Source organism: Phyllobates terribilis, unplaced genomic scaffold, assembly GCF_046119375.1.
Source record: "Phyllobates terribilis strain yellow unplaced genomic scaffold, ASM4611937v1 Scaffold_251__1_contigs__length_2838608, whole genome shotgun sequence".
NCBI classification, from domain to species: domain Eukaryota; kingdom Metazoa; phylum Chordata; class Amphibia; order Anura; family Dendrobatidae; genus Phyllobates; species Phyllobates terribilis.
In genome coordinates, this window is record NW_027363011.1 from 2,416,002 (window position 1) to 2,560,180 (window position 144,179).

The 144,179-nt window shown below is 43.4% G+C and overlaps 3 protein-coding genes across 4 annotated transcripts; 1 reads left to right on the forward strand and 2 right to left on the reverse strand.

Moving 5' to 3' along the window:
• The first annotated feature begins 4,532 nt into the window (after window positions 1-4,532).
• LOC141218932 (uncharacterized) lies at window positions 4,533-25,978 on the forward strand. Its single transcript, XM_073665985.1, has 7 exons — window positions 4,533-4,541; window positions 10,959-11,108; window positions 11,238-11,417; window positions 11,501-11,624; window positions 11,708-11,805; window positions 12,003-12,093; window positions 24,778-25,978. Exons 1-7 carry the CDS (start codon window positions 4,533-4,535, stop codon window positions 25,692-25,694), a joined length of 1,569 nt encoding a protein of 522 aa, XP_073522086.1. The 3' UTR covers window positions 25,695-25,978.
• A 25,374-nt stretch (window positions 25,979-51,352) lies between these two features.
• On the reverse strand, window positions 51,353-70,830 carry LOC141218911 (uncharacterized). The gene is made up of 7 exons (XM_073665967.1): window positions 70,781-70,830; window positions 58,356-58,439; window positions 58,047-58,226; window positions 57,840-57,963; window positions 57,659-57,756; window positions 57,374-57,464; window positions 51,353-54,061 (listed from the first exon to the last, which is right to left on the reverse strand). The coding sequence occupies exons 2-7, from the start codon at window positions 58,431-58,433 to the stop codon at window positions 52,977-52,979; spliced, it is 1,656 nt and encodes a 551-aa protein (XP_073522068.1). The 5' UTR covers window positions 58,434-58,439; window positions 70,781-70,830; the 3' UTR covers window positions 51,353-52,976.
• A 27,355-nt stretch (window positions 70,831-98,185) lies between these two features.
• On the reverse strand, window positions 98,186-103,121 carry LOC141218939 (uncharacterized). 2 transcript variants are annotated; one of them, XM_073665992.1, is made up of 6 exons: window positions 102,976-103,121; window positions 102,672-102,851; window positions 102,465-102,588; window positions 102,284-102,381; window positions 102,009-102,099; window positions 98,186-99,457 (listed from the first exon to the last, which is right to left on the reverse strand). In XM_073665992.1, the coding sequence occupies exons 1-6, from the start codon at window positions 103,045-103,047 to the stop codon at window positions 98,382-98,384; spliced, it is 1,641 nt and encodes a 546-aa protein (XP_073522093.1). In that variant the 5' UTR covers window positions 103,048-103,121; the 3' UTR covers window positions 98,186-98,381. The 2 variants fall into 2 exon arrangements, with proteins under 2 accessions (XP_073522093.1, XP_073522094.1); XM_073665993.1 differs by having other exon boundaries at window positions 102,672-103,121.
• Between the last annotated feature and the right edge of the window lie 41,058 nt (window positions 103,122-144,179).

Here is a 144,179-nt window from a genome sequence, read left to right on the forward strand (position 1 = left end):
CCTCTACATTAACAGAAATAAACACTAGAAATATATCACTCTGTCTGTAATGACTCTATATAATATATGAGTTTCACTTTTTGTATTGAAGAACTGAAATAAATTAACTTTTTGATGATATTGTAATTTAGTGAGATGCACCTGCATATGATGACTGTTGCCCCCAGTGGAATATATGCGGTGTCTATTTTGGGATATTTTAGTATACTCATGATGATACTATAGATAGCCATTATACCTGGAATGGCCCCTTCCTTGCGTGCCTTGCTTTTTTTCGCTTACATGTCTAACAATCACATATGTGTTGTGTCCCTTCCCCCATCATCCTATTCTTCTATTGCTGAATAGATATGATAGATTTTATACTCCCTGGACTCCTTTGATGGTCTTTTACCCTGCGGGGTTTTCTTTCATATATGGACTCACTGTGTGGTGGTGATGGTAGAGGACATTGTGTAGCAGGATCATTTTGGCCTTGTATAGTAGTAATTTTGGGAATATTGGTCTTTGTATAGTGTATTTTAGATTAGTAACAGTGGTATACTGTAATTATATATGTATAAATCCTCTTTTAAGTGGCAGGGAGGTTATATGGGGAAACATGTACTTTGGGGCTGGGGTCCCTGATCTCTTAGGACCCCAGCAACGCTCCTGCACTGGGGAAAAGCAGGGTCTGGAGACCACTTTAATATGATCATTTTACGGATATGACGCCAAAGAAACTAATGAAGTGCTTTGCAAAGTGCCATAATTTTCACAATTCTGAAAATAAATTGTAAGTTTAGTTCCACTATAAGTGATGTTAATTCTGTTATGAGAGCTAACCTTCTGAGACAATTTATCAATGCGCTGTGTGAATTGTCACATTAAGCTTTGCTACATCTATACATAGTGAAGTTCAGGATCAAAATGCTGCAGGTCCCATCTCTGCTACAGAACAATCCCATGGAAATAAAGCTGATCATTTTATCAGATGGGATCATTAGAACTTACCTGGTTGGATCCTTTGTTTCTGGTGGTTTCTTTCCCAGGTCGTAATTAAGGCCCTTTACAATAAGCTCCAAAAACTCATCGGACTTTCAAGCGTTTTCTCCATCACAGAAAGGACAGAAAGGAGGCGCTTATCCTGGCAGAAGAGAATCAGAGATATATAGTTCTACATCTTCCAGATGTTTATCTACAGACTAATGATTAATCTCGCATGAAGAATGATAATATTATCAGAGATCACAATTTTGGGGTAAAATTATTCAATTTTAAATATATATATATATATATATATATATAGCAATTACATTATTCTGACAAGAGCAATTTTTTGTTTTTTTCCTCCCTTTTTCCCAAAAAATCTAACTTTGTTTTTTCATTAACACAGACGGAGGGCTTGTGTTTTGTGGGACTAGTTGTTCTTTGGAATGACAACATTCAATTTAGCACATAAAGTATTGAAAAATGGGGGAAAAAATCAAAGTAAGGTTATTATTTTTGTTTTCGTTACAGCATTGACCCGACGTGTAATAGATTTATATATAATGAAAGATTGTACTTATGTCAATGCAGCAGAAACAAATATTGTTTTACGCTTTTTCTTTTTTATAGTTTCCAGAAAACCGCAAAACCTTCAGCAGAAAATGACATGAATGAGAACATCTGCCCGGCTTGTACCGGATCCGGGGGTGTTACGTACAAGGCGAAGTCCCCAGAATAAGGATTTGCTTCATTTTGGTGCAGAGTTTCTAGTAGTTTCTGGTTACTACTGTTACAGGCAGATGCCGTCTGCATAATACAGCCAGCACCGCCTCAACCCCTCCATGCATGTGGACCCCAGCACAAACACTCCGGTACATCCTTTTATGCTAAGACATTAGTAAATCTACAATTATCACACACAACTTATATACAGAAACTTCCCAACCGTCCCCGATCCAATGGGACTGTCCGGCTGTCGCTGGAGGTCGGGGCTACGTCCTGACGAGCTGTGTTCTGTCAGGACAGTCTGTGTAGAACAAGAACGTCTCAGGTCGTGCTGCTGTGATCGCTCCTGGAGAGGGGCAGCATCCGCTCCGTACACCTCATACACACCCGGCTCCGCTCCGTACACCGCGTACACACACGGCTCCGCTCCGTACGCCTCGTACACGCCCGGCTCCGCTCCGTACGCCGCGTACACGCCCGGCTCCGCTCCGTACGCCGCGTACACGCGCTGCTCCGCTCCGCACGCCTCGTACACGCCCGGCTCCGCACGCCTCGTACACGCGCTGCTCCGCTCCGTACGCCTCGTACACGCGCTGCTCCGCTCCGTACGCCTCGTACACGCGCTGCTCCGCTCCGTACGCCTCGTACACGCGCTGCTCCGCTCCGTACGCCTCGTACACGCGCGGCTCCGCTCCGTACGCCTCGTACACGCGCGGCTCCGCTCCGTACGCCTCGTACACGCGCGGCTCCGCTCCGTACGCCTCTTACACGCGCGGCTCCGCTCCGTACGCCTCTTACACGCGCGGCTCCGCTCCGTACGCCTCTTACACGCGCGGCTCCGCTCCGTACGCCTCTTACACACGCGGCTCCGCTCCGTACACACGCGGCTCCGCTCCGTACGCCTCGTACACACGCGGCTCCGCTCCGTACGCCTCGTACACACGCGGCTCCGCTCCGTACGCCTCGTACACACGCGGCTCCGCTCCGTACGCCTCGTACACACGCGGCTCCGCTCCGTACGCCTCGTGCACACGCGGCTCCGCTCCGTACGCCTCGTACACACGCGGCTCCGCTCCGTACGCCTCGTACACACGCGGCTCCGCTCCGTACACCTCGTACACACGCGGCTCCGCTCCGTACACCTCGTACACACGCGGCTCCGCTCCGTACGCCTCGTGCACACGCGGCTCCGCTCCGTACGCCTCGTGCACACGCGGCTCCGCTCCGTACACCTCGTACACACGCGGCTCCGCTCCGTACACCTCGTACACACGCGGCTCCGCTCCGTACACCTCGTACACACACGGCTCCGCTCCGTACACCTCGTACACACGCGGCTCCGCTCCGTACACCTCGTACACGCGCGGCTCCGCTCCGTACACCTCGTACACACGCGGCTCTGCTCCGTACACCTCGTACACACGCGGCTCTGCTCCGTACACCTCGTACACACGCGGCTCCGCTCCGTACACCTCGTACACACGTGGCTCTGCTCCGTACACCTCGTACACACGCGGCTCTGCTCCGTACACACGCGGCTCTGCTCCGTACACCTCGTACACACGCGGCTCCGCTCCGTACACCTCGTACACACGCGGCTCTGCTCCGTACACCTCGTACACACGCGGCTCTGCTCCGTACACCTCGTACACACACGGCTCTGCTCCGTACACCTCGTACACACGCGGCTCTGCTCCGTACACCTCGTACACACGCGGCTCTGCTCCGTACACCTCGTACACACACGGCTCTGCTCCGTACACCTCGTACACACACGGCTCTGCTCCGTACACCTCGTACACACACGGCTCTGCTCCGTACACCTCGTACACACGCGGCTCTGCTCCGTACACCTCGTACACACGCGGCTCTGCTCCGTACACCTCGTACACACGCGGCTCTGCTCCGTACACCTCGTACACACACGGCTCTGCTCCGTACACCTCGTACACACACGGCTCTGCTCCGTACACCTCGTACACACGGCTCTGCTACATCCACACTGTAAACCCCTCCTGACCCCACACATAAACTTCAGCTCATCCAGCACCATGACAACCAGCACAGCAGAGTCCTGCATCCACTGAGGCCCCTGATCATGTGACCCCTGACTCCTCCCCTCCTGTGACCTCATCACAGCTCCTGTGCGCACAGAGCAGCCATATATGTGGTGGCGTCTCTGCAGGTGGAGGTATGTGGAGACCCCCATTACTGGGCGCATTAACCCCTTCAGCACGGAGACTCTTTTGGGGGCTCTGTGTGGTGTGAACACTTGCACAGGTGTAGCTAGGTGTTCAGCTCCGGGGGGCGCAGTATCTGAGTGGTCCCTTACTGGTAACCCATGATCACACTATGCTGGTGCAGCCTATTACTGGAGATGACCGCGCTGTAACTGAAAGAAAAATCTCCACAAAGTCCCTCACTATTCCCGCCATACAGTGACATCTAGTGGTAGATACCGGTCCTGCAGGACTTATAGACTATACAACACAGTTACAGATGATCACAGCTGATGTTCTTTCTGATGGAGTCGTTCACTTTTCCATCTTTCTCAGAAAGACATTGTGACTTCTCCAGCCAGGACTCGTCTGCGGAGATTACAGCACAGACACATCTGACTCCTCACCACCGTCCCCATCTATTCCCAACCTGAACAATCTCCGCATCCTACTCGCCTCTCCCCCGCTCCCCTGCAGGGCATCGTCGTCTTCTGAAGACTGTAGCTGACTTCAGTGTCCAAGCAACGGGGGTGAACGACATCACTGCGATGCGCCCAGTCACATGCACGCCACCGTCACTGCTGGCCCTTGATTGGCCGGCAGCGTGTATTGTGGCACATGGACCCGGTAAGTTTGTGCTCTGTAATACCCTCCGGTGTCATTGTATTGAAGACACTGTGTCTGTGAATTCGCACACTCAATATCTTCAATAAAGCGGCGCCGTAATGCGGCATGCACATGCACTGACTCTGGAAACAAATAGTGCAGGCTTCAGACAGAAGGACACAATCACCATTATATATATGTTACCAGTCTTATATACACATGTATACAGCCGTTTCCTTTATTCATATGCACACACCAGTGCTACAAGCGTTTCTCACTAAATTAGAATATCATCAAAAAGTTAGTTTATTTCAGTTCTTCAATACAAAAAGTGAAACTCCTATATTATATAGAGTCATTACACACAGAGTGATCTATTATATAGAGTCATTACACAGAGGGATCTATTATATAGAGTCATTACACGCAGAGGGATCTATTATATAGAGTCATTACATACAGAGTGATCTATTATATAGAGTCATTACACACAGAGGGATCTATTATATAGAGTCATTACACACAGAGGGATCTATTATATAGAGTCATTACACACAGAGGGATCTATTATATAGAGTCATTACACACAGAGGGATCTATTATATAGAGTCATTACAGACAGAGATCTATTATATAGAGTCATTACACACAGAGGGATCTATTATATACAGTCATTACACACAGAGGGATCTATTATATAGAGTCATTACACGCAGAGGGATCTATTATATAGTCATTACATACAGAGGAATCTATTATATAGAGTCATTACACACAGAGAGATCTATTATATAGAGTCATTACACACAGAGGGGTCTATTATATAGAGTCATTACACACAGAGGGGTCTATTATATAGAGTCATTACACACAGAGGGGTCTATTATATAGAGTCATTACACGCAGAGGGATCTATTATATAGAGTCATTACACACAGAGGGATCTATTATATAGAGTCATTACACACAGAGTGATCTATTATATAGAGTCATTACACACAGAGGGATCTATTATATAGAGTCATTACACACAGAGTGATCTATTATATAGAGTCATTAAACAGAGGGATCTATTATAGTCATTACACACAGAGGGATCTATTATATAGAGTCATTACACACAGAGGGATCTATTATATAGAGTCATTACACAGGGATCTATTATATAGAGTCATTACACACAGGGATCTATTATATAGAGTCATTACACAGAGGGATCTATTATATAGAGTCATTACACGCAGAGGGATCTATTATATAGAGTCATTACATACAGAGTGATCTATTATATAGAGTCATTACACACAGAGGGATCTATTATATAGAGTCATTACACACAGAGGGGTCTATTATATAGAGTCATTACACACAGAGGGGTCTATTATATAGAGTCATTACACGCAGAGGGATCTATTATATAGAGTCATTACACACAGAGGGATCTATTATATAGAGTCATTACACACAGAGGGATCTATTATATAGAGTCATTACACACAGAGGGATCTATTATATAGAGTCATTACACACAGAGGGATCTATTATATAGAGTCATTACACACAGAGCGATCTATTATATAGAGTCATTACACACAGAGGGATCTATTATATAGAGTCATTACACACAGAGGGATCTATTATATAGAGTCATTACACACAGAGCGATCTATTATATAGAGTCATTACACACAGAGGGATCTATTATATAGAGTCATTACACACAGAGGGATCTATTATATAGAATCATTACACACAGAGGGATCTATTATATAGAGTCATTACACACAGAGGGATCTATTATATAGAGTCTTTACACACAGGGATCTATTATATAGAGTAATTAACACAGAGGGATCTATTATATAGAGTCATTACACACAGGGATCTATTATATAGAGTCATTACACACAGAGGGATCTATTATATAGAGTCATTACACACAGAGGGATCTATTATATAGAGTCATTACACACAGAGTGATCTATTATATAGAGTCATTACACACAGAGGGATCTATTATATAGAGTCATTACACACTGAGGGATCTATTATATAGAGTCATTACACACAGAGGGATCTATTATATAAAGTCATTACACACAGGGATCTATTATATAGAGTCATTACACACAGAGGGATCTATTATATAGAGTCATTACACACAGAGGGATCTATTATAGAGCCTCATTACACACAGAGGGATCTATTATATAGAGTCATTACACACAGAGGGATTTATTATATAGAGTCATTACACACAGAGTGATCTATTATATAGAGTCATTACACACAGAGGGATCTATTATATAGAGTCATTACACACAGAGAGATCTATTATATAGAGTCATTACACACCTAGGGGTCTATTATATAGAGTCATTACACACAGAGGGATCTATTATATAGAGTCATTACACACAGAGGGATCTATTATATAGAGGCATTCCAGACAGAGAGATCTATTATATAGAGTCATTACACACAGAGGGATCTATTATATAGAGTCATTACACACAGAGGGATCTATTATATAGAGTCATTACACACAGAGGGATCTATTATATAGAGTCATTACACACAGAGGGATCTATTATATAAAGTCATTACACACAGGGATCTATTATATAGAGTCATTACACACAGAGGGATCTATTATATAGAGTCATTACACACAGAGGGATCTATTATAGAGCCTCATTACACACAGAGGGATCTATTATATAGAGTCTTTACACACAGGGATCTATTATATAGAGTAATTAACACAGAGGGATCTATTATATAGAGTCATTACACACAGAGGGATCTATTATATAGAGTCATTACACACAGAGGGATCTATTATATAGAGTCATTACACACAGAGGGATCTATTATATAGAGTCATTACACACAGAGTGATCTATTATATAGAGTCATTACACACAGGGATCTATTATATAGAGTCATTACACACTGAGGGATCTATTATATAGAGTCATTACACACAGAGGGATCTATTATATAAAGTCATTACACACAGGGATCTATTATATAGAGTCATTACACACAGAGGGATCTATTATATAGAGTCATTACACACAGAGGGATCTATTATATAGAGTCATTACACACAGAGGGATCTATTATATAGAGTCATTACACACAGAGGGATCTATTATATAGAGTCATTACACACAGAGGGATCTATTATATAGAGTCATTACACACAGAGGGATCTATTAGATAGAGTCATTACACACAGGGATCTATTATATAGAGTCATTACACACAGAGGGATCTATTAGATAGAGTCATTACACACAGAGGGATCCATTATATAGAGTCATTACACACAGAGGGATCTATTATATAAAGTCATTATACACAGGGATCTATTATATAGAGTCATTACACACAGAGGGATCTATTATATAGAGTCATTACACACAGAGGGATCTATTATAGAGCCTCATTACACACAGAGAGATCTATTATATAGAGTCATTACACACAGAGGGATTTATTATATAGTCATTACACACAGAGTGATCTATTATATAGAGTCATTACACACAGAGGGATCTATTATATAGAGTCATTACACACAGAGAGATCTATTATATAGAGTCATTACACACCGAGGGGTCTATTATATAGAGTCATTACACACAGAGGGATCTATTATATAGAGTCATTACACACAGAGGGATCTATTATATAGAGTTATTACAGACAGAGAGATCTATTATATAGAGTCATTACACACAGAGGGATCTATTATATAGAGTCATTACACACAGGGATCTATTATATAGAGTCATTACACACAGAGGGATCTATTATATAGAGTCATTACACACAGAGCGATCTATTATATAGAGTCATTACAGACAGAGAGATCTATTATACACTGTCTATTTGCATGGTAAATTACATAGCCAAACTAAATTGGGAGGCACTAATTTACTGCATATATATTTCCAAGTGACTTTATATTTGCATAATTTCTTAAAGGGGTCTAGTGATAAAATGTCTTTATTGTAAATTTTTATTTCCATCCACCAAAGAACTGGCTACAAACTCCCAATTTACTTTGGCTATGTAATTTACCATGCAAATAGACAGCGTGTCTGAAACTATTAACACATCAGGATGACAATCTGAGTGTCAGATATTAAAAGTAAAACACCCCTGTAGTTTGTGTGCGAAATAGCCATAGTAATAATAATAAAAAAAAAATCTTATTCCTATCAGGTTTTGAAATCTAACACTGCAGCTTTAGAGACTGGTGCCTTACTATTGCGCTATCCAGTCAAGTGATACTAACTGATACCTTTTCTTGTCTTATGAAATCAACCATGAAAATACTCAGGATGACTAAAAGTCATTATGATTCTGAAGTTTGAAGTAAGTCACACATCAGACTCACACATCAAAATTAAATATCATTTGAATTTGGCTTGCTTTCAGTCTGTGCATAAGTCCCAATGAGTTTTAGACAAGTGTGCACTGAAAATAATGTAACCAAATAGAACTCCTATATTTTTACAGCTGAGTTTATAGTTCAGTGGTTAGTGCACTGGCTTTGGGACACAGAATTTTGGGGTCAAGTCCCAACAGCGAACAGTTAATTTTTTTTTATTATTATTATTACAGTTGTCAAAGTCACTTGTCAGAATTACTCGTCAAAATCACTTGTCAGAATCACTCGTCAAAATCACTTGTCAGAATCACTCATCAAAATCACTTGTCAGAATCACTCGTCAAAATCACTTGTCAGAATCACTCATCAAAATCACTTGTCAGAATCACTTGTCAGAATCATTTGTCAAAATCACTTGTCAGAATCACTCGTCAAAATCACTTGTCAGAATCACTCATCAAAATCACTTGTCAGAATCACTCATCAAAATCACTTGTCAGAATCACTCGTCAAAATCATTTGTCAGAATCATTTGTCAAAATCACTTGTCAGAATCACTCGTCAAAATCACTTGTCAGAATCACTCGTCAAAATCACTCGTCAAAATCACTTGTCAGAATCACTCATCAAAATCACTTGTCAGAATCACTCGTCAAAATCACTTGTCAGAATCATTTGTCAAAATCACTTGTCAGAATCACTCGTCAAAATCACTTGTCAGAATCACTCGTCAAAATCACTTGTCAGAATCACTCGTTAAAATCACTTGTCAGAATCACTCATCAAAATCACTTGTCAGAATCACTCATCAAAATCACTTGTCATGTTGGAACGTCCAAGTACGTCCCATGCGCAGCTTCCGGGCTGATGAGTGCAAATTTGCCTCCAGTATTTGCTGATAACGTGCTGCATTCATCTTTCCTTCAACTTTTACCAAGTTCCTGTGCCTTTGTAGCTCGCACAATCCCAAAACATAAGCGATCCACCTCCGTGCTTTACAGTAGGAATGGTGTTCCTTTCATCATAGGCCTTGTTGACCTCTATCTAAATGTAATGTTTATGGTTGTGGCCAAAAAGTTCAATTTTGGTCTCATCACTCCAAATTACCTTGTTCCAGAAGTTTTGAGGCTTGTCTCTGTGCTGTTTGGCGTATTGTAGGCGAGATGCTTTGTGGCATTTGCGCAGTAATGGCTTTCTTCTGGCGACCATGCACCCATTTTTCTTTAATTGCCTCCTTATCGTGCATCTTGAAACAGCCACCCCGCTAGTTTTCATAGAGTCATGAATTACAGCTGATGTTATTTGTGGGTTTTTCTTTGAATCCCAAACAATTTTCCTGGCAGTTGTGGCTGAAATTTTTGTTGGTCTACCTGACCATGGTTTGGTTTTTACAGAGCCCCTTATTTTCCATTTGTTATTCATAGTTTGAATGCTGCTGACTGGCATTATCAATTCATTGGCTATTTTTTTTTGTATCCCTTTCTTGTGTTATATAGTTCAACTACCTTTTCTCGTAGATCCGTTGACAATTCTTTTCACTCACAATCCAGAAACGTCAGTGGCTGGATGAAAGATGCAAGAGTCTGTCTGGATCCCAGAAACTCACTCAGCTTTTATGCACACACACTGATTACAAGCACACAAGTTACAGGTGAGGATGTTACCTTTAGTTGCCATTCAAACCCATTTGTGTCAAATTCTGTGCATGTTATCAGGCCAAAATCACCAGGGTATGTGAACTTTTGATCAGGGTTATTTGGATGTTTTGGGTTGTCATAAAGATTTAAATGAGACGCGAATTAGCGTTATGGAAGATGAGTCTATGAGAAACATATTCAGCTACAGACTCCAAGGAAGAAACTGCTTGTGGTCTGTGGTCTAAAATATATAGGTTTTATTACTAGATGTAAAGAAGAAAACTAGATACTGTAAAATAATATATCTCCTCATATGTTTCCCTTATTATCTCCAGTAATTGTATTATCACACAGGATTTTTATAATGTTACATCGTCTCATCTTCTTCTCATTCAGGTGTCTACAATATCGGACCCTCTCAGTGAATATCTTCTATATAAGAGAATTTTCCTGATTTACCCATCAAGGATGGTTATGGACAGAGACAAGATGGCGGAGAGGATATTACACCTCACTCTAGAGATCCTCTTCCGGCTTACTGGAGAGGTGAGAGATTCTGATGACGTCACATTACATCATTCTTATCTATGGGAATAACAGATGGACAGAACTGGAGAGGTGAGGACTCTGGAAATGTCTGGAGTGAGATTTATTAATGTGTCTCTCCATTACCAGGATTATACAGTAGTGAAGAAGACCTCTAGTGAGCGCTGTCAGGCACCTGTGTCTGAGGGATGGGGAAGACCCCTGAGCCCAATCACTGGGCCTCCACCTCACCCCCTGATACATGATGACATCAATGACCAGAAGATCCTAGAACTCACCTACAAGATGATTGAGCTGCTGACTGGAGAGGTGACACTGCTGGGAATGCTGGGACATTATACAGTAGTGCTATGGAGGGATCGGGGGGATGACGGTATCATTATATGTGTCAGGTTCCTATAAGGTGTCAGGATGTCGCCGTCTATTTCTCCATGGAGGAGTGGGAGTATTTAGAAGGACACAAAGATCTGTACAAGGACGTCATGATGGAGGTTCCTCAGCCCCTCACATCACCAGGTAATAGACAGGACTAAATACACACGGCCTATAATTATCTGTATGTAAAGAACGAATTCAGTCCTTGTATGTGTTTCCTCCAGATCGATCCAGTAAGAGGACAACACCAGAGAGATGTCCCCGTCCTTTTCTTCCACATGACTGTAAACAAGAAGATCCCAATGTTCCTCAGGATCATCAGGTAGATGGAGAGAAGGTGTCATGAGATCTCCCCTATGATGTGTAGACGGCTGTGAAGGTCTTGTGCTCAGTCTTGTTTTATCCACCAGTATTATATGTTTTATACTTGTGTAATGAGATCGGAGGAGATGGCAGGATTAGAGCTGATCATAGATGTGACTTCTTATCTGTTTGTGACTTTTACAATATTTGTTTCAGGGTGAAGATCTGACCCATATTAATACTACAGAGACATATGTAAGGGGTGATGAGCGGTGTAAAGAGGGGATTCCTACATATGACCACCCAGGTGAGTAGTAACCACTAAATGTAGAAAAGTCACAGATTCTTCTCAGTCACCGGCTGTGGCTGCTTTATAGGTTGTGTGATCACCATTTTTCCATTAAAGTACAACATTCTCTTCCACCGAAAACTGTTCAAATGACTTTGTGAATTATGAAAGCCCTTTTCTATAGAACTTACAACCTGGAGGATCCACCTCCCCCCTGGGATTAGGAGATGCTGACCTTTAACTGCCCAGATCTGTAAATCCATTCACTGCTCTGACAAATTATTATATATCTCCAAAACTTATATTTCCAAATTTCACAGACTAATCCAATTGGAGTAAATGGTAAAAATTAACTTTTATTTTTTCACGATTAAAACTAGAAATATAGTAGCAAAATGTAAAAATTATTGACTCAATGGTCCCAGAACTGAAAGTCAGCTAGGATATTAGTAGTAAAGAGTTTGTCACTCAAGATTATTGCAATATATATCAATTATGTTTGTTTAATCAGGATAATAGATCTTCCTACCGTTTCTATCTAACAGAACAATTTATTCAGGAGAACTGTGAATAAATTCACCGTGGTAAGCTTTAAAATTCATGAAGCCGACACATTGGCAGTTTCTCTTATCTTGTGCTTATAGCAGCAGTTATAGGATATTGAGAGATTCTCTTGCTTTATCCCTAATCTTTTCAGCAATCATATAGTACAATAGACAGTCTCCTAGATAATGCCAATCATTAGAGCCTGTTAGCTGAACTTCTCATATTATAGCATTAGCGATGAGGATGAAGCTATCGTGATGGACGTCCATAGCTGCTGCTACTGTGGGGAAAATAAGTATTTGATACACTGCTGATTTTGCAAGTTTATCGTAGGTACACTTCACCTGTGAGAGACAGAATCTTAAAAAAAATCCAGAAAATCACATTGTATGATTTTTAAATAATTAAACTGTATTTTATTGCATTAAATAAGTATTTGATCACCTACCAACCAGCAAGAATTCTGTTCTCTCACAGACCTGTTCGTTTTTCTTTAACCGGTTCAGGACCGCCCACTGTACATAAACGTCGGCGCTGCCCGGGCTCTGTGCAGCGCCGACGTTTAAAAACGGTGGGTGGTCCCGCAGCGCTCAGGACCCCCAGGGTCCTGCTAGCGCTGCGGTACCGGTTCAGAGCGATAGCTCTGACATGTGGCATCATGGGGACCTGAATGGATCAGGTCCCCATGATGTTAACCTGTTCCTATCTTCTAGATGCCGCGATCCATAGCGATCGCGGCATTTAAAAGATAGTAACAGCTGGTGGTCGGCGATCGGGACCCCCCACATACCTCAGGAGCGGCGGGGATCCCGGTGCTGTGACCTCTGACATCATTGAGACCTGATTGGCTCAGGTCTCGATGATGTCAGCGTCACACCAGCCAATCAGAGAGATCACCAGGGAAGTTTGTTTTAGCAACAAACTTTCCCGGGCGATCTGCCTGATAAATACACTGTTTCTCCTCCGATCTCAGTGAGAGAGCAGAGGAGAAACAGTGTGACAAGAGCTGTGTCAGCCTTGCCACTGTGAAAGTAAAAAAAATAAAATAAAAAAGAAAGTAAGAGTTAGGGTTAGTGAGTCTGTCAGATCAGTCAGTCCTGTCAGATCAGTCCTGTCAGATCTGTCAGTCAGTCAGTCCTGTCAGATCTATCAGTCAGTCAGTCCTGTCAGATCTATCAGTCAGTCAGTCCTGTCAGATCAGTCAGTCAGTCCTGTCAGATCAGTCAGTCAGTCCTGTCAGATCAGTCAGTCAGTCCTGTCAGATCTATCAGTCAGTCAGTCCTGTCAGATCTATCAGTCAGTCAGTCCTGTCAGATCAGTCAGTCAGTCCTGTCAGATCAGTCAGTCAGTCAGTCCTGTCAGATCAGTCCAGTCAGTCAGTCCTGTCAGATCAGTCCAGTCAGTCAGTCCTGTCAGATCAGTCCAGTCAGTCAGTCCTGTCAGATCAGTCCAGTCAGTCAGTCCTGTCAGATCAGTCCAGTCAGTCAGTCCTGTCAGATCTGTCAGTCAGTCAGTCCTGTCAGTCAGTCAGTCCTGTCAGATCAGTCAGTCCTGTCAGGTCAGTCAGTCCTGTCAGATCAGTCCCGTCCGTTCAGTCCGGTCCGTTCAGTCCAGTCAAAAAATCTAAAAATAAAATGGCCCGTCAGACTTATACCGCAGAGGAGGTGTATGCCCTGCTGTGTTCTGACACTGATGACAGCGCAATCTCAGATGGCGATGTGGATTTTGAGGGCTTTAGTAGCGGCGACACTGAGAGCTCAGAAATGAGCAGTGATTCTGGTCCATCCTCAAGCCCAAGGACCAGTACAACAATAGGGTCAAATAGCGCTACTGGAGAAACGTCTCCAAATCAGGGAACACTGCCCAGTACAAGCGCTGTCCCTGCTACTAGTGAATTGGCGCACGCCAGTGTACAAGGGGCTTTGCCACATGATCTAGCATTTCCCAGATGGGAGGCTTCGGATTCGGCTGCTCCATTCAGCCCTGATTTCAACGCCACTCCTGGTATAAATGTGGAGGTGGAAGATTTTGGACCAATTCATTTTTTTAATTTGTTTTTTACAGACAGCTTGCTAGAGCATATTGTCGTGCAAACAAATTTATATGCATCCCAATTCATAAGCCAGAATCCCCGATCTTACTATGCTAGGGCAAATTTATGAACACCAACTAATGTCCCGGAAATAAAAAAATTTTTAGGACTTACATTTGCCATGGGGCTTGTTAAAAAACCGAGCATTCGATCCTACTGGTCCAACCACCCTGTTCAAGCCACCCCTATGTTTTCAGTCATTCTGCCTAGGACCCGTTATGAAATGCTCATGCGGTTTTGGCATTTTAACGACAATAGTCAATGCCTGCCCAGAAATGCCCCAGAACATGACAGGTTATATAAAATTAGACCCATCATTGAAAATTTGTCAGAAAAATTCTTAAGCCTCTACACCCCAACACAAAATATTTCTATAGATGAGTCCCTTGTAAAATTCAAAGGAAGACTGTACCTCAAGCAATTTATCCCATCTAAAAGGGCAAGGTTTGGAATAAAGATCTATAAAATGTGCGAAAGTTCAACCGGATACACATCCGCTTTCCGCATATATGAGGGGAAAGACAGCCAACTAAACCCACCAGGATGCCCTACTTATCTGGGGACATCTGCAAAAATTGTTTGGGAGCTGATAAGTCCATTTTTTCAAAAAGGCTACAATCTATATGTGGACAATTATTACACCAGCATACCCCTATTTAAAAGTCTGGTTGAACACAACATCGGGGCTTGTGGGACCATCCGTAAAAACCGTCAGGGGTTTCCACAACCATTGGTCAACCAAAAGTTCCAAAAGGGGTAGTCAGGGGCTGTACGCAACGGAGAGCTGCTTGCCCTGAAATATAGGGATAAAAGGGATATTTTTGTCCTCAGCTCGATCCACACAGATGCCACAAGGGCCACTGTAGAACTAGGATCCACCACTCCGAAGCAAAAACCTGTGTCAGTCATTGACTACAACAAACACATGGGGGGTGTGGACCTTGCAGACCAGGTTCTACAGCCATACCAGGTATCAAGAAAGTCCTATACCTGGTATAAAAAGTTGGTTATCTATTTGTTTCAGGTGGCCACATACAATTCTTTTGTGTTGTACAAAAAAGCAGGAAATTCAGATCCTTTTCTTGATTATCAAGAAAAGGTCATTGAAAATCTTGTCTTTCAAAGTGTTAGCCCCGCTCATCCATTAGAATCTGAGGATGTGAAAAGACTCACTGAGCGACATTTTATTGCACTTATTCCAGCAACGGAAACAAGAAGGAACCCCCAGAAAAGATGTCGTGTATGTACTAAGAGAGGAATGAGGCGTGATACCCGCTACTATTGCCCACAATGCCCATCATTGCCAGCCTTATGCGTCACTGACTGCTTTAAAATCTACCACACAGAACCACGTTTTTAAAGTGTAAAAATGTATCCCAATTTGTCATTCAAACATTTGGTTCATTTAGTGAATGACATATTCGAGTAGAGCTCACTTAATTTCCAGGGGGGGTTCTCCAGAATCTAAACCTTCCATTGCGTGCTTGTTTCTGGAAATCATCCATCGAGTTAAAATGGTCACTAAACCCATAGATGAATTCCCAGAGGGGTGTCATTTCCAAAATGGGGTCACTTCAGGGGGGATTCTTTAGCTCTGGTACTCTGAAAAGTGCCAGAACAGCATAATCCCCCCTGAAGTGACCCCATTATGGAAATGACACCTCTGTGGGAATTCATCTATGGGTTTAGTGACCATTTACCTACTTATTTTCCCACCACTAGATTAATTTATACAGAGGAGTAGATTGTAAAATTCGGTCACTTGTTGTGGGTTTCCTCTGTTTAGGCACCTCAGGGGCTCTCCAAATGCAACATGGCGTCCGCTATCCATTCCAGTCAAATTTCCATTCCAAAAGTCAAATGGCGCTCCTTACCTTCCGAGCCATGCCGTGCGCCCAAACAGTGGCTTTGCACCACATATGGGGTATCAGCGTGCTCAGGAGAAATTGCACAACACATTTTGGGGTCCATTTTTTCTGGCTGCCCTTGTGAAAATTAAAAATTTGAGGCTAAAGTAGCAGTTTTGTGTTAAAAATGTGTTTTTTTATTTTCACCCTTCAACATTATAAAATTGTGTGAAGCCCCTGGGGGTTCAAGGTGCTCACCACACATCTAGATAAGTTCCTTGAGGGGTCTAGTTTCCAAAATGGGGTGACTTGTTGGGGGTTTCCACTGTTTAGGCACCTCAGGGGCTCTCCAAATGCAACATGGCGTCCGCTATCGATTCCAGTCAAATTTCCATTCCAAAAGTCAAATGGCGCTCCTTACCTTCCGAGCCATGCCGTGCGCCCAAACAGTGGCTTTGCACCACATATGGGGTATCAGCGTGCTCAGGAGAAATTGCACAACACATTTTGGGGTCCATTTTTTCTGGCTGCCCTTGTGAAAATTAAAAATTTGAGGCTAAAGTAGCAGTTTTGTGAAAAAAAGTTAAATGTTCATTGTTTTCTTCCACATTCCAAAAATTCCTGTGAAGCACCTGAAGGGTTAATAAACTTCTTGAATGTGGTTTTGAGCACCTTGAGGGGTGCAGTTTTTAGAATGGTATCACTTTTGGGTATTTTCTGTCATAAAGGCTCCTCAAAGTCACTTCAAATAAGATGTGGTCCCTAAAAAAATGTTTTTGTAAATTTTGTTGTAAAAATGAGAAATCGCTGGTCAACTTTTAACCCTTATAGCTTCCTAACAGAAAAAAATTTTGGTTCCAAAATTGTGCTGATGTGAAGTAGACATGTGGGAAATGTTATTCATTAACTATTTTGTGTGACATATCTCTCTGATTAAAGGGCATGAAAATTCAAAGTTTGAAAATTGCAAAATTTTCAAAATTTTCGCCAAATTTCCGATTTTTTCACAAATAAACGCAAGTGATATCGAAGAAATTTTACCACTATCATGAAGTACAATATGTCACAAAAAAACAATCTCAGAATCAGGGGGATCCATTGAAGCGTTCCAGAGTAATTACCTCATAAAGTGACAGTGGTCAGAATTGAAAAAATTGGCCCGGTCACGAAGGCAAAAACAGGCTCTGGCGCGAAGTGGTTAAGAAGCCCTCCTACTCTGCACTCATTACCTGTATTAATTGCACCTGTTTGAACTCGTTACCTGTATAAAAGACACCTGTCCACACACTCAATCAATCAATCACACTCCAATCTCTCCCCCATGGCCAAGACCAAAGAGATGTCTAAGGACACCTGTAGACCTGCACAAGGCTGGGATTGGCTACAGGACAATAGGCAAGCAGCTTGGTGAGTAGTGATGAGCGAATTTATTCGAAACCCAATCTTACAACCTAAGGTTATGTGCCCTCAATGCAGAAACGAAGCGGAAAATTTCCGCTTCATTTCTGCATCTCCTTGCCAGAAAAAACGCGTGCGGAATCTAACACTTGTTTTTGGCGCGTTTTTGACATGCGGAATTGCCATGCGTTTTTCTAATGCATTGAGTAGGCAATTCTGCATGCATAAACGCAAAAATAATGGAGATGCTGCGGATTTTCCCGCACATAAAATCCCCTGCGGAAAATTAAGCAGCATAGGCACAGAACATGCAGATTGTCATTGGGGACCATGGGGCACGTATTACCAAGCGTTTTTCAAGCGTTTCCACAGCAAAAACGCTTGAAAAACGCATTGTGGGCACGCAGCCTCAATTTGAAACGAATATGGCACATTCGGATTCATGATCGGAAATGCAAGCAAAATTTCTTAAAATTGGAAAAAATCGTCAAAGTTCGGGGAATAAATGCGGGAACGTGATTGCGGGGCAACTACAGCGTTTTGAACAGTTTGGCTAGCATAGTGCTTGTTTATGATGAGCGGGGGGATGTGGCAGATGAGTGGGGTGATACATCAGTGGTGCGCTTGTAATTTTTTTATTTTTTTATTTTGTCCTGTAGCCGGTAACTTTAAGTCAGGAATGCGTGGCTAGCCAGTCAGAGCGCAGGAAGCATCCACAGTGTCCAGATACAAGGGCTTCTGCAATTGGCTGCTGAAATCACATTTCCTCTCGATATAAAAACCGGCCATGTTCCCTCAGCGCCATTTTATCCATGTTACTGAAGGACACAGACGCTGCTGAGTGTGCGCCCTTGTACTGAAAGATATTAGCTAGATAGATGGGTTCTTGTTTGGAAGTCAGATAGTGTAACATAGTAACGTAAGTTGAATAAAGACCTAGGTCCATCAAGTTCAACCTTTCTCCCCCAATTGTACTCCCCATACCAACACTACACTAACTTACTGGAACTAGGCCTCACAAATGAATTACCATTTTTATTATTACTGCACTATTACAATTACAAATAACCATAAATAATTTTTAATTAGTTTTATTTTTTGTATTACTGTTATGGTATTACTAAAATCCCTGTACCTAAATCTTTTGATCCAGAAGAAGGCAAAAAACCAAGGATACATTCAGCCAATTTGCATCATGGGGAAAAATTCCTTCTTGACCCCGAGAAAGGCGATTAGTACAGGAACCCTGGATCAAATGTACTACTATAGGTGTAACATTTTGTCTAATTTAACTCTAGGACACCATATTACCTGTAGCGAGGAAATCATCCAGCCCTTTTTTGAAAGCTGTTATAGTGTCGGCCATTACTACCTCCTGTAGTAGGGCATTCCACAGTCCGACTGCTCTGACTGTAAAGAACCCTTTACTGTTTAGGTGCCGGAATCGCCTTTCTTCCACCAGTAATGATTGCCCCCTGGTCCTTAGTCTTTGGAAGGAATAAGTCATGTGCTACACCTTTGTACTGACCACACATATATTTATACATGTCAGTGAGATCCGTCGTTTTTCTAAGCTAAACAAGCTCAACTTTTCCAACCTCTCATCATATGAGAAGCCTACATCCCTTGTAATAATCTAGTTGCCACCTTTGAACTGACTCTAACTTCTGAATATCCATTTTGAAATGTGGAGCCCAAAACTGGATTCCATATTCCGCTTTGGCCTCACCAGTGATTTATAAAGGGGTAACACGTTGGGATCGCAGGATTTTATTTCTCTTTTTATACACCCTAAAATGTTGTTTGCTTTTGCGGCAGCTGCTTGACATTGAGTACTTGTAACCAGAATACCCAAATCCTTCTCCTGTTCTGTAGTCCCGAGTATACTCCCATTTAATGTATATGTAGCCATAGGATTACTCCATCCTGTGTGCATTACACTACATTTATCTACATTAAACCTCATCTGCCAAGTGTTTGTCCATTCAGTCATCTTATCCAGATCATTCTGCAATATCGTAATGTCAAGATCAGATTTCAATATCCTACATAGTTTGATATCGTCAGCAAAAACTGACGTTTTACTCACAATCCCATCCCCCAGGTCATTAATAGAGGTTAAAGAGAATTGGTCCTAGCACAGATCCCTGCGGCACCCCACTGCTGACTATGTCCCATTTAGAGAATGTGCCATTTATGACAACCCTTTGTTTCCTATCATTTAGCCAATTCCTTACCCATCTAAGTCCTTTCTTCTGTAGCTTCAGTATAAGGCTGTTATGTGATACAGTATCGAATGCCTTTGCAAAGTCCAAAGTATTTCCTTAAACATGCCCCATTTACGTTTGGTATCTATCCCCAGTTACCATGACATGGTCCCAGTCTACACAATTAAGCTCTTCCCTTAATTTGTTGAAATCAGCTTTCCTAAAGTTTCAGGTTTTTGCATTTCCTTTTTGAAATGTTTTATTGAATATTACATTGAAACTTATCATATTATGGTCGCTGTTTCCCAAATGCTCCCGGACCTCTAGATCTGAAATTGTATCTGGTCTATATGACAGCACCAGATCCAGCAGATTACCTCCCCTGGTTGGTTCATCTACCAGCTGAGAGAGGTCATTGTCCTGAACTGTGAATAAGAATTTGTAGCTTTTAGCACAACTGGAAGATTCTGTGTCCCAAAAATCTGGATAGTTAAAATCCCCCATAATAAGGACCCTATTATTATTTGCTGCATTTTTAATTTGTTCCATCATTTTGTCCTCTACCAGTTCAGCTATATTAGGAGGCTTGTAACAAACTCCTCTTAGCAGCTTTCCATTATGACCATCCCCATGTATATTTACCCAAACTGACTCTACATTGTCGCAGCTTCTCCCAATGTTATCATTGAACACGTTTTAAGTTGGATCTTACGAAAATACACATCCCTCCACCTTTTTTGTCTTTCCTATCCTTTCTAAATGTAATCCCTCCATGTTTGTCACCCAGTCATGGCTTCAGTCATGGCTTTTTCCAGCCAGGTTTCCGTAATACCTACCACATCATATTTCATGACCGACATAAGAGCCTCCAGTTCAGCCATTTTGTTTGCAAGACTTCTTGCATTTGCCAGCAGACATTTAATACAATTAGCACATTTGCTACTCCTACTCAGCTCCCTACATGCCTTGCATATCCTAGCCCCACCCTAGATGCTCTATTGCCCCTGCTGTCCCACTCTCTCTGTCTAGTCCAGGGGTCTCAAACACTGTTGCCCCTCCGGCTGCTTCTTGCGGCCCGCAGGCACATAGACCCCATAACGATCATGGCTCTCTCCAGCAGCCGCCGACATCAGCGCAGTAGTGCAGTGTATTGCCGCGCAGAGACCGGCCCTCTGCACAGCAATACCAGTATCAGCCGCCGGCCTATCAGAGGCCAGCAGCTGACATCTGCGCATGGCAGTGACGTCATACGCTGCTGCGCTGGGACGCAGATGTCAGCTGCTGGCGTCTGATAGGCCGGCGGCTGATACTGGTATTGCTGTGCAGAGAGCCGGTCTCTGCGCGGCAATACACTGCATTACAGCGCTGATGTCGGCGGCTGCTGGAGAGAGCCGCGATCATTACGGGGTCTGTGCCCGCGGGCCACAGGTGCAGAAAGGACGCCGAGGGAACGGAGGACAGGTGAGAATCTTTTTTTTTTTTTCTCTGTCATGTGAAATACAGCACAGGGGACCTGTGCTCAGTATGGGGGGGGCACTGTGCGCAGTATGGGGGCACAGGGTCCCTGTGCGCAGTATGGGGGACAGAGACCCTGTGCGCAGTATGGGGGGACGGGGACCCTGAGCGCAGTATGGGGGGACGGGGACCCTGAGCGCAGTATGGGGGGACGGGGACCCTTAGTGCAGTATGGGGGGATGGGGACCCTTAGCGCAGTATGGGGGGATGGGGACCCTTAGCGCAGTATGGGGGGATGGGGACCCTTAGCGCAGTATGGGGGACGGACGGACCCTGTGCGCAGTATGGGGGACGGACGGACCCTGTGCGCAGTATGGGGGACGGACGGACCCTGTGTGCAGTATGGGGGGGACCTGGATGGGGGACATGTCTGCAAGATAAGGACCAGGATGGGGGACCATGTCTGCAATATGGGGGACCATGTCTGCAATATGGGGGACCTGGATGGGAGGACCATGTCTGCAATATGGGGGACCATGTCTGCAATATGGGGGACCTGGATGGGAGGACCATGTCTGCAATATGGGGGACCATGTCTGCAATATGGGGGACCATGTCTGCAATATGGGGGACCTGGATGGGGGACCATGTCTGCAATATAGGGGATCTGGATGGGAGACCATGTCTGCAAGGGGACCTGGATGGGAGACCATGCCTGCTATATTGGGACCACCTCTGCAATATGGGGGACCTGGATGGGAGACCACGTCTGCAATATGGGGGACCTGGATGGGAGACCACGTCTGCAATATGGGGGACCTGGATGGGAGATCACGTCTGCAATATGGGGGACCTGGATGAGAGACCATGTCTGCAATATGGAGGACCTGGATGGGAGACCATGTCTGCAATATGGGGAACCTGGATGGGAGACCATGTCTGCAATATGGGGAACCTGGATGGGAGACCATGTCTGCAAGATGAGGACCAATTCAAAAGGTGTATAAAAAATAAAATGGTATCACTAAAAATGTCACTTTGTCATGCAAATAATGCGGACCCCCCAAATTAAATGTTTTTCCGTGTGCGGCCCATATGCCCAGCTGAGTTTGAAATCCCTGGTCTAGTCTATCTATCCCCTTATAAGCACGCATACCCTCCCTCCCCCCAGATCCTAGTTTAAAAGCTCCTCCATCCGTCTGACCATTTTCCCCCAGCATAGCTGCTCCCTCCCCATTGAGATGCGGCCCTTCCCTACAGTAGAATAAATCCTACAAAACAGAAGGAGTTTCTCAGGGTTACCAAGAAAATAAATTCACAATATCTAAACACAAGATCAATAGACCAACAAAACAATATTCACTGGACAAAAAAGTCATATAAAAATATTTTTTATTTTATAGCAATTAATGTAATAAAAATTCAAAAGGGCACAAGCATAGACAAATTAAAAAACATACAACAATACAAATAAGATAAAAATGAAGCTCAAATGAGGGAATCAGGGGGTAACGCATACAGAGGAGTATGTATGATGTATTACTTATTAGCCATAATGGGATATAGTAAAGGGAATATGTATCTAATTATATAAATATAAAGTGCAAGTGATATATATCTATCAGAATTAACATATACAGGATGTGCAGATATGTCACTAAAATATGTAGTAACTAATGAATGATTGGTCTGATGATTACATATAGTTCATAGTCCCTTTAAGTATCCCCTTTTGAACATGATTATTTCATATGATTATATAGAATTCATAGTCATTTTTAATCAAAACATCACCTCTTTTTCAAAATAACATGATTACATTTCATCCAGGAGTCAATTACATTAAATTTAATTAATTCAAAAAGGTCCTTTGTACAGGAATAAATATTGAGTAAAAACTAGGGCAAAAATCTAATTGTAAAAGAGATTATTACTGAAGTCAACCAGCATCCACCTGCTCCCTGTCACCGGACTGGTGAGAAGGTCGGCCCAGGTCTCCATGAACCCAAACCCTTCTTTCCTGCACCAATGTCTAAGCCACTTATTTATCTCCCTAAGCTCCCGCTGTCTATCTAGTGACGCATGTGGCACCGACAGTATTTCTTGGAGGTCCTGGCCTTCAGCTTCTCTCCTAGTTCCCCGTAATCATTTTTAAGGACCTTCCACCTCCCTCTAACTTTGTCATTAGTACCAATGTGTACCATGACTGCTGAGTTTTGTCCAAACCCACCCAGCAATCTGTGTATCCGATCCGCTATATGTTGAACCCGAGCAACCAGCAGACAACACACTGTTCGGCATTCACGGTCTCGGCGGCAGATGACTCCGTCTGTCCGCCTATTTATAGAGTCTCCTACCACCATCTGTCTGGTCTTTGCTGCACTCCTATTACCCTCCATCCTACAACAGTCATCTTCCTGGTTGCTAGGAGCGTCCTGCTTTAGTGATCCCAGTCCTGGGATAGCAATCCTAATATCAGCCAAACAGGCATATTTACTAGGTTGTGCCAGATCAGGACTGGGCTTCCTGGCACTTTTCCCCCTACCCCTTCTTGTAACATTTACCCAGCTACATACTTCTCTATTCTGGTCTTCCCCACCTCCACCCGCCTCCATATCACTGGCCCTAACCAGCACAATCTCAGTGAGCTCTAAACTCCTGTCCAGGTTTGCAATGCTCCTGAGTGTCGCTAGCTGCACGTTTAGATCCGGTATCTGGGCTTACAAATATGTAACTCGTTGACATCGAGCGCAGACTTTTTCACCCTCAAACGGCTGTTCAAAGCATGCATACATCTCACAAGACACACACCTGGTAGCATTGCCCATGGAGCACATACTATATGGGGATAAACAATACAAGTAAAAGCAGAAAAACAAATAGAAGGTTAGTAAGGAAAACACCAAACTATGCTCTGGTGTTAAACTATGTTATTGCGTTTAACTATGTACTTTACTGCCGCCTTTGTACTTAGCTGCAGCCTCTGGGACGCTCAATCCAGCCTCTTCACGCTCGGCAGCCTCGCTGGTTGTTTTTTGACTTGTAGTGCTTGCAATCAGCCCAGCACAGGATATGGATAATTTAAGTAGAAATGTTCAAAAATATAAAATTTAAGCCTTTTTAATTCAAAAATAATAATTGGTTTTATTCTTGGCAGATGACTGTACCAGGAGATCAGAGGGACAGCTGACATCTTCAATTTTCAAATCGGATGATCTTGAGATCCCACAGGATACAATTGAAGTGAATGCCATTACTCCAGATTTACCATCATCCCTTCACAGCAAAGATCTGTCATCTGATCTTTTGAAACAGGTCCTGTCTTCTGATTCATTACCGACTACTAAGGAAAATCAAAGTCACAAAATAAGCATTAAAAAACGAACTGCTCCTAAAACAAAGAAGCCATTTTCACGTTCAAAATATGGAAATAGTTTTCCCCTCCAAAAGTCTTTTCTAAAACATCAACAATTTCACACAGCGGAGAATATATTTTCTTGTTCCAAGTGTGAGAAATGTTTTAAAGAGAAATCAGACCTTGTTAGTCACCAGAGAACTCACAAAGGGGAAAAGCCATTTTCATGTTCAGAATGTGGTAAATGTTTTGTTTGGAATTCATATCTTGTTACTCACCAGAGAACTCACACAGGGGAGAAGCCGTTTTCATGTTCCGAATGTGGGAAATGTTTTAACCAGAAAGCGCATCTTCTTGGCCATCAGAAAATTCACACAGGGGAGAAGAGTTTTTCATGTTCAGAATGTGGGAAATGCTTTGTAGATAAATCAAGTCTGATCAAACATCAGAGAATTCACACAGGGGAGAAGCCTTTTTCATGTTCAGAATGTGGGAAATGTTTTACAGAGAAACCAAGTCTTACCAGACATCAGAGAATTCACACAGGGGAGAAGCGTTTTTCATGTTCAGAATGTGGGAAATGTTTTACAGAGAAATTATGTCTTATTCAACATCAGAGAACTCACACTGGTGAGAAGCCTTTTTCATGCTCAGAATGTGGGAAATCTTTTACACAGAAATCAAGTTTTGTTAGGCACCAGAGAACTCACACAGGGTAAAAGTCTTTCTCCAGTTCAGAATGTGGAAAATGTTTTGTGAATAAATCTCTTCTTAGTCACCAGAGACGTCACACAGGGTAAAAACCATTTTTATTTTCTTAATTTGAGAAATTTTTTACTTGGGGAAACAATTCTTAATAAACTTCAGAGAAGTCACACAGGGGAGAATATTTTTTAATGTTCAGAATGTTGGAATGTTTTAACTGAAAATTGTATCTTCTTAAAGGGGTTGTCCACTACTACCACAACCCCTTGTCATTCCTCATGTTTGCCTTGATTAAATAAAAACACTAATACTCAGATCCCGTGGCCTATAAGATACATTTTTAGCAAGAAACAAATCTTGCTAATAAGTGATTGGGTGTTATAGACTGGAGGCAGCTTCCTGTGACAGAGGAGAACGCTGAGACACTGCCCTTTCTGATCACTGAGAGAACTGCTCTCTCTCCTCTAGCCCCACACTTATGTAACTGATTGGTGCAGTGCAGGAAAGGAAGGAACCGGAACCATGAGAGGTTGCCTGTCCTGAGTGAGCAGCTGAAGGACCTTCCACCCGACTAGCTCAAGGATCTTTCAGATCATGTAACATTGTTTTACATATTTTCAAAAGTTGTCAGGTTTAGTTATGAAATGAGCCATTTCTTAATGATTTTGACTTTCTGAATTAAAATTTGACAGTGAGGGGGGCATGACTTGGAAGCTGAAGAAGATTGCCCCTTGACTGCAGTGCACTGGCAGCCCGTGCCCTTATTTAGCACTGTCCCATTACCCAGGTATGATAACCAGACTGCTCCAGCCATGATATGATTATTGACAAAGCCTTAGGGTCCCGTGCCCTAAACACCTTCCAGAGACTGCTCCACGGGATGTCCTAACCAGAATCCACTTTCATGTTAAAGAGTACCTGCTCTTCTGCTCAAGAAGGAAAGGGTAACTCCCCAAAACCTTCAACCAAGTGAAGATTTTCTCTGATGTGTCCTCTACTAGCCTTCGCTTTTGCAGGAATCTGTCCCCATTACCTTTAATCTCCGGGAGAACTCGATCATTTACAGATGGGGCTTCCCCTTATATCTCCTCATTAACCACAGCAATGCCTGGCACTCCATCACAACATACGAAGAGGGTAGAGACCTACTGAGACGAAGGGACCTCAACATCCCAGATCATCCTCAAGAGGAAAATTTGAACCCACGAGGCAGGGAGAATGACTGGCAAACTGTCCCTTCCAGAAAAAAGGAAAAGACGGCTGAGGTGACCTAGGCATGTATTTGGCCTATCTCGGCATCGACAAAATACTCTCCACTGAGATCCTGTTTTCTGCCTCTCAGGTTGAGTAGGTCACATAATTGACCTCTTATTTGTCTTCCTTGTCTTTAAGGTTGTTTTTTCTTTTTTGTTTAGTCTATCTGTGGTTTTAGTTAGTGTAACTGATATTCTTCTTTTTTTGTTAGTGTCTAAGTCTATCTCAGATGGTTCTTAACCCTTTACGACCTTGGATGTATCCATACGTTCAGGTCGGTAGGTACTGTGCACGCATGATCGCCGCCGGGTGTCAACTAATTCTGACAGCTGACACCCGGCACTCAGTGACAAGAGCAGTGCCCACACCACTCCCAGTACTTTAACCCCTAAATGCTGCGATCAAGAAAAAGTGGATTAAAACGCGATTAAAAAGACGAATGTAAAGAAAAATGGTATCGCTGAAAACATCATCTTGTCTGGCAAAATAAGCCGTGATACAGCTCCCTTAGCCTAAAAATAAAAAAGTTACAGCTCTCAGGATAAAGTGATGCAAAAATAATTATTTTATCTATAAAATAGTTTGTATCATTGGGTAAAAGCGTCAAAACAAAAAAAAAGATGGTATCATAAATGTGGTATCACTGTAATCGTACCGACCCGAAGAAAAAGCTGCCTTATTAATTTTACCACACTCTGAATGGCTTAAAAAAAACAACTCCTGAATTGCTGTTTTTCGTTCATTCTGCCACCCAAAAATCGGAATAGAAAGTGATCAAAAATGTCATGTGTACGAAAATGGTACCAATAAATACGTCAGTTTGTCCCGCAAAAAACAAGCCCTTACATTACTCTGCTAGCAGAAATATGGAAAAATTATAGTTCTCAAAATATGGCGATAAAAAAACTAGTTTTTACAATAAATAGCGTCTTTTAGTGTGTGACAGTACACTGCTGCTGCTGATTTGTTCATTCTGTCTCCCAAAGATCTCAGTAAGGCTCCGTACACATCTATCCTGCACTCTGTGCTGAGCACGCAGAGTTACACCCAGGGTTTCTGTGTAGATCTCTGAAATACGTGATTCAAACAGAACCCCTGGCAGAAGATTCCCTACAATGAGGCAGAAGGAGGCACTGTGGACACCGTTCGGCCTGTGATCCGGCGGTGTCCGTCTTTTTAGGTCTGCATAAAAGCGAAGTCTGCCACAGTTTTGTGCACTTCTGAAAAAAAGGACACCACTGAACTGAGGCCAGACTGAGTTCAGAGTAACTCTGCTGCCTCCTTTTAGTTAATGGGTCCCTCTGGGTTTCATTTGAATCATGTCTCTCGGAGATTTACATGGAAACCCCAATATAAGAGCACGCAGAGTTACACCCAGGGTTTCTGTGTAGATCTCTGAAATACGTGATTCAAACAGAACCCCTGGCAGAAGATTCCCTACAATGAGGCAGAAGGAGGCACTGTGGACACCGTTCGGCCTGTGATCCGGCGGTGTCCGTCTTTTTAGGTCTGCATAAAAGCGAAGTCTGCCACAGTTTTGTGCACTTCTGAAAAAAAGGACACCACTGAACTGAGGCCAGACTGAGTTCAGAGTAACTCTGCTGCCTCCTTTTAGTTAATGGGTCCCTCTGGGTTTCATTTGAATCATGTCTCTCGGAGATTTACATGGAAACCCCAATATAAGGGCTCAGCGTAGAGCGCAGGATAAATGTGATCCCAAATGTTATGTAAAATGTTCCCAAAAAATGCTTCAAATCAATCCATAAAAAAGCGAGTCCCTACTCAGGTCCGTCATCTGTCAATGGAAATATAGGAGGCTTCCACGTTATTGGTAGTACAAAGGCTCTGGAAGAGCGCTATGGCTCCTCGCCCCCCCAAAGGAAATTCAGTAAATTCTGCGCTCCCAAATCCAAGTACTCATCTCCCTTCTGAGCCCCAGTGTGCCTAAACCACATTTAGCATCTATATGTTTGTCATTTCTGTAGTGATGACAACCCGCCTAATTTAAGGGTGCATGTCTCCAGAAGCACGAGCTGGGCACAATGTATGGGCACTACACCGTACTGGGGAATACAATGGCAGTTTGCAGTTTTCAGTTTTCATTCAGCAACATCCACTGCTGCTTGTTTCTGGAAAACACCCATTGAGTCAAAATCGTCACTACACCTGTAGATAAATTCCCAAAAGGGGTTATCATTTCCAAAATAGGGTAAATTGAGAGGGGATTCTGCTTTTCTAGCAGTAAGGGGCTCTGTATATGGAGTCCGCAAACTATTCTAGGAAAATCTGTGCTCCAGTAGGAAAATAGCGATCCGCCCCTCCCGAGTCTCGGTATGGCTAAGCAGTACTGTACAGCCACATATGGGGTATTTCTACATTCAGCAGAAATTGTGGGACAAATTTTGGTGCCATTTTTGTCATTTCCCCTTGTGAAAATGTAAAATCTGGGGCTAACACTAAATTTTGGTGGTAAAAATGTAATTATTTTTTTCTTCACTGCCCAATGGTATAAAATTCTGTGACCCACCTGTGGTGTCAATTTGATCATTTCACCCCTAGATGAATTCATTAATAAGTTTAATTTGTAAAATGGGGTCTCTTATGGGGATGGGTCTGCTGTTCTGGCATTTCAAGGGCTCTGCCAATGTGACATGGTACTCTCAAACCAGTACAGCAAAATCTGAACTTCAATATGGCGCTTCTGACCTTTGCACTGTAGCTCAAAAGTACCATATTTTTTGGACTATAAGACACACTTTTTTCCTCCAAAATTTTGGAGTAAAGTGGGGGGTGTATCTTATAGCCCGGATAATACATTCTGGCTGTGGAGGGGGGGCGGCAGCGGAGGAGCAGGGCACAGGCAGTAGCCATAGCTGGTTGCTGCTGCTCGGTGAACACTGTGCCTGCTACTAAAGAGAATGAGTATTCACTCCTCTCCACCCATGGGAATGGAGTTAAGTACAGTTATGATTGATTCAGGCTTTTCTTGAGAAAGGGGATTTTGGCTTTAATCGCTTGGGTTTTTACTCTATTGGCTATAATAGCCTTCCAGCCTTAGTATCCTGTGAGTAAAAAAGAGACTTAGTTTTTTTTTCGTATTTATATATAATAATCCCCATATAGTGCCCCCCCAAGAGATGGAAAATACAGAGAACTGTGTCAAATCTTGCTCAGTGTGGAAGTACTTTGCTCCAGGAAAAAAAAAATGACCATGGAAAGCCACAGAAAGACTGCGGGAGAAGCGGCTCTCAGCTCCAAGATGACACCACGGTTGTCACGCTGGAGACAGATTGAGCAGGGGAGACAAGGAGGAGGATAGTGCTGGTCAGGCTGGAGTGATTTGCCTGCACAGAAACACAGGTCTCAGCAGGTGACGGTGATCTTATAGCAGCTACATCGCACCTGTGCATGGGCCCTGGAGAGGAGTCGGGTGAGGAGGAGATGGGAGAAGCAGCTGCATTAATGAAGGGGCGAAAAGTCAGCGAAACTGCATGTGACACAGTACTCACTGCCCCACGGCCTAATCTTCACAAAGATGACATACAGGTACCTGAGGAACATGCTACAATAGATGTTTTCATGACAGTGGTACATGTAAATCCTCTATGTTTTGAATGTACAGTTTGGTGGTCTTAAAGATGAGATAGCAGATATACGTCGCAAACTGCAGAGAATTTAGTAAAGCTGTCTCTCAGCTTCTAGGGGAGAAAATGGAAAAAGGAACGGCGCAGATCTAAGTGCAGTATATTTTAGGATTTGTAAATAAGGGTGAGGTAACTGAAAACTGCTCACCTTTAAGTAATCTTGAGGTTTAACGTTTAGTAGTGGTGGACTCTTGTGGCTTGCAGCACGCTTTACCGGAAGGATCAGGTCCTCATGTTGGAAGATCCTGTTTGCTCAGTAGATCGGTTCGATAAATTCCGGTTTGTATATCGCGGCGCTTCCAAATAGGGCCCAGTGGATATTTACATTCAGGATTTATTAATTAGAATATAAAATAGCAATGTACAACGCGTTTCTACTCATTACAGAGTCTTCATCAGGTACAATTTCGTAGTCATGCTTATGAAAAGTCTCTTCATTATATAAAGCACTGATCAGGTTCATCAGGGTCATGGACCGCCCAGTTAATTAATCATGTTAATTGAGTTGGTTTATGCATGTGATTAATTAATCATGCAATCTAAGGTTGTCTCTACTAGAGTAAAATCAAATAAAAATACAACAACAACTACAATAAAAATGCAACAAAAAAAAAAAAAAACACACAAAATACTTTCTTAAATGATTAAGAAGAAATAAAAGCCTGTTTTTGGTTAAAATGTTTAAAAGAATGTTTTTCTCCCCTGCATGTAGATCCAGTAACACTATCGCTCACTATTGACAGATTGTATTTAAGAGGAAAATCAGATTCATAATAATATTATGTTGTTCTTACTGACCTTCAGTGTGGTTATTATTTCTCTATTTAATGACTAATAAATATATGTTTATTGTTAATATATTCAAGGTCCTCTAATGTAAAGTGAACTCAGTGTGGTTCTGCCTGTTCAACTTTGTTTTTCTATCAAATATATTCAATTCTGTCATTTAATCCCTCTGGCTGTAGACACCGCATGCGATAAATCCAGAAGGATTCCTTTCTATTCAATGTTTGAATTCTATTCTGGGTGGAAACTGGTATGGATTCTACGGGGGTTATTTGAACTTCAAATTTCCCCCCGTGATTCTGCAGTAGATGGCGTGATAGGCTATGTGTTAAAAGCCCTATTTTGGCATTGTGACGGTGTCCACTAAGGCGGTTTTGCACTTTTCTTATGGTACGACCGACGTATTGTAAACCGCATTTGCAAGTAATAACGTATATAACGTAGTCTGTTTGACAGGTGAGATACTGGCGAATTGGAAATTTTTCACCTGTACTATGACAAATAATCTCTTTGCAGCCGTGTGATATACATCTGCAACAGTTGCAAAGTTTCTTTCTGCATTTGAATACTCCCACTGATTTGGTTGTATTGAATCTTTTTCGCTCAGATAAAGTGGGGATGTTTTTAAGTCGACTTGGAGCTATCAAATTCCTGATGGTTTTTCCTCTTCTAAAGGTGATCCCTGGTCTTTCAGGTAGGGATTCTCTTAGAAGAGGATCTTGTTGCAGAATATACCAATATTTACTGAGTATTTTTCTGACATTTAAATTTTCCTTATTATAGGCTGTGATGAAGTTAAATCTCCATTTATTAGGTTGTAAAGGATTTTTTGTGAACCTTGTACTGTCATTGGGGAATTTTAAGGTGGTATCTGTTTCTAATTTGTGTTCCTTGCTCTTTTCCTTAATTTTTTCTGTCTTATTTGACTTATTTTTCATTGCCAAAAGGCAATCCTTCTGTGTCTTTTTTCTGTTGGTTTCATATGCTGCTGAAATTAGTTTTTTGGGGTACTTTTTTGTTTTAAACCGGTCTATAAGGACTTTTGCTTGTATATTATAGTCCTCTAGTTGTGTGTTATTTTTCCTTATACGTAAAAACTGGCTATAAGGGATGTTTTTTTTCCATTTGTGAAAATGTGCACTATTAAACTCTAAATATCCATTTGAATCTACTACTTTAAAGTATGTTTTTGCTATTAATGAGTTTTTTTTAAAACTGATTTCTAAATCTAAAAAATTGATTTTATTTATACTCATATTAAAAGTGAAATTGATACCCCACTCGTTTTGGTTTAGTTCATAAATAAGTTGTTCCGCCATTTTTTGGTCTCCTTTCCACAGGATAACTAGATCATCAATATATCTACGGTACAGGATAATATTTTCTGTATACATGGCTTTTGTCAGAGCTGATAGGGACTCGAAACGTCCCATGAATAAATTAGCGAAACTAGGCGCGACTCGAGTCCCCATTGCTGTACCGAGCTTCTGGACATATAACTGGTCTTGGAATTCAAATATATTTCTCTTTAAGATGAATTCAAGGCCTAAAAGAATGAATTGTATTTGTGCTTGCGGCATATTGGTATATGTTTCTAAGTAATATCGAGTTGCTGATATCCCCAATTGGTGGTCTATGTTTGAATATAGTGCTGTTACATCTAAGGATATGAACCAATATCCTTCTTCCCAATATATATCCTGTAATTCTTCTATCAGTTGGGTAGAATCACGTAGATACGATGGGAGTTTTTTCACTATGTTTTGTAGATGGAGATCGATATAATGGGAAAGATAGCTGGTGAGTGAATTTATACCAGCTATAATGGGGCGACCTGGTGGATTAATTGGATCCTTATGAATTTTGGGTAAATGATAAAAAAAAGCTAGGGAGTATTCTTTATTTGTGAGAAACTGCTTTTCTCTTTTATCTATAATTCCTTTTTCATAAGCGGTATTTATGATTAGATGATATTCTTTAGAAATGGTTTTTGAAGGATCTATATTAAGTTTACTATAATATTTTTCATCTGATAGTATTCTATGTGCTTCTTTGAGGTACACTTCTCGATCTTGAATTATTATCCCCCCCCCTTTATCTGCTTCTCTAATGACAATTGTATTATTATTTTTTAAGGTTTTTATGGCACATTTTTCTTTTTTTGTGATGTTAGCTCTTGTTTTCAGGTTTTCTTTCACATGGTGTTTTTTATTATTCTTTTTTGAAGATTTTTTAAAAAACTGTTTTTTATTTATTTTGCGGAATTCGTCCCCTACCAATGAGAGGAAGGTCTCAATGTAGCTTCCTCTATGATGGATAGGATTAAAATTAGATCTATTTTTAACTACAAGATGTATATTTTCATCATGTTTATTTTCAGACTTAGAATTATTTTTAGGATTTTTACGTATTTCCGTAGGTTCAAAAGTTTTTTCTTTTATTTTTTCTTTTATCGCAAAATGTCTGGATAGGGTAAGACGTCTTATGAACTGATTTAGATCAATATACAGATCGAAGTTATTTGCACGTTGGTCAGGGCAGAAGTTCAGTCCTTTTTCAAGCAGAGTTTGTTCATTTTCGTTTAGTGTGTATTTAGATAAATTAAAAATTTTTATTTTATCAGAGTTTTCTTTCCTATCTCTTTTCATTACTTTTTTATTTTTTATGCGTTTCTTATTACTTTTTATTTTTGTGTTTGGGCTATTTTTTCTTTTTCTATCAGATTTAAGGAGGTAGGATTTGGTAATGATTTTTTTAGGGTGTTTCCTACCTGCTCTCGTGCCTCTGGGCCGCCTTTTCTTTTTTTGTTGGTTTGAGATGTAATCAAGGGAAAAAATTGAGTTATCTGCTGTTGTGAAGGAGGTAGCATAATGGGAGCCATAGAGGTGAGGCTTATTATCGGAGGAAGCAGTGTTTCTAATAGAGGTGGGGGTTGGAGGGGTCCAATCTCTAAAAAAGAAATATGTGAGGCTGTAGATGAAGGGGAGTATGACGGTGCTTGGATGACAGTTATAAAAGGTTGAGAGCTGTCCTCTACACTATGTGTTGTTAAATTTGCTAGATTTGTTATATTTAGAAGATCCTCACATTCAGTAATTTCTTCGATGTCCCTGCTTTCTATTGAACAGGGATTAACCCATGTGTTAGCAGTCGTAGTTGTTTTATTTGTTAATAATTTTAAGGGTGGGAGACCCGGGTTGGGTGCCGGAAGATTATGCACTTCCGCATTGACTTCTATGTGAATGGGAGAGATATTAGCAGTGGGAATTATGTTGCAGGGAGATTTTATTTTCTCTGTATGTTGGAAATTTTTCCCACTACTAGGTGTAGACTGGCAATGTGACTGTTTAATAGTTGAGAAGCTTGCATTATTTTTCCTTGGAATCCGATTGTGATTGGGAGTTGATTCATTTACCCAATATTTATTTGAGGTTTGTCTATTCCTTGCATGCTTTGAATTGTAAAACGTACAAATAGTGTCTATAGTTTCTCTCTGTTTTTTTGAAAACATGTTTTCGTTTGTGATGTTCTCTTTGGTGTTTTGATGTAATTGTTTCTCTTTATTAGTTTTACATAAATTTATATTTTCAACTGTATTTTGCTTAAAATTTGCTTCCATATTATTTCTAAGATTATTTTTGTTATTGTAGGGATACATGTCTCTCCTCAGTTTTTTGGTTTTATGTTCGATAAGACCATTCTCAAATCTCTGCAGATTCCCATTTATATCAGAATTTACTATGTTAAAGTAGGAAGAATGATTGAATTCATTCAGTTCTGTCAACAATTTTTCACAGTTTTCAGAAGCATTTTTTGCAAGCATTTTCCTTTTCTTTATCAATAAAGACATTAATTTGTAAGAACAATTGTCTATAATCTTTCTCCAGTCCTTTGTGAAATCCGGATCTTCCGGAAAGGAACTGTCAAAATGAATCTCCAGTCCCCTAGGGATAATACTTTTATCTAAACATATATTTAAAAATTCCACGTCGAGCTGGTGTCTAATTTCCATCTTCATTGTTTTTTCGAACATGAAAAACAATGTATTGATCTTCTTTTTAGTGTCTAGATCTATTTCATTAGGTATGAATCCCACATTGTGTTCAGACTTATCCATGTATGTAATTTTTGCAAGTGTCTCTCTTCTCCTTGATGATCTGTTTTTAAAGTGTTCCATGATAGATCGCTGCCAGTTCCTCCTCAGAACGAGGTTAATCCACTCCCTAGCTCCCGGGTTATGTTCCAGGGGCTTCAGTCAGGATTTAGTAAAGCTGTCTCTCAGCTACTAGGGGAGAAAATGGAAAAAGGAACGGCGCAGATCTAAGTGCAGTATATTTTAGGATTTGTAAATAAGGGTGAGGTAACTGAAAACTGCTCACCTTTAAGTAATCTTGAGGTTTAACGTTTAGTAGTGGTGGACTCTTGTGGCTTAACAAATAAAACAACTACGACTGCTAACACATGGGTTAATCCCTGTTCAATAGAAAGCAGGGACATCGAAGAAATTACTGAATGTGAGGATCTTCTAAATATAACAAATCTAGCAAATTTAACAACACATAGTGTAGAGGACAGCTCTCAACCTTTTATAACTGTCATCCAAGCACCGTCATACTCCCCTTCATCTACAGCCTCACATATTTCTTTTTTAGAGATTGGACCCCTCCAACCCCCACCTCTATTAGAAACACTGCTTCCTCCGATAATAAGCCTCACCTCTATGGCTCCCATTATGCTACCTCCTTCACAACAGCAGATAACTCAATTTTTTCCCTTGATTACATCTCATACCAACAAAAAAAGAAAAGGCGGCCCAGAGGCACGAGAGCAGGTAGGAAACACCCTAAAAAAATCATTACCAAATCCTACCTCCTTAAATCTGATAGAAAAAGAAAAAATAGCCCAAACACAAAAATAAAAAGTAATAAGAAACACATAAAAAATAAAAAAGTAATGAAAAGAGATAGGAAAGAAAACTCTGATAAAATAAAAAATTTTAATTTATCTAAATACACACTAAACGAAAATGAACAAACTCTGCTTGAAAAAGGACTGAACTTCTGCCCTGACCAACGTGCAAATAACTTAGATCTGTATATTGATCTAAATCAGTTCATAAGACGTCTTACCCTATCCAGACATTTTGCGATAAAAGAAAAAATAAAAGAAAAAACTTTTGAACCTACGGAAATACGTAAAAATCCTAAAAATAATTCTAAGTCTGAAAATAAACATGATGAAAATATACATCTTGTAGTTAAAAATAGATCTAATTTTAATCCTATCCATCATAGAGGAAGCTACATTGAGACCTTCCTCTCATTGGTAGGGGACGAATTCCGCAAAATAAATAAAAAACAGTTTTTTAAAAAATCTTCAAAAAAGAATAATAAAAAACACCATGTGAAAGAAAACCTGAAAACAAGAGCTAACATCACAAAAAAAGAAAAATGTGCCATAAAAACCTTAAAAAATAATAATACAATTGTCATTAGAGAAGCAGATAAAGGGGGGGGGATAATAATTCAAGATCGAGAAGTGTACCTCAAAGAAGCACATAGAATACTATCAGATGAAAAATATTATAGTAAACTTAATATAGATCCTTCAAAAACCATTTCTAAAGAATATCATCTAATCATAAATACCGCTTATGAAAAAGGAATTATAGATAAAAGAGAAAAGCAGTTTCTCACAAATAAAGAATACTCCCTAGCTTTTTTTTATCATTTACCCAAAATTCATAAGGATCCAATTAATCCACCAGGTCGCCCCATTATAGCTGGTATAAATTCACTCACCAGCTATCTTTCCCATTATATCGATCTCCATCTACAAAACATAGTGAAAAAACTCCCATCGTATCTACGTGATTCTACCCAACTGATAGAAGAATTACAGGATATATATTGGGAAGAAGGATATTGGTTCATATCCTTAGATGTAACAGCACTATATTCAAACATAGACCACCAATTGGGGATATCAGCAACTCGATATTACTTAGAAACATATACCAATATGCCGCAAGCACAAATACAATTCATTCTTTTAGGCCTTGAATTCATCTTAAAGAGAAATATATTTGAATTCCAAGACCAGTTATATGTCCAGAAGCTCGGTACAGCAATGGGGACTCGAGTCGCGCCTAGTTTCGCTAATTTATTCATGGGACGTTTCGAGTCCCTATCAGCTCTGACAAAAGCCATGTATACAGAAAATATTATCCTGTACCGTAGATATATTGATGATCTAGTTATCCTGTGGAAAGGAGACCAAAAAATGGCGGAACAACTTATTTATGAACTAAACCAAAATGAGTGGGGTATCAATTTCACTTTTAATATGAGTATAAATAAAATCAATTTTTTAGATTTAGAAATCAGTTTTAAAAAAAACTCATTAATAGCAAAAACATACTTTAAAGTAGTAGATTCAAATGGATATTTAGAGTTTAATAGTGCACATTTTCACAAATGGAAAAAAAACATCCCTTATAGCCAGTTTTTACGTATAAGGAAAAATAACACACAACTAGAGGACTATAATATACAAGCAAAAGTCCTTATAGACCGGTTTAAAACAAAAAAGTACCCCAAAAAACTAATTTCAGCAGCATATGAAACCAACAGAAAAAAGACACAGAAGGATTGCCTTTTGGCAATGAAAAATAAGTCAAATAAGACAGAAAAAATTAAGGAAAAGAGCAAGGAACACAAATTAGAAACAGATACCACCTTAAAATTCCCCAATGACAGTACAAGGTTCACAAAAAATCCTTTACAACCTAATAAATGGAGATTTAACTTCATCACAGCCTATAATAAGGAAAATTTAAATGTCAGAAAAATACTCAGTAAATATTGGTATATTCTGCAACAAGATCCTCTTCTAAGAGAATCCCTACCTGAAAGACCAGGGATCACCTTTAGAAGAGGAAAAACCATCAGGAATTTGATAGCTCCAAGCCGACTTAAAAACATCCCCACTTTATCTGAGCGAAAAAGATTCAATACAACCAAATCAGTGGGAGTATTCAAATGCAGAAAGAAACTTTGCAACTGTTGCAGATGTATATCACACGGCTGCAAAGAGATTATTTGTCATAGTACAGGTGAAAAATTTCCAATTCGCCAGTATCTCACCTGTCAAACAGACTACGTTATATACGTTATTACTTGCAAATGCGGTTTACAATACGTCGGTCGTACCATAAGAAAAGTGCAAAACCGCCTTAGTGGACACCGTCACAATGCCAAAATAGGGCTTTTAACACATAGCCTATCACGCCATCTACTGCAGAATCACGGGGGGAAATTTGAAGTTCAAATAACCCCCGTAGAATCCATACCAGTTTCCACCCAGAATAGAATTCAAACATTGAATAGAAAGGAATCCTTCTGGATTTATCGCATGCGGTGTCTACAGCCAGAGGGATTAAATGACAGAATTGAATATATTTGATAGAAAAACAAAGTTGAACAGGCAGAACCACACTGAGTTCACTTTACATTAGAGGACCTTGAATATATTAACAATAAACATATATTTATTAGTCATTAAATAGAGAAATAATAACCACACTGAAGGTCAGTAAGAACAACATAATATTATTATGAATCTGATTTTCCTCTTAAATACAATCTGTCAATAGTGAGCGATAGTGTTACTGGATCTACATGCAGGGGAGAAAAACATTCTTTTAAACATTTTAACCAAAAACAGGCTTTTATTTCTTCTTAATCATTTAAGAAAGTATTTTGTGTGTTTTTTTTTTTTTTTTTTTTTTTGCATTTTTATTGTAGTTGTTGTTGTATTTTTATTTGATTTTACTCTAGTAGAGACAACCTTAGATTGCATAACTAATCACATGCATAAATCAACTCAATTAACATGATTAATTAACTGGGCGGTCCATGACCCTGATGAACCTGATCAGTGCTTTATATAATGAAGAGACTTTCCATAAGCATGACTACGAAATTGTACCTGATGAAGACTCTGTAATGAGTAGAAACGCGTTGTACATTGCTATTTTATATTCTAATCAATAAATCCTGAATGTAAATATCCACTGGGCCCTATTTGGAAGCGCCGCGATATACAAACCGGAATTTATCGAACCGATCTACTGAGCAAACAGGATCTTCCAACATGAGGACCTGATCCTTCCGGTAAAGCGTGCTGCAAGCCACAAGAGTCCACCACTACTAAACGTTAAACCTCAAGATTACTTAAAGGTGAGCAGTTTTCAGTTACCTCACCCTTATTTACAAATCCTAAAATATACTGCACTTAGATCTGCGCCGTTCCTTTTTCCATTTTCTCCCCTAGAAGCTGAGAGACAGCTTTACTAAATCCGAAATGATTAACAGAACATACTCGCTCATCACTAGTCTTGATAAAACACAGTGGACCTACACCAGCAGATGGCATGGCTCCTCAAACCATCACTGATTGTGGAAACTTCACACTAGACCTCCAGCAGCTTGGATTGTGGCCTCTCCACTCTTCCTCCAGACTCTGGGAACTTGATTTCCAAATTAAATGCAAAATTTACTTTCATCTGAAAACAACACCTTGGACCACTGAGTAACAGTCTGGGTCTTTTTCTACTTGGCCCAGGTAAGACGCTTCTGGCATTGTCTATTGGTCATGAGTGGCTTGACACAAGGAATGCGACACTTGTAGCCCATGCCCTGGATACGTCTGTGTGTGGTGGTTCTTGAAGCAATTACTCCAGCAGCAGTCCACTCCTTGTGAATCTCCCCCAAATTTTTGAATGGCCTTTTCTTAACAATCCTTTCAAGGCTGCGGTTATCCCGGTTGCTTGTGCACCTTTTCCTACCACACTTTTTCCTTGCACTCAACTTTCCCTTAACCCCTTTACCCCCGAAGATAGTTTGCACATTAATGACCGGGCCAATTTTTACAATTCTGACCACTGTCACTTCATGAGGTAATTACTCTGGAACGCTTCAACGATCCCACTGATTCTGAGATTTTTTTTTCATGACATATTGTACTTCATGATAATTGTAAAATTTCTTCGATATGACTTGCGTATATTTGTGAAAAAAATCGGAAATTTGGCAAAAATGTTGAAAATTTTGCAATTTTCAAACTTTGAATTTTCATGCCCTTAAATCAATAGTTAATAAATAACATTTCCCACATGTCTAATTTACATTAGCACAATTTTGGAACCCAAATTTTTTTTGTTAGGAAGTTATAAGGGTTTAAAGTTGACCAGCGATTTCCCCTTTTTCCAACAAGATTTAGAAAACCATTTATTTAATGACCACCTCACATTTGAAGTGACTTTGAGGGCCCTTTATGATAAAATACCCCCCTTAATAACCATCGGACCCCCACGATGAGAATCGTGGGTCCCGATGGTTACCATGGTACCTTGAGATCATGTGATGATCCCATGGTACGGTGGCCTATGGGATCCAGCAATAAGCTGGCTCTCACAGGTACAGTCAGTGAGTCAGACATGACTCACTGACAGGTCTCATACTACCTCTTGAAGCTCATCAAGAGAATGCCAGGAGTGTGCAAAGCAGTCATCAAAGCAAAAGGTGGCTACTTTGAAGAACCTAGAATATAAGACATATTTTCAGTTGTTTCACACTTTTTTTGTTAAGTATATAATTCCACATGTGGTAATTCATAGTTTTGATGCCTTTAGTGTGAATGTACAATTTTCAAAGTCATGAAAATACAGAAAAATCTTTAAATGAGAAGGTGTGTCCAAACTTTTGGTCTGTACTGTATATACAGTATACATTAAAGTACAACGTGTACCACCGACTCCCCTGCTATGGATTTTTAATGGATGAAATAAAGGAGGTTTTTTTAGACTGGTGAGTGCTCTCTTGTTTTTCTCTGTATTGTTACTTGTTGAACAATAGTCTGTGTTGAGCAACCAAAGAAGAACACAGTTTAAAAAAAGTCAACATAAAAATAAAGGTATATTGCTCTTGGCCATCAGAAAGTATGTCTGGCATAATTAAGAAAAAAAGCTGTGTCGTCACAAAAGGATGAATGGACAAATGTACTGAGACATTCTTAATAAAAGTCTGCTGCCATCTACCAGGATGATGAAGCTGAAATAAGGCTATATTCACACACGCTGGCTTTTGCAACGTATTTTGCTACTGATTTTTATGCAAATTTTCAGCTGCGGTTTGCAATACCAGCAAATTCTATGAGAAACCAGAATTCTCTGCTCACACATTTTTATTTTTTTTGCTGTGTATTTTGTGACTTGGTTGTGTTTTTTGGAAAATAGAGCATGTCACCTCATTCAGTGTTTTTGCAGCAGAAAACGCACCAGCGTTTTTGCTGCGTTTTTTCACTCATAGGAAGTAATGGGTGGTCAAAAAAATGCAGCAAAACCGCAACAAAACCTGCATTTTTTAAACAGCTGTTTTCCTGCCAAAGAAAAGATAACAGCAGAAAAAAACACAACGTGTGTGAACATAGCCTAAGGGTTTACATTTCAGCAATACAATGATTCCAAACACAGAGCCAAGGAAACTCTCAATTGGTTTCAGATAAAAATAAAGCTGCTAGAATGACCCAGCCAATCACCTGACCTGAATCCAATAGAAAATTTATGGAAGTAACTAAAACTCAGAGTTCATAGAAATAGCTCAAGGGACCTTCAGGATGTGAATAGTGCTTGTGTGGAAGAATGGGCCAAAATCACACCTGAGCAATGCATGAGACTAGTTTCTCCATACAGAAGGTGTATTGAAGCTGTCATCACCAACAAAGGCTTTTGTATGTAGTATTAAAAAAATTGCAGACGGCAACTTCAATACTCTTTCCCTGTGTCATTTCTCATAACTTAATTTACGGACATCTATTGTTTGATTTCTTTGCCTGTTTGGATTGCATTGGTTGTTATCATCATCTGCTGAGAATGTCATGTCAATGGCGCCTTTAGATACTTGGGTCCGCTAAATATTTGGACAGTGACACAAGTTTTGGCATTTTAGCTGTTTACCAAAACATATTGAAGATACATATGTACAAGAGAGGAGGAATCCAGCAGTGACACATCATTCCAGGTAAGTATATATAAAGCTTTACTTGTATTTCACCATTAAAAACATCCAGAAGCAGTACCTGGCTGGTCAGCAACATAAAATAGGTATCGGGACGGACCTTCGCTTTTCAACAATAAGCCTTATTCATGGTCTGAACATGATACTTCTAGCTCCCTATATATATGATATGTCTATGCACTCTTTGAATGTGACCCATGTCAGGGGCTAATTGGAGATTGTCAGCTGGTACCTAAAATTAAAAACACAAAAAATATATACCCAAAAATACAATATATAGATGACTGGGGTGACAATGATCCCAGTCATCTATTCATGAACATTAGGGATTTTTTACAGAGACAAGAAGTTAGAATAGGAGACAGATTTTCACCTTCCCAGGCTAATATAGTCATGTTCAAATGGGATGAACAATTTTTATATGGAGACTGTAAATTTTCAATCAAGTATCATATGGTACGCCTGTTTTATTGATGACATTTTGATATTCTGGTAGGGTATACGAGAGGAAATAGAGAACTTTGGTCACTACATTAATAACAAGCCTTTCAATTCAAGGTTCACTCATTTTTCTCATTAAAAAAAAAAAAATAATTTCTTGATATTAATCTTACTGTTAAACAAGGTAGTGGAATATATTTCGCACCATACAGAAAACTTGTGAATATTCACATAAATCTAAAAACATTTATCCCCTTAGTGACTGAGCCAAATTTCACCTTCCTAACCAGGCCTAATTTTTGAAATCTGACCAGTGTCACTTTATGTGATAACTCTGGAACGCTTCAACGGATCCTAGTGATTCTGAGACGGTTTTTCGTGACACATTTTACTTATGTTAATGGTAAATTTGGGTCCATATATTTTTGCGCTTATTTGTGAAAATATCGGAAGTTTGGGGAAAATTTTCAAACTTTCAATTTTTATATCCTTAAACCAGTTAGTTCTGCTGTACAAAATAATTAATAAATAACATTTCCCACATGTCTACTTTACATCTGCATCATTTTTCAAACATCACTTTATTTTGTTAGAATGTTAGAAAGGTTAAAAGTTTAACAGCAATTTCTCATTTTTTCAAGAAATTTTCAAAACCTTTTTTTTTAAGGACCTATTCAGATTTCAATGAACTTTAAGGGGTCTACATATTGTAAACTCCCCAAAAGTGATGCCATTTTAAGAACGACGTCCCTCAAATATTTCAAAATCGCTGTCAGGAAATTTTTTAACCCTTCAGGTGCTACACAGGAATTATTGCAAAGTGGAATTAAAAAATATTAATTTAAATCTTGCCTCTAAAATGTTACTTTAGCCCCAGTTTTTTACTTTACAAGGGATAGCACAACAAAATGGACCCCAAAATTTGTTACACAGTTTATGTGGTCAGAAACCTCTGTTTGGACAAACGGCCAGGTTCGGAAGGGAAGGAGCACTATTTGAATTTTGGAACACAAATTTGGGTGAAATAAATTGTGGGCACCATATCGCATTTGCAGGACCCCTAAGGTGCCCAAACAGCAGAAACCCCCCACAAGTGACCCCATTTTGGAGACTACACACCTGAAAGATTTTTTACAGGGGTATAGTGAGCATTTTTAACCCACAGGTACCACACAGAATTTGATAACATTAGGTTGACATATTGAAAATTTTAATTTTAATTTTTTCAATGTTGTTTTAGCCCCAAATTTGTAATTTTCACAATGGATAATATGAGAAAACAGACCCCATAATTTGTAATGAAATTTCTACTGAACTCGATGATACCCCATATGTGGTCAAAAACGACTGTTTGGGCATATGGCAGGGCTAGGAAAGGAAAGAGAACTATTTGTCTGGAATAGATGAATGCCATGTCGCATTTGGAGAGCCCCTGACAAGCAAAAACAACAGAAACCCCCAAGTGACCCCCCAATGAATTCATCTAGGGGTGTACTGAGCATTTCTAACCTACAAGTGATTTACAAAACATTATAACATTTAGATGTGAGAACAAAAATATATTTTTTCCACTAAAATACTGTTTTAGCACCAAATTTATAATTTACACAAGGGATAATGGGAGAAACTGGATCCCACAATTTGTTAAGCAATTTCTCCCGAATATGTGGTTGTACACTAGTGTTTGAGCACACGGCAGGGATCGGATGGGAAGGAGCGCTACTTGGCTTTTAATACAACAAAAACAAAAAACGGAGCAAATAATATATATCAAACCAAAGGAAAGTTTCAAAGTATCAGACAATTGTCTATTACCAATAAGATGGTGACATATCTATGCTAGGATATGAATGGCAGACCATTTGGGAATAATCAGAAACACCAAACATGAGTTTGGTCAAAAACCTTTATTTCACAAGCAATTGGTTACATGGTGGCACCTCAGAAGCGGGAGCCCACACTATATATATATTTACACATACAAGTATCCTGAACCACAAAGGAGCAAGTATGTACAAGTAGAATGAGGCCAAGCGTATAAAGCAATATACCTAGTGCCTAGTGTAGCATGTCAATGATCCTGGGGTAGCCTAAAAATAATAGGTGAGCTTAACTGTATAGCATAAGATGATTGTAGATATAAAGTGGCCCAACACAGGCGGCGAGCCAACTGGTGGGACCAGCAAATGAATCCTTCTTGTAAAGATACAGAGACAGAGTCAATGATGAATGAAGGAAGTGTAATGTAAGGTATGGAGTATTCCAAAGAGGGGGAAGGGGGAGAGGAAACAATGGACACAACACCAGATCAATGGCAGACAGCGTTATATATAAGAAAGGGGCTTAGTGACCGGCTGTGGAGAGAAGTGCCCAGAAGATGCTGGTTAGATGTTAGAGGACGTGTTCAACATGAGGGCCAGGTCAAAACTTGTAGACAAGAAGACAAGATAGGTAATATGCCTTATACGCCTGCTCTAAGTGGTCCAGGGTACCGAGCGTGGCGCAAAAGCCAAAACCTAAAAGCCCCCCCCCATTTTGGAAACTTCACTGCCTAAGGAGCTCATCTAGGGGTGTAGTGAGTATTTTGAACCCATAGGTGCCTTAGAGACTTTTATAACATTGAGTCGTGGAAATATGACATTTTAGTGGTAAAATTGCAATTTTTGCATTTGCTGCAAATTTGTCAGGTACACAAGGGTTAATAGGTGAAACTGGACCCCATAATTTATTGCACAATTTCTCCTGAAAGCGGTGATGTCCCATATGTCATCAGAAATTAGCTATCTCAGGGGCCATTCATTGCCATGGTGACTCGATGTCATCATGACGACATCCGGGTGACCAGAACTAACAAGTTATTTAGGTCGTGCGCAGTGCATGATCTACCTAACTGGTGTCAGTGCAGCACCGACTGTTATAAAGCATAGCTATACCCCTGCATTGCTGCTATGCTTTATAACTGCAATCAGAGCTGTGAAAGCGAAAGTCCCAGAGTGGGACTAAGTAAAAAAAAAAGTACAATACAAAATAGTAAAAACTTTTTTAAAAAATGACAAAATAATAGTAATAAAAATACATGCATATATATACTGTACATACAAATATATCGTACCGATAAATATTTTTTATGAAAAAAAAAAAAAGTACACACATTTGGTATGGTCGCGTCCAGAATGACCCAACCTATAAAACGGTCCCACTAGTTAACTCCTTCAGTGAACACCATAAAAAATAATTAAAAAACAAGACAGGGGGCGTGGCCTGATGTTTGATGTGAGCAGATACATGGACTGAGAGCTCCTGCTCATAATCCTGTAATCCCAGTCTGCACCGACAGAAAACAGATTTAGGGTATGTGCACACGATGCAGAAATGCTCAGGATTTTTTCCTGAGCGTTTCTGCATCTCCCTGGCAGGAAAAATGTATGCGGATTGTACATGAGGATTTTACATGCGGTTTCCTGCCAGGGACATGCGGATGTGAAGCGTTCTTCACTTTCATTTCCGCATGCGGGTTGACAAGCGCTTCCCAAGCGATTTTAGCATCACTTGGAAAGTGCTTGTCAACTTTACACTATATAAATCCATGCAACCGGCAACCGGCATGGATTTATATAGTGTGTGAATGTCAAAAAATAAAAAATAAATATATACTTTACCCTCTGATGGCCCCCGGTGTTCTGCTTCGCTCGGTCCCGGCTGCCAGCAGTGAAGACTTTAGGACCTGCCGACGTCAGCGTCACGTGACCCGTCACATGACTCTGACGTCAGCGAAGGTCCTTCATTCAACCGCGAAGTGCGCGGGAAGCCGGCAGGACGCAGCGCGGGCCGTCAGAAGGTGAGAATATATATATTTTTTATTTTATTCTTTTTCTTTTAATGGTACCTGGGTCTGGATGCGAGTCCTCTTATCCACACCCGGGTACCATCCGCACATTAGACCGCATGAAAAGTGCATCAACATATACAGTGATGCGGATTCCATGCGGTCTAATGCAAGTCAATGGCGGCAAAAGAGCAGCGTTTCCGCAAAATTAATTGACATGCTGCGGATTTTTGACCGCAGCGTTTACGCTGCGGAAAAATCCGCATCATGGGCACAGCACATGCGGATTTCAATTGGGGAACATTGCTTTCCTTCTACCATGCGTTTTTAATGCGTTTCCGCGGCGTTTACGCAACTGCAAAAATGCCGCGGAAACGCATGAAAAACGCATCGTGTGAACTCAGCCTTATACCGCTGATCCTACCTCCTAACACACTGCGGTACCTGTGAGGAGTTCATATCTGGGGCCCCCGAGGAGAATGACCCGTCAAAAGAGCCGCACTGGCAAGGAGGACAGCCTGCCCAACAGGGAGATAAGATGTCAGAGGCTGCATCTCGTCCGAGACACTTTGCCCGGGTGACAGTGGCGGCCATAGAGGATTCTCCTATAGGTCAGCCGGGGGAGGAACAGGAGGAACAAGGAGAATCATGTGCTCCTGATAAAGAGCAGATGACGCAGCAAAAAATTCAGCAGCAACTTTCCTGGGTATAAAGTGAAGGAATTTAATTGGCTCCGGCAGTAAACCTAGAGCATACCACAGATCAGGAACCCACCATGAGGGATGTGCTATCTGTGGTCAATAGGTCCAACAAGTCCCTGACCAGCGTTACCACCCATATGGGATTTACGAAGGAAGATATGTCATCTATAAGGAGAGATATTCAAAGGGCGTTTGAAAGAATTTAAGAAACAGAGGGCAGAATTAGTAATATTGAGGATCTTGTCTAAGATGCAAAAGGATATGAAAACATACAAGCAAAATCTGATTACTCTGCTTAATAAAACGGATTGGATGACTTGGAGAACAGACTCCGTAGAAACAATCTACTCCTTATAGGAGTCCTAGAAGAGCTGAAGGCAAAAACCTGGTTGAATTTATGGAGACCTGGTTCAGGGACGAGTTTGGAAGAGAGGCCCTGTCTCCTATGTTGGCAATAGAATGTGCTCATAGGATACCTTTCAGACCCTCTCCACCAGGAGCTCCACCAAGGCCTTTTGTATTGAAGTTACTGCAATACAGAGCTACAATCATGTGACTGTCCTAACTTATCGAAGACCAAAGGTGGCCATCTTTCCTGACTTCTCTGCTGAAGTGCAGAAACGGAGAGCACAATTTACATCTGTAAAGAAAAGGCTGCGAGACTTACTACTCCCATATTCTGTGATGTATCCGGCACACCTGAGGATCGTAGTCTCAGGAAAGGGGCTCATCCATGAACCTCCCCGGGAAACTACACAATGGCTGGACATCAGCGAAGCTACATTGAGAGCGGCTAAATCCGGACCTCCATAAACATCAACACTTTTGCTTTGGTGGCTTTTGAATCTTGATGCCATTTGATATGGACCGCGGGAATCTCTGAAAAGGTTTTGAAGAAGAGCTTTTCTTTTTAAGTCAGGTTTTGGACTTATAAAGGCTCCCAATCTCCCCTCCAGGGAGAAATGTCTGTGATGTTTGATTGGTTGTATTGCAATGTTAGAAGTTATTTATGTTATGTGTTAAAAAGGGGTGCATGCAAAAAAGAAGGGAGGGTGGAGGAACAGCTCAAAACGGTCTACTGGTTATTCTGTTTCCCTGCGCACATATGGCTAAGCTTGTAAATATTATATCCATTTGCTTCCAGTTATTTGGGTATTTTGCTTGTTTTTGGTTTTTCTCTGTCTAGTGGCCTTACGTGAACATGCATTTACACTTTGCATGCACATCAATTTACGTTTCAGTTCAGACTTCCAGTTTTTTCTTTGTAAATATTATAGCGTGGAATGTGCGGGGCATGGGAGACCAAACTAAGAGGTGTGCTGTATATACTTGGCTATATCAATACCAACCAGCTATTGTCTGCTTGTTGGAAACACATTTGACCTATGAAACAAAACAAATTAATAGGTTGTGGTTAGGCCATGTTTTTCATTCAGACTTTTCTTCTCAGCCAGAGGGGTATCTGTTTTGATTTATAAATCAATCCCATTTAAAACTTCATTGGATACTGAAGGGCGGTATATTGGTATATGAGGCTATATACTGTATACAGAATTCAAATAATTTTGGTAGCTTTATATAAACCCCCTCCATATAAGGATACAATTATTAAAAAAAATATTATACTTTACCTTGGACTCTCCTACGACTCCAGTTTTGTTGGTGGGAGATTTCAATAATTATTTCCACCCACATTGGGATAGGCTGCATACGGGTAACATCCCTGACTCGGTCTCCTATAAGGGGATGGCTAGATTATTTTCAGAAATGGAGTATGTGGATATTTGGAGACAGAGAAATCCTTTAATTAGACAATATTCATGCTACTCAATGTCACACCATTCCTTGTCAAGGACTGACTTGGCAATTGGAACAGAATCTCTGAATCCGTTAATTCACAAAGTGAAATATTTACCCAGGGAAATCTCAGACCATTCTCCGATATGTGTGCAATTGAGAACAGGGGGAATAGAGGGGACAATGAAATGCCCGTGATGATTGAATCCATAATGGCTAATGTTTGTGGGTAATTCTTTAAAAGAGGATCTGATAGAATTTTTTTAAATAAACGAGGGATCAACATCAAAAATCAAGATGGATAAGTGGATTGAGAAATTTCATCTAAGCCCGAATCAGACATTACAATTGGAACAAATTAGACGCTCTATCATGAGTCACCTGAAAGACACCTCCCTAGAAATTACTACTAATGACTTTGATAGCTTAGTGAGGGCCACGAGGATGTCATCATCTATCTCTTTCTTATACAATGCAATGAGAGATGTGATGTTGGGAGTAAATCCTGAAATTTTTTTCAAACACTGAAAAAAAATTGAAACGATCAAGCCATTGGAGTTAAGATAAGAGAAGGTTCGGGAAAAACCTGTAAAGCAATAACTAATGAGTTGTGGAGGGAAACCCAATTTAAGATCATTTATAAAGCAAGACACGCCTTTGATATCCCAAAAACGCCTCTTAAACCTGATAGAATTACTTATTGTCCTAAATGTAAAACCCCTTCTACGGACTTATTACATGGACTTTGGCTGTGTCCAAAACTACGAATCTTTTGGGAGGCTATTCTATATTGCGTTAAAGAAATGTGGAACTTTACAACACAACTCCCTCTTATGATGATATTGTTTCACTACTGGCCTAGAGAGAAAACGAAAGAAGGAAGTTCTCAGTTTAAGATCCCCCCATTATTCTATGTTTTGGTTCTATTGGCAAAGCGTATGTTACTAGGCTGCTGGTTGGAACCTTCAATCCCGACTTTACAGGATTTCATCTCACAATTAAAAAATCTATTATCTATAAAGAATAGAAGCAGGAAAAAATAAGAAACTCACGAGCAAATACTTTGTGAAATGGAAAACTTTTATTGGAAAACACTGTAATCAAGAAGAAATCACATATTGTAACGTCGTTTGTTAACTCTGTTTGGTGTCACACTGAGAAATTGAGTGGATCCCTAAGAAAACTCCTACAAGACTCAACAGATGATTCTGCAAATATTGTCTGATACATAAGAATCTATTGGGAAAAGTAATAGATATTAGAACATAATGAGAAACCAACTTGCATAAAGGTGTGAAATGATTAGACAAAGATTAATAATCAATAGCATGTAGATCAGGGAAAGGAAGGAGGAGGAGAATAAGAACAAATTAGAAAGGAAGGATTGGTCTATTTCACAGCGTATGGCTGAAAGCTCAAGAATCAACAGCAAGACCCATTTGGATTGATTTTTTCTTGTGTTTATGTTTGGATGTGTTTTGAATTATCTTTACAATAAAACCAATAAAATGTTAAAAAAAAGTTAATAATAATAATAAAACTATGGGAGGCCATGGAGGCCGATGTAAGAGGAACACTTATAAGAGATATTATTAGATACAAAGATAAAATTAAAGAATTCACACAAGATCTCCCAAATGGGATGCAACAGGCTGAGGTGCAATACACCCTAAACCCGTCAGATGGTAATGGCCGGGAGTAAGAGGCAGCTCAGAGATTATTTCATGATCATCTTATCTCGAAGGCAGAAAACAAGCAGTTCTTTACAAAGCAAAAATATTTTGAACAGGGGAAAATGTGGGGCATCTTCTTTGTACCGTACATAAAACACAAGACATAAATAATAAATAAATAAAAATAAATAAAAGAGGGTCCATCTGATGTCACTCAGTTGATTACGGAAAATGGAGACGCCACATCAGGAAACAATGTGCTAAATGCCTTTCATACTTACTATTCTAATATTTATGAATCAAGATTTAGAGGTAATGAGGACGAACTTGGATTGTTTCTTGAGGATATAAAATTACCTAAGTTTAAAGAGGAAAGTAGCTCCTAGGAAATCCACTGACAATGTCTGAACTTGAGGATGCATTACAGTCCCTTGGTAATGAAAAGGCACCGGCTCTGATCGACTGTTATGTGAATTTTTTAAAAAATATAAGGATCTCCTAATCCCTAAACTATTAGATACTTTTAATGAAGCATTAGAATCGGGTCACATACCAAAATCTATGCTGTCATATCGTCCCATTTTTCTTCTATCGGTAGACACTAAAATTATTGCAAAGGCCCTGGCAAATAGATTATTTCACATTATTACAGAGATTATTCATCAGGATCAATCAGGATTTATGCCAAACTGGTTCACAGCAATGAATTTATTATAAGGCTTTTTTTGAATATTCAGAAATCAGATGTAATAATAGGACATAAAGCTATTCATTCTTTCTTTCTCTCGATGCGGCTAAAGTATTCAATGGCGTAGAATGGAAATACCTGTGGGAGGTTCTGAAAAGGTTTGGGGTCGGTCCCAAATTCCTATCATACATACAGGTTTTGTACTCGGGACCTCAGACTAAAATAAGAACTAACGGTCTCTTATCTGCTCCAATCGCGTTGGGGAGGGGCACACAGCAGGGATGCCCCCTGTCTCCCCTCCTTTCCGCGATGGCCATTGAACTTGTGGCCTGTATGTTGAGTGCTAGTCCGGATATTGTAGGCTTTAAATATGGTATCTTAGATGAACGAGTTTCACTCTATGCTGACGATTTACTGATAAATACAGGGTGGGCCTTTTATATGGATACACCTAAATTAAATGGGAATGGTTGGTGATATCAACTTCCTGTCTGTGGCACATTAGTATATGGGAGGGGGAAAACTTTTCCAGATGGGTGGTGACCATGGTGGCCATTTTGAAGTCTGCCATTTTGGATCCAACTTTATTTTTTTCAATGGGAAGAGGGTCATGTGACACATCAAACTTATTGAGAATTTCATAAGAAAAACAATGGTGTGCTTAGTTTTAACGTAACTTTATTCTTTCATGAGTTTTTTACAAGTTTATGACATCTTATAAAATGTGTTCAAAGTGCTGCCCATTGTGTTGGATTGTCAATGCAACCCTCTTCTCCCACTCTTGACACACTGATAGCAACACCGCAGAAGAAATGCTAGCACAGGCTTCCAGTATACGTTGTTTCAGATGCTGCATATTTTATTTCAAGCTGGGAAACATATTGCATCCAAATGGATTAACCCTTCACCTCCAGAAATTAGTGAACTCAAAAATAGAATAAATAATATTATCAGATTAGAAAAAGGGGTATATAAAAAACGAAACTCAATGAATACATTTGAGAAAATATGGGGCTTATGGTTGGATAAACCTGGAATGCCATCAAGGGGGTTATTGTTGGAGAGACAATGACTTATGGGAGAAGGGGGTATTGGTGAGGTCTAATGTTTCATTGTAATGTTAAGGAATTCCAATATACATGTGGTATGGGTAATATAGCACACCTATATGTGTATAGGATTATAATATTTATTACAATATTATGGTTATATAAGAGATTTCAAGAATGTGGAATGTTAATTGTAAGATATAGTGACTGCAAGTTATCAGACGGTAATGGGCAAGCTGAAAGGATATATAGGACAGATGCATGTATGTCATCCCTATGGTATGTTATTTTATTATTGTATGTACTGGTTTCTTGTTTTGTAAAAAAAAAAAAAATGTATTGGATTAAAAAGAAAAAGATTAGGAAAAAGGCTTCTCCCCTGTGTGAGTTCTCTGGTGATTAACCAAAGCTGATTTCTGATTAAAACATTTCCGATATTCTGAACATGAAAAAGGCTTCTCCCCTGTGTGGGTTCTCTGGTGCTTAATCAAATCTGATTTCTGGTTAAAACATTTCCCACATTCTGAACATGAAAAAGGCTTCTCCCCTGTGTGAATTCTCTGGTGATTAACCAAAGTTGATTTCTGGATAAAACATTTCCCACATTCTGAACACGAAAAAGGCTTCTCCCCTGTGTGGGTTCTCTGGTGATTAACCAAAGCTGATTTATGGTTAAAACATTTCCCACATTCTGAACATGAAAAAGGCTTCTCACCTGTGTGGGTTCTCTGGTGGTTAACCAAAACTGATTTATGGCTAAAAAATTTCCCACATTCTGAACATGAAAAAGGCTTCTCCCCTGTGTGGGTTCTCAGGTGTATAACAACAGCTGATTTCCGGTTAAAATATTTCCCACATTCTGAACATGAAAAAGGCTTCTCCCCTGTGTGAGTTCTCTTGTGGCTATCAAGAATCATTTTACGATTAAAATATTTTCCACATTCTGAACATGAAAAAGGCTTCTCCCCTGTGTGAGTTCTCTGGTGCTTAACCAAAGCTGATTTATGGTTAAAACATTTCCCACATTCTGAACATGAAAAAGGCTTCTCCCATGTGTGGGTTTTCTGGTGCTTCACAAAATCTGATTTCTGGTTAAAACATCTCCCACATTTGGAACAAAAAAATCTATTGTCCACTGTGTGAATTTTTTGATGTTTAAGAATAGACTTTTCGAGGGTAAAACTATTTCCATTTTCTGAAAATGTCTTCTTTGCTTTAGGAGCAGTTCGTTTTTTAATGCTTATTTTTTTATTTTGATTTTCCTTAGTAGTCGGTAATGAATCAGAAGACAGGATCTGTTTCAAATGATCAGATGACAGATCTTTGCTGTGAAGGGATGATGGTATATCTGGAGTAATGGCATTCACTTCAATTGTATCCTGTGGGATCTCAAGATCATCTGATTTAAAAATCTCCTGTCCCTCTGATCTCCTGGTACAGTCATCTGCCAAGAAAAAAAACACAATTATTAACTTTGAATAAAATATCCTTGAAATTTATATTTTTGAACATTTCTACTTAAAATTGTTGGTAGAAATGACAAGTTATTGACAGAATGACAGTTCACAGTCTAATAGAAAACCTCATAGAATAAACTAGTGGAGCGTAGTGTTGAACTGTTTGTTCATTCTGCCTCCAAAATATGGAATAAGAAGCCATCAAAAAATATTATGTAGGCGAAAATTATACCAATAAAAACTTCTACTCATCAATAAACCAATCCAGCAATATCCGCACTCCCAAAGTCAAATCTACCCCTCGTTCTGAGCCTTGCAGTGCGCCCAAACCACATTTAGCATCCATGTATTTGGCATTACTATAGTGAGAAGAACCCACTTAATTGATGGTGTGTGTCCCCTGGAGCATAATCTGGGCACTATGTGTTGGGTAATGAAATGATATATTTGTAATTTTCACTCTCCATCATCCACTGCGTGCTAATTTCCGGAAAGTGCCTGTGGAGTCAAAATAGTCACTACTCCTATAGATTATTTCACTGAGGGTTATAATTTCCAAAATGGAGCCACTTTATGGGGATTTCTACTGCTCTGGTTTTCTGCCATTTTGTCATATTAGGGCTTCTGTAAATGGTGTGTTCCATCTCCTCTGGGATCTGCTCCTGCAACGTCTGATTCTCTCACCAGGAGCCGCCTTATTCATCCTGCAGGCGGCGCTGGTGATGGAGGAGACGTCAGAACCAGAAGCTCTGGGCGGTGCAGGCTCTGTCCAGCCACTAAGATTAGGGTGCCTGGGACCTGTAGTACCATCCAGTCTGGCAGTATGGGTGTGTGTGCTGTCCAGCTGGAGTAATCTGCTCCCTGCTTCAGCCATTTGGAGAGCACCGCACCCTACTAAAGCTGGAAGCATATTGCCGGAAGCTGCCAGATACAGCCTTGTTCTCCTCTAGTTCAGTCCTCTGTGCTCAGCTCCCGGCTTGTGTATTTGTTTCCTGTTGTGACCTCGGCCCATTTACTGACTACTCTTGTGTCTTCTGATTTTGTATTTTCTCTGCCCTCCTGGTTCTGACCCGGCTACCTGACTATACTTCTTGGGTTTAAAGGGTGATGAGCAAGACAATCCCTGGGATCTGGAAAATGGAGTAGATAGTGCCAAGCCTGTTCATGGTGACCATCTTTTGAGCTGCCAGGTGACCATGAACAGTGGCCCCAATACATTGTGTCTGCAAACTATCCCAGCACGATCTGCATTCAAATAGCTAAATGGCGCTCCTCCCCTTCTTAACCTGCCATGTGCCCAGACAGTAATGTACAACCGTATATAGGGTATTGTCGGATTCAAGAAAAGATTGAAAATAATTTGTAAGGTCCATTTGTTTCCTATTATCCTTTGTGAAGAATCTCAAAGTTATCACCACATAAAGTGACACACGTCAGAATTGAAAATGGTTCCTGATTAGGAACAGAAAACTGGCTGCAGGAAGGGGTTAAATCAGAGTATTTTGGGCACTAACTGCTGTAGTCAAAAACTGTGAGTATAGACAATAACACATCTACTGAAATGATAAAACTCAACAGTCTCCATCAGTAAGTAGTGAGTAACTAGTGGAGAAACCTCTCTGGGGTAATTATAATAATAATAATGTTTATTTTTAAAGCGCCAACATATTCCGCAGCACTTTACAAATTTTAGGGGGGACTTAGACAGACAATACAGAATATGCATATCTCATATCGAAAGGAGTGAGGGTCCTGCTCGCAAGTTTACAGTCTATGAGGAAATGGGGGAGACACAAAAGGTAGAATGTACATATATTATATAATGCAGCCTTGATATACTAAATAGGATAAATAATACATGGACTGGTCGCCTGCCAGTATGTGTGCAGTCCTGACCGAGGCTATTATGTGCATGATTGGTATGAACCTGAAATTGAAGAAGATTTTAATATGGGGGAAAACTGAGACGGACAACTGGGATGGACAGATAGTGTGTGGAGGCGATACGCCAGTCTAAAGAAATGGGTTTTTAGGGTCCACTTGAAACTGTGGGTATTGGGAATTATAGTATGGGACTCGGTGGTTCTTCATTATTTAAACTATGATAACGGCCAATATTTTCTGTGAGATGACTTTCAAGAAAAAATATTAGACATTGAAAGAGAACTTTTTCTAATAGTGCAGAGCTGAGGTGTCTTAAATATAGACCTCGGGCATTGGGAAGAGGTAATGGAGACCTACTTTTAAAGACTACCAGGGAGTTACAGAGACACATAAGTGAGTCAGGCCGATCCCACCACAATAAAGCTATCATACAAAATGAACCTGGAAAAAAATACAGAATAAAAGATATGTTACATCCCTAACAACGTATTTATCAGGGGAGAGCTCCAACACTAAATCGGAGTGGCACTCATTTATGGTGGACCATTGGAGCTACTATGAGTCCTGACCAGAAGAGTAGAGAAAGCATTAGCGCCCCCATTTCAGGAGAGATTGTACAGTAATCTGAATTCCTTAGGATTGAAAACATAATGGAATTTATGACGTGGAGTGAATCCATGAAACCAGGGCTGGAGCCAACACATCTCCTGCAGACGTGAATAAATGTATATTACAGCCATCAGCCACGCACAGCTTAGAGATATATCATGGCACAGGTGTAATGTTTTCTGTATAGTTTATCACAATCCTGTTTGAAGTTAGTTGGTTTTAAAAGAAATTGAAAAGTCAGGATAAAGGGAAACTCTGTTGTACAGAAATTCACACTTGTCCCTCACTGCACATTTAATGTTGTTGATCATAAAAGTGAAGTTTGTCCAGAAAGACTGGACCTGGTCTTGTAGGGATCATATGAGGACATTCAGCAGCACAGAAGGGAGAGAAGGTAGATTCATCCAATAAGATATCAGGGATCTAGGAAGCCGACAGCATCATTACCCTCCGCTTTCTCTTACAGGCCCATCATAATTTGTCTTCAAGTAATTTTCTCACTTGTCAGCACATTCTACGTACGATGTAATTTGGCTTTGTAGTTTACAGATCTGGGCAGGTAATGGTCAGCGTCTACTAATCCCAGGGGGTAGGTGGATCCTCCAGGTTGTAAGTTCTACAGAAAAGTTCTTTCACAATTACACAAAGTAATGTGAACATTTTTGGATGGCGGAAAATGTTTTGGTCTAGAGGTAAAATGGTGATCACATGATTATAACATGGCTGGACTACACCACCGATAAAGCAGCCACAGCCGTGATTGAGAAGAATCCGTGACTTCTCTGCATTTAGCGGTTACTACTCACCTGGGTAGTCATATGTAGGAATCTCCTCTTTACACCGCTCATCACCCCTCACATATGTCTCTGTAGTATTAATATGGGTCAGATCTTCACCCTGAAAAAAATATTGTAAAAGTCACAGACGGAGAAGTCACATCTATGATCAGCTCTAATCCTGCCATCTCCACCGTTATCATTACACAAGTATAAAACATATAATACTGGTGGATAAAACAAGACTGAACACAAGACCTTCACAGCCGTCTACACATCATAGGGGAGATCTCATGACACCTTCTCTCCATCTACCTGATGATCCTGAGGAACATTGGGGTCTTCTTGTTTACAGTCCTGTGGAAGAAGAGGACGGGGACATCTCTCTGGTGTTGTCCTCTTACCGGATAGATCTGGAGGAAACACATACAGGGACTGAATTCGTTCTTTACATACAGATAATTATGGGCCGTGTGTATTTAGTCCTGTCTATTACCTGGTGATGTGAGGGGCTGGGGAACCTCCATCATGATGTCCCTGTACAGATCTTTATGTTCTTCTAAATACTCCCACTCCTCCATGGAGAAATAGACAGCGACATCCTGACACCTTATAGGAACCTGACACATACAATGATACCGTCATCCCCCCGATCCCTTCATAGCCTTACTGTATAATGTCCCAGCATTCCCAGCAGTGTCACCTCTCCAGTCAGCAGCTCAATCATCTTGTAGGTGAGTTCTAGGATCTTCTGGTCATTGATGTTCTCATGTATCAGGGGGTGAGGTGGAGGCCCCGTGATTGGGCTTATGGGTCTTTCCCATCCCTCAGACACAGGGTCCTGACAGAGCTCACTAGAGGTCTTCTTCACTACAGTGTAATCCTGGTTATGGAGAGACACATTAATAAATCTCCCTCCAGACATTTCCAGAGTCCTCACCTCTCCAGTTCTGTTCATCTGTTATTTCCATAGATAAGAATGATGTAATGTGACGTCATCAGAATCTCTCACCTCTCCAGTAAGCCGGAAGAGGATCTCTAGGGTGAGGTGTAATATCCTCTCCACCATCTTCTTTCTGTCTCTATCCATTCTTCTCTAGGAAAATTATATAGATAAATTATTAGTATCTCATATTGTGGGAATCTGAGTGGATTGAAGATGAGTTGGTGTAAAATATATAAAATTCTGTGTAATAAAAAAAATTAATAGCATTATGATGCCGGTATAAAGCAATAATGTGGTAGAGCACATCATACATCTTCAGGTCATACAGAGATACCGATGTGCTATTGACGCGCCCCCTGGGCCGTGGGGTACTCGGTGCCGGGCCAGTTGTTGCTATGGGAGATGTCACAGTGGCGGTGACCCAGGGCGGTCATTCAATAAGGGAATATTTACAGGGGATTTATGTACAAAGTTCATGACGCCACTTGTGGAATGCGGCTAAAGGAGCTGCCGCTGCGGAGCAGGTCCTCTGGAGCTGATGTTACTGCAGCAGGGATGTTGTGGCTCTCCACAGGTAGAGCTTAGCTCCAGGGCAGTGTTGATGTTATAGGTTATGCTGGGCGCTGTAGTGCAGGGGGTGATGGCGCAGGCAATAATCACAGAGACAGTGGGGTGCAGTCTTCCAAGTTTACTCACAGTTCTTAAGTTCCTCAGGTTGCACTGTCCAGCTTACAGCCTCCCACGTCGCGCTGCGTTCACCAAGCAGGGGTTCAGCAATCCCCCAGATAATTCAGGAGCACTTAACGGGACCCCCTTCTGTGTGCCTTTCTCAGTCGTCTTCCTGCACTGGCTCTCACCCTCCTGCCCTGCGCCTCGCAATCAGTGTCCCAATCCAGTAGCCTCGGGTCTTGTCGGGCGACCTGCAGTCCCCTGGACCCTCTGTGGCCCCCTTCTCGGCGATATAATTGCAGATGTGGCCACTGCACATTGCAAGTATAGCAGCCTCCGGTTCCTAGCTGAGCTTTGTAATTCTCCACTAGTTAAGGGGCCGGTCCCCTCTGCGGCTTGATCCCTTCACCGCCTGGCAGATTCGTGCGTACGGGTGGATTCCAGCACTTCCCGTACCCCTGGGATCCCTTCTTCTGTTCCTGGAGCCTTTCTCCTGCTCCCGCTCCTCTTCCCTCTCTCTCTTTCTTCTCTCTCAGTTCTGGGCCTCTCACTAGGCCCGCCTCCGGAGCAGAACTGCTGCAGAGCCTCTGCTCCACACACTCTCCTCCTCTGACTGAACTGTCTTTCTAAGATGGCTCCCCTTTTTATACAGCTACTGAAGTGCTCCCCTAATCTACGTCCTCCACCCACACCCACTACATGGTTCCCCCTCACTTGGTTCTCCTCCACTCCAGCCAAGGGAAGTGGCGCAGCAAGAACCAGAGACATCTTGCCCCCCCCCCCCCCTGCTGGCCTGGAGTGGTGTGTTGGATGCAGGTGTTAGGGTCCCGGGCAGCACTCCATTCTTACCTGAGAGTGAATGCTTGATCACAATATTCTTGGACTATGAATAACTAAAGGATGGTATATGTTTGTGTATAACAATTTTTTGGACTATTAAAAGGACGGCTGAATAAACTATATTCTTTTTGCACAATCTGCATTGTCCATATCCTATTTTTCCAATGGTGTGCCGAGGTTTTCTTCCATATTATTAGACTTTACATTACCTCTGAGCACCCATTTTTACACTGAGCGACCCCTCATTTTGTATCTTACCTGAGAGTGAGATACCACACCTCTGGGTGAGATGCAGTACCTCTGTGGCGACTGAACCCGCAGGGGCGCCACACTATCCGTTGGGATTACGGAAGTTATAAAATAATTCAGGTAATTTAACAATATAAAGAACGCACCAGTCTTTGTACAGCCAATAAAATATGTTAATGGTTTATTTGTACACATCTCATCACTCCACGATAAGTTCTGGAAAGTGCTTCTATCTCCACCGGCTACTCTACACTGTGTGCACAATTATTAGGAAATTTCTATTTTTGATCATTACTTTTATTATTTAGGTTATGTGCCCACGATGCAGAAATGCTCCGGATTTTTCCTGAGCATTTCTGCATCTCCCTAGCAGAAAAAACGCATGCGGATTGTACATGTGGATTGTACATGCGGATTTTACATGCGTTTTTCCTGCCAGGGACAAGCGGATGTGAAGCTTTCTTCACATGCATTTCCGCATGCGGGTTGACAAGCGCTTTCCAGGCGATTTTAGCATCACTTGGAAAGTGCTTGACAACTTGGTCACACTATATAAATCCATGCAAATGGCATGGATTTATAGTGTGACCAAAAGAATGGTAAAATAAATCTATACTTACCTTCTGATGGCCCCGCAGTCTTGCTTCGCTCCGTCCTGGCTGCAGGCAGATCGCGGTACACTGAAGGACCTGCCGTCACATGACTATGATGTCAGCGCAGGTCCTCCAGTCCACCGTGAGTTGGCGGCATGGGAGGACGAGCGCAGCGGGGGCCGTCAGAAGGTAAGTATAACATTTATTTTTTATTTTATTCTTTTTTTCACAGGTACTATGGTACCCGGGTCCGGAGGAGAGTCTCCTGTCCTCCACACCCGGGTACCATCTGCACATTGAACACATGTGCTTATCTAGTGAAGCGGAATACATGCGTTCTAATGCAAGTCAATGGCAGCGAAAACGCAGCACTTCCGCAAAATAATTGGTAGTGCTGCATTTTATTCCGCAATGATAATCCGCAGCGGAAATTTCCACAGCATGTGCACAGCACATGCGGATTATCATTGGGGAACATGGCAGGCCTTCTACCATGCGTTTTTTAAGCGTTTCTGCAGCATTTTTGCCACTGCGGAAATGCTTAAAAAACGCATTGTGGGCACACAGCCTTAACATCTCCAGTGCTGTTGGTCAATCCAAAGGGTAATAAACCTGAAACCTGAATATTTAAGAAAGTAAAAGTGAGGTGTTGTCTTAGCAGAATATCTGTGTCCAGAATTATTATGCAACTATATGAAAAATGTAAATTTTCCATCTTAATTGTTTATTTTCATCTGTTATAGAATACATTTCTGACATTTAATAAATACAGTTATATGAAAAAGTTTGGGCACCCCTATTAATCTTAAGCTTAATGTTTTATAAAAATTGGTGTTTTTGCAACAGCTATTTCAGTTTGATATATGTAATAATTGTTGGACACAGTAATGTTTCTGCCTTGAAATTAGGTTTATTGTACTAACAGAAAATGTGCAATCTGCATTCAAACAAAATTTGACAGGTGCATAAGTATGGGCACCTCACCAGAAAAGTGACATTAATATTTAGTAGATCCTCCTTTTGCAAAAATAACAGCCTCTAGTCGCTTCCTGTAGCTTTTAATGAGTTCATGGATCCTGGATGAAGGTATTTTTGACCATTCCTCTTTACAAAACAATTCCAGTTCAGTAAAGTTTGATGGTCGCCTTGCATGGACAGCCCTCTTCAAATGATCCCACAGATGTTCAATAATATTCAGGTTTGGGGACTGGGATGGCCATTAAAGAACATTGTAATTGTTCCTCTGCATGAATGCCTGAGTAGATTTGGAGCGCTGTTTTGGATCATTGTCTTGCTGAAAGATCCATCCCCTGCATAACTTCAACTTTATCACTGATTCTTGAACATTATTGTCAAGAATCTGCTGATACTGAGAGAAATCCATGCGTCCCTCAACTTTAACAAGATTCCCGGTGCCGGCATTGGCCACACAGCCCCAAAGCATGATGGAACCTCCACCAAATTTTACTGTGAGTAGCAAGTGTTTTTCTTGGAATGCTGTGTTTTTTTGCCGCCATGCATAACGCCTTTTTGTATGACCAAACAACTCAATCTTGGTTTCATCAGTCCACAGGACCTTCTTCCAAAAAGAAATTGGCTTCTCCAAATGTGCTTTTGCATACCTCAGCCGACTCTGTTTGTGGCGTGCTTGCAGAAACGGCTTCTTTCGCATCACTCTCCCATACAGCTTCTCCTTGTGCAAAGTGCGTTGTATAGTTGACGCCATCTGCAGCAAGTTGCACAGTGACACCATCTGCAGCAAGTTGATGCTGCAGCTCTCTGGAGGTGGTCTGAGGATTGTCCTTGACTGATCTCACCATTCTTCTTCTCTGCCTTTCTGATGTTTTTCTTGGCCTGCCACTTCTGGCCTTAACAAGAACTGTCCCTATGTTCTTCCATTTCCTTACTATGTTCCTCATAGTGGAAACTGACAGGTTAAATCTCTGAGACAGCTTTTTGTATCCTTCCCCTGAACAACTATGTTGAATAATCTTTGTTTTCTGATCATTTTACAGTTGTTTTGAGGAGCCCATGATGCCACTCTTCAGAGGAGATTCAAACAGGAGAACAACTTGCAAGTGGCCACTTTAAGTAGCTTTTCTCATGATTGCATACACCTGGCTATGAAGTTCAAAGCTCAATGAGGTTACAAAACCAAAAAGGGGCTTTAGTAAGTCAGTAAAAAGTAGGTAGGAGTATTTAAAACACGAAAATGATAAGGGTGCCCATACTTATGCACCTGACAAATTTTGTTTGAATGCAGATTGCACATTTTCTGTTAGTACAATAAACCTCATTTCAAGGCAGAAACATTACTGTGTCCAACAGTTATTACATATATCAAACTGAAATAGCTGTTGCAAAAACACCAATTTTTATAAAACATTAAGCTTAAGATTAATAGGGGTGCCCAAACTTTTTCATATAACTGTATATATCAGTGACCAATATAGCCACCATTCTTCTCAACACCAGTGATAAGCCACCCATCCATGGAGTCAATTAGTTTCTTACTCTGTTGACATTCATCTTTGTGGGCAGAACCAACCATAGTCCCAGACACTGATCAGAGAGGGGACTGTTCTCCTTCACCATAAATCTCGAGTTTAAGAAAAGCTCGAAAGTTCTCAGGAAGGTTTAGGTCCAGAGAGGAAAAAGTCATGTCATTAGTCTTTCATCTTTAAGACCTTTCTGGGCACTGAGCAGTGAAGACTTCGATGCTGCGATTGAGCATTGTCCTGCAGAACAATCCTGTTTTTTTTTTTAAAGATGTAGATTTTTTCTGTACCTCTGTTTAAAGTGTCTTCTAAAAACTGGCAGAAGGTTTTTGAGTTGATTTTGCATCTATCTTCAACTTGAAAAGGTCCAACTAGCTCATCTGTAATAATACCAGCCCATAGCAGTTCCCACCTCCACCTCGCTAGAGTCGGAGTCGAAGTCGAGGTCTGTGCCCATTACTGATCCAGCCACGGGCCCATCCATCTGGTCCGTCAAAAGTCACTCTCATCAGTCCATAAAACCTTTGAAAAATCTGTCTTCCGCTATTTCTTGGCCAAGTCATTTCTTGTGTCTTGTTCAGTGGTGGTTGGTATTCAACCCCGGCCTTGTCTCTGAGCACTGAACACCTAGTTCTTCTGGGCCTCCAGGGAAGCTGCAGTTCTGGAATAGGACAGCACAAGAGGATAATATCTTCCTGGTCGCTTCACATTTGAGTCTTCTGAAATCTTTTGCAGTTAATGCTATTCTTTTTTTTTTCTTTTGTGACCCTATACATTTTGAAGGTTCTGTGATCACACCCAATATCTGAACAATTTAAGGAGTGCTGCATCCCTCTGTAAGACTTAACCATTTTTGAGTTTTTATAGTCAGTTAAAACTCTTTTTGGCCCATTTTGCCTGAGAAAAATAAGCTGCCTAATAATTGTACCCCCCTGACAAAGGGTTTCAATATCCATAGGCCACACACCCCTCATTACAATACACATCACCTGATCTACTTCATCCACTAAACATTTAAGTTTATACAGCTTGTATTTGGAAAATCTGTACAAAAATGATGATACAGTCAAAATATTCACTTGCCTAATAATTGCGCACACAGTGTATGTTTCAAAGTGATCAAGAAAACTATTTTTTATTCTCACCTGCTATAAGCTATGGGTGCAATGTTCAGGAATCATCCCTCAATCCATAGAAAGTGGATTCCACATCTCACCCCTGACAAGCCAAAAAGTGAAAATAGTTGGGCAATATTCTGAAGCTTGTCTCCATTGTGATTATGATATGTTATAAGCAAGTTTAAATCTCTCTGTTATTTCAATGTGTATTAGGGGTGCACTGTTTTTTTATGGTAATACAGAAAGAAACACTGGCATGGTGGCAACTAGCAGGGTGCAGTGTATGCTCAGGAGTTAATTTCTGGTGTTACAAAAAAATAAATTATTACAACCATATCCTGTAGATTACAGCAAAAGAGGAGAAGTGGTGTGGGGCACTAAAACTATGGGGGTAACAAAGATGAGGATCATTACTGTATATGGCAATGAGAGGGGGGGGGCTAATACTTTATAGGGCACTATAGATGGTTATAGCACTATGTGGAAGCGTGGAAAAATTGGCAAGACACCTAAGGAGAGTAATGAAAAAAAATATATATAACATATATATTTATTTATTGTGAGGGGTCAGCTCTGTGGTAGGCGCTGGTTCACACAGGGATACAGTCCGTAGGTTCAAACAAACTGGTGGTTTATTAAATGTCCATAAACCAGGCAGGAAACAAAAATATCACAGCCTCTTTCAGGTTCCGAAAAGGTATAAAAGAAAAAAAAACACAAAATAGCAGTTCCATATAGAGCACGGCCTCAGCCATTTAAATGCAGATACCTTTACCTGCCTTCAGCAAGGTCTGAGCAGCACATGCAAGGCTTGCTCACCTTGCACAACACACAGACAGACAGACTGAGATAGGCGCAGCGGTCTTAAATCAGCCTTCCAAGACCTGGACTGGAAGTAAGTGAGCAGCCGTTCCCCCCCAGCTCTTTCAGCTGCTCATAAAACCCGGAACTTTAATCCGGGCCCATTAACTATCTCTCAGCACTATGTGTGCTGGAGCCTGCTTCTTCGGGTCCTGCATCACCGAAGCTTGGCACCTCGAGGACACATACCTTCCGTCCACAACCTGTCCAACTGCAACCTTACCTACCCTCCCACCCCCCTGCCCATTTACAGTACAGACCAAAAGTTTGGACACACCTTCTCATTTAAAGATTTTTCTGTATTTTCATGACTTTGAAAATTGTACATTCACACTGAAGGCATCAAAACTATGAATTAACACATGTGGAATTATATGCTTAACAAAATAGTGTGAAACAACTGAAAATATGTCTTATATTCTAGGTTCTTCAAAGTAGCCACCTTTTGCTTTGATGACTGCTTTGCACACTCTTGGCATTCTCTTGATGAGCTTCAAGAGGTAGCCACCAGAAATGGTCTTCCAACAATCTTGAAGGAGTTCCAAGAGATGCTTAACACTTGTTGGCCCTTTTGCCTTCACTCTGCGGTCCAGCTCACCCAAAACCATCTCGGCATGCTATTCCATCCGGTTTGCGTTTAGTTGGACTATCATTTATTTTTCAACAGGACAATGACCCCAAACACACCTCCAGGCTGTGTAAGGGCTATTTGACCAAGAAGGAGAGTGATGGGGTGCTACGCTAGATGACCTGGCCTCCACAGTCACCAGACCTGTACCCAATCGAGATGGTTTGGGGTGAGCTGGACCACAGAGAGGGATTTGAACCCAGGACCCCAGCGCTGCAAGGCTGCAGTGCTAACCACTGAGTCACCGTGCTGCCCAGTGCATTAAAAAAAATATTCGGTATTGCCATGTACATAACTGCCTGAATTAATAACATTTTGAAATATTTTTTCCCATATGGTGTAAATCAAAAAACTAGGAATAATGTTTTTGATCACCACAATTCCACATAAAAATGTAATAAAAAGCTATTAAAATGTCATATGTACGCCAAAATTGTATCAACAAAAAGAAGAAAACAAGAAATAATCATTGAAACCGGGCTATCGATGGATGAATGAAAATAGTTACAGGTCTAAGAAAATGGCGACACGAAAAAATTGTTAGATACAAAATTTTCAGCCCTGGTGACATCTTAATTGTAGCGCATTAGAGCGCTGCAGTCAACCACTGATCTCAGAACTGATGCCAATTTATTCATTACAGTTGAGATCAGTGATTGTCTGCGGTTGTCACACACGCTAAAGACATGACATAACCACTGCAGCCTATAAAGAAGACCCGAGCAGCAGCAGAGAGCCGGCACTGGAGCAGGAGGAAGGCGAGTAATGCGGATTATAGTATCTGTTACACAGGCTCGTAGATTGTGTACAGAAGATTGAAAGGGGAAACCGCTTTTATACTTTCTGCTGTTGGTTCAGGCACATTGTGATGTCCAAAGTTGTAATGAGCCTTAGCCTGAGGACAGACAGCAATAATGATGAGATGGACTGAGAGCAGAGGGGAACGCTGAGGAGATTGTCTGAGGAAAGAGAGGAACGCTGAGGAGGCAGCCTGAGCAAAGAAAGGAGCGCTGAGGAGACAGCCAGAAAGTGGAGAAGAATGTTGAGGGGATGGCCTGAGGTTAGATATGAGCACCAGTGAGGTATCCAGACAGCAGAGAAGAAAGGAGATGGCCCGAATACAGAGAGGAGCGCTGAGGAGACAGCCTGAGAGCAGAGCACTGAGTAGAGGTTCAGAAAGCAGAGAGGAGCGCTGAAGAGATGACCTGAGGGTACAAAGGAGAGCTGAAGAGTGAGACTGAGCGTAAAGAGGAGCGCTGAGGAGACAGCCTGAGGGTAAAGAGAAGCACTCAGGAAACAGCCTGAAGGAAGAGATAAGTGCTAAGGAGACAGCCTGAGGTTAGAGATGAGTGCAAAGGAGGCAGCCTGAGAGCAGAGAGGAACACTGAGGAGACAGCCTATGTGTAGAGAGAAGAACTGAGGAGACAGCCTGGGAGCAAAGAAAAGCGATGAGGAGGCAGACTGAGGGCAGAGAGGAGTCCAGAGGAGATGGCCTGAGAGTAAAGAGGAGAGCTGAGGAGATGGACTGAGAGTAAAGAGGAGCGCTGAGGAGATGGCCTGAGAGTAAAGAGGAGCGCTAAGGAGATGGCCTGAGCGTAAAGAGGAGCGCTGAGGAGATGACCTGAGAGTAAAGAGCAGCGCTGAGGAGATGGCCTGAGAGTAAAGAGGAGCGCTGAGGAGATGGCCTGAGAGTAAAGAGGAGCGCTGAGGAGATGGCCTGAGAGTAAAGAGTTGTGCTGAGGAGATGGCCTGAGCGTAAAGAGGAGCGCTGAGGAGATGGCCTGAGAGTAAAGAGGAGCACTGAGGAGATGGCCTGAGAGTAAAGAGTTGTGCTGAGGAGATGGCCTGAGAGTAAAGAGGAGAACTGAGGAGATGGCCTGAGAGTAAAGAGGAGAACTGAGGAGATGGCCTGAGAGTAAAGAGGAGCGCTGAGGAGATGGCCTGAGAGTAAAGAGGAGAACTGAGGAGATGGCCTGAGAGTAAAGAGGAGCGCTGAGGAGTTGGCCTGAGAGTAAAGAGGAGCGCTGAGGAGATGGCCTGAGAGTAAAGAGGAGCGCTGAGGAGATGGCCTGAGAGTAAAGAGTTGTGCTGAGGAGATGGCCTGAGAGTAAAGAGGAGAACTGAGGAGATGGCCTGAGAGTAAAGAGGAGCGCTGAGGAGATGGCCTGAGAGTAAAGAGGAGCGCTGAGGAGTTGGCCTGAGAGTAAAGAGGAGCGCTGAGGAGATGGCCTGAGAGTGAAGAGGAGCGCTGAGGAGATGGCCTGAGAGTAAAGAGGAGTGCTGAGGAGATGGCCTGAGAGTGAAGAGGAGCGCTGAGGAAATGGCCTGAGAGTAAAGAGGAGCGCTGAGGAGATGGCATGAGAGTAAAGAGGAGCGCTGAGGAGATGGCCTGAGAGTAAAGAGGAGCGCTGAGGAGATGGCCTGAGAGTAAAGAGGAGCGCTGAGGAGATGGCATGAGAGTAAAGAGGAGAGCTGAGGAGATGACCTGAGAGTAAAGAGGAGCGCTGAGGAGATGGCCGGAGAGTAAAGAGGAGCGCTGAGGAGATGGCCTGAGAGTAAAGAAGAGCGCTGAGGAGATGGCCTGAGAGTAAAGAGGAGCGCTGAGGAGATGGCCTGAGAGTAAAGAGGAGCGCTGAGGAGATGGCCTGAGCGTAAAGAGGAGCGCTGAGGAGATGACCTGAGAGTAAAGAGCAGCGCTGAGGAGATGGCCTGAGAGTAAAGAGGAGCGCTAAGGAGATGGCCTGAGCGTAAAGAGGAGCGCTGAGGAGATGACCTGAGAGTAAAGAGCAGCGCTGAGGAGATGGCCTGAGAGTAAAGAGGAGCGCTGAGGAGATGGCCTGAGAGTAAAGAGGAGCGCTGAGGAGATGGCCTGAGAGTAAAGAGGAGCGCTGAGGAGATGGCCTGAGAGTAAAGAGTTGTGCTGAGGAGATGGCCTGAGCGTAAAGAGGAGCGCTGAGGAGATGGCCTGAGAGTAAAGAGGAGCACTGAGGAGATGGCCTGAGAGTAAAGAGTTGTGCTGAGGAGATGGCCTGAGAGTAAAGAGGAGAACTGAGGAGATGGCCTGAGAGTAAAGAGGAGAACTGAGGAGATGGCCTGAGAGTAAAGAGGAGCGCTGAGGAGATGGCCTGAGAGTAAAGAGGACAACTGAGGAGATGGCCTGAGAGTAAAGAGGAGCGCTGAGGAGTTGGCCTGAGAGTAAAGAGGAGCGCTGAGGAGATGGCCTGAGAGTAAAGAGGAGCGCTGAGGAGATGGCCTGAGAGTAAAGAGTTGTGCTGAGGAGATGGCCTGAGAGTAAAGAGGAGAACTGAGGAGATGGCCTGAGAGTAAAGAGGAGCGCTGAGGAGATGGCCTGAGAGTAAAGAGGAGCGCTGAGGAGTTGGCCTGAGAGTAAAGAGGAGCGCTGAGGAGATGGCCTGAGAGTGAAGAGGAGCGCTGAGGAGATGGCCTGAGAGTAAGGAGGAGTGCTGAGGAGATGGCCTGAGAGTGAAGAGGAGCGCTGAGGAAATGGCCTGAGAGTAAAGAGGAGCGCTGAGGAGATGGCATGAGAGTAAAGAGGAGCGCTGAGGAGATGGCCTGAGAGTAAAGAGGAGCGCTGAGGAGATGGCCTGAGAGTAAAGAGGAGCGCTGAGGAGATGGCATGAGAGTAAAGAGGAGAGCTGAGGAGATGACCTGAGAGTAAAGAGGAGCGCTGAGGAGATGGCCGGAGAGTAAAGAGGAGCGCTGAGGAGATGGCCTGAGAGTAAAGAAGAGCGCTGAGGAGATGGCCGGAGAGTAAAGAGGAGCGCTGAGGAGATGGCCTGAGAGTAAAGAAGAGCGCTGAGGAGATGGCCTGAGAGTAAAGAGGAGCGCTGAGGAGATGGCCTGAGAGTAAAGAGGAGCGCTGAGGAGATGGCCTGAGAGTAAATAGGAGCGCTGAGGAGATGGCCTGAGAGTAAAGAGAAGCGCTGAGGAGATGGCCTGAGAGTAAAGAGGAGCGCTGAAGAGATGGCATGAGAGTAAAGAGGAGCGCTGAGGAGATGACCTGAGAGTAAAGAGGAGCGCTGAGGAGATGGCCGAAGAGTAAAGAGGAGCGCTGAGGAGATGGCCTAAGAGTAAAGAGGAGCGCTGAGGAGTTGGCCTGAGAGTAAAGAGGAGCGCTGTGGAGATGGCCTGAGAGTGAAGAGGAGCGCTGAGGAGATGGCCTGAGAGTAAAGAGGAGCGCTGAGGAGATGGCCTGAGAGTGAAGAGGAGCGCTGAGGAGATGGCCTGAGAGTAAAGAGGAGCGCTGAGGAGATGGCCGGAGAGTAAAGAGGAGCGCTGAGGAGATGGCCTGAGAGTAAAGAGGAGCGCTGAGGAGATGGCCTGAGAGTAAAGAGGAGCGCTGAGGAGACGGCCTGAGAGTAAAGAGGAGCGCTGAGGAGACGGCCTGAGAGTAAAGAGGAGCGCTGAGGAGATGGCCTGAGAGTAAAGAGGAGCTCTGAGGAGATGGCCTGAGAGTAAAGAGGAGCGCTGAGGAGATGGCCTGAGAGTAAAGAGGAGCGCTGAGGAGATGGCCTGAGAGTAAAGAGGAGCGCTGAGGAGATGGCCTGAGAGTAAAGAGGAGCGCTGAGGAGATGGCCTGAGAGTAAAGAGGAGCACTGAGGAGATGGCCTGAAAGTAAAGAAGAGCGCTGAGAAGACCGACAAGAAATGCAGAGGAGATGGTCTGAGGATAGAGAGGAACACCGAGAAGACGGCCTAAGTGTAAAGGGGTCGTCCATTTACTTTATGTGTTGAGGGTAGAATTAAATGGTAATGGGTGTGGTTAGGGATTAGAGGAATGGTTATGTATGTGGCCTAAGATGTCATGATGTACAATCTATCCCTCTTTATCTTCTCTGACAGTTGGGTGGTCACACAAATGTAGAAATCTAATTGTTTTTGTAGCTGCAAAATGCAATTGAAATGTGTGAATAAAGTCTATAGAGAGAACCCCAATGGGGACAGTGATAATAATGTGTGTACAGCGCTGCGGAGAATGGAGGCGATATAGAGAATAATGGGGGATCTCCACATACCTCCACCTGCAGAGTCGCCACCACATATATGGCTGCTCTGTGCGCACAGGACCTGTGATGAGGTCACAGGAGGGGAGGAGTCAGGGGTCACATGATCAGGGGCCTCAGTGGATGCAGGACTCTGCTGTACTCTGTAGAATGGAGTGCGTACAAATGTTTAGTGTGTGGTGAGCGTCTCTATTAGGTTATAGGCCAGACACTATTTACCTCACTTATCTGTGTGACTGGCGCCCTATATCGGCCTTATCCATTTGCACTTATAATACTATGCAGCCGCCCTTCCATGAACCATCGGTGTGAGTGGTTGTTTCATCTATTTTGCACCTGTGCTGACTCCGCCTTTATCATGGGGACTGTTGTGTCCTGCAGTGTAGTTGATATTGTGTCTGTCACGATTCCTCCGCTCAGTGTGTCTTGGACGCAGTGACAGCTCAGTCATCCAATCTAGTTCAGAGACTTGCTGAGCTGTCGGTACTTTGATTGACAGCTCAGCCGTGCAATCTGAGACTGGGAGGTGCTGAGTTTCCTTCAGGTGTTCCCTGTTCCTAGTGATTACCCAGCTACTTAGCTGAGCTGTAAGTCCCCGGTAGCTGCTGGTCGTAGCTTTCAGCTCAATATGGTCTGTTCCCTCTGTGCTTTATGCTCTGAATTCAGACATTCTGATCTTCTGTTGCTGGACCCAGGCTTTCCCTATTGACCACCCGTTTGTATTACCCCTTTTGCCTTGACATACGCTGACCTTGGAATTCTGACTCTGGACTGTGACCTGACTAGGTCTTTGTCTCTTCCCTCTTTTTATACCCTCCTGGCTCTTGACCTCAAACTCCTTGACTATCCTGACTCACGGTTTTTCCATGAGAAGTGAGTCAGTGTAACAGCATCTTGGTTTTGGTAAATATGGCCGCCTTTTTTCTGTGATGTTTTTTGAATATGTGGTGGGAGAAAAAATAAATATTTCTAATACTGTGAGCTCTCATGGTATCACGTGCTAAGCGTCTCTGCTCTATGAGGACTGACGAAAGTTCAGTCTGAACTGTGTCCTATAGATTACAGCAAAGAGGATAAAAACAACCTCGTTACAGCTCATTCAAATGTCCAAGTACAGACTACAATGCATTGGCTGGCCGTGAGTCTCCTGACCTGAGCGTGACAGTCTCATATATTTCTATAATTGTGAGGTAAAAAATTAGAAAAGAAGCTTTATGGCAGGCGCTGTCATGCTGAAGACAAAGATGAGAAGGTGTAGAAAAACAACAAACATATTAAAAGATAGCAATGTGTTTCAAAATCGATCTGTCATCTTCCTAGGACCATCATAAAGCTTTTTTTCCTCATTTTTTGTCTCCTTCTGTTGACTTCAACAGTGGAGAAGCAGTCTATATGAGGAATACCATTGTGCTACTTCTCTCATCACAGTTGAGCCTGACCGGCTCAATTCCACCAGGTGGTGGGAACATTGCATCGACCCTTCCCTGTTTCTTATCACCGGGACTTCACCATGGAGCTGTATATTCTTCTATGAAGCCGTCATGCTCAGGTCAGGAGATCCACGGTCATACATTGCACAGACGTCTAAATGAGCCCTTAGTATTGTTAAGCACAATAACTGTGGAGGGGAACAAAGTTGAGCATTATTATTGTCTATGGTAATTGGGGAGGGTTGGGGTGTATTACAATTACCGCAGGGCTGGCCTGGGTAGGGGGGCATCTGCCTGCTGGCTCCCTCACAAGTGCTGACCCTCTGTGTGGTTACATATACTGTAAGCCTGTCTATATGTGGGTGTATGTATGATAAGATCTGCACATACACTATATGTGCTTTTATATATTTATGTGTCTACTACAAAAAAGGATACAACTTTGTCAATTACGTGCTGTTTATATGGAATCATTTTTTTAAAGGAAAAAAACAATGATGTGGATATACGTATTGTGTCTTATGTAAGAAATCACAGGTTATGCAGACATGATGTTTTCATATGTTTGTCATTAAACTCATCTCCTCTCGATCATGTCAGGTTCCCCAGACTTCCCAAATAATCCCCTTTATGATTCAGAGACTTATGTACACATAACCTTCCTATCAGTTTTTTTAGGTGAATTAAAAAAATAATTGGTGTGTGGGGACTTTACTAAGACCCTCGTGTAATGTTCACTATTGTTATCACAATGCTGCTTGAATGCAGCACAATTAGGACGGCAGTTTCCAAGCCACACATTTTTTATTATATAATTGTTGTGGTATCAATGTAGCAAGCTTGATTGTGTTACTGTATCTACATAGCGAGTATGGATCTGTTATTATTTCTATGCGGTAAGTTTTCTCTGATACAATATATACAGTGAGTACGGAAAGTATTCCGACCCCTTTACATTTTTCACTCTTTGTTTCATTGCAGCCATTTAGTAAATTTTAAAAAGTTCATTTTTTTCTCATTAAAGTCCACTCTGCACCCCATCTTGACTGAAAGAAAACAGAAATGTAGAATTTTTTGCAAATTATAAAAGAAAAACTGAAATATCACATGGTCATAAGTATTCAGACCCTTTGCTCAGACACTCATATTTAAGTCACATGCTGTCCATTTCCTTGTGATCCTCCTTGAGATGGTTCTACTCCTTCATTGGAGTCCAGCTGTGTTTAATTAAACTGATAGGACTTGATTTGGAAAGGCACACACCTGTCTATATAAGACCTCACAGCGCACAGTGCATGTCAGATCAAATGAAAATCATGAGCTCAAAGGAACTGCCCAAGGAGCTCAGAGACAGAATTGTGGCAAGGCACAGATCTGGCCAAGGTTACAAAACAATTTCTGCATTACTCAAGGTTACTAATAGCACAGTGGCCTCCATAATCCTTAAATGGAAGAAGTTTGGGACCACCAAAAGTCTTCCTAGACCTGGCCGTCCAGCGAAGCTGAGCAATCGTGGGAGAAGAGCCAGCTCCAGAGATGCTGTATGGATATAGGAGAAAGTTCCACAAAGTCAACTATCACTGAAGCCCTCCACCAGTCGGGCCTTTATGGCAGAGTGGTCCAACGGAAGCCTCTCCTCAGTGCAAGACTTATGAAAGCCCGCATAGAGTTTGCTCAAAAACATATGACGGACTCCCAAACTATGAGAAATAAGATTCTCTGGTCTGATGAGACGAAGATAGAACTTTTTTGTGATAATTCTGAGCGGTATGTGTGGAGAACACCAGGAACTGCTCATCACTGTCCAATACAATTCCAACAGTGAAACATGGTCGGGGCAGTATCATGCTATGAGAGTGTTTTTCAGCTGCAGGGACAGGGCGAATGGTTGCAATTGAAGGAAATATGAATGCGGCCAAGTACAGAGATATCCTGGATGAAAACCTCTTCCAGAGTGCTATGGACCTCAGACTTGGCCGAAGGTTAACCTTCCAACAAGACAATGACCCTAAGCACACAGCTAAAATAACAAAGGAGTGGCTTCAGAACAATTCTGTGACCATTCCTGACTGGCCCAGCCAGCGCCCTGACCTAAACCCAATTGAGCATCTTTGGAGAGACCTGAAAATGGCTGTCCACCAACGTTCACCATCCAACCTGACGAAACTGGAGCGGATCTGCAAGGAAGAATGGCAGAGGATCCCCAAATCCAGGTGTGAAAAACTTGTTGCAACATTCCCAAGAAGACTCATGGCTGTACTAGCTCAAAAGGGTGCTTCTACTCAATACTGAGCAAAGGGTCTGAATACTTATGACCATGTGATATTTCAGTTTTTCTTTTTTAATAAATTTGCAAAAATTTCTACATTTCTGTTTTTTTTCAGTCAAGATTGGATTAATTTATTTTATATCTTGATCTGATTTTTATGAACGTAGCGATATCAACCAAATAGGTGTTGTTGTTTTTTATTTCCTAATTTTTAATTAGGCAAAAAGGGGTGTGATTTGAACACACACACACATAAATATATTTATTCATTTTTTGCATATTTTAAAAAATGTTTTATTCCCCCTGAGATCATCTGATCGCTTGAGCTATATACAGCAATGCCACAGTATTGCTGTGTATAGCAAAAATCATAAATGATAAGTCTCCTATCAATGGCAGGCACAGGTCACAGGTTGGCTTTCACAAGAGTACTGTCATGACAGGCACAGGGTCTTCAGCTGACCCTTGGCTGTCACGACGACCCATCGGTGTTACACGATCGTGACGCGCCCCTGGGCCTGTGTCGCGCTGCGTTGCGCACGCGGGAGCTTACCCGGAGCCGGATCTCTTGAGGGTTGTAGTCTCGTGGCGGTGACCCGGTCCGCGCCCAGGGAGTCAAACTGAGCGGCGATGTAACAGCGGTAGATGTAGGACGACTACGCCACCCGTTGAATGCAGCTATGGAGCTGCCGCTGCAGGACAGTCCGCTGAGGCCGGTGGATGGATGGTGCAGCGTAGATGGTATAACCCCCAACGGGAGGGGTATGGCCTCAGGGCAGCAGATGTGGATGATGGGGGTAGCAGGAACCACTCAGAGACGGTGCGGTGTAATTCAGGGTCTTTACTGGTAACAACGATAGACCCTCCCGGAGTACTTGCTAGTGAACGGGGCCTGGTCAGTCCTTGAGCAGATGGGATCTCCCCTGGCCAGGCGGGGTTGTAGGCCTCCCAAACTGACTGTACTCTTTTGGCTACCTTGCTAGAAGCGGATATAAGTAGCCCACGTCCCTGAGTGTACCGTGTGGTGCTCACCCGTATGGCCGGTGACTCGGGGCCTTCTAATGGCTTCCGCTCCACGATGGCGGTGCTGGTCCCACGCGTGTGACCGTGCCTTCGGGTTTCTGGGCCTGAGGACCTGAAATCCCCTGCCGGTCGGCTTCTGCTGCTGGGTAAGAGTTAGTCCCCACAGCCTCGGACGCCGGGTCCGGTAAGAAAGCTTCTCAGTCAGGGCGAGCTCTGCAGCTGCCAGCCCCTGACTCGTAGTAGTATTGCTTCTGCTGTTTCTTGTCTCTACTCTCCTTGACTCCAGGCTCAGGCCCCTGGACAGGGCCTGCCTGTGGAGCAGAGCCCATAGAGCAGCTCTGCTCCCTGTCTTCTCCTCTCAGAACTCCCTACCCTGCCTCAGCCCCAGGTTTATATAGGGGAAGTCCTTCCCCTCCCAAGACTGGGCAGGAGGTGTGGCATGCACAGGATCCCTGACCAAAGGACCTCCCACCTGCTCTCAGACGTAATATCTCTATCACTGTGGCAACCAGACCCCTGGGGTGTCACAATCGCATCGGGGGAGGGCCGATGAACAGTTAGAACAGTGCGCCCCCTTGTTGACGCGCTGTAAATGCCACTGTCACAGATTAACAGCGGCATTTAACACTGGGTCAGATGATGGCTGATTATCACAGCCATCATCTGCTGGCAAACACGCGGGCTTGTCTTACGAGCCTGCATGAATGTCAGGGAGCTAGCATTTGACATACCTAGTACTTCATATTTCATCAAGGGGTTAATAGTGGCTGCTTTAAAGTCTAATAACTCAGTTACCTTTATAAGGCAGCCAAAGGAAAATAGATAAAGGCCCCAAACACATCAGATACATCCAAAATCTATCTTCCGTGACTCCCCCATACACTAGAACATTGGTCTCTGCTCCGAGCTTCTGTGTTCTCTATGAGAGAGCTGCTCCGGAATTCGCTTATCTCCCTGAGAACAAAAGAATCGGCCTCCGGAAATCCAAAGCTTCGTATCCTTTTCTCTCCAACATCATCTTCTTCATCAGAATAGGAAAGCGCCCATACACATTAGGCTGCTGGCGGATCCCATCGATTCACCTAACTATAGTCCTATGTGGATAGTGGCCATTAGGGACGGGCCGCTTCTCATGGGCTACGGCTTGTAACCCCGGGATATAATGTGCCAGCTAGCCCCTGGATCTAGGCCCCCATGGATGGTTATAGCCCTATGGAGGTGGGAGGGGGGATGCGCAGGGGCCGAATGGGGAATAACTGAAAATCTATAAAAATATATATAAAAACAATAAACATTATAAATCCTTCCCCTTCTTCCCCAAATTCAGAATTTTATTTTAACCAATAAATAATAATAAATTCTTCTTAATTTCGGTATCGCACCGACCGGGAGGATCACATCGCCGCTCATTCACACTGGACATTTCATGAAGGGTTTTCTCTTTTTTCAGTGCATTTTAAAGTGAATTCAGTTCTAAAGCACAAAATCTTTAAATCACCCGATGCCAAGGGGTTAAATATTCCTAAAAATGGATGAAAACATCATTACACAGATGGAGAAGGCGGCAAATGTGAACACGTGTGAAGAAAGACTAAGGAAAGAGTGAGGCCCGATGGGGACGGTGATAACAATGTGTGTACAGCGCTGCAGAGTATGGAGGCGACATAGAAGGAAGAGGAAGAAATAATAGAGAATAATGGGGAATCTCCACATACCTCCACCTGCAGAGCCGCCACCACATATATGGCTGCTCTGTGCGCACAGGAGCTGTGATGAGGTCACAGGAGGGGAGGAGTCAGGGGTCACATGATCAGGGGCCTCAGTGGATGCAGGACTCTGCTGTGCTGGTTGTCATGGTGCTGGATGAGCTGAAGTTTATGTGTGGGGTCAGGAGGGGTTTACAGTGTGGATGTAGCAGAGCCGTGTGTGTACGAGGTGTACGGAGCTGAGCCGCGTGTGTACGAGGTGTACGGAGCGGAGCCGCGCGTGTACGAGGTGTACGGAGCAGAGCCGCGCGTGTACGAGGCGTACGGAGCGGAGCCGCGCGTGTACGAGGCGTACGGAGCGAAGCCGCGCGTGTACGAGGCGCACGGAGCGGAGCCGCGCGTGTACGAGGCGTACGGAGCGGAGCCGCGCGCGTACGAGGCGTACGGAGCGGAGCTGCGTGCGTACGAGACGCACGGAGCGGAGCCGCGCGTGTACGAGGCGTACGGAGCGGAGCCGCGCGTGTACGAGGCGTACAGAGTGGAGCCACGCGTGTACGAGGCGTACGGAGCGGAGCAGCGCGTGTACGAGGTGTACGGAGCGGAGCCGTGTGTGTTTGGCAGTCCTCGCCAGGGCTGTGGAGTCAGAGACAGAGCCCATTTTAGTGGAGTCGAAGTTGAAGTCGCTATAAAATGGACCGACTCCAACTCCTAAAATATATAATACATTGGGTACAGTAGTTCAATGCAGGATGTGGGGAATATTTTTCATAAGTGTTAAATAATACTCATTTCTGTATTATTTTTTCTACTGAGGACTTCTCAAAGTATCAATATCACGATATTCTTATAAAAAAATGTATCGATTTATTCTTGGATTGTCCATTAAAAAGAATCAGATTGCAGCAGGTACATACAATAATTAGTTATAAAGTAATTGTCCATTTGTCCATAATTAGCTTAATTGTTGAGATTCATCTTTCCTTGGATCCTGGCTGGTAAATCACATCTTTGTCCAGCACGTGTCCGGGCCTACATGTCAGCTGCTTCCTCAGCATACAGATCCTTCTTCTGTGTTCTGTGGAATGGGAAGAGCGAGAGAGAGCCCCCCCTTTCTGCACCATGGGCTTTTATAGTCAGTCGTATGGCACACCTGTTCTACATATGGTAGTGAACTAAAAATACACACACAAATAGCGCATGTCAACTAGACACGATGGCTGATGTATAGAACTCAGATTTAAGAATAAAATGAATATCCATAATTAACTATTTAACACTTACTAGGTCAGTAATGGGGTTGTCTGATAGACACATCTCCATTACTAACACTAGGGCCTGATGCCAGCTGTGATTTTTGACAAACTACAGCTTACATCAATCCCAAGACACTTTACACCAATTGTCAACGCATGAGGGCAATCAGGAAGAGCAAAGACAAAAAGACATAATCATAAGTAATTTTAGGTTGAGGAGGGACCAATAACCAGAGACCTTCCCAATCTGATAATATCAGATCTCAGCTGTCTGCTTTTCCTTTGCTGGCTACAAAAATAAGGGGACTCCATGTCGTTTTTTTAAATTATTTATTAGGCTAAACACCCTTTAGTTCCACATGAAGGCTCTAAAGGGTGCACATTTATAACATACTAGATGGTGGCCCGATTCTAACGCATCGGGTATTCTAGAATATGTCTCCCGACGGTGGCGTACTTATTTTAAATCTGCCGCCAATTGGCCGGAGAAGTGTCCATGGCGGAGCGGGGTCATTGTGCCAGTAGTGAGGGGCAAATAATGCCGGAAATGTCACTGACTGTGGAGACGTCTCCATGTAGCACCTTCACTCTGGATATCACTGTACAGGAGAAGCACAGTTCACACTGTGCATCCACTGAGGCCCCTGATCATGTGACCCCTGACTCCTCCCCTCCTGTGACCTCATCACAGGTCCTGTGCGCACAGAGCAGCCATATATGTGGTGGTGGCTCTGCAGGTGGAGGTATGTGGGGATCCCCCATTACACGGAGACTCTTTTAGGGGGTCTGTGTGGTGTGAACAGTGACATAATAGCTGTGGACAAAATGCGGCTTAGCTGGTTCCCATCCACATAAATTGTTTAATGAAATGTTTTTATTTAATGTGATTAAATCTATTTCTTGTGTTCGGCATATTTACATGGTGGACATTTATCAATGCCGCATTTGTGAAAACCCAGAGGTGTAACCAGGTTCTCGTTATGTGTTTCTCTTGCGATTAAACCAGGAAACAGGAATTGTGAAAGGGTCGGGGCCGAGAACAAACAACCATCGCGTAAAGCCATCAAACCACCATCTTGTGAGAAACGTATTCAGCTATAGACTCCGAGGAAGAAACTGCTTGTTGTCTGTGGCCTAAAATATATAGGTTTTATTACTAGATGTAAAGCCGAAAACTAAATACTGTAAAACATAAATCTCCTCATATGTTTCCCTTATTATCTCCAGTAATTGTATTATTACACAGGATTTTTATGATGTTACATCGGCTCATCATCTTCTCATTCAGGTCTCTACAATATCAGATCCTCTCAGTGAAGATCTTCTATATAAGAGAATTTTGCTGATTATCCCATCAAAGATGGATATGGACATAGACAAGATGGCGGAGAGGATATTACACCTCACCCTAGAGATCCTCTTCCGTCTTACTGGAGAGGTGAGAGATTCTGATGGCGTCACATTACATCATTCTTATCTATGGAAATAACAGATGGACAGAACTGGAGAGGTGAGGACTCTGGAGATGTCTGGAGTGAGATTTATTAATGTGTCTCTCCATCACCAGGATTACACAGTAGTGAAGAAGACCTCTAGTGAACGCTCTCAGGACCCTGTGTCTGAGGGATGGGGAAGACCCCTGAGCCCAATCACGGGGCCTCCATCTCACCCCCTGATACATGAGGACATTAATGACCAGAAGATCCTAGATCTCACCTACAAGATGATTGAGCTGCTGACTGGAGAGGTGACACTGCTGGGAATGCTGGGACATTATACAGTAATGCTATGAAAGGATCGGGGGGGTGACAGTATCATTGCATGTGTCAGGTTCCTATAAGGTGTCAGGATGTCGCTGTCTATTTCTCCATGGAGGAGTGGGAGTATTTAGAAGGACGCAAAGATCTGTACAAGGACGTCATGATGGAGGTTCCCCAGCCCCTCACATCACCAGGTAATAGACAGGACTGAATACACACGGCCTATAATTATCTGTATGTAAAGAATGAATTCAGTCCCTGTATGTGTTTCCTCCAGATCTATCCAGTAAGAGGACAACACCAGAGAGATATCCCCGTCCTCTTCTTCCACAAGACTGTAAACAAGAAGATCCCAATGTTCCTCAGGATCATCAGGTAGATGGAGAGAAGGTGTCATGAGATCTCCGCTATGATGTGTATACGGCCGTGAAACTTTTGTGTTGAGTCTTGTTTTATCCACCAGTATTATATGTTTTATACTTGTGTAATGAGAACGGTGGAGATGGCAGGATTAGAGCTGATCATAGATGTGACTTCTCCATCTGTCTGTGACTTTTACAATATTTGTTTCAGGGTGAAGCTCTGACCCATATTAATACTACAGAGACATATGTGAGGGGTGATGAGCGGTGTAAAGAGGATATTCCTACAGATAACCGTCCAGGTGAGTAGTAACCACTGAATACAGAGAAGTCACAGATTCTTCTCAGTCACAGGCTGTGGCTGCTTTATCGGTGGTGTAGTCCGGCCGTATCACAATCGTGTGATCACCATTTTGCTTCTAAACCAAAACTTTCTCCTCCACCCAAAGCAAAACTGTTCAAATGACTTCGGGCATTGAAAGTCCTTTCTGTGCTGCTGAATGTTCTCATATGGTCCCTACAAGACCAGGTCCAGTCTTTCTGACCAAACTTTACTTTTATGATCGACAGCATTAAATGTGCAGTGAGGGCCAATTGTGATTTTCTGCACAATAACAACAGAGTTTCCCTTTATACTTTTCAATTTCTTTTAAAACTGACTAACTTCAAAGAGGATTGTGATAAGACTTCATAAAAAATAAAAAGGGCAGCACAGTGGCCTTGCAGCGCTGTGGTCCCGGGTTCGAGTCCCACCAAGGACAAAATCTGCAAGGAGTTTGTATGTTCTCCCTGTGTTTGCGTGGGTTTCCTCCTTGTTCTCCAGTTTCCTCCCCACTCCAAAGACCATACTGATAGGGAATTTAGATTATGAGCCCCATTGGGGACAGCGATGATAATGTCTGTAAAGCGCTGTGGAATATGTTGGCGCTATATAAAAATAAAAATTATTATTATAAAAAACATTACACCTGTGCCATGATATATCTCTAAGCTGTGCCTGGCTGATGGCTGTAATATACATTTATTCACGCCTGCAGGAAATGTGTTGGCATGGCTCGAGCCCTGGTTTCATGGAATCACTCCACGTCATAAATTACATTATGTTTTTTATTCTAAGGAATTCAGATTACTGCACAATCTCTCCTGAAATGGGGGCGCTAATGCTTTCTCTACTCTTCTGGTCAGGACTCATGGTAGCTCCAATGGTCCAGCTCATGCAATGGTTGAATGCAACTCCAGTTTAGTGTTGGAGCTCTCCCTTCATACATATGTTCTTGTTGAGGATGTTTTTTCTTTATTGTCATTTTGTATGATAGTTTGATTGTGGTGGGATCGGCCTGCCTCAATTATGTGAGTCTGTAACTCCCTGGTAGTCTTTAAAAGAAGGTCTCCATTACGTCTTCCCAATGCCTGAGGGCTAAATTTAAGACACCTCAGCTCTGCACTATTAGAAAAAGTTCTCTTTGAATGTCTAATATTTCTTCTTGAGGCTATGTGCCCACGTTGCAGAAATGAAGCAGAAAATTTCTGCTTTATTTCTGCAAGTTAAAACGCATGCGGAATTCCGCACGCGTTTATCGCGCGATTTCCACATGCGGAATTGCCTTGCGTTTTTTAATGCATTGGAAATGGCAATTCCGCTTGCGGAAACGTAAAAAGAATGAACATGCTGCGGATTTTTGAACGCAGCATAAACGCAGCGTGGGCATAGAAGTTGCGGAATCCCCTTGGGGACCATGGGGTGCGGATGACCTAGCTTTTCACAAGCGTTTACGCTGCGGAAATTCCGCAGCATAAACGCTTGAAAAACACTACGTGGGCACGCAGCCTGAAACTCATCTGACAGAAAATATTGTCCCTTACAATAGTTTAGATTGCCAAGAGCCGTCGAGCCCCATACTCTAATTACCACAGAGAGGTTTCACCACTAGTTACTCATTTTTTACTCATGAAGTGTTGAGTTTGATCATTTCAGTAGATGTGATATTGTCTACAGTCACAGTTTTTGACTACAGTAGTTAGTTCCCCAAATACTCTGATTTAACCCCTTCCCGCAGCCAGTTTTGTGTTCCTAATTAGGCCCCATTTTTCAAATCTGACGTGTGTCACTTTATGTGGTGATAACTTTGGAATTCTTCTCAAATGATAATAGGAAACAAATGGACCTTACAAATTATTTACCAACTTCTCTTGAATCCGAAAATCCTCTATATATGGTTGTACACTACTGTCTGGGCACATGGCAGGTTAAGAAGGGAAGGAGCGCCATTTAGCTATTTGAATGCAGATCTTGCTTGAATAGTTTGCAGGCACAATGTATTGGGGGCACTGTTCATGGTCACCTGGCAGTTCAAAAGATGGCCCCCACAAACAGGCTTGGTGCTATCTACTTCATTTTCCAGATCCCACGAATTGCCTTGCTCATCACCCTTTAACCCCTCTACATGGATCTGGACTTACACAGAGACCCCCTAAGCTTGGGCCACAGTGTTATCTAATGTTCTATGGTGTAAGATGACAAGAAGAATAGTCAGGTAGCCGGGTCAGAACCAGGAGGGCAGAGAAAATACAAAATCAGAAGACACAAGAGTAGTCAGTAAACGGGCCGAGATCACAACAGGAAACAAATCCACAAGCCGGGAGCTGAGCACAGAGAACTGAACCAGAGGAGAACAAGGCTGTATCTGGCAGCTTCCAGCAATATGCTTCCACCTTTAGTAGGGTGCGGTGCTTTCCAATTGGCTGAAGCAGGGAGCAGATTAATCCAGTTGGACAGCACACACCCATACTGCCAGACTGGATAGTACTACAGGTACCAGGCACCCTAATCTTAGTGGCTGGACAGAGCCTGCGCCGCCAGAGCTTCTGGTTCTGACGTCTCCTCCATCACCAGCGCTGCCTGAAGAATGAATAAGGCGGCTCCTGGTGACAGAAGAAGACGTCGCTGGAGCAGGTCCCAGAGGAGATGGGACCCACCATTTGCAGAAGCCCTAATGTGACAAAATGGCAGAAAACCAGAGCAGTAGAAATCCCCATAAAGTGACTCCATTTTTGATATTATAACCTCAGCGAATTAACCCCTTTACAACCCAAGGTGGTTTGCACTTTAATGACGAGGCCAATTTTTACAATTCTGACCACTGTCACTTTATGAGGTAATTACTCTGGAACGCTTCAACGAATCCCCCTGATTCTGAGATTGTTTTTTCGTGACATATTGTACTTCATGATTGTGGTAAAATTTCTTCGATATCACTTGCATTTATTTGTGAAAAAAAACGGAAATTTGGCGAAAATTTGGAAAATTTAGCAATTTTCAAAATTTGAACTTTTATGCCCTTAAATCAGAGAGATATGTCACACAAAATAGTTAATAAATAACATTTCCCACATGTCTACTTTACATCAGCACAATTTTGGAACCAAAATTTTTTTTTGTTAGGGAGCTATAAGGGTTAAAAGTTGACCAGCGATTTCTCATTTTTCCAACAAAATTTACAAAACCTATTTTTTTAGGGACCACATCACATTTGAAGTGACTTTGAGAGGTCTTTATGACAGAAAATACCCAAAAGTGACACCATTCTAAAAACTGCACCCCTCAAGGTGCTCAAAACCACATTCAAGAACTTTATTAACCCTTCAGGTGCTTCACAGGAATTTTTGGGATGTGGAAGAAAAAAATGAACATTTAACTTTTTTCACAAAAATGTTACTTTAGACCCAATTTTTTTTTATTTTCGCAGGGGTAACAGGAAAAAATGGACCCCAAAATTTGTTGTGCAATTTCCCCTGGGCACGCAGATACCCCATATGCGGGGAAAAACCACTGTTTGGGCGCACGGCAGGGCTCGGAAGGGAAGGAGCGCCATTTGACTTTTTGATTGTAAAATTTGCTTGAAACTAGACCCCCCAAGGCACCTATCTAGATGCATAGTGAGCACTTGGAACCCTAGGTGCTTCACAAAGTGATTGAAAAAGTTTTTTTTTTTCCAATTTTTCATTTTTACTAATCAATTTGTGAAGCACCTGAGGGTTCCAAGTGCTCACTATGCATCTAGATAGGTGCCTTGGGGGGTCTAGTTTCCAAAATGGGGTCACTTGTGGGGGAGCTCCACTGTTTAGGCACATCAGGGGCTCTCCAAACGCAACATGGTGTCCTCTAACAAATTGAATGGAAAATCGGCTCAAATTGTTAGCGGACACCATGTTGCGTTTGGAGAGCCCCTGATGTGCCTAAACAGTGGAGCTCCCCCACAAGTGACCCCATTTTGGAAACTAGACCCCCCAAGGCACATTTCTAGATGCATAGTGAGCACTTGGAACCCTCAGGTGCTTCACAAATTGATTCGTAAAAATTAAAAAGTGGAAAAAAAAATACTTTTTCATTTTTCCGAATCAATTTGTGAAACACCTAGGGGTTCCAAGTTCTCACTATGCATCTAGATAGGTGCCTTGGGGGGTCTAGTTTCCAAAATGGGGTCACTTGTGGGGGAGCTCCACTGTTTAGGCACATCAGGAGCTCTCCAAACGCAACATGGTGTCCGCTAACAATTTGAGCCGATTTTCCATTCAATTTGTTAGCGGACACCATGTTGCGTTTGGAGAGCCCCTGATGTGCCTAAACAGTGGAGCTCCCCCACAAGTAACCCCATTTTGGAAACTATACCCCTCAAGGATTTTATTAAGGGGTATAGTGAACATTTTGAACCCAGAGGTACGACACAGAATTTGATAACATTAGGTCATCATATTGAATAAGTTGTCATTACTTTTGAGCGCAAGTGCTCGCTACTTGAGTTTGCATTGGGTACTCAGGTATGCACCATGTATCACGGGTGCTCAAGTGAAATGCTCGAGTCCCCGCCCACATGTTTCACGGTTATTAGACACCCTAAAAAAAACATGCGGGGATCGCTCGTGCATGGCAGGCAATCCACGCGAGGTTTTTTTGGTCGCGAAGCATATGGGGCAGAGACTCGATCACCCGCGATGCTCAGTGCATACCCGAGCACCCGATACAAACTCAAGTAGCGAGCACTTGCTCTCAACACTAGTTGCCATATCGTCATCTTTTTTTTTTTTTTTTTTTTTTACTTTTGAAAAAAAAAAACAACCCCAACCCTAACATTAGCACAACCCCTACCCCAGCCCTAGCGTTCGTTTATTTTTTACGCCGTTCCTCGTGCGGTATAAGTGATGAGATTACTTTATTCTTCGGGTCGGTGCGATTACAGCGATACCAGAATCATATTGGGTTTTTATGATTCACAGCTGTCACACACTAAAAGACACATTTTGTAAAATCTAGTTTTTGCATCGCCATATTTTGGCCGACAGTCATTTGATGGCTTGTTTTTTGCAGGATGAGTTGACATTTTTATTGGTGCCATTTTCAGGCATGTGACGTATTTTGATCGCTTTCTATTCCAGCTTTTGGGAGGCAGAATAAACAAAAAAGCAACAATTCAGGAATGTTTTTTTTTTTTTTTTTTTATTCTGTTCCGCGTGTGGTAAAATTGATAAGGTAGCGTTATTCTTCTGGTCAGTACGTTTACATCGGTACCACATTTATATCGTTTTTTATGTTTTGGCACTTTTACACAATAAAAGCTATTTTATAGAAAAAATTATTTTTTTGCATTGCTTTATTCTGAAAGCTGTAACTTTTTGATTTTTCGGATGATGGAGCTGTATGGCGGCTTGTTTTTTGCGGGACAAGATGACGTTTTCAGCGGTACCATTTTTATTTATATTTGTCTTTTTGATCGCGTGTTATTCCATTTTTTGTTTGGCGGTATGATGATAAAGCTTTGTTGTTTGCTCTGTTTTTTTTTTTTTTTTTACCGTGTTCACTGAAGGGGTTAACTAGTGGGCCAGGCCAGGTCGTTATGGATGCGGCAATACCAAATATGTGTACTTTTATTGTTTGTTTGTTTTTTTTTCATAATAATATTTATTGATGGGTACATTATATTTTTATTTTTAGTGGATTATTTTTTTTATTTTTTTTTTAAATATTTTTACTATTTTTTTTTCACTTTCTGGGAGTTTTTACACTTTTTTACTTCGTCCCACTGTGGGACTTTCACTTTTTTTATTCTGATCGCCTGCACAGCATAGGGATGGAGCACCATCCCTGAGCCATGCAGGCAGTCAGCGCTGGACAGGGAGAAGATAGTTTGGAGATGCACTGCGCATGTCCAAACAATCTTACTGCTGTCTGGTGACCCGGATGTTGTCATGACGACATTGGGTGGTCATGGCAACACCCGGGAAGCCGCGGCAGACAGCGCTGGAGGCCGGAAGAGGAGATGAGTATACCGATCACCTCCCCTTGCCTCCGCAATGCTGCGATCAACTTCGATCGCAGCATTGCGGGGGTTAATGTGCTGGGAGCGGTGCGGCACCGCTCCCTGCACATAGTACCGGGTGTCAGCTGTGACAATCAGCTGACACCTGGCGGCGATCGCACCCGCACAGCCTGTGTGCGCGCGCGATGACGTACTAATACGGGTCATGCTCTTAAAGCCCAGGGCACTGACGCGTATTGCAGGGGTTTCATATGAATTACATCACTTGGAAATTTAGATGGAAACCCCGATGTAAGTGCTCAGCCTAGAGCGCCGGATAAATGTTACGTAAAATGTTCCCAATAAAAGCTTCAACTCGGTCCTCAAAAAAAGCTAGTCCCCACTCAGGTCCGTCATCTGTTAAAAATATAAGGGACTTCCAAGTTACTGGTAGCAGAAAGGCTCTGGAAAAGCGAAATGGCCCTTGCCCCCCTAAAGAAATTCAGAAAATTTTGTGCTCCCAAATCCAAATGCCTATTCTACAATAATTTGTTCTCCAATTGTCAAATAGCGCCCCGTCCCCCCCAGATCTCGCCGTATGGCTAAGTGGTACGATACAGCCACATATGGGGTATTGCCACTTTTAGAAGAAATTGTGTGACACATTTCGGCACCATTTTTACCCATTGCCCTGTGTGAAAATGTAAAATCTGAGGGTAAAACATTTTTTTGAGGTAAAAATATAATTATGTTTTCTTCACTGCCCAATGGTATCGCGGTGGTGTGAAGGACCTGCCACGACGTCATTTAGTCATGTGACAGGTCACGTGACCTGTCACATGACTCAATGACGTCACCACAGGTCCTTCTCACCACCGCGACCCATACAATAGACCGGACGGAGCGGAGAAAACACTGGGGGACATCGGAAGGTAAGTATAATCTTTATTTTTAATTTTTTATCATTCTTATTCTTTTTTTTTAACTATTTACTTGGTCACACTATATAAATCCATGCCGGTTGCATGGATTTATATAGTGTGACCAAGTTGTCAAGCACTTTCCAAGTGATGCTAAAATCGCCTGGAAAGCGCTTGTCAATCCGCATGCGGAAACGCATGCAAAAACTTTTCACAAACGCTTCTACCTGGCAGGAAAAGCACATGTAAAAACCGCATTCGTTTTTCCTGCCAGGGTGAAGCGAAAAAAATTTGCAGCATTTCTGCATCGTGGGCACTTAGCCTTAGGTAAACAACATTTCTATATATGGGGCAGGTGGTATTGTGCCATTCTTCTTTTTTTTTACTTATTTTTTATACATTTTTTTTTTAATTTTTATATAAACAGGATCAATGTTATATTAAAATACATTCCTATTTTTTGTGTCCTAATTTATTACCAAATGGCGTGCAGGAACATACTTCCTTTTATATCCACATTATATTTCACTAAGCTGTGTGTTAGAGTGGTTTATTGTCCAATTGTTTGGAAAAATGCTATTTGTTTGGAAATGAACTCACTGATAAGTGTTGAAAATGTTCCCAAATCCCACATTGTGTCTGCAACCCACTCATCCACCCGATAAGGGGAAGTAGCTTCAGAAACTGAGGAGTGTTACCTGCCAAATTAATGTTAGAACCTTTTGGAGGATCCTCCATGGTATATCAAGGTGGCAGCAGACCGCTATCAAGTATTAATACAGATTATATATTATCCTGGAGTTGTGCCTGTATGCATAACCCAATAAGGTGAGCAACATTCCTCATCTGCTACCAATTATGACACAATCTAATACTATGCTTAGTAGGTTAGGTAACACCCTGCAGCAATTGTCCAACAGTAATCTGGAAGCATTGATGGATTCCATTTTCCTTGATATCTTTTCTCCATAGCCGCAGTATTTTAGTGAAATCTATCACTCGTCGCTCACTGCGAAGTTTAGATGCAAATGTATAATCTTTAATGACTTGTTACAGCCAAGATTCTTATATGTTTTGAGGCGATTTTCCACCAACTCTTCATAGTTATTTACTCTTGAGTTTCCCCAAAAAGTTGTTACCACTGATGTGAATGCTACCCATGGAGCCTTTTCCTTGCACTGCAACAAACAGGGAAACTCCTCATCTTGAGGAAGCTTACAAATCTGAGGTCCAATAAAGACTCCTATCTTTTTTTTTGCTTCACTTAACCTTGTAAATTTGTCAATGAGATACTTGAATGTCTTTACATTTTTATCCATTGCCTTTACATTGTTCTTCATTAGGCCCAATGTGATATGCAATGGTGGTAAAAAAATCTTAGGTGGGTCAACAACCTCTGGATGCAGGACATTTTTACTCCCTGGCTGAAGTGAATATCAGGGAGGCCAGTCTCTGTTATAGTAGTGATATTCTCTTGCAAGACTATCCCATTCACACAGAAAGCAGCAGTACTTTGTTTATCCACCTTGGAGACCAAGTAAAAGGAGAACCACCTTGACGGCATGTGAGAATAAGGAGATGGAGGAGGTCCTGCAGAACATCTAGCTATGTATCTGATATAGGACCTGGATATCATCCTGAAAATCGCCATTCATCTACCGGATGTCTTGTTTAGTGTGTAGGTACTTTGCTGCGGGGGATAAAAATGACAAGGAAAAGCTACAGAAAGATGGTGGGAGAAGCAGGCTCTCAGCTCCAAGATGACACCATGGTTAAGGTAATCTGGAGACAGATTGAGCAGGGGAGATGAGGAGGAGGGAAGTGGTGGTCAGGCTGGAGCAATTTGCCCCCACAGAAACACAGGTCTCAGCAGGTGACAATGATCTTCTTATAGCAGCTACCCCATAGCTGTGCATGGGCTCCGGAGCAGAGGAGTCGGGTGAGGAGGATATGGGAGAGGCAGCTACATTAATGAAGGGGCGAAAAGACAGAAAAACTGCATGTGGCACAACATTCTCTGCCCCACTGCCTAAAGGCACCGTCACACTAAGTGAGATCGCTAGCGAGATCGCTGCTGAGTCACAAGTTCTGTGACGCAACTGCGACCTCAGTAGCGATCTCGCTTAGAGTGACACGTAGCAGCGACCAGGCCCCTGCTGTGAAATCGCTGGTCGTGTCGGAAAGGTCTGGACCTTTTTTTGATCGTTGAAATCCCGCTGGGTAGCATGCATCTGTGCGTTTGACACCTTACCAACGACCTAGTAAGCGACTCAGAATTGAGACACATAGGCGTGCATTTGCGTTGCCTTTTCCGCACCCCTCAACTCCGATTGGTGGTCGCTACTGCGTTCTGATTGGGCGGCCTTGTCTTAAACAGAAGGGAACATAGTAGCGCTTCCGTCCTTTGTTCCTGGCTGCGTGGTGGATTGCAGCTTGTAGTAGAGTTCTCTGGGCTGCGCTCCACATCGATTCTTCAACTGTTCTTCTGACATCTATCTCTGTGCACGATAAGTATCGTTTGGGGTCTCAAATGCGTTCCCATTACCTTCTTAATTTATAGGACACCTACTAATTATCTGCTATCATTGCTCTGGAGGGAGGGAGGGCTTGGCTTCTATCTGTGTACATATGCTTTTGCATGGGCAGCCACTTTAGGGGGTCTCGTGTGCGCACACCCGTACAGCATGTTTTCTGGCATGCGCGCTAACGGAATGGAATGCATTTATTGCTTTATTTTTTTTAAAACTTTTCTCATGTTTTCATTTTATATTTTTCAGTTTGCAGCATCATGAACAATGTGCAGTGTGCTGTTGTGTCTGCTGCATTGCTGGTTGAGGAAGCTCAGCGTCAAGATGAGGCACGGATGGTGGCCAGGAAACGGGCAACTCCATGGGGGGATGCAGAGGTGCGCTACCTGATAGCAGAGCTGGATGCCAGGGACTATGAGTGCCATGAGCACCCAGGACATCCAGTGCTCCATAAGCAGGCGGTGCTGCGGAGGATAAGTCGGGGCCTGGCCCAAAGATTTGGGGTTCAGCGCTCCACTGCCCAGATCCGAAAGAAGCTGGCGGATCTGAGGTTCAGATCTAGTGACCGCATCACCAGCATCCGGTCACAGACCCTGCCCCATCGTGGTGAGTGGTGTTAACATAGGTTAGCACAGTATATGGCAGCACATTGGTTACAACTGTAATTACAGTTCAGTACCTCAGGTATGTAATAAGTTATTTTTTCTCCAGCACCTGCAGACCCGGAGCCCCAGCAGGAGTCACCTGCTGACCCAGAGCCCCAGCAGGAGTCACCTGCTGACCCAGAGCCCCAGCAGGAGTCACCTGCTGACCCGGAGCCCCAGCAGGAGTCACCTGCTGACCCGAAGCCCCAGCAGGAGTCACCTGCTGACCCGAAGCCCCAGCAGGAGTCGCCTGCTGACCCAGAGCCCCAGCAGGAGTCACCTGCTGACCCAGAGCCCCAGCAGGAGTCACCTGCTGACCCAGAGCCCCAGCAGGAGTCACCTGCTGACCCAGAGCCCCAGCAGGAGTCACCTGCTGACCCAGAGCCCCAGCAGGAGTCACCTGCTGACCCGGAGCCCCAGCAGGAGTCACCTACAGGCTCGCCAACATCACTCCGTGATATGGGTGTAGCTTTGACTTCCGGTAATACTTTCACATAATATAAGGTCCATACAACTTGGAAAGTATAGGGCTGTCATGTACTATGAAGTGTTGTGTCTTTCCCTAGCCGGTGATGCCAGAGGATCCCGGTGGTCCATCAGCTCATCATCACTTGAGCAAACCGAAAACCGTAAGTGTTAAATAACAAACATGTACCTGTTAATTAGATGAATGTACAGAATTATTCGTCTTAAGTTTTACCATTCCCTCCGTAGAAATCCCTACATTAGATGACCTCCTGGCGTCACAGCGGACACTAGCAGAAGCAGTCCAACAGCACGGAGTGATGCTGGCAAGGTTTGTGGTGGCCCAACAGCGGCGCGGCAGCCACTAACTTTTTTGTTTTTTGTTGTTACTATATTTTTGTTTTTTGTTGTTGTTATATTTATTTTGTTTTTATAAAAAACGTTAAAAAGTTTATATCCACTGTTGTGTAAGCTTTGTTACAAACAAATAACATGTTTCATCACTCACACCCATTATATCTATTCATCTGTATAGATGCACCCTGCCCATTACCCCGCCTAGTAGACCTGCTAATAACTATATGCTGAATTCAGTAAAGCAGGCTGCAAGTTTTAATCCAAAAAACATTTTTATTACGAACAAATATTTTAATAAATAAACAATTAAATTAACTATTAAATAAACAATAACTTAACAATTTAAACATTTTACTTAAACCCTAAAAGTAAAATGTCACTAAAGATCTTGATATTGGTTTTCTGCATTCAAAAATCCTTGCCTGGGCGGAGAAGATAGTTCTTCAAGGAAAGAATGAGGAAACCTGGGATATTGTGGGGGGGTGGGGGGTGGCAAGTGGCAGGTTTTGCTGAGGTACAATCCGTCGTACTGGTGTGCTACGCAGTAGCTCCGGCATTTGGGTCCATGACTGCCTTGCACAAGGATCACGGTCGATCCTACTATGTACAGTTAACGTTTCATCCAGTTGACCGGCTGCCGCTTTAATTAAAGTCTCGAAAATGACCCTTTCGGCATGGATCCTCTGTGTGTCATCCAGCTTCTGAAGTCGATCAGCGGCGAAGTTGTCAAAGCTGTCCATGCCGGTGTTGGTCTGCTGGCTTAAAATTTGCTTTGCCAAAGAGACTAGCTCTGGTGATGGCGACAAGGTGGCCTTTCTCTTATGTGAATTGATTATTCGCCGAGGTATAGTAGCTGAGTTGAGGGTGCAGGGTCTTCACTCGACTCCTCAGTAGCCTCCGCCAGGCTAGGTTCATCGCCCAGGATGTCATCACTTGTTGTGGTTGACAGATCTTACTGATGTTGCTGCGGGAACAGAAAATTAATGTTAAAGCTAAACCCAAAAATTATTTTACAACATCCAGTACCACACCACAGAAATGTGTTGGCATTGGATATATCATGACCAGCATGGGTAAACGTGCACTGGAAACAAATGTGTGGGTAGGCACTAGCTGTACAGGATATGAAATGGCATTCAACAATATGAGAAGTGAGTGGGGCGAAAATAGTAAAGGAGTGTACTTATCTGAACTGGAAGGGATAACTTTTGTAAACTGCAGAATTAAGCAGGTAAAACAGTTAATATTTTCTATTCAACTATGGCATGTACATACCAAGTTTAAATGCTATTTACAGGGAAGCAAGCAAAGAAGCTACTTACATCTCCAACAGGGGTGTCAGTCGGGATCACAGGGTCTTGATCCAGGGTCTGCCGCATCGAAGATACCATTGTGCGCAGCAGCTCCTGGTCACGGGTGAAGCCAAGCAAGTCATAGTACCATAACGAGGGCACATAAACCTCATCTGTGCCGGCACCAGACTTCATTGACTTCACCTTGTCCAGCTCTTTTTTATAGACTGTGCGAAGACCCTGGATCTTTTTCCGAACAACAGTCTCATCCACCTTCTCGCAGGGATCATGCTGCTTAAAGAGAGCAACTAGTTTCCCATATGCCTCCCTTTTTTTATTTCGGTTACTGTACTTGGCAGACTTAATCTGCCAAAGGCAGGGCAGGGACCGATACATCTCGATTAGTTCACGGACAAATTCCTCGCTATTGTAAGACATCTGAAATAAAAAATAGCATACAGTGAGCATACATGGAACATTTGAAAAAAAGAAAAAAATACTGTTTGAACCACACTACTGTGTACACACGAGACCCCCTAAAATGGCTGCCCATGCAAAAGCATATGTACACAGATAGAAGCCAAGCCCTCCCTCCCTCCAGAGCAATGATTACAGATGCATTAAGCATGTCCTATTCTAATCCTCAAAATTGCACTAGAACAGGACATTCTCTGACCCTCACAGATCTCATTCTCATATACGTGATTTTCATGGATGTGTGAATGGATCTATAAAACTGTACGAGTCCGTGGACCATCCGATAAAAAAATCTGGCAGCACAAGGACATTTCACACAAATGTGAAAATGCAGCCTAAGGGATTTTAAGATCACGCCTAGTCACACAGTGCAGATACAGAATAATATTTACATCCAGGCACTTACCGCTGACGTGATCAGAGTCGGTTTCTGCTGCTTCTTCTCCATCTGGTCAGACCTTCATGTCGACATCTCCCAGCCATGATTAGTCTTGTCATGATGCTCTCCAGCCTAGAAAATAACAAGGTCACATATATTGTATACATACATGTCTCCCCCGCACTGCGCTCCTGAATACAGATATGTACCCCCCCATTAATATACTATTAGCCACTTAGTAATCAAAATATAAAGTGATAAGCAGCACTGTGCTCCCCCATTAACTATAATCTCCAGCGGCCAATAATATTAATTATTCAGTCTCTGTGACTCTCCCCAATTAACTGTAAGGCTATGTGCACATGGAAAATATACAAGACTTTACAGTACAAGCAAAGTGAAACCCCCGTCATTGCTCTCTCCCAGCACCCCCATCATTGCTCTCTCCCAGCACCCCCGTCATTGCTCTCTCCCTCCATCCCCATCATTGCTCTCCCCAGCCCCAGCATTGCTCTCCCCAGCCTCTTCCCATTGCTCTCCACAGCCTTCTCTCATTGCTCTCCCCAGCCTCCTCTCATTGCTCTCCCCAGCCTCCTGTCATTGCTCTCCCCAGCCTTCCCTCATTGCTCTTTCCAGCCCCTCATTGCTTTCCCCAGCCTTCTCTCATTGCTCTCCCCAGCCTTCTCTCATTGCTCTCCCCTGCCCCCTTTCATTGCTCTCCCCAGTCTCCTCTCATTGCTCTCCCCAGCTTTCTCTCATTGCTCTCCCCAGCCTTCTCTCATTGCTCTCCCCAGCTCCTCTCATTGCTCTTCCCAGCCTCACCTCAATGCTCTCCCCAGCCTCCTCTCATTGCTCTCCCCAGCTTCCCCAGTTTGTTAAAAAAATAAAAAACACAACTTACCTCAGCTCGCTCCCCTGCACCTCCTCGTCTTTGGTAACTTCCTCCCTGACACACAGGCTCGCACCAAATGATGACGTCATCAAGCAGCGCGGGCCTGTGTCAGGAAGGAAGCATAGGGCAGGAAGCAGAAAACGGATCTCTGCAGCTCTGCTGCCATTTTCCTCCTGTCAGCAGCGGAGCTGCAGGGATCGCTCCATGCCCACCACATATGATGATGGCAATCTGGCCATGGGGCTCCGAGAAGCAGGCCAGATTACCCTCATTATCTGACGCCCGGCAAGGGCCCCCCTGCACCGTCGTGCCCCGGTGCAGTTGCACCGGCTGCACCAGCAGTAGGTGCACACCTGGTCAGGACTGTCCATTAATTGAGGTAAGTCGGTTATTCTACCATTTGATGATATCCCTAATTTGAGCATTTTAGAACATACACGAATACAAACGGTTGAGAAATTCAAATACCGGGTACAATAATAACAAAAAGAACTCTGGATTACATTCCACTGAATCTGTATCTTCTTCTGGAAAAGTTTAACCCTTTCGCGCCAGAGCCGGTTTTCGCCTTCGTGACCGGGCCAATTTTTTCAATTCTGACCACTGTCACTTTTAAGGTAATAGCTCTGGAACTCTTCAACGGATTCCCCTGATTCTGAGATAGTTTTTTCGTGACATCTTGTACTTCATGATAGTGGCAAAATTTCTTCGATATGACTTGCGTTTATTTGTGAAAAAATCTGAAATTTGGCGAAAATTTAGCAATTTTCAAACTTTGAATTTTCATGCCCTTAAATCAGAGAGATATGTCACACAAAATAGTTAATAAATAACATTTACCACATGTCTACTTTACATCAGCACCAATTTTTTTTTATTAGGAAGTTATAAGGGTTAAAAGTTAACAACTGATTTCTCATTTTTCCAACAAAATTTACAAAACCATTTTTTCAGGGACCACATCTTATTTGAAGGGACTTTGAGAGGCCTTTATGACAGAAAATACCCAAAAGTTGACACCATTCTAACAACTTCACCCCTCAAGGTGCTCAAAACCACATTCAAGAAGTTTATTAACCATTTAGGTGCTTCACAGGAATTTTTGGAATGTGGAAGAAAACAATGAACATTTAACTTTTTTTCACACAAATGTTACTTTAGACGCAAATTTTTTTATTTTCGCATGGGTAACAGGAAAAATGGACTACCAATTTGTAGTGCAATTTCTCCTGAGCACGCCAATACCCCATGTGAGGGAAAACCACTGTTTGGGTGCACGGCAAGAATCGGTAGGGAAGGAGCGCCATTTGACTTTTTGCTCCTCAGGAAACTTATCTAGATGTGTGGTGAGCACCTTGAACACCCCAAGGTGCTTCACAGAAGTTTATAATATTGAGCCGTAAAAATAAAATTTTCACATTTTTCCCACAAAAATGTTTTTCAGTCACCAATTTGCATTATCATAATAGTAATGGAAGAAATTGCACCATGAAATTTGTTGTGCAATTTCTCCTGAGTGCGCCGATATCCTATATATGAGGGAAAACCACTGTTTGGGCGCACGGCAGGGTTCGGAAGGGAAGGAGCGCCATTTGACTTTTTGAATGTAAAATTTGCTTGAATAATTAACGGACGCCATGTCGCATTAGGGGAGCTCCTGATGTGCCTAAACAGAGGAACACCCCCCCACAAGTGACACCATTCTGGAAACTAGACCCCTCAAGGAACTTATCTAGGTGTGTGGTGAGCACTCTTTCCACATAAATGATCTTTTAGCCCCAATTTTTTTATTTTTACAAGGGTAAGAGGAGAAAATGCACCCCAAAAACTGTTGTGCAATTTCTCCTGAGTATGCCGATACCCCAAATGTGGTGGAAAACTACCGCTTTGGCGCACGGCAGGGCTTGGAAGAGAAAGGAGTGCTATGTTGGCTGGGATAGGTTGCAGACACCGTGTCACATTTGAAGAGTCGCTGACATGCCGAAACAGCAGGAACCCCCACAAGTGACCCCATTTTGTAAACTATACCTCTCAAGGAATTTATCTAGGGAAGTAGTGAGTCTTTTTACATTTTTAAAGTCATACCATTGGCAGTGAAGAAAAAATAATTATATTTTTTACCACAAAAAAATTGTTTAAACCTCATATTTTACATTTTCACACAGGGCAATGGGTAAAAATGGTGCCGAAATGTGTCACACAATTTCTTCTATACAGAGCCCCTAAGTGCAAGAAAAACAGAATCCACCCTCAAGTGACCCCATTTTGGAAACTATACCCCTTTGGGAATTTACCTACAGGTGTAGGGACAAATGGGTGTTTTCCAGAAACAAGCAGCTTTGGATGTTGCTGAGTGAAAATTTCAAACTGCCGTTGAAGTGACCACTACGTTGTAGTGTCCAGTACATTGTGCCCACTATACATACCAGGATGGGGTTGAGGGGGGCCATACATATCAGAATAGAGATGAGGGGTACCATGCATACCAGGATAGGGATGCGGGGTACCATGCATATCAGGATGTGGGATGGGGTGCCATTCATACCAGAATGAGGGATGGGGTGCCATGCATACCAGGATGAGGGATACCATACATATCAGGATAGGGATGAGGGGTACCAAACATACCAGGATGAGGGATGGGGTGCCATGCATACCAGGATTGGGGGATGTGGGGTGCAATGCATACCAGGATAGTGATAAAGGGTACCATACATACCAGGATGAGGGATGGGGTGCCATACACACCAGGATTGGGGATGAGGGAGCCATGCATACTAAGATTGGGATGAGGGGTGCCATGTATACCAGATTTGGGATAAAAGTGAGGGGTGCCATGTATACCAGATTTGGGATAAAAGTTGCCATGAATACCAGGATTGGGGATGAGGGGGCCATGCATACCAGGATGAGGGATGGGGTGCCATGCATACCAGGATGAGTGATGGGGTGCCATGCATGGCAGGATTGGGGATGGATGAGTGGTGCCATGCATACCAGGATTGGTGATGAGGCAGCCATGCATACCAGGATGAGGGATGGGGTGCCGTGCATACCAGGATTGGGATGTATTGTCAAAAAAAAACCTAATGAAAAAATCTCAATAAAAATTTATTGGATTAAAAAAAAAAGAATAGGAAAAAGGCTTCTCCCCTGTGTAAGTTCTCTGGTGCTTAACCAAAGCTGATTTCTGATTAAAACATTTCCCACATTCTGAACATGAAAAAGGCTTCTCCCCTGTGTGGGTTCTCTGGTGTTTATTAAGATGTGATATATGGTTAAAACATTTCCCACATTCTGAACATAAAAATGGCCTCTCCCCTGTTTGGGTTCTCTGGTGCGTAACCAAAACTGATTTTTGGTTAAAACATTTCCCACATTCTGAACAGGAAAAGGGCTTCTCCCCTGTGTAGGTTCTCTGGTGCTTAATTAAACTTGATTTCCTTGTAAAACATTTCCCACATTCTGAATAGGAAAAGTGCTTCCCCCTGTGTGGGTTCTCTTGTGACTTTCAAGAATCATTCTATGATTAAAACATTTCCACATTCTGAACAAGAAAAAGGCTACTCCCCTGTGTGAGTTCTCTTGTGTCTATCAAGAATCATTTTACGATTAAAACATTTCCCACATTCTAAACAGACAAATGGCTTCTCCCCTGTGTGAGTTCTCTGGTGGTTATTAAGATGCGCTTTTCGGTTAAAACATTTCCCACATTCTGAACAAGAAAAAGGCTTCTCCCCTGTGTGAGTTCTCTTGTGGCTATCAAGAATCATTTTACGATTAAAACATTTCCCACATTCTGAGCATGAAAAGGGCTTCTCCCCTTTGTGAGTTCTCTTGTGTCTAAAAAGATCTGATTTCTGGATAAAACATTTCCCACATTCTGAACAGAAAAAAGGCTTCTCCCCTGTGTGAATTCTCTGGTGGCTATTAAGATGCGCTTTCTGGTTAAAACATTTCCCACACTCTGAACATGAAAAAGGCTTCTTCCCTGTGTGGGTTCTCTGGTGGCTATTAAGATGTGCTTTCTGGTTAAAACATTTCCCACATTCTGAACATGAAAAAGGCTTGTTTCCTGTGTGGGTTCTGTGGTGCTTAATCAAATCTGATTTCTGGCTAAAACATTTCCCACACTCTAAACAGACAAATGGCTTCTCCCCTGTGTGAGTTCTCTGGTGGTTATTAAGATGCGCTTTCCGGTTAAAACATTTCCCACATTCTGAACATGAAAAAGGCTTCTCCCCTGTGTGAGTTCTCTGGTGATTAACAAAAACTGATTTCTGATTAAAACATTTTCCACATTTGGAGCAAAAAAATCTATTGTCCGCTGAGTGTTTTTTTTGATGTTTAAGAATAGACTTCTCGAAAGTAAAACTATTTCCAATTTCTGAAAGTGAAAATGACTTCTTTGCTTTAGGAGCAGTTCGTTTTTTAATGCTTATTTTATTTTGATTTTCCTTGGTAGTTGGTAATGAATCAGAAGACAGGATGTGTTTCATAGAATTAGATGATAGATCTTTGCTTTGAAGGGATGATGGTATATCTGGAGTAATGGCATTCACTTCAATTGTATCCTGTGGGATCTCAAGATCATTCGATTTAAAAATCTCCTGTCCCTCTGATCTCCTGGTACAGTCATCTGCCAAGAAAAAAACAATTATTCATTTTGAATAAAATATCCTTGAAATTTATATTTTTGAACATTTCTACTTAAAATGTCTAAACAAACACATCCCTGGCTACATGCCAGTCCAGGAAAATGAAGAAATATATGCTCAAGTTTAAAAATCTATTTTATGAGACACAAATCTAAAAAATAGAGGAATATTTAAACTTGAGCATATATTTCTTCATTTTCCTGGACTAGCATGTAGCCCAGGGATCTGTTTGTTTAGATTGATTTAGAAGTAGTATGCAATCTTTATTTATTTTTCTATGGGATTCTTGTGTTAATTGTACTTAAAATGTCTGTAGAAATGGGAAGTTATTGATAGAATGACAGTTCACAGTCTAATAGAAAACCTCATAGGATGAACCAGTAGAGCGTGGTGTCCAACTGTTTGTTCTTTTAGCCTCCAAAATATGGAACATGGTTTCCATAAACCAATCCAGCAATATCTGCTTTTAAGAAGTCAAATCTCACCATCGCTTCTGAGCCTTGCAGTGCGCCCAAACCACATTTAGCATCCATGTATTTGGCATTACTATAGTGAGAAGAACCCACTTAATTTACAGTGTATGTGTCCTGGAGCACAATCTGGGCACTATGTGTTGGGTAATCAAATGGCCAATATGCAATTTTTATGCTCCAGCATCCAGTGCTAATTTTCGGAAAGTGCCTGTGTAGTCAAAATAATCACTACTCCTATAGATTAATTCACTGAGGGTTGTAATTTCCAAAATGAAGTCACTTTATGGGGATTTCTACTGCCCTAGTTTTCTGACATTTTGTAATATTAGGGCTTCAGCAAATGGTGTGTCCCATCTCCTCTGGGATCTGCTCCTGCGATGTCTGCTTCTGTCACCAGGAGCCGCCTTACTCATTCTGCAGGCGGCGCTGGTGATTGGAGTAATTAGAGTATGGGGATCAGGGGCTCTCGGCAATCTAAACTATCGTAAGGGACAATATTTCCTGTCAGATGAGTTTCAAGAAGAAATATTAGACATTCAAAGACAATTTTTTAGAATAGTGCAGAGCTGAGGTGTCTTAAATTTAGATCTCGGGCATTTGGAAGAGGCAATGGAGATCTTTTTGAAAGGCTACCAGGGAGTTACAGAGTCACATAAGTGAGGAAGGACGATCCCACTACAATGAAACTATCATACAGAATGAACCTGTAAAAAAAAGAAAGAATATAAAAACATGTAACATCCCCAACAACGTGTTATGATCTGCAACAAGTACTAAGGAAAGAAGGGGAAAGCTTTCCCTACAATAAGACTAAGCTGAATCCCTACGATGTAGGGGGCTGCCTGTTCCTAGCGAACGGACCCGCCTTAGTCCTAGGCTAGTCTGAATGGAGACCTATAGAATAAAGGTAAGGGGTCCCTAAAAGAACTAAGGACTGGAACAAAAATGGGACACCTCCTGAACAGAGAAAGTTGTTGCAGAACACAAAAAGATAAACTGACAAAAAGGTACTAGAGGTCCCAAAAGGACCAAACAAACTGACAGAGATAGACACAGAAGCACCTGGCCAGCAAAACAGTCAAAAAACAATGAAGTCCACCACAGCCAAAAGGGCGGAGTTGGAATATAAAGGCAGATGGTCACGTGACCGCAAAACACAAGATGGAAAAAACAAACAGGAGGGTTCTAACACAACGTATGTATGAAGGGAGAAATCCAACACTAAACTGGAGTTGCACTCATTTATGATAAACCATTGGAGCTACGATGAATTCTGACCAGAAGAGTAGAGAAAGTATTAGCGACCCCATTTCAACAGAGATTGTGCAGTAATCTGAATTCCTTAGGATTGAAAACATAATGGAATTTATGACGTGGAGTGAATCCATGAAACCAGGACTGGAGCCATGCCAACACATCTCCTGCAGGCGTGAATAAATGTATATTACAGCCATCAGCCACACACAGCTTAGAGATGTATCATGGCACAGGTGTAATGTTTTTTGTGTAGGTTATCGCAATCCTGTTTGAAGTTAGTTGGTTTTAAAAGAAATTGAAAAGTCAGGATAAAGGGAAACTGTTGTTATTGTACAGTGTCTTGTAGGTACCATATGAGCTCATTCAGCAGCACAGAAGGGAGAGAAGGTAGATTCATCCAATAAGATATCAGGGATCTAGGAAGCCAACAGCATCATTACCCTCCACTTTCTCTTACAGACCCATCATAATATTTTTCTTCAAGTGATTTTCTAACTTGTCAGCACATTCTACATACGCTGTCATTTGGCTTTGTAGTTTACAGATTTGGGCAGGTAACGAACAGTGTCTTCTAATCCCAGGGGGTAGGTAGATCCTCCAGGTTGCAAATTCTATAGAAAAGGGCTTTCACGATTTCACAAAGTAATTTGAACATTTTCGGATAAAGGAGAATGTTGTGGTCGAGCGGCAAAATGGTGATCACACGATTGTGATACGGCCGGACTACACCACCGATAAAGCAGCCACAGCGGGTGACTGAGAAGAATCTGTAACTTCTTTGCATTTAGTGGTTACTACTCACCTGGGTAGTCATATGTAGGAATCTCCTCTTTACAGCGCTCATCACCCGTCACATTTGTCTCTGTAGTATTAATATGGGTCTGATCTTCACTCTGGAACAAATATTATAAAAGTCAGATGGAGAAGTCCCATCTATGATCCGCTCTAATCCCGTCATCTCCACCGTTCTCATTACACAAATATAAATACTGGTGGATAAAACAAGACTGAGCACAAAACCTTCACAGCCGTCTACACATCATAGTGGAGATCTCATGACACCTTCTCTCCATCTACCTGATGATCCTGAGGAACATTGGGATATTCTTGTTTACAGTCCTGTGGAAGAAGAGGACAGGGCCATCTCTCTGGTGTTGTCCTCTTACTGGATCGATCTGGAGGAAACACATACAGGGACTGAATTAATTATTTTCATACAGATAATTGTAGGCCGTGTGTATTTAGTCCTGTCATTTACCTGGTGTTGTGAGAGGCTGGGGAATCTCCATCATGACGTCCCTGTACAGATCTTTGTGTCCTTCTAAATACTCCCACTCCTCCATGGAGAAATAGACGGCGACATCCTGACACCTTATAGGAACCTCACACATACATTGATACTGTCATCTCCCCGATCCCTTCTTAGCGTTACTGTATAATGTCCCAGCATTCCCAGTAATGTCACCTCTCCAATCAGAAGCTCAATCATCTTGTAGGTGAGTTCTAGGATCTTCTGGTCATTGATAACCTCATGTATCATGGGGTGAGGTGGAGGCCCCGTGATTAGTCTCAGGGGTTTTCCCCATCCCTCAGACACAGGGTCCTGACAGCACTCACTAGAGGTCTTCTTCACTACTGTGTAATCCTGGTTATGGAGAGACACATTAATAAATCTCACTACAGACATTTCCAGAGTCCTCACCTCTCCAGTTCTGTTCATCTGTTATTCCCATAGATAAGAATGATGTGACGTCATCAGAATCTCTCACCTCTCCAGTAAGCCGGAAGAGGATCTCTAGGGTGAGGTGTAATATCCTCTCCGCCATCTTGTCCCTGTCCATATCTATCTTTGATGGATAAATCAGGAAAATATTCTTATATAGAAGATCTCCACTGAGAGGATTCGGTGTTGTAGATACCTGAATGAGTAGAAGATAAAAATCCTGTTGGTATAATACAACTATTGGAGATAATGAGGGGAAACATATAAGGATATTTATTATTTTACTGTATTTAGTTTTTTCTTTACATCTAGTAATAAAACCTATATATTTTAGGCCACAGACAACAAGCAATTTATTCCTTGGAGTCTGCAGCTGAATACGTTTCTCATAGACTTATCTTCCATACCACTAATTCTCGTCTCATTTTCCGACACTGGAATTGGCATCAGCAATACTGCAGGAGATATTCATTTCACGTGACATGAGAAATAACTACATGATGAGGCAACATCTTCTACTACAGCTCTAAAAACATATTTAGCCACAAATCGTCATTGAACACATCACCACCGGCTGTCTGTATGAATGTTTCCCGTCTTCCCCAGACTGTAATCTTCTATCAAGTTACAGCTCATGTCTGATTCACACACAGAAGTTTGAAGCTTTTATAAAAGCTGTTTTGATTGCACAAACACCGCGGACAGCAATTATTTGATACCAAAGTCTACGTGTACAGTGTATTATGAAGTTTATTTCTGGCCTTAGGCTTTCCAATATTACAAGAGAAAAAAAAGCAGATATTAAAATGTTTCAAAAGAAAATTGTCACCAACAATTCTTGTAAAAAGAAAAAACATGCAAAAAGCAGAAAACACATGTTATTATTTCTTAACACGTTAAACATTTTTTGGGGTTTTTGTTTTTATATGAACTCTTTTGGGCACCAGAACATACATGTACACAGCAAGGATGGCACAGATGCGGCTGCAACAAAATCCCTGGCAGCTTAACCACTTGCTCCTGCAAAAAGCAAACATGGCATCTAAGGTGTGACAGAGTTCGGCCCAATGCCCCTTCTTCCCCAAATGCTCAATAGTATGGGGCTGCTTAGTTCCTACAATACTTAAATGCTTAATAATGGTTTCTGGGCCTGCAATGTACGAAAGTCTATTAGGCCAGGCCAGAGGCAGAGTCCAATAAGTTACTTTTTAACGCCACCCTTAAATATTAGACTAACGTTGCATGAAAGCACTGATTTTGGGGGTTTTGGTTGACTACAAATGCAGTCAGTCATACAGACCACAGGAAAGCTGGAATATTTGTGAGTATGGGGGAGTCAGGAGAGATAGCTGTCTGCCAAATGACCGTTCAGCCAAAACGTATCTCATCTGTATGGGGCCGTTACTATTACACTGACAAGTGATAATACATGGCACAACAGTAGTACAGTGCATCACCTGAGAAATAAAAGGCTTGTATGTTGTATGATCGCACTAATGAGAGTTGTTTAAAAAAGTTTATAAAAAAGGTTTAAAAAAAGTTTTAAAGTGAAAATATCACAGTTTTAGCAAAAATAAATATTCGTCACTATAGGGAAAACATGGATATAATGGGAAAATGGAGAGGAAGGTAAGCTCACTGTTTATTCAATGCACTTTGTCTGAAGATCACCGCATGGAACCGCCCTGGTCAGGGACATTTCAGTAGAGAAAGGAGGAGAGATGAATTCTCCAGTATTGTCTATATTGTTAAAACCTCACATTTATTGTAAATTCATAAAAACTGTTGTGATGGCATACCACCAAGTGCCCACATATGAAACCAATGCTTATTCCTGATTTACAACATGTGAGTCTCTGTGATACTTTTATATCATTCCCTTTCAAACACTTGGGTGTCCATTGATTACTGAGTACTTCTCAGACAATTTGACCCTGTACTGTATGGAAGAAAATGATAATTGTCACAGTTTCACTCCTCACTGTGTCTGGGATGCAGTTACTGACAGCTCAGCTGTCCAATCTTGTACAGGGGCGTGCTGGAGCTGTCAGCACTTTGATTGACAGCTCGGTGGTCCAATCTGGTTGAAACATCCCTGGTGGCGTGCTTGTGTAGCACCCTGAGGATTCGGCTGCTACAGGGGTATTGCACCTCAACCCAGAGGTGTGATATTCCACTCCCGGGTAAGGATGGAGTGTGGAACTGAGCTCGGTAGGCTGCATGAACTACACACATCCCATTTCCGAGGAGCAGACCGACGGTACTCCCACTTAGAAATGTGCAGGTACGACCGAGTCTGTTCCTGGCTGGAGTGGGAGGGGGGTGGTACATCCCAAGTAGTGTAGGGGCAGATAGGGGGAGCAGCCTGGGTAAAGATAGGAGCTCATTGGGTGCTTGTCACCTGAGCTCACACATAGAGGGTGTATATAAGGTGGGCACCATCAAAGAACAGGGTCAGTCTGCTGTAGAGGAGGAGTGAGTCAGCCTTTTGCGAAGAGTCTGTTGGAGAGCAGAAGAGCAGAGCAGAGAAGCCTGAGCCAGAGTGAGAGAGGAGAAGAAAGAGAGACCCAGAGGGGGAAACAGAAGAGAGGACTCTGAGACCCCAAATCCAATCCACGGGTGAAGAGTCGGCATCAGGGTACCGGAACCCAAGCTGGTGGGGGCAAAAACACACCCCAGCCAGAGACCGGAGGCCGTGGGCAGCGTCTGCCACGGCCACCCACCACATCCACCACGAAGGCATACCACGTGGAGGGTCAGGGAACCCAAGGCCAAGGGTCTCCCAACAGAAGGCCCGAGGGAGCTGGACCTGGGTGGATCACTAGTGGGGACGGCCAGAGAAAGGACAGAAGGAGAGCTCAGGGTCACGCTCCGGACTCGCTTGGGGGTTGGCTGGATCCAGGACCTGGTGGATGCAGCACGGCTCGGGAGGTCACTTGAAGCTGGAGTGACCGGAACATCAGCAGTGAGTAAATACCCTTAACTGCATAACCCGACTCTGTCTTCATTTAACACCTATGCTGCACCACCACAACCCCCATCCTCTGCACCTGACCCCCTGAGGCTATACCCCACCCGTTGGGGGTTATACCACCAAAAGCTGCACCAACACCATCAGCCTCAGCGGACCCTGCTGCAGCGGCGGCCATAGTGACCGCAATACAACGGGTGGCGTAGTCGACATTAAGAACTTAATAACATCTGTAGGACTGCCACATACAACTGAGTTTGACACCCTGGGCACGGACCGGGTCACAGCCACTCGGAAGACTACAACTCCCATCTGATCCGGCTCCGGATATTCCCCCTAAAGAATATGGCCCAGGGGGCGCGTCAACTTTGGCGTAGTCGGCAGGATTACGTGCCCGCAACACCCGGGTACTGCGTGCCTGAAGAAAAGTGCAAGTTTACCTCAAAAAGAAGTCTCCTGCCGGTTCCGGAGGGTCCCCGTCATCGGACCCCATCACCAGTCGATTCCAGCCGGTTGTCCGCCATTAACCGCGTTTTCCCGCCATCTGCAGAGTTTCCCGCCACTGGGAAGCGATTCCCGCCATTTCCAAAGGTTTCCCGCCTTGGAAGAGCGGACGCCATTATGGGCGTGCCAGAGGGTGGCAAGAGGCCACCTCCCATCGTGGGCCAGGACCGAAAATGGCGCCAAAAGTGGAAACCGCCCCCACCAACAGAGACTGTGATGCTAGAGGTGTCTGTCAGCGTGAAAGAACTGCCCCTGGAGCTGACAATCACCAAGTGGCCCCGGGACCGCCCTCGAAGGGGGAGGAGACGAAAGGAGAGAGAAAAGATGGGTGCCGCCTGGAGTAGTCTAGAGCGAGCGCACCCGGAGGCAAGAAGCCTGGAGAAGAATATCGGAGGAGCTTACCCGGAGATGGCGAGAAAGCAGAGCAGCACCGGCCCGTTGGCCAGGAGCCTGCTAGAAACCGAGGAGGGAGAGCAGAGCAGCACCGGCCCGCTGGCCAGGAGCCTGCTGGAGACGACTGTAGGAGAGCAGAGCAGCACCGACCCGTTGGTCAGGAGCCTGCTGGAAACAACGACCCCACTAGGCCTAGTGGAGGTCCTAGCACAGCTCCCCCGAGACCGGGAGTGTGCACAGACCGCTCTGGAGGGCCTCGCAAGGAGGATGGCCCGGGTGCAGCGAGAGACGTTGGCGGAGTGGAGCCGTGAGATGGCCCAGCAGACCGAGACCTGTGAGCGGAGCACGCCACCCGAGACGAGGAGACAGGCCGCCTCTGAGGATGGCGCGGGAGGACTGAAGGCCGGAGACGGCGCCGAGAAGGGAGCCGAACGAGTGGAGGCAGGTAAAGGGGACGTCTCTACCCCAAACCAGGAAACCGCGTACCTGCCCCAGCTCCCCGTCGCAGAGCCCGAAGTCTATCCTGCCGTGCCCGTCGCTGCAACGTCACCGCCGCAGACTAGGCCTCAAACGGGAGCCGCGACCCCTGTGACGTCACACGCCTCGACCCCGAGCGTGACCAAGCAGGAAGTACCACCAGCCTGGTCGCAAGGCCTAGTACCCCCGGGCGCCGCAATACCAACAGCGCCCCCTACCTCCGCGGAGCCCCCGGCCTGGTCGCAGGGCCAAGTAGCCCAGGGCGCCGCCGTCCTTACGGTGCCCTTTACCTTCCAGATACCCCAGGCCTGGCCGCAAGGCCCGGGCAACCCGGGCGCCACCACCACCGCGCCCATAAGACCAAGAGTGCCGCATCTGGGAGAGGACCTGTACGCCCAGCATACGTGCCCGGATGGGCAGCCATTTATATGGCCACCGGAGTTCCACCATCCCCGACTCCGGAGAGAGAGACCCCTGGATGAACCCCTGATCCCGGCTCCAAAGCCCGTAAAGAGGATCTCGCCCCCGCTAGCGGAAGCACAGTTTGAGTGGGACCCCACCGGAGAAGATCTTATGGGGTTCACTCAAGAGACTCGGGCAGCTGCAGCGGAGCGTGCTGAGTGCTGCCGCCAACAGCTCGAGGACTTCGAGAGGGAGCGGAGAGAGAGGCGGGTCCGGGAACAGCTAGCTCAAGTAAAGAGCGCGGAGCAGAAGAGCCGGGCCAGGAGAGACCCCCGTGCAGCGCATAGTCCCCGCACCACCGGGACTGTGATAAAGTTTAACCTGCAGCATGGGTGGGGCTTCATCCGAGACCACCACACCCTAGGCGACGTCTTTGTGACCAGGAGAGACGTTGAGTCCCACCTACCGGAGGGACACAGAGGTCGTGACCTTTACATCGGGGACGAGGTCACCTTCACCCGGCACAAGTGTGCCAAAGGTCCCTACGCCCTCCATGTGCATCGCCTGATGGAGGAAGAGCTGCGGTGTGAGGAGGAAGAACAAGAGGACCCGGACGGGTCTGAAATTAGAGCCAAAGGTAACCAAAAAGCAAGAGCAGGAGGACGCCGTCGCTAAGGACAGCGAAGCAGAAGCTGTATATAGTTGCCCGTCGGGGCACAGTAAACTGAAATCGTGAACTGAAACTGAAACTGTTGCTGTTGCTAATATAGTCCCCGTTGGGACCAGCATGTGTGAACTGTTTACCCGTATTTCCCTTAATTCCCACTGACCGAGGACTGAGAGCGGTCATTCCTCCCTAATACCTGGCCGAGGACTGAGAGCGGCCATATTCCTTGTATATAGTTGCGCGTCCTAAAGCGCCCCCTACCGGTTTTCCAGGAAAACCAGTTTTCCAGAAAGACTGTCGCACTTTACCCGGTCACATGTTGCACAGTGACCGGAGGAGGAGCCAGAGGCGACGAGAATGTTTTATATTGAAATATATATATATAATGTTTTATATGTTTTATATGTTTTATATGTTTATGCAAAAATTTGTATGTTTTGGTGTTATGTCTTACAGCCCGAGGACGTGCTGTGATTTACCAGGGGGGAATGTAGCACCCTGAGGATTCGGCTGCTACAGGGGTATTGCACCTCAACCCAGAGGTGTGATATTCCACTCCCGGGTAAGGATGGAGTGTGGAACTGAGCTCGGTAGGCTGCATGCACTACACACATCCCATTTCCGAGGAGCAGACCGACGGTACTCCCACTTAGAAATGTGCAGGTACGACCGAGTCTGTTCCTGGCTGGAGTGGGAGGGGGGTGGTACATCCCAAGTAGTGTAGGGGCAGATAGGGGGAGCAGCCTGGGTAAAGATAGGAGCTCATTGGGTGCTGGTCACCTGAGCTCACACATAGAGGGTGTATATAAGGTGGGCACCATCAAAGAACAGGGTCAGTCTGCTGTAGAGGAGGAGTGAGTCAGCCTTTTGCGAAGAGTCTGTTGGAGAGCAGAAGAGAAGAGCAGAGAAGCCTGAGCCAGAGTGAGAGAGGAGAAGAAAGAGAGACCCAGAGGGGGAAACAGAAGAGAGGACTCTGAGACCCCAAATCCAATCCACGGGTGAAGAGTCGGCATCAGGGTACCGGAACCCAAGCTGGTGGGGGCAAAAACACACCCCAGCCAGAGACCGGAGGCCGTGGGCAGCGTCTGCCACGGCCACCCACCACATCCACCACGAAGGCATACCACGTGGAGGGTCAGGGAACCCAAGGCCAAGGGTCTCCCAACAGAAGGCCCGAGGGAGCTGGACCTGGGTGGATCACTAGTGGGGACGGCCAGAGAAAGGACAGAAGGAGAGCTCAGGGTCACGCTCCGGACTCGCTTGGGGGTTGGCTGGATCCAGGACCTGGTGGATGCAGCACGGCTCGGGAGGTCACTTGAAGCTGGAGTGACCGGAACATCAGCAGTGAGTAAATACCCTTAACTGCATAACCCGACTCTGTCTTCATTTAACACCTATGCTGCACCACCACAACCCCCATCCTCTGCACCTGACCCCCTGAGGCTATACCCCACCCGTTGGGGGTTATACCACCAAAAGCTGCACCAACACCATCAGCCTCAGCGGACCCTGCTGCAGCGGCAGCCATAGTGACCGCAATACAACGGGTGGCGTAGTCGACATTAAGAACTTAATAACATCTGTAGGACTGCCACATACAACTGAGTTTGACACCCTGGGCACGGACCGGGTCACAGCCACTCGGAAGACTACAACTCCCATCTGATCCGGCTCCGGATATTCCCCCTAAAGAATATGGCCCAGGGGGCGCGTCACTTGCATGGTGCACCACCTCCCACCATGCAAGATCGCAATCTTACCTGTCAGTCCATGCTGCACTCTTTGCTCCATTACCTGCTGTGTCCATGTCTCTTGTCTGATTGCTTAGGGCGTCGGCGCGGCTTTCTGCTTGTTTCTTATAGCTACTGTGTGCACAGTCCTAATGCATCCCCAGCCTATTGCTGTGAGTCACTGGATACTTAAACCCCCTCCACCCAGTAGGAGGTGCCTGAGCAACACTTTCACTCAGTTTGTCTTTTGCAACTGAGGTGCCAGGTCCTGTCCTGACTCTAGTCTGTCTGCCACCCTGGGGGCTGAGTACCCAGGGCCTTTTCCTGTACCTGTGACTTCTAGTCTGTTTCCGCCACCCTGGGGGCTGAGTACGCAGGGCCGCTACCTGTATCTCTGACTTCTAATCTGTTTCCGCCACCCTGGGGGCTGAGTTCCCAGGCTTGTTCCTGTACCTTGTTACCGGTTCAGTTCCTGTCTGAACAGTGTCCTAGCCCGTTACTTATATCTATGTCCGTACCTTCCCTTTGCCTGCAGTGTCTGAACCTGCACCTAACTCCAACTTCTGTACTTCTGTTTGTGAGTGTTGTGTCCACTCGCTACTTCATTGTAAGTACCTTGTGTGTATCTGGTTCTGCTTGTCCCCTTTCCCTGCCTCCATATCTACCTCCTGTGTTCTAACCATCTTCCTGTATTTTCCAGTCTGTTCCATGTGAACAGAGCCCTGTCCTGTCTGCCTTCACCTTCTGCTCTGTTCTGCTTGTTCACCGCTCCGGTGGTTCCGCTCTGCTCCGCTTGTTTACCGCACCTGCGGTTCTGTTCTGCTCTCCTTGTTCACCGTGCCTGCGGTTTTGCTTCGCTCTGCTTGTTCACCGCGCCTGCGGTTTTGCTCCGCTCTGCTTGTTCACCGGGCCTGCGGTTTTGCTCTGCTCTGCTTGTTCACCGCACCTGCGGTTTTGCTCCGCTCTGCTTGTTCACCGCACCTACGGTTTTGCTCCGCTCTGCTTGTTCACCGCACCTGCGGTTTTGCTCAGCTCTGCTTGTTCACCGCACCTGCGGTTTTGCTCCGCTCTGCTTGTTCACCGCACCTGCGGTTTTGCGCCGCATTGCTTGTTCACCACACCTGCGGTTTTGCTCAGCTCTGCTTGTTCACCACACCTGCTGTTTTGCTCCGCTCTGCTTGTTCACCGCACCTGCGGTTTTGCTCCGCTCTGCTTGTTCACCGCACCTGCGGTTGTGATCCACTCTGCTTGTTCACCGCACCTGTGGTTGTGCTCCGCTGTGCTTGTTCACTGCACCTGCGGTTGTGCTCCGCTCTGCTTGTTCACCGCACCTGCGCTTTTGCTCCACTCTGCTTTTTCACCGCTCCTGCGGTACTGCTCCGCTCTGCTTGTTCACCGCACCTGCGGTTTTGCTCCGCTTGTACACCGCACCTGCGGTTGTGCTCCACTCTGCTTGTTCACCGCACCTGCCGTTTTGCTCTGCTCTGCTTGTTCACCGCACCTGCGGTTTTGCTCCGCTTGTACAGGGGCGTGCTGAAGCTGTCGGCAGTGGCTGTGACGTTAGTACCCTCTGATGTACAGTTGGTCTCTCCGGAATCTGTATTAGACCTCGCTGATAAATTTTCTGGAGAGAAAGACCAGTTTAGGGTCTTCAGGGAGAGCTGTAGGTTATTTTTTACCCTGCGCCCCTGATCGTTGGGAAGAGTTCCAGCAGGTGGGAAAAATCCTGTCCCTTCTGCAAAGGTGCCCTCAGACCTGGGCATTTTCCTTGTCCCCACAAGCCCCAGAACGGTTTTCTGTTGACACCTTCTTTGACAGTTTAGGACTGACATATGACGAACCCAAGAGGATCCAGGTCCCTGAGGTAAGATCAAGGCGTCGCACAGCTGAGGACTACTGTACTGAGTTCTAGCAGTGGTCCACTGCAGTTCTGTGGAACAATGCAGGTCTCAGGTGCCAGTTCCACAAAGGCCTTTCCAAAACCCTTAAGAACGCCCTGGTCCTCCATGAAGCTCCTTGTTCCCTGGCGGAGGCCATGACCCAGGCCATACGAATGGACTGTAGAATCCATGAGAGACATGAGGAACACCAAGCTGCCCATTATATATCCCCGGAGCAGGTCCATTTACCGGAGGTGGAGCCATTGGAGATTAAAGTTGCCAATCTTCGTGTTGTAGACGTAGACAAGATCTCAGACTGCCTGTACTGTGGTCTCTCTGGACATTTTCTCAAGAATTGCCCTACTCGCCCTCAGGCTAGCAAACCATCAGGAGAACGTCTGAGTGTGGGTGATGGCCAAGGAGGTCACCCAGACTCCCAGGTACCTTTTTCTTCTAAAGTACTGATAAATACAGTGTTATGCTTTGAGAACCAGGTGTTATCAACATTGGCTTTCATTGACTGTGGGTCTGCTGCTAACTTTATTGATTCGGGACTGGTTCGGAAGTTAGGGTTAGGGACAGTTAGTTTAGGAAGACCCATGCAAATCTTCGCCCTTGACAAGACACCATTATCTAGGAATTTGATCAAGAAGGTAACAGTGGATTTCACGCTTCAAGTGGGAGCACTCCACTTTGAATCCTTCTCATGTTTTGTGTTGGATAATTTACCTGTTGGGTTGGTACTAGGGCTTCCATGGTTGCAGATTCACAATCCTGTTATTGATTGGTGTCAGAGGGAGATTGTTAAATGTGGCCCTAATTGTTGCAAGAAATCGCTAAAAACTGTACAAATATGCTCATCTAGTCTGAAGGGTCTGCCGGGGTACCTGAAGGACTTTGGAGATATGTTCTTGGAGAAAGAGACGGAGATACTACCTCCCCATCATCCTTATGATTGTGCTATTGATCTTATTCCTTGTGCCAAATTGCCTAAAGCTCTCCTTTACAATTTGTCTGGGTCTGAATGGGCAAGAGTATGCTAACAAAAGTTTACGGAAGGGTCATATCTGTCCTTCCTCCTCTCCGGTAGCTGCCGCTTTTTTCTATGTATAAAAGAAAGATGGGGGTCTCCGTCCTTGCCTTGATTTCCGAGAACTCAACAAAATCATGGTTAAAAACACGTACCCACTTCCACTCATCCACAACCTATATAATCAGCTTCTGGGGGCCATGGTGTTCTCTAAACTTGATCTTAGAGGGGCTTACAATTTGATACGCATCCGGGAGGGTGATTAGTGGAAAACAGCGTTTTTAAGGTCTGAGGGTCTCTTTGAAAACCTTGTCATTAGTGTTGAGCGAATTTGTTCAGCATTTCGGAGCCAATTTTTTGGCGCGAACAAGTCGGGACCCTGCACACGAACACAAATTTTAAATGCCAAACAAGTTAGCTCAACACTACTTGTCATGCCATTTGGGTTATTAAATGCACATGTCCGTGTTGTGTTACAAAGATTAAGTGAGAACTCTTTGTGTGCTAAATTAGAGAAATGTGTTTTTGAAAGGTACAGGCCATAATTGACTGGGTTCAGCTTTGTGATCTCAAGCCTTTGGAGCATTTTGTGGGATTCGCCAACTATTATAAGAAATTTATCAAGGGGTTTTCTCAGATTGTGTAACCTCTTACTGACCTTACATGTAAGGGGGCAAATCTCAAGGTGTGGTCACAGAGTGCTATCAGGGCTTTTGAAACATGAAAAGAGTGTTTCATGTCTCTTCCCATTCTGATCTAACCGGATCTCAAAGAGCCATTCATTGTAGAGGTGGATGCTTCGGAGGTCGGAGTGGGGGCGGTTTTGTCGCAGGGGTCCAAAACTCTGACTAACTTGCGTCTATGGGCTTTTTTGTCTAAAAAATTTTCGCCGGCGGAAAGAAGTTATGATGTTGGGAATCATGAGTTACTTTCTGTAAAATTAGCCTTTGAGGAATGGAGGCATTTTTTGGAGGAGCGGTTCATCCAGTTACTGTGGTCACTGATCAGAAGAATCTAGCTTACATTGAATCAGCTAAAAGATAAACTCCCACAGAGGCATTACATTCAGACCGGGGTCTAAGAATGTGAAAGCTGACGCATTATCTCGTAGTCTCAATTCAGTTTCTCCTCCAGTACCTCCATCCTCCATAATTCCTCAGGGTATTGTAGTTTCTATGGTAACCTCAGAATTGGAAAAGGAGATCCATAACGCCCAGTCATTGGCTCCTCCCACCACTCCAGGATCTAAATCATTTGTGCCTGTGTACCTAAGATTGTGTGTGTTACAAGAATTTCATGATTCCGTCTTAAGTGGTCATCCTGGGGTTACTGCTACATGGAAAGCCATTGCCAGACTTTTTTGGTGGCTGTCCATGCATAATGATATCAAAGAGCAGCTATATTGCAGGCACCAAGGTTGTGCAGCGTCCCTCAACCCCAAGGACGCTGCACAACCTTGGTGCCTGCAATATAGCTGCTCTGTGGTATGTTTATCATCTTGTTACACCATGTTTTTTGCATTTTGCACTGTTAGGATATCTTTAACTCACAGCTTGCACTTTAGCACTTTATGGAAGTATAGTATTAATTTTATACCATATACATAAAATATTAGGCATATATATGCAGTGGTTGATCCCTCATAGCATGGAGGTGCTTTTTATCTCTTTTCTATTTTGTGTCTGTGTATTTTATTAATAAAAATTTAATGTTTGCTGAATTAAATTTGGTCTCTGACTAATTTATCAGATTCTGGACCAAATTATTTGATATTTTTGGAAGGAATAAGTCATGTGCTAGACCTTTATACTGACCACACATATATTTATACCTGTAGATGAGATCCCCTCTGAGGCGTCGTTTTTCTAAGCTAAACAAGCTCAACTTTTTCAACCTCTCATCATATGAGAGGTCTACCATCCTACAGTGCTGGCCAAAAGTATTGGCACCCCTGCAATTCTGTCAGATAATACTCAGTTTCTTCCTGAAAATGATTGCAATCAGAAATTCTTTGGTATTATTCTCTTCATTTAATTTGTCTTCAATGAAAAAAACACAAAAAGAATTGTCCTAAAGCCAAATTGGATATAATTCCACACCAAATCTAAGAAAGGGGGGTGGACAAAAGTATTGGCACCCTTTGAAAAATCATGTGATGCTTCTCTAATTCGTGTAATTAACAGCACCTGTAACTTACCTGTGGCACCTAACAGGTGTTGGCAATAACTAAATCACACTTGCAGCCAGTTAACATGGATTAAAGTTGACTCAACCTCTGTCCTGTGTCCTTGTGTGTACCACATTGAGCATGGAGAAAAGAAAGAAGACCAAAGAACTGTCTGAGGACTTGAGAAACCAAATTGTGAGGAAGCATGAGCAATCTCAAGGCTACAAGTCCATCTCCAAAGACCTGAATGTTCCTGTGTCTTCCGTGCGCAGTGTCATCAAGAAGTTTAAAGCCCATGGCACTGTGGCTAACCTCCCTAGATGTGGACAGAAAAGAAAAATTGACGAGAGATTTCAACGCAAGATTGTGCGGATGGTGGATAAAGAACCTCGACTAACATCCAAACAAGTTCAAGCTGCCCTGCAGTCCGAGGGTACAACAGTGTCAACCCGTACTATCCGTCGACGTCTGAATGAAAAGGGACTGTATGGTAGGATACCCAGGAAGACCCCACTTCTTACCCTGAGACATAAAAAAGCCAGGCTGGAGTTTGCCAAAACTTACCTGAGAAAGCCTAAAACGTTTTGGAAGAATGTTCTCTGGTCAGATGAGACAAAAGTAGAGCTTTTTGGGAAAAAGCATCAACATAGAGTGTACAGGAAAAAAAAAGAGGCATTCAAAGAAAAGAACACGGTCCCTACAGTCAAACATGGCGGAGGTTCCCTGACGTTTTGGGGTTGCTTTGCTGCCTCTGGCACTGGACTGCTTGACCGTGTGCATGGCATTATGAAGTCTGAAGACTACCAACACATTTTGCAGCATAATGTAGGGCCCAGTGTGAGAAAGCTGGGTATCCCTCAGAGGTCATGGGTCTTCCAGCAGGACAATGACCCAAAACACACTTCCAAAAGCACTATAAAATGGTTTTAGAGAAAGCACTGGAGACTTCTAAGGTGGCCAGCAACGAGTCCAGACCTAAATCCCATAGAACACCTGTGGAGAGTCTCAAAATGGCAGTTTGGAGAAGGCACCCTTCAAATATCAGGACCTGGAGCAGTTTGCCAAAGAAGAGTGGTCTACAATTCCAGCAGAGCATTGTAAGAAACTCATTGATGGTTACCGGAAGCGGTTGTTCGCAGTTATTTTGGCTAAAGGTTGTGCAACCAAGTATTAGGCTGAGGGTGCCAATACTTTTGTCCGGCCCTTTTTTGGAGTTTTGTGTGAAATGATCAATGATTTGATTTTTGCTTCATTCTCTTTTGTGTTTTTTCCTTGCAAGCAAATTAAATGAAGAGAATAAGACCAAAGAATTTGTGATTGCAATCATTTTCAGGAAGAAACTGAGTATTATCTGACAGAATTGCAGGGGTGCCAATACATTTGGCCAGCACTGTATATAATAATCTAGTTGCCCGCCTTTGAACTGACTCTAACTTCTGAATATCCTTTCTAAAATGTGGAGCCCAAAACTGGATCCCATATTCCAGATGTGGCCTCACCAGTGATTTATAAAGGGGTAACAATACGTTGGGATTGCAGGATTTTATTTCTCTTTTTATACACCCTAAAATCTTGTTTGCTTTTGCGGCTGCTGCTTGACATTGAGCACTGCTGCTCAGCTTACTTGTAACTAGAATACCCAAATCCTTCTCCTGTTCTGTAGTCCCGAGTATACTCCCACTTAATGTATATGCAGCATTAGGATTACTACATCCTAGGTGCATTACTCTACATTTATCTACATTAAACCTCATCTGCCAAGTGTTTGCCCATTCAGTCATCTTATCCAGATCGTTCTGCAATATCGTAATGTCAAGATCAGATTTTAATATCCTACATAGTTTGGTGTCGTCAGCAAAAACTGACACTTTATTCTCAATCCCATCCCCAAGGTCATTAATAAAGAGGTTAAAGAGAATTGGTCCTAGCACAGATTCCTGTAGCACCCCACTGCTGACTATGTCCTATTTAGAGAATGTACCATTTATGACGACTCTTTGTTTCCTATCATTTAGCCAATTTCTCACCCATCTACATATAGTTCCCCCAAGTCATTGCTTCTGTAGCTTCAGTATATGTGGTACAGTATCAAATGCCTTTGCAAAGTCCAGGTAAATCACATCAGCCGCATTACCAACATCCAGATTTGCACTTATCCCCTCATAGAACCCCAACATGTTGGTTAGACACAACCTATTTTTCATGAATCCGTGCTGATTATCATTTATCATATTATTCTCTGCAATATATCTCTGCAGGTCATCTCTTATGATGCCCTCAAAAACTATGCACACTACTGATGTCAGACTTACTGGACGGTAGTTACCTGGATCCACCTTCTTACCTTTCTTAAATATCGGTACCACATTAGCTATCCTCCAATCCTGTGGCACTACCCCTGTTACAAGAGTGTCTAAGAATACGAGATGCAGCGGTTTGTCAATTACTCCCAGCAAGCTCAATTCCCTCAGTATCCGTGGATGAATACCATCTGGTCCAGGGGATTTGACAATGTTTAATTTGCTCAGACGCAGGTGTACTTCTTTTGTGTTAAACTAGTTATATTAGGAGGTGAACTTTGATTTTTGCCCTCTTGAAAGAACCCTGAAACAGACTGTTTGAAGGTGAACACGTATGAAAAGTGTCTGCTTAATATCTCAGCCTTTTCTTTGTCCTCTATAATTATCTTGTTATTATTGCCTTTTAAGAGGCCAATACCATCTGATTTACTCTTTTTGGCATTGATGTATGTATAACATTTTTGGGAATTTAATGTCCCTGTCAATTTGTTTCTCTGTAGATAATTTTGCTAGGTTGATTTCTTTTTACATTTCTTATTTAGGTCTTTATACTACTGAAATGCTATTTCTATATTCTTGGCCTTCAAGATTTTGAATGCCCTTTGTTTTTGTCTTATTAAAATTTGTACTGTCTTATTTATCGATAATGGTTTCTTTTTATTCCTGGTTCCTTTTTATTCCAGGGTATAAATTTTCTACAGGAATCTAGTAGTATTTCCTTAAACATGCCCCATTTATATTCGGTATCCCCAGTTACCATGATATGGTCCCAGTCTACACAATTAAGCTCTTCCCTTTATTTGTTGAAATCAGCTTTCCTAAAGTTCCAGGTTTTAGCATTTTCATTTTGAAATGTTTTATTAAATATTACATTGAAACTTATCATATTATGGTCGCTGTTTCCCAGATGCTCCCGGACCTATAGATCTGAAATTGTATCTGGTCTATTTGACAGCACCAGATCCAGCAGATTACCGTACCTCCCCTGGTTGGTTCATCTACCAACTAAGAGAGGTAATTGTCCTGAATAGAGATGAGCGTTGTTCTACTCGAACTGTTCGCCAATCTCAAATTCGAGCTGTTTTGGGCGGTGTTCGAGCCGGTCGGCGAACACGAACAATTTGAGAAAAATTCGGCTGTTCGAGGTTATGTTCGATAACTGTTCGTGCACCAAAATCATAACTGGATTTTTTCTCAGTAATGATGAAAATTAATGTTAATACGCAGTTTGAGTGTACAGCGGGGTGGGGGGAGGGGCAGGGGATGGATCTCTGCAGGAACAATGAAGATCTCCATTTTTTTTTTCTCTTTCCCGCATTTGCAGTGGGGAGGTGCAATCTGTCAGCCTATCAGCAGCGCACACACGGAGCGAAGTGCTTTTTTTCACACAAGCAAGGGCATGTGTGATTGGCAGTGTATGTCACATGTCCTTGCCCTATAAGACCAAGCCATTTTCCCCGTCGCCACCATTTTCTCACTGCTGCAGCTGCGTGTTAGACGGCACCGCTGTTGCTGTGTGTGCTATACCTTGTTAATTTCAAGCCAATTTTCGCACAAATATACAGATAGCTTGGGAGTAGGGAATAGTTGTGATTGCAGTCCTTTTAAGGACTAGGTTACAGCATTTCCTACGACTTTTATCAGGCAGGTCTGTGCTCTTAAATAGATAGATTGTGGGAGTAAAGACTAATTGTAATTGGAGTCCTTTTCAGGACTAGGTTACATGAGTTCCTATCAGTTTTTGCCAGGCAGGTCTGTGCCAGTGCTGTGCAAGTTTTTTTCACAGCATTTGGCTGAATCTAGCAAAGCTAATCCTTTTTGGCCTATTGCAGAGTGTGTTAGTCAGTGGAGTAGCCTATCTGTGTTGCAAGATATACCACCTGTGTATAGAATACCAATTTTTTTACTGCACCTAGTGAAGTAAAATCTTTTGGGCATAGCATCATTCTATTAGTCCATCTATACTGACCTCCATCAGGTTGCAAACTGAATATAATTTTTTTCTGCATCTAGCTCTGAAAAAATATTTGGGCTTCTAGCAGTGTGTGGGACTTGGTCTATTAGTCCATCTATACTGACCTCCATCAGGTTGCAAATTAAAAATAATTTTTTTCTTCATTTAGCTCTGAAAAAATATTTGGGCTTCTAGCAGTGTGTGGGACTTGTTCTATTAGTCCTTCTATACTGACCTCCAGCAGGTTGCAAATTGAATATAATTTTTTTCTGCATCTAGCTCTGAAAAAATATTTGGGCTTCTAGCGGTGTGTGGGACTTGGTCTATTAGTCCATCTATACTGACCTCCATCAGGTTGCAAATTAAAAATAATTTTTTTCTGCATCTAGCTCTGAAAAAATATTTGGGCTTCTAGCAGTGTGTGGGACTTGGTCTATTAGTCCATCTATACTGACCTCCATCAGGTTGCAAATTAAAAATAATTTTTTTCTTCATTTATCTCTGAAAAAATATTTGGGCTTCTAGCAGCGTGTGGGACTTGGTCTATTAGTCCATCTATACTGACCTCCATCAGGTTGCAAATTAAAAATAATTTTTTTCTGCATCTAGCTCTGAAAAAATATTTGGGCTTCTAGCAGTGTGTGGGACTTGGTCTATTAGTCCATCTATACTGACCTCCATCAGGTTGCAAATTAAAAATAATTTTTTTCTGCATCTAGCTCTGAAAAAATATTTGGGCTTCTAGCAGTGTGTGGGACTTGGTCTATTAGTCCATCTATACTGACCTCCATCAGGTTGCAAATTAAAAATAATTTTTTTCTTCATTTATCTCTGAAAAAATATTTGGGCTTCTAGCAGCGTGTGGGACTTGTTCTATTAGTCCATCTATACTGACCTCCATCAGGTTGCAAATTAAAAATAATTTTTTTCTTCATTTATCTCTGAAAAAATATTTGGGCTTCTAGCAGCGTGTGGGACTTGTTCTATTAGTCCATCTATACTGACCTCCATCAGGTTGCAAATTAAAAATAATTTTTTTCTGCATCTAGCTCTGAAAAAATATTTGGGCTTCTAGCAGTGTGTGGGACTTGGTCTATTAGTCCATCTATACTGACCTCCATCAGGTTGCAAATTAAAAATAATTTTTTTCTGCATCTAGCTCTGAAAAAATATTTGGGCTTCTAGCAGTGTGTGGGACTTGGTCTATTAGTCCATCTATACTGACCTCCATCAGGTTGCAAATTGAATAAAAAAATTTTCTGCATCTAGCTCTGAAAAAATATTTGGGCTTCTAGCGGTGTGTGGGACTTGGTCTATTAGTCCATCTATACTGACCTCCATCAGGTTGCAAATTAAAAATAATTTTTTTCTGCATCTAGCTCTGAAAAAATATTTGGGCTTCTAGCAGTGTGTGGGACTTGGTCTATTAGTCCATCTATACTGACCTCCAGCAGGTTGCAAATTGAATATAATTTTTTTCTGCATCTAGCTCTGAAAAAATATTTGGGCTTCTAGCAGTGTGTGGGACTTGGTCTATTAGTCCATCTATACTGACCTCCATCAGGTTGCAAATTAAAAATAATTTTTTTCTTCATTTATCTCTGAAAAAATATTTGGGCTTCTAGCAGCGTGTGGGACTTGGTCTATTAGTCCATCTATACTGACCTCCATCAGGTTGCAAATTAAAAATAATTTTTTTCTTCATTTATCTCTGAAAAAATATTTGGGCTTCTAGCAGCGTGTGGGACTTGGTCTATTAGTCCATCTATACTGACCTCCATCAGGTTGCAAATTAAAAATATTTTTTTTCTGCATCTAGCTCTGAAAAAATATTTGGGCTTCTAGCAGTGTGTGGGACTTGGTCTATTAGTCCATCTATACTGACCTCCATCAGGTTGCAAATTGAATAAAAAAATTTTCTGCATCTAGCTCTGAAAAAATATTTGGGCTTCTAGCGGTGTGTGGGACTTGGTCTATTAGTCCATCTACACTGACCTCCATCAGGTTGCAAATTAAAAATAATTTTTTTCTGCATCTAACCCAGCCAATAGTTTTGGCCTAATACCACAGTTTGGCCACTCAGCTCTGCTCGGTTACCATCCATTGTTTTTTTGTGCAAACAACTCCAGAGTTGTGAATTAGTTAACCACCAAAATGAGTGGAAAAAGGCCTGCTGCTGGTGGAAAGGGGAATAGGCGTGTTGGGAAGGGGAAAAAAGGTTGTGTCCGTGGGGTAGGTGCAGAAGAAAGTACATCTTCCAGCCAAACTAAAATGTCTACTTCTTTTAGCGGACAATGTGATAAGATCCCTTTCTTACGGCCACGCCAATCGCTACAAATTCCAGATGAGGCACAAAAACAGCAGGTGCTTCAACGGATATCAAGTGCTCCTTTAAGTGGGCTCTCCTCCACATCAATTTCAACATCACAAATACTCCAGTCCTCAAAGGTGTCACCCAAATCGCACTTGCTTCCTCACAGCTCCCAAATCTCCAGCTGCCCGTCTGAGTATGAGGTAGAACAGATGGTTGAGTCTGCAGAGCTGTTTACTCATACTATAGCCTGGGAATCAGAGGTCGACTCCAGCGCTTCTGTGAATCCAGACGAGGAAATGATCTGCACTGATGCCCAGAATCTTTATGAGTCGGATCCAGGACCAGACGCAGAAGGTTCTGACCATAATGTAGACCCTCATTCCCAAACTGTAACTCCTGTTGGTGGAGACAATGAGGAAGACGATGATAAGACTCAAATACCTGATTGGAGCGACAACTTTAGTTTTTTGTCAGGGCAGGAACAGGTTGGCTCTGAGGACGACGGGTGTGATAACGCACAGGGTGATGATGATGAGGTCGGAGATCCCACTTACTGTCAACCCACAGTCAGCCAAGAGATGAGGTCAGCAGAGGAGGTGGAGGAAGATGCTAGTGACGACGAGGTCAGGTTGCGCCTTCCTGGACAGAGACGTAGTACTGGAAGCACGTCAACAACTGCATCCTCAAACACAACTCTGCCTCTCACCACAAGTCGTGGTGGCTCTTCAGGTCGCATGGGTGCTAAGCCTTGCATAGCCTGGGCATTTTTTCAGATCGATAAAGATGACCCAACTCGTGTTATCTGTAACATTTGTCAGCAAAAGCTAAGTAGAGGCCAAAAAATACATAGTTTGAGTACTTCATGCATGAACCGGCACATGGACATGAAGCATAAGTTGCAGTGGGAAGCTCAGTGTGCTACAATGCGGTCTAGCCGGCCGGGCCAACCACCGTCTGCCATATCTTGTGCATCCGCGGCCTCTTCATCCTCTGTGACTGGGGGGACAGCAGTCACACCTGTTTTGGGGCGCAGACCTGCCACCTCTTTACCCGCAACAGCCAGCGTGATTGGCAGGTCATCATTTTCTTTGGAGGTGGTAACACCAGCTGGTCTTGAGCGCTGTCCGACATCGATAGCACCACCTTTGGATCAAGGCAACCTAACATGTCCGCCTGCATCTTCCTCACAGACCGGCAGTTTGCCGGGGACACCCTTATCAACCCCGTCTAAGCACAATAGCCAGCCCTCGGTCCCTCAGATGTGGACAAGTAAAAGACCATTTCCTCCTAGCCATGAGAAAGCTAAGAGGTTGAATTTCACCATCTGCAAGCTCTTGGCTACAGAAATGCTGCCTTTCCGCCTGGTGGACACAGAGGATTTTCGAGACCTTATGTCCGTCGCAGTGCCCCAGTACCAGATGCCCAGTCGGCACTACTTCTCAAAGAAAGGTGTGCCTGCGCTCCACCAGCATGTCGCACACAACATCACCGCTTCTTTGAGAAACTCTGTGTGTGACAGGGTGCATTTCACCACAGACACTTGGACGAGTAGGCATGGACAGGGGCGTTACATGTCGCTGACTGGGCACTGGGTAACTATGGTGACAGCAGGACAAGGGGCTGCTGTCCAAGTCTTGCCGTCCCCACGAGTTGTGCGTCAATCCTCTTTATGTCAAAGTTCCACCACTGCTTCTGCCTCCTCAACCTCCTCTCGGTCTTCCACCTGCACCCAAAGCCTGTCTGGTCATGCCACAAGCTTTCTAACTGCGCAGAAGGGATCCTGCACACCTCCTTACTATGCTGGCAGTAGGGCTCAACGTCATCAGGCGGTTTTTACATTGAAATGTCTGGGAAATGTGAGTCACACAGCTGAGGAGTTGTGGTCAGCTCTGGAGAACCAATTTCATGAATGGTTGTCTCCACTGGACCTGAAACCAGGGAAGGCCATGTGCGACAATGCTGCAAACCTGGGTGCGGCCCTTCGCCGGGGCAATGTCACACACGTGCCTTGTATGGCTCACGTGTTGAACCTGGTTGTCCAGCAATTTTTAGCCCACTATCCCAGACTAGATGGCCTTCTGCAGAGGGCACGGTCGCTGTGTGCTCACTTCCGCCGTTCGCATCCCGCAGCTCAGCGACTTACATCTCTACAGAAGTCGTTGGGCCTGCCACTTCACCGGCTAAAATGCGATGTGCCTACCCGGTGGAATTCAACTCTGCACATGTTGCAGCGACTGTGGCAGCACCGACAAGCCCTGGTGCAATACGTTCTGACGTATAGCCTGGGCCAACGAGATTCAGAGGTGGGGCAAATGACGCTGGAGGAGTGGTCTCAGATCAGGGACCTATGCACCCTTCTGCACAGTTTTGAAATGGCGACGAAGATGTTTAGTGCTGACGATGCCATTATCAGCATGACTATTCCGGTGATTTACATGCTGGAGCACATGTTAAACAGAATTCGGAGTCAGGTGGTGGCACAAGAGGAGGTGGAGGAAGTAGAGGAGGAGGAGTTGTATGCGGAAGGGCTAACATCTGCAAGGTCCAGACGGTCGGCAGCACCAAGGCGGCAGGCATGTGAGGGTGGGGGAGATGGTTTTACCAGGGCGCATGGTAGCAGCCAAACTAGTGAGGAAGGTGCAGGAGCCCAGGAAGAAGTGGAGGACGAACTGATGGAAGACTCATCAGATGAGGGAGACCTTGATCACATTTCTGTTGTGCGAGGTTGGGGGGAGAGGACAGAGGAAGGAAGCATGATTGTTACCTCGCCACCAACACAACAGGGACTTGGTGCTCCTGGATGCGCAACACACATGAGTGCCTTCTTGCTGCACTACCTGCAACATGACCCTCGAATTGTGAGAATTAGAAATAATCCTGACTACTGGGTTGCCACACTGTTAGATCCCCGGTACAAAAGTAAATTTGCAGAAATTATTCCTGCCATAGAAAGGGATGCACGCATGCAGGAGTATCAGCAGAGACTGTTGCAGAATCTTACATGTGCTTTTCCACAAAATACCAGTGGTGCACGTAGTGAATCTCACAGTTCCAACTTGCCAACCGTGGGACCGTCAAGTGTTCAGCACTCAAACCGTGACAGAACCACAGTATCTGCTGGTAACATCAATTTTGCGGAATCATTTCACCACTTTTTTAGCCCATCCTTTGCAAGGCCACAGGAGACAAGAAGTCTGACACATAGTCAACGCCTAGAGACGATGGTACAGGAGTATCTCCAAGTAAACATTGAAGCCACGACTGTGTCACTGGACCCTTGCTCTTTTTGGGCTTCCAATCTGGATAAATGGCCGGAGCTAGCCACTTACGCCTTGGAGATCTTGTCATGCCCCGCAGCCAACGTTCTGTCTGAACGTGTGTTCAGCGCTGCTGGTGGTGTGCTGACAGATAAGCGCACGCGGCTCTCCACTGATAATGTAGACAGACTCACGTTCATAAAGATGAACAAATCATGGATCCGAAACGACTTTTCTACCCCTGTGTCATCCTGGGGAGAGTAAAAGCTTGATGATTGGTTAAAATCACCCTACCAACCGTTTTAAGCTTTCAAATTACTAATCATGTTTATCTGTATCTTGACTGGAAAATAATTTGGGCTTTGTAGCAGTGTGCAGCACTGATCCTATTAGGCCATCTATACTAAAGCTTCACCAGATTTAAAATTAAAAATAATTTTTAGCTGCATCTAGCCCGGAAAATAATTTTGGGGCTCCGAGATGCGCAAGGCACATAAGTGCCTTCTTGCTGCACTACCTGCAGCATGACCCTCATATTGTCAGAATTCGAAGTAATCATGACTACTGGGTTGCCACACTCTTAGATCCCCCAAACTTTTCGATCAACCTTTTCATTTTAATAAAGACCAAAAAAATGGTCATTTTTGAAATTATAAGCATTAGCAGGTTGTTAGAAACTGAAATCAAACAGTTTTCAACTCAAAACTTTATTCTAGGTGATGTTACATTTTCACATAGGACCCCTTGTTCGAAAGGAGCTTCTGAACTCTCTCGTCCATTGAATTTGTCAGGTTTTGGATGGTTTCTGCTTCAATTGTTTTGCATGAGGACAGAATACCCTCCCAGAGCTGTTGCTTAGATGTGAACTGCCTCCCGCCATCATAGACACTCCTTTTAATGATGCTCCAAAGGTTCTGAATGGGGTAGAGGTCAGGGGAGCATGGGGGTCACACCATAAGTTTGTCCCCTTTTATGCCCATATCAGCCAGATATGCAGATGTTTTATGTGCAGCATGAGATGGTGCATTATCATGCAGAAAAATGATCTTGCTGTGAAATACACGGTTCTTCTTCTTGAACCATGGCAGGAAGTGCTGTTTGAGAAAATCCACATACATTATGGAGTTCATCTTTAGCGCCTTCAGGGATCCTAAAGGGGCCGACAATCTCTCTCCCCATGATTCCAGCCCAAAACATTACTCCACCTCCTCCTTGTTGGCGCTGTAGCCGTGTTTGCGTGGGGTGTCCATCAACCAGCCATCCTCCACTCCATCCATCTGGACCATCGAGCGCTGCACGGCACTCATCCGTGAACAAAACAGTTTTGAAATCAGTCTTCATGTAATGTTTGGCCCACTGGAGCCGTTTCTGCTTGTGTGAAGTGGATAGAGGAGGTCGACAGGATGGCGCATGCACAGCTGCAAACCTCTGAAGGACCCTGCATCTTGTTGTTCGGGGGACGTTGGAGGCACAAGCAGCTTCAAAAACTTGTCTGCTGCTATGACAAGGCTTTTTTGCCGCTGCTGTTTCAACCTGACGTAATTGCCTGTAGGAAAGAGTCCTCAATTTGCCCTTATCAGCACGCACACGTGTGTACTGTGAATCAGCTACATACTTCTTGATTGCCAAGACACTTCATCCTGATCATCGCACAATGTTGATTGTAGTCATGCCTTGACCTAAACACTCCACAATTTGTTGCTTCTCAGCAGCCGACACATCCTTTTTCTTTCCCATTTTGGCAGAAAATGTAGGCTGCTTAATAATGTGAGAGAGCCTTCTTAAGTAGTCTTGCCTTTCATTGGACACACCTGCCAAACTAATTAGCACAGGTGTCTGCAATTGCTTACAGTGATATAAAGAGCCCTGACACACATCACCATCAATGAGTTTAACTGACAAACAAACAAATTCTTCCCTTATCACTCCTAAACACTTTTTGTATAATAATTTGGAACGCAGTGTACATGTGCTTTTCCACAAAACACCAGTGGTTCATGTGGTGAATCTTACAGTTCTAACTTGCCAACCGTGGTCTGTATGGAGTTGTTCAATAAAGGGCCCAAAATTAAGATAACATAGATGGGAGAGGTCTCTATGAATAGGAATTCCTAAGTATTTGATACCCTGTGAGGGCCAGGCAAAGGGAAAGTTGGACTGGATGGAATCCTATATGGATTTGGGGAGGGAGACATCGAGGGCCTCAGACTTCGCTGCATTGATTTTAAAATTTTACCATGTAACAAAGTGATCTATTTCAGCCATAACAGCATGGATGGATATATGTGATTGAGTGATATATACTAGGACATCATCAGCAAATAGAGAGCACTTGTACTCGGTGCCTCCCACCTCAATCCACCTAATATTGGGGTTATGGCGAATTGATGAGAGCAGGTGCTCCGTCACTAGGATGTATAAGAGAGGGGACAGAGGACATCACTGCCTTGTCCCATTGGTGATTGTGAAAGGTGATGAAAATGTTCTGACGCACCCCCTGGGCCTTGGGACACCCGGAGCCGGACCCTTTTTGGTGGATGCTGGTGGTTGTAGTCTTCGTGGCGGCGACCCAGTTCCGTGGCTCAGGGCGGTCAAACCAGTGGCGGAACTATTTATGTGGTTTTCATGTTTAAATGTCCGACTACGCCACCCGTGGATTGCGGTCAGAGTGAACCGCCGCTACAGGGCAGACCACTGAGGCTGGTGTTGTGGGTGCAGCAGAGCGTAGCATAACTCCCCACGGGAGGAGTATAGCCTCAGGGCAGTGTATGCGGAGGATGGGGGTGATGGTGCAGGGCAGCAGCAGTAACGACACGGAGTCAGTGATGCAGTTCAGGGCCTTTACTCACAGTTCTTATTATCCAGACCACGTCTGCAGGTAACGGCTGCCCACGTCGTACTGTGCTCACCAGGTGAGGGGCTCAGACAACTCCCAGATAACCTTGGAGCACTTCACAGGACCCCCTTTGTGTGTCCTTTGTCTGGCCTTTCTTACCAACACTTCTGTCCGGCTGCCTCGGGCCTCCTCTTGGTAAACTTGGCGCCAGTTTCCCTGACCCTATGTGGTGCCTTCCTAGCGGGTGTAGCGAGGGGCTGCGCCACATAAAATGTCAGAGCCTCCGGTTTCTAGCTGAGGGTCGTTTCCTGCCTCCACTAGTTCGGGGACCGGTCTCCCCCTTTGGCCTGACCCCTCCACGCAGGTGGATTCGGGCGTGCGGTGGCGACTCGCCCGTCCGCACCCCTGGGATCCCTTCATTCCTCGTTCCTGGAGCCTTCTCCGCTCCTCTTCCTTCCTTCTCCCTCTTCCAGGCCTGGGCCTCTGTTACTAGGCCCGCCTCCGGAGCAGAGCTCATGCAGAGCCCCTGCTCCCTGCCACTTCTGCTCAGACTTCTCTGCACTGAACTAAGATGGTGCCCACCTTTTATACTCCCTTCTCAATGCACCCAGGAACTGCTTCCTCCCTGCTCCTGCACTACAGGGTTCCCCTTCCTCAGTGTTCCCTCCCCCCACTCCAGCCAGGGACAGGGACTGTCGTGCCCATCTCAGGGGCATATTGGTCGCCCTGCCCCACGGCAATGTGGTGTAATGCATGCAGGTGTCGGGTCCTGATCCACACTCCATCCTTACCTGAGAGTGAGATATCACACCTCTGGGTGAGGTGCAATACGTCTTTAGCAACCGAGCCCTCAGGGTGCTACAGTTCCATTTATCTTCAGCCTAGGTGACGTATTGCGATACAGGGCCGTGATTTTGGCTATAAAAGGGTCCCCTAGACCCCTACCCCAAGCTTTTTAAGAGAATCATATATGGCATGCCAGGAGACTCTATGGAATGCTTTCTCAGCATCCAACGAGAGTATCTAATTACAAATTTTTAACTGCATCTAGCCCAGGAAATACTTTGTGCCTAGTAGCAGTGTCTGCTAGTAAGCGGATTATCCCGGCTGTTAAGCAAGCTGCACCACCTGTAGTTTAGACACTTAATTTTTTCAAAGGAAATGCTTCGGGACCATGGGATACTTAGTGAAGAGCATCAGGAGGCACCCCAAGGCATAGGGGCTGGGACTGGCAGTAGGATGCCTTGTGGTGGACAGCCGAGCTCGATCCTTATAAAAGCTTTTTAACTGCAGCAGCTTTAGTGGACGCTACTGGAGCTGGAATTACCGCGGCTGCTGGCATGAGACTTGCCCTCCAATAGATCCTTGTAAATGGATTTAAAGTGTATTCATTCAAATTAGAGAGACAATTTAAATTAAAAAGCTTAGAGCTGCCTCCACCACAGGGGGGCTCGCTCGACCCACCAGCGGACAGGCACCAGTATTGGGAGAGGGGGGCTGGCCGTCAGGGTTCACCGCGGCTCTGGCACAAACCCGGCGACACGGAGGTGGCACGGGCAGGAGCGGACTGGCCGTCTCGGCTTCTCACTTTTTGGATTTTAGAAGGGCATGACATGCCTATATCTGTGTCTCCCCCTCCTTTTACTCCTCCACCTCTTTTATTTTCGCATGACTATATGTACTTGTCACTTTTCCATGTGTTAGTTATGTCTTCTGAGCAGTTTGTCAGCTTTTGGACACCTTTGAAGGTGTTTTCTATGTGTTTCTATGTGTTTTTGTTTGCCTGCCATTGGTTTTAACGGTGTTCGAAGGTGTTCGACGAACAGTTCGACGAACAGTTCGGCGAACACACGGGTGTTCGACGAACCGAACCGAACTCGAACACTACGGGGGTGGCTCAACACTAGTCCTGAACTGTGGATAAGAATTTGTAGCTTTAAGTACAACTGGAAGATTCTATGTCCCATTGAAAATCTGGATAGTTAAAATCCCCCATAATAAGGACCCTATTATTATTTGCTGCATTTTTAATTTGTTCCAATATTTCGTCCTCTAGAAGTTCAGCTATATTAGGAGGCTTGTAACAAACTCCACTTAGCAGCTTTCCAGTATTACCATCCCCATGTACATTTACCCAAATTGACTCTACATTGTCGCAGCTTCTCCCAATGTTGTCATTGAGCACAGTTTTTAAGTTGGATCTTACGAAAATACACATCCCTCCACCATTTTTGTCTTTCCTGTCCTTTCTAAATGTAGCGTATCCCTCTATATTTGTCACCCAGTCATGGCTTTCATCCAGCCAGGTTTCTGTAATACCCACCACATCGTATTCTGTGACTGACATAAGAGTCTCCAGTTCAGCCATTTTGTTTGCAAGACTTCTTGCATTTGCCAGCAGACATTTAATACAATTAGCACATTCGCTACTCCTACTCGGCTCCCTACTTTCCTTGCGTATCCCAGCCCCCCTTAGATCCTCCATAGCCCCTACTCTCCCACTCTGTCTACTCTATCTAACCCCATATAAGCATGACTACCCTCCCTCCCCCCAGATCTTAGTTTAAAAGCTTCCCCATCCGTCTGATCATTTTCCCTCCCCCAAAGCTGCACCTTCCCCATTAAGATGCAACCCATCCCTACCATAGAGCCTGTAGCCAACAGCGAAATCGGCACAGTTCTCCATGTACCCAAACCCTTCCTTCCTGCACTAATTTCTAAGCCACTTATTTATCTCCCTAAGCTCCCGATGTCTTTCTAGTGACGGAGGTGGCACCGGCAGTATTTGTGAAAACACCACTTTTGAGGTCCTGGTCTTCAGCTTCTTTCCTAGTTCCCTGTACTCATTTTTAAGGACCTTCCACCTCCCTCTAACTTTGTCATTAGTACCAATGTGTACCATGAACAGTGGGTTTTCCCCAGCCCCACCCAGCAATCTGTCTATCCGATCCGCAATATGTTGAACCCGAGCACCCGGGTTATGTTTTTGTGAAAAGTGTCTTGAAACCACAGACACGTTTAATGTTGTGGAATTGATTGCATCGGATAAATGTCCGCTAATATATTTCTTAGCGGACCTGACGTGCATCCTACATATTGTAGTTAACTCTCTATACACTCTATTTAATAGATGACCCCTATAGTGTTACAATTGATGAAACTGTGTATTGCAAATTGTTGTCCCGTTAGGTTTTCTTCAAATGTGTCGGTTTTATAAACATAGTTGCATGCTTTACAGGATGAATGTCCACATTTAAAAAAAACTTATAGGATAACCAAGTTACATTGCGTTTGATATTTGTTTCTTGAAAATAACTAGGTGAAAGTTTTCCGCCCAGTGTAGAAGCCTTTTTGAATACAAAACTCAAACAAAATATGCAAAAGAATTTACAAAGTCTGGAGGATGGATCTCAGACATCAAAAAAACTAAGTTTGAAAGAGATATCAAAGACTACGAGTCAAATTCAATTTACACATGGAAATAAAACAAACCAAGAGCTACTGTTCTGAAATACAAGTCACACAATAAATTCAAAGGAAATAGAGGAGAGCGGAGGTCAACTTCACAAATCCTAATGTGTCCATGGGTTCCTCTAATTATAATTCTCTGAGGACTTATCTGATGCATCAGTGGGATCAACTAAAGACAGATGGAACAAAATTTTTTTTCAAGTACTCCCCACAATTCAGCACAAAACAACAGAGACGGGCGGGCAGAAAGCACAAACGTGCCCGGACATGTGTGTTACATGCCGGAGTGCATCATGGTCTCCTATCTGCGAATGCGCATGTCCGGAAGCATGCGTTCCACACCGGAGAGCATAATGGTTTTGGATTGCATTCCACCAACATAGGATTTTTCTATCTTTGAGATCAGCGTCATGGGAGACTAAAAACAAGTATTGCACATCCTTCCATCATGCAATAGGCATGTGGATATACTATATCACTACATAAAATATGGGATGGTGGCCCACAGTAGATTCCTAAATGGTCAAATTTTCTCTCTATTGCACAATTAGAGATACACAAGGATTACCACAGTTGTTAATTATGAAATAGTAAAAGTGGAATATAATTGATAAGTAATAATTCTGATATAGAATATATATGTGAACCCCATTCACAGGGAAATGACTAGCAATGGGTAGAGTATACAATCCAAAAATATAATCCAGAATGGGGCTGTATTCATACAAAACAAGCATAGGAAATCTGCTCATTGAGTCCCTTAGGGGCCAGTGAAATCAGTCTAACAATCCACTCCCTTTCTTTTTTGAGGATACATCTATTGTTATCACCTCCTCTCACAATGAGTTTAACCACCTCAATGATACAAAAGGAGATGTCTCCAGATTCACCTCGATGTACACTGTTTATGTGTCTCTCTAATGAGGTGTCCCAACCATGGCGTATGTCACCCAAATGCTCCCCCACCCTCCTCCTAGACTCCCTCTTGGTCTTGCCTACATAATCTAGGGGGCAGGTGCATATGACCATATATACTAGTCCTGAGGTTTTACAGTTGGAATAATCCCACTGGAAAAAAAGATTTTAACCATGGAGGAGCTCTAGAAAGATTTACATGGTCTCATCCAATTACATGTACAATGTTCTCCAAATCTAAAGAAACCGCAGATTCCTCTATCTAGCCAAGTCCCCTTGGGTGCAGGTTTTTTATAGAAATTATGCACTAAATGGTCCCTAATGGACCGACCCTTTCTGAAAGTTATTGTGAGAGTAGATCCCACTGCACCCCTCAGGTCCGGGACAGTCACAAGTATATCCCAGTGTTTTCTGAGGATATGAAAGATACAGTCACTCTGATTGTCATAAGTTTTTCTTACTCGTGTTATCCCATCTTTTTCTTGGTCTCTTGGTATGGAGGAGTGTCTGTCTCTCCCATTTTTCTGCAAACGATGATGTGAAATCCGAAATGTACCAGGAGTACCCTTTTTCCCTGAATCTGGTGTTCAGGTCTATTGCCTGTATATTAAAATCTGTGACATTATGGCAGTACCTTCTCAACCATAAAAATTGGCCCTTGGGTATTCCTCTTTTTATAGGGATGGGGTGGTGGCTATCCCACTTCAATAGATTATTACTGCTTGTAGGTTTATGGTAGATGAGTGTTCCTAGGGTCCCATTCCAATCTTTCTTGATTAGTACATCCAAGAACGGCAACTGGTAATAATTAAACTCTGATATAAATCTCAGGCCCAGTCTATAAATATTGAGTTCCCTGACAAATTCAAAACATTGTTCACTCTTCCCAGACCAGATGATAAAAATGTAGTCAGTATATTTGTATCATACCCCAATATATGGATGTCATCACTTATGATCATCCCTGAATATTGTGGATTCCTCCCACCAGCCCAGGAATAGGTTAGCATATGAGGGGGCACAGAGGCTCCCCATCGCAGTACCCCTGAGCTGGGGGAAGTACTTACTGTCAAAAGAAAGACGTTATAAGTAAGAGTGAATTTTAGAAGATCCTCCATGAAGTCATTATGTCTGCTACACTCTATTGATGTCGATTTCAATAAACGTCTTACCCCTCTGATACCATCCTCATGCAGTACATTACTGTACAAAGCCTCGATATCTAGTAAGGCCTGCTCCCCTACATGCAAGTATACATGCTCGAGGGTCTACATGTAGGGGAGCAGGCAAAGGGAAAACCAATCCCAGAGGGATTATTCCAACTGTAAAACCTCAAGACTTATTCCAACTGCAGGACCTCAGGGAGCATTATACTGTGTGGGGGCATCATACATACTACATAAGGGGCATAATGGGGGCATTACACTGTGGGGGCATCATACATCCTGCATAAGGGGCATAATGGGGGCATTACACTGTGTGGGGGCATCATACATCCTGCATAAGGGGCATAATGGGGGCATTACACTGTGTGGGGGCATCAAACATCCTGCATAAGGGACATAATGGGGGCATTACACTGTGGGGGCATCATACGTCCTGCATAAGGGGCATAATGGGGGCATTACACTATGTGGGGGCATCATACATCCAGCATAAGGGGCATAATGGGGGCATTACACTGTGTGGGGGCATCATACATACTGCATAAGGGGCATAATGGGGGCATTACACTGTGTGGGGGCATCATACATCCTGCATAAGGGGCATAATGGGGGCATTACACTGTGGGGGCATCATGGAGGCATTACACTATATGGGGGCGTCATACATACTGCATAAGGGGCATAATGGGGGCATTACACTGTGGGGGCATCATACATCCTGCATAAGGGGCATAATGGGGGCATTACACTGTGTGGGGGCATCATACATCCTGCATAAGGGGCATAATGGGGGCATTACACTGTGTGGGGGCATCATACATCCTGCATAAGGGACATAATGGGGGCATTACACTGTGGGGGCATCATACATCCTGCATAAGGGGCATAATGGGGGCATTACACTGTGTGGGGCGCATCATACATACTGCATTAGGGTCATAATGGGGGCATTACACTGTGGGGGCATCATACATCCTGCATAAGGGGCATAATGAGGGCATTACACTGTGTGGGGGCATCATACATCCTGCATAAGGGTCATAATGGGGGCATTACACTGTGGGGGCATCATACATCCTGCATAAGGGGCATAATGGGGGCATTACACTGTGTGGGGGAATCATACATCCTGCATAAGGGACATAATGGGGGCATTACACTGTGGGGGCATCGTACGTCCTGCATAAGGGGCATAATGAGGGCATTACACTATGTGGGGGCATCATACATCCTGCATAAGGGGCATAATGGGGGCATTACACTGTGTGGGGGCATCATACATACTGCATAAGGGGCATAATGGGGGCATTACACTGTGTGGGGGCATCATACATCCTGCATAAGGGGCATAATGGGGGCATTACACTATGTGGGGGCATCATACATACTGCATAAGGGGCATAATGGGGGCATTACACTGTGGGGGCATCATACATCCTGCATAAGGGGCATAATGGGGGCATTACACTGTGTGGGGGCATCATACATCCTGCATAAGGGGCATAATGGGGGCATTCCTGTCTCCATAGTTGGGTCGTATGTATCTATTACAGGAAACAGAACAAAAACCTTATGATTCTTATAAAGGGGCAACACAAGACCCCAAAAGAGTCTCCGTGCTGAAGGGGTTAATGCCCCCTGCGCCCAGTAATGGGGTCTCCACATACCTCCACCTGCAGAGCCGCCACCACATATATGGCTGCTCTGTGCGCACAGGACCTGTGATGAGGTCACAGGAGGGGAGGAGTCAGGGGTCACATGATCAGGGGCCTCAGTTGCTGCAGGATTCTGCTGTGGTGGTTGTCATGGTGCTGGCTGGATACTCCGGACCCCCAGCGTGTTAGGAGCAGACGGGGTGTTTGTCCCTGGAGCTTCTCTGCTCGGTATAATGAGACTCTGATCTTGTTCTTATAAAGAGGGTTGGAGTAGAATAGAAGCTGCCTGAATATGAGGACCTTGTCTGGTCTCTATGTCCTTGTGTACAGAGCTATGGAGATAGGGCTATTCTCTGTAAAATAGATGTGATGTCTCTGGAGCCCTAATATTCCTGTACAGGGGTCTCTGTAGAGATAATCTTACCCCAGCATTATGGATTGGGAGAAAGGAAAAAGGGATTGGGACATTTTATTGTAATTTCCCTTTAAAAAAAAACAAAACCTGTAATAAAAAATAACTGATTAAAAGAAGTGGTTCATTTTCCCACCATGTTGTTTTGTAGGAAGTAAAGAGCCGAGGCAGAAGATGCTTTATCTCCAGAAGTCTACAAAAGAGGGAGGATTGGCAACTCCGAATGTCCTTGTCTATTTTGGAATTATGAGTTAGGAAAAGGGGCAGGAGAACATTTTCGATTTTGTTTTGGGGGCAAGAGATGTAATATTTGTCCATATAGTGTAAATATATGAATACAGTTAGGTCCAGAAATATTTGGACAGTGACTGAATCTTTGTGATTTCAGCTCTGCAGCCAACTTATTAGGATTTAAAATGAAACAACTGAGATACAATACAATGGGAGACTTTCAGGTTTAATTAAATGAGTTCAACAAAAATATCCTGTGAAATGTTTAGGAATTGCAACCATTTTTCTACGAAGCCTCCTCATTTCAGCAGCTCAAAAGTAATTGGACAAATTAACTTTACCATAAATACAATGTTCATGTTTAATACTTTAAAAGACCCAAGATAAAAACATAGTAAGTAAATACTCTTGCAGTAAATGAACAACAACAGTGAGTGCATGAAAATAATATAAGGTGCTTAGTTAACATAATTTTGATCAAAAAAATGTAAAAGACATCCCACCACGCCTCGGTGAACCTATTCGGGACGGTCCTAACCTCTAATATTAAAACCTTACCATTTGTCAAGTAGAGTGTACGTGGATAAGGACTGAGAAGTACCGAGACCCGGCTAATGGACACCCAGCCATGGGAAACTGCATGAATATATTGTCCAGCTCAAAGAAAAGGCAGGCATGTTTAATACTTTGAAGAGAATCCTTTGCAGCAATGATGGCCTGAAGTCTGGAAGCCATGGATGTCAAAGGCTGGGTTTCCTCCTTTGTGAGGCTGTGCCGCCTTCACTGCAGTTACTTCAGTTATTGCTTGTTTGTGGGTCTTTCTGCCTTATGTTTTGTCTACGGCCTGTGAAAGGCAGCTCGATGGGGTTGAGATCTGATGAGCGACCCGACCATTGCAGAATATTCTACTTATTTGCCTTAACCCCTTTACCCCCGAGGGTGGTTTGCACATTAATGACTGGACCAGTTTTTACAATTCTGACCACTGTCACTTTATGAAGTAATTACTCTGGAACGCTTCAACGGATCCCCCTGATTCTGAGACTGTTTTTTCGTGACATATTGCGCTTCATGATAGTGGTAAAAATTTCTTCGATATCACTTGCGTTACTTTGTTAAAAAATCGGAAATTTGGTGAAAATTTAGCAATTTTCAAACTTTGAATTGTCATGCCCTTAAATCAGAGAGATATGTCACACAAAGTGATGAGCGAGTATGTTCGGTTAACCCTTTCGGCGAGTATTCTCGGGCGAGTACTGAGTATCTTCAGCGTACTCGGTGATATGTTTGAATCACTCCCGTGTGCATGATTTGCCATTGTTTGACAGCTTTAATACATGTGAGGAATGCGAAAGAAATAAGCATTCCTCACATGTATTAAAGCTGTCAAACAGTTTGATGTAGGTATATTTCCTCTCCCACAATTAATTCAGCTTCACACAGACAGAGGCTGGAGGAGTTGCAAGTGTCAGCAGGGGAGACATGCAGCTCTGCTATATCTAGTTCTTCAATAGCACTGGCACAGTTCACCACCTCAGATGAACCAGCATCAGGCAACTTGCTTAGAGATATGCTGGTGGCAGCAGTTCTATGCAGAAGGACTTTACCACTTTATTATTGACTATTAGTGATGAGCGAGTATGTTCGGTTAACCCTTTCGCCGAGTATGCTCGGCCGAGCACCGAGTATTTATAGAATGCTCAGGCTTTAAGTTTTCGTCGCTCCATGAACATGATTTGCAACTGTTTGACAGATTTAATACATGTGAGGAATGCTGGAAAAACAGGCATTCCTCACATGTATTAAATCTGTCAAACAATCGCAAACCATGTTCACGGAGCGACGAAAACTTACAGCCCGAGTATTCTATAAATACTCGGTGTTTGTCCGAGTATACTCGGCGAAAGGGTTAACCGAACATACTCGCTCATCACTATTGACTATACAAACTGTAACTAAGCAACTAGATAAGAGAGTATCTCACATGGAAAATAAAATGGCAGCCTTTGCTAAATCACACAACAAGCTGATAGCTGCACATAATGAACTCTCATATGAATTGTAAGCAATACAAACTAAACTAGTGGATTTAGAGGAAACAATGTAAAATTGCGAGGGATACCAGAAGATGTGCCTCCTCGAGAACTGGAGATTCCTTCAAGGTCTGATTTAAAGAAGTGCTGGCTCCAGCTCTAATGGGGTTAATCAACAACTTCCTGTCTCCTGACTTCCTGTGTTCTAATACTATAAGTTCCATCATGCATTGCACTGGCCTGTAAGCCAGCACCTAGCACACCCACCCTCCTCACCCTCCTCTATCTTCAATCTGTAGCATCTTATTGTGACACAAGCAACTATGGCTGAGGAGACATCACATCAGTGTCACAAGCTCCAGCACCAAGGACGGCACAGCCATGGTAATAAAGCTTTTATCTTTTGCTCTTTGTGATATATTTCATAGTATATATAGATTAGTATAGATATGTGATATAGAGAGATCTCACTGTACATATGTCTCATATAAGTAAATGCACACTACATGTGTGGGTATATATGTCCATCTACATATACTTGTGTGCATATTATATGTGTGTGTATTTTACACCATAAGGGCTCATATACAGGAGAGACCCCTGTTTCAGAAACGGTATATGGGCCCTTTGCAGTACAAGGGCATGTGCACCCTATCAATATTCGCTGTGTGCAATCCGCAGCGGCCGGATGTTACAGCATAGTGGATGGAATCTCAAGAAATCTTATGCCCACTATGCAACCCCGTGCACCTGCAGCTCACCCGCGGACACGGACATGCGGCGTGTCTTTCCAGACCGCAGTATTTCAATTTCTCTTGCGGAGCCGCTAGTCTCTGAAAGAGAAATTCTATCACTACAATGTATTGGATGCAGTGAACACATGCAGATTCACCTGCATGCAGCGCTTTGGACGCAACATAAAGTATACTGCGTTCAAAGCACTGACAGTACGGATGGTGTGCACATACCCTTACAGCTCATCATAATGCACAATTCCACCTGCTCTGGAGGTAGAGATGATCCCCCCTTGCCCCTTGGCTGCACAGATTGCACCAGTGTTATGTCAACCCTGATATACACACACAAATATATATTTTTATGTGTATGCATGTAAGAAAAAAAATAGTTATTCATATACAATACACTTGAATATTTTGATGCAGAGTCAGATATGTCTATATATATGTATGTCAGGGACGACACTGGGGAGATCATACAATATCCCACTGCTGCCGTCACTTTGTCAGGATTGTCAGGGATTCACGCACACATGATCCCAATTACTCACTACAGCAGTATTGGCAAGCGCGCAGTGAGCATATGGTGTATACACATCCGAATTCCAACGCATGGAGTATGTGTATATGCCCCATACGATCACTGCCAGCTTCACGATAACCCAATTAATATTATTTGCTGCCACCACCGATCAAGTTTGAAGTACAGGCCTGATCGGACGCCTGCTTTCTGGCAGTATATGGCTTCGGGGGAGGAACGATTACAGAGCAAAAGAAATAGGACTATTCAATTTTATATTTAATCCAAAAGGGAGGCAGTGTTTATGAAAAATATACAAAAGGTTTTACAAAGATAGACAATACAGTACATAAAATGCAGTTACACGAAAATAAATGGGATTAATATAAGAAACTTACTATACAGATTGCAGAGACGATTCAGTTTAGCTGGAGGGAAGCACCCCAATTCTGGCCATTATGTAACGGGACCTGTGCTACATGAAATTATGTAACTTCCTGCATGAGTATTGCTCCATCTTTCGCTGGATCTTTTATGCCGAAGGGGGGACTTGCCCACACACTCCCATGTGATGACCTCACGTGGGCTGGGCTCTAGTCTTCATGGTTTTATTAAACTATCTAATTTCTGCGATAACTCCTCGCTGGTTGATCGCAGAAGTTAGCAAGTGATGCCATATTTTTTATTACAAATTTACCTTTCTTTAGAGACTACACATGGCATATCTGTGACTGTTATTTTTGTACTTTTGCATTATAGCTCATCAGCAGGGCGTGCAGATACGGAAACATCGCAATCGGTAGTATAGAAACCCTGATATTCCATATTTCATATCGGTGTCGGCGAGACTGCAGATTTCTGTTGAGCAAAAAGACTTTGCAAATGAGTGTGACTCTGCTATTTTGTGAAGTGTGAAAGAATTTCTTTGAAGCTCAGTGGAGCTGTATCCTCCTCACCAACGCTGTCTTTCCCTATGATGTGTTAATTAGCCTGGACACTTGGCAGCTTCTGCTATTTGCATATGAGCAACTGGTTATAGCTCTTTTGACACATAGTATAGTGGAGGGGGAGAGAGAAATTTTCTTAACATTTTCTATGACAATATATATAAAACTATATATGAACTTTGAAGGGTTTGTTCACTATTCTAACAGCCCCTTCTTAGTCTGTTTACTCAATTCCAGTGCCTGCACGTTCCAATGGTGTCGGCACTGTGTCTCTCCCAGCGATTGCATCACAGTGTGACCTCACTCGAACCCTGTGGTCAATCAGTGGTCACTTCACTCTTCCCACCTTCTGACCAACCACTTCTATCTGTAGAACGTGAGCGCTGCTGCTGCTTTTTCTCTTCCTCCAGATGCAAGCGATTTTTACTAAGGTGAAGAAAGTGAAGCGGCCACTGACCGGCTACAAGGTTCACATAATGTCACAATCGGCGGTAGACACAGTGCCAACACCATTGGAAGTAATCAAATCACATACTTGCACTCACATGATGCTCGCTCCCTGTGTGTGTGTGATGTGAGGAATCACAAGTCTCCATTCACCCTGAGTGACTACAGACTTGTAGTCTAATGACGGATAACCCCTTCAAATTAGTCTGTTAGCAGGTTGGCCAGGCATGAGATGATGGATGGCAACTTGTTCTCATGCAGCTTGATGCACAGACTGCTGTCATGGGTATAACGCTGGTTACATAGTGAATGGAACATACTCTGTGCATCTTACAGATCACAAACAGTTTAAGTATCATATATTAAAGGGATTGTTCAGTACTTGTGCATTACTTTATATTTATGGACTTTCCTTCGGGTAGGTCATCACTGGGGTGGCGATACGACATCCAGCACCCTCACCGACGAGCTGTTATTGGCACCGACAGCGGAGAGATCTGCTCAGTAGTGGAGCTATCTCGCTCCCACTGTACAGCAGCCACAGTGTGGTGCTACAGATCTAACCTTGTTCATTTCCATTAGGGCAGATGTGCATTACCCGGCCATGTCCACCAGGTAGTTGACATTGCTGTTGACGTCTGGCCGCTGATGCCAATAACTGCTGATTTTATATTTATCACCTATCCTTAGGCTAAGCCATCAATGTAAATTACTGGACAATCCCATTAAATACAGTATACTGTAAATGGAATATGCATAGTGCTAATATTAATGTCTAATATTATTGTTGGTTTTTTTTAACACTAAAATAATTTACTTTTACATGTTGTGTTTACCAATAGAACTTTTGCTGCTGAACTAATTGATTATGAATCAGAGTCAGACATTGATCCAGCTTCCGAGGTAACAATTTGTTAAGTATAATTCTACATTTTCATTCTAAGGTCTATTTAGTTGCATTATTATTATGCTAATTATGTATTTTATTTTTGCAGGAAGAAACAGAGGATGATGGTGATGATGATCATGAAGTCAGACCAACTTCAACTCACCCCCCTCAAGGCTCTAACTCTGTAGGTATATTAGTTAGCACATAACCTTGGGATTACATTGATTTCTAATTGTTCATTGATAAAGTAATTGATTAGATCACAGTTCGGGGTCTCCTGGAGCAAAGTCTATGGTGCTGACGCCGCTGCTCCATCACAGTTTAGTGCTGCCGGATGCTGCAAATCTTCTCATGTTATATTTTTATTACGTTTTTCAGCAGTACCGAGCTCCAGCTAATAACGTTTGGTGTACTGGTGTGGCAACGGTGTTCTGCATTGTACACTTTTACTTCTAAAGTATAAAGTTGAAATAAATAGTTTATCTTGGTTGCTACATTCCACCGCAATCTAATATGTATTGATGACCTATCTTAAAAAACAAAACCTCTATCAAAGGGTATAAACATATACTGTGTGTAATTTTTTTTAATCCATTCATGTTTTTAACTTATAATGTTAACCAAAATTAAGAAAACATTTTTGAAGTGCAGCTCACCAGTCTGTACCATAAAATGAGTTATTTGTTCTTTTTAAGGGATGGCAAGCCTTGCTAGACAGACTGCAGAGTCATGTTGATGCAGAAAACTGACTTAACCCATGGTGTTTCCAAAATGATCCACAGTGAGGAACGTCCAACTCAAACACCAGATCCACATGGAAGATTGTTGAGCACAGATAATGCTCTGCAATGCCAACAGTAGAAGAAGGCGTCTGCAGCCTTGAGTATCAATCTATGTCACATATTTTAGAAACTCACTAATGTGTGACGGACGATCCGCAGCTCAACACAGAGATTCTGTCAAGAGACTTTCAAATACGGATTATTCAGTCTGTCCGTCAACTGACAGAAAGACAATGTAATCGACATGAGAATTCATAAGTAATAATCATTAAAATGTTCTCTAAATATCAAAGGCCAGTTTATCACATACATAAAGCAAACACTGTGCTCTCGTTTGAATACTTGTCCCAACCACTATACATCCTGCCCCGACCACTATACATCCTGCTCCGGCCGCTATAAACCTTGCCCCGGCCGCTATAAACCTTGCCCTGGCCGCTATAAATCCTGCCACGGCTGCTATACATCCTTGTCCGGCCGCAATACATCCTTGTCCGGCTGCAATACATCCTTGTCCGGCTGCAATACATCCTTGTCCGGCCGCAATACATCCTTGTCCGGCCGCAATACATCCTTGTCAGGCCGCAATACATCCTTGTCCGGCCGCAATACATCCTTGTCCGGCCGCAATACATCCTTGTCCGGCCGCAATACATCCTTGTCCGGCCGCAATACATCCTTGTCCGGCTGCAATACATCCTTGTCCGGCCGCAATACATCCTTGTCCGGCCGCAATACATCCTGCCTCGGCCGCTATACACCCTGCCCCGACCACTATACACCCTGCCTCCCAACGACTATATTCCCTGCCCCCCGACCACTATACACCCTGCCCCCTGACCACTATACATTCTGCCTCGGCCACTATACATTCTGCCTCGGTCACTATACATCCTGCCCCGGACACTATTGTCACGGACGTGGTTTGTGGAACCACTGTGCCACGGACTGCGGAGAGCCTGGAGGGGCGTGACTAAGTGAGCACCGGACTGTTCACTAGAGCCTCTGATGGTGATGTTAGACTTGGCTCCTGATGAACGCCAGATGCCACTTCAGGACAGACCAACAGACGCGCAGCACCTAGACCCAGTAGGACAGACTGGATGGAGCAGCAGGCTGGGTTTGCACCACAGTGCAGGGGGCAGGATTTGCACCAGAGTGAAGCAGACAGGATTTGCACCAGAGTGCAGCAGGCAGGACTGGTATGCAACCTTAACAACTTAGACTGTGAAACAGGAAGGTTGCTCAGGCATCTCCCTAGTGAGGGGGAAGCAATATATATGTAATGTCCCACAGCCATTGACTGGGGACGTAATAGCAAGTGCATGTGCTGGCCCTGTAAGAGGGCGGGAGCACATGCGCACATGCCCTAAGCACATGACTGGAAGCCTTGCTGGAAGCAGACGCAGCACGGGGGAGGGATGCATCAACCGCAGCGCTGGTGAGTGAAGTGACATGCCGGAGACCCTGTGTGTCAGAGCAGGAATCCGGCGTGGTGCTAACAGTACCCCCCCTTTTATGCCCCCTCCTCTTCAAGCCATCAAGGAAGTTCTGGAGGAGAATCGGAGCGTGAATGTTCTCCTTAGGCTCCCAGGACCTCTCTTCGGGACCAAATCCCTTGCAGTCAACCAGGAAGAAAGTCTTGCCTCTCACCTTCTTCATGGCCAACATGTTCTCCACCTCAAAAACATCATCCGAGGCAGTTGGCGCGGGCGTGGTACTGGGATCCTTGAAGAAGGGGCTCAGGATGACCGGCTTCAGTAGAGATACATGGAAACAATTTGGAATCTGTAATGAAGGAGGCAACTTCAGTTTATAGGAGACCTGTTTGATCCACTTCAGCACTTTGAAAGACTCGATAAAACGAGGACCCAACTTGTAAGAGGGAGCCTTCAGCTGGACGTACCTGGACAAGAGCCATACCTTGTTGCCAGGGCAGAAGCACGGAGGGTCCAGGCGCCTTTTGTCTGCATGTCTCTTTATACGGGTGGAGGATGCTTCTAGAGTGGCTTTGGTGTTCTCCCATAACTTTACAAAATCCTTGGAGAGGACATCTGCTGCGGGAACATCAGAAGGAACCGTCACCGGGAGGTCGAACCTCGGGTTGCCGACCGAACACAATGTAGAAAGGAGACTCTCCTGAGGCTTCACCAACGTGATTGT

Bases quoted from the DNA above. Each gene is read 5' to 3' on its own strand.
- LOC141218939 (XM_073665993.1), bottom strand. From the start codon at position 102,926: ATGAACAGAACTGGAGAGGTGAGGACTCTGGAAATGTCTGTAGTGAGA. The intron at 102,382-102,464 runs GTAAATGACAGG...TGTTTCCTCCAG, and splicing joins CCAGCCTCTCACAACACCAG to ATCGATCCAGTAAGAGGACA. The intron at 99,458-102,008 runs GTGAGTAGTAAC...TTTTCTTGGCAG, and splicing joins TCCTACATATGACTACCCAG to ATGACTGTACCAGGAGATCA.
- LOC141218932 (XM_073665985.1), top strand. The intron at 11,418-11,500 runs GTGACACTGCTG...TATATGTGTCAG, and splicing joins TTGAGCTGCTGACTGGAGAG to GTTCCTATAAGGTGTCAGGA. The intron at 11,806-12,002 runs GTAGATGGAGAG...TATTTGTTTCAG, and splicing joins ATGTTCCTCAGGATCATCAG to GGTGAAGATCTGACCCATAT.
- LOC141218911 (XM_073665967.1), bottom strand. From the start codon at position 58,433: ATGGATAGAGACAGAAAGAAGATGGTGGAGAGGATATTACACCTCACC. The intron at 58,227-58,355 runs GTGAGAGATTCT...CTCCATAACCAG, and splicing joins TCTTCCGGCTTACTGGAGAG to GATTACACTGTAGTGAAGAA. The intron at 54,062-57,373 runs GTGAGTAGTAAC...TTTTCTTGGCAG, and splicing joins TCCTACATATGACTACCCAG to ATGACTGTACCAGGAGATCA.